At 44.3% G+C, this 126,470-nt stretch overlaps 2 protein-coding genes across 3 annotated transcripts; one reads left to right on the forward strand and one right to left on the reverse strand.

The window, feature by feature from the left end:
• The first annotated feature begins 6,908 nt into the window (after positions 1 to 6,908).
• On the forward strand, positions 6,909 to 64,599 carry LOC136632753 (protein kinase C and casein kinase substrate in neurons protein 1-like). Of its 2 annotated transcripts, XM_066607889.1 has the most exons (11): positions 6,924 to 7,025; positions 24,616 to 24,692; positions 44,534 to 44,687; positions 45,363 to 45,519; positions 45,720 to 45,955; positions 47,267 to 47,422; positions 49,656 to 49,831; positions 54,152 to 54,272; positions 56,764 to 56,858; positions 59,537 to 59,631; positions 64,005 to 64,599. In XM_066607889.1, the coding sequence occupies exons 3-11, from the start codon at positions 44,628 to 44,630 to the stop codon at positions 64,118 to 64,120; spliced, it is 1,212 nt and encodes a 403-aa protein (XP_066463986.1). In that variant the 5' UTR covers positions 6,924 to 7,025; positions 24,616 to 24,692; positions 44,534 to 44,627; the 3' UTR covers positions 64,121 to 64,599. The 2 variants fall into 2 exon arrangements, with proteins under 2 accessions (XP_066463985.1, XP_066463986.1); XM_066607888.1 differs by lacking the exon at positions 24,616 to 24,692 and having other exon boundaries at positions 6,909 to 7,025.
• A 1,499-nt stretch (positions 64,600 to 66,098) lies between these two features.
• On the reverse strand, positions 66,099 to 106,950 carry MED25 (mediator complex subunit 25). The gene is made up of 20 exons (XM_066607891.1): positions 106,817 to 106,950; positions 104,119 to 104,267; positions 96,675 to 96,720; positions 96,465 to 96,589; positions 96,043 to 96,141; positions 95,263 to 95,383; positions 94,968 to 95,127; positions 94,283 to 94,416; positions 91,888 to 91,984; positions 89,007 to 89,239; positions 87,043 to 87,180; positions 86,862 to 86,947; positions 85,305 to 85,362; positions 81,263 to 81,370; positions 80,903 to 81,079; positions 77,443 to 77,550; positions 77,249 to 77,332; positions 74,313 to 74,495; positions 69,325 to 69,532; positions 66,099 to 67,047 (listed from the first exon to the last, which is right to left on the reverse strand). Exons 2-20 carry the CDS (start codon positions 104,241 to 104,243, stop codon positions 66,941 to 66,943), a joined length of 2,397 nt encoding a protein of 798 aa, XP_066463988.1. The 5' UTR covers positions 104,244 to 104,267; positions 106,817 to 106,950; the 3' UTR covers positions 66,099 to 66,940.
• Between the last annotated feature and the right edge of the window lie 19,520 nt (positions 106,951 to 126,470).

Genomic DNA, 126,470 nt, shown 5'->3' on the forward strand with positions numbered 1-126,470 from the left:
GTGCGGTGCATGAACACAGTGGCCCAGGGAACAGATGATTGGTGGCACTCCTGGACAGCAGGTCCCTGCCGATCTTTTATTGATGGCCTATCCTAACAGCTCTTTTACATGGGCCAACAGTTGGCTAAACGACTGCATCAGCACTGACGTCACTGCTAAGGTCGTTAGCACTTGTGCTGAGCGTTTAGACAGACTTCACCAATGGATCGCGGGCTCCTCGTTGGCTTCTCGCTCAGCGCTTTACCTTCTACGTGAAGCGCTGAGTCGGGGGTATTTACACAGAATGAGAAGCCAGTGATAGTTTTTATGCTGCCTAAAAGTCAGTGATAACGACTTGCGAACAAATAGCGATTTTTAAAAATACATTTACACTGCACGATTATCGCTCAAATTTGATTGTTTGAACAAATTTTGAGCGATAATCATCTGATATAAATGGCCATTAAGGATAGGCCATCAGTAGCTTACAACTGGACAACCCCTGTAAAGTCCGCATTCGTAGTGGACTAAGGCAGTGAAAAGGTTACTTTGAACATCACTTCATCATTTGTGGACCAGAGCAGTGAAGGGGTTTATGTCAAACATCCCTGGTGGTGTAGGATAGTAAAGGGATTAATATAGGCATTAGAGATGAGCGAACGTACTCGTTTAGGGCTATTTCGCAATCGAGCATCGTTTTTTTCGAGTAACTGCCTACTCGGGTGAAAAGATTCGGGGGGCGCCGGGGGGCGGCGTGGTGGAGCGGGGGGTAGCAGTGGGGAACAGGGGGGAGCTCTCTCTCTTCCCCCCCCCCCCCACTCCCCTCTGCAACCCCCCGCTCACCCGAATCTTTTCGACCGAGTAAGCAGTTACTCGAAAAGCAATGCTCAATTGCGAAATAGCCCTAAACGAGTATGTTCGCTCATGTCTAATAGGCATCCATGTTTGGCAGAGGCAGTGGAATTGCAGTGTTGAACATTTGGTATCCAGTGGGTTACCCACCCTTCCATGTTCTGCTGAGACAGAACAGACTGTATGGCTGAGCATTAAAGAAGTGGATCTAATGGACATTATGAGAACCACATACATTTAAAGTCTTCCCCAGTCTTATCACTGCTTGCTGTCAGTAAATGGAAATGTTTACATTCCCTGGGCAGAAATTCTGTGTTGTCCTAATCCTGCCCACATAGCAGCAGGACTCGCTACTACTATAGGGTTCTAACACACTAATATGAGCTGTTTACCACTATGAAGATCGGGTATCTTGAAAAAGTTTTCATCATTAAAGGGGTTTTACCAAGGGTATAACTTGCTGATCAGTGGGGGTCCCATGTAGGCTGTCCTCCTCACTGTGGAGTTACTGTACACCTCGCAGTGAGGAGGAGACTGAATGCAGGGCTGGTTGTACAAGTACGTTGCCACTCCATTCACTTTCAATGGGACGGCGGAGATAGCCGAATGTCAAGCGCTCTGGTATTCCCATCAGCCCATTGCTCGCCCGCGCTCAATGCTTTCTGATGTCCCTGTGGGGAATGAAGCGACCCCCGTAGTGACAGGCAGAGGGGGACACAGGAACCCCGTTCTTGAGATTGATGGGGTCTAAATGGTGAGATCCTCACTGATCAGTAAGTTGTCCCTTATCCTGTGGATAGCGGATAGCTTGTAATCTTGGTACAATCCCTTAAACATATATACAATAATATCTGCCATCCATGGATCAGTCTAGAGTCCAGGTTATTTGAGTCACAGAAAGTTATGTAGACTGGATACAATTGTAGAAAACTTCTGGCTATAAGGGTGCATTCACACGAACGTATATTGGCTCGGTTTTCACGCCGAGCCGATATACGTTGTCCTCGGGTGCAGAGGGGGGAGGATGGAAGAGCCAGGGCCAGGAACTGAGGCTCCCGCCCCCTCTCTGCCTCCTCTCCGCCCCTCTGCACTATTTGCAGTGAGAGGAGGCTGGACGGGGGCGGGGCTAAAGTCTAGGGAATTGGCCCCGCCCCCGTCCCGCCTCTCCCCATTGCAAATAGTACAGAGGGGCGGAGAGGAGGCAGAGAGGGGGCGGGAGCCTCAGTTCCTGGCCCTGGCTCTTCCATCCTCCCCCCTCTGCACCCGAGGACAACGTATATCGGCTCGGCGTGAAAACCGAGCCGATATACGTTCGTGTGAATGCACCCTAAGGCTTCAGGAAATAACCAAGAATATTTCCATTCATTGACAACTAACAAAAAAAAGTATACTAGAATGCTGCTGATCTTTCAATATACAGCAATTACTGTTTCTTCACTGAAAGATGTAAAGCCCCTTTAAGGATTACACCAAATCTTGTATAATTGTGTTCTGGCAGAGGCACCCCTGCTCATGGAGGCAGACCAGCCTCAGGATATGGTCAGCACAGGCTAAACATAGGATGGAAAAGATTTGCTTAAAAATGAAAAAAGTTACAAGCCAGAATTCTCTTTTTGGATACATCTGACACTTAAAATCCAAGCTGCCAACTGCACACAGAGAGCGAGATGTACACGTCAAAGGGAGTGCCTGCAAGAGAGAACGGATGGAGGCGAATAGGCAGGAGCTGCAGCAGAGCTCAGCACTCACCATCCTTTAGCCCTTGCATTATTTAGTGGCGCCTTAATGTTACTTCTTATTGATAGTTTTGTTATAAGCCTAATGATGCAATAGACAACTAGAACAACTGCTTGGGGTGGGAGGTTCAAGCTGTATCACTATCAGATGATCTAGCCCCATATGTTATACTATGACTGATATCGAGCTTTTGATGATTCTAGAACAGTATTATAGGTGAACTTGAAGCCATCAAACTGCCATTGTTCCCTTTGTTCTCGCTACAATCTCATGATTTCCCCACCTGTCTGTCTTTTACAGTGTTCATTATAAAATAAGGCAGCTTGAAGGTAATGTCACATAAAGTCTGTTAGAAGAGTATATGTGTAGCAGATACCTTATAATCATATTTTACTAGTTAGTTAGTTCTTTGTATACTATAACCATTCTATACTGATCTAGTTTGTGAGCTTGTACCTATATATATAATCAAAGTGAGCTTCAGTGTAAAGCACAGGAGAGGGATACATCAGGAACCTGAGGCATTGAGGAGAAAGATTTCAGACTACCTCAGGCTCCCTTTAAACACTGCAATTAAAGGGGTCCCACAATCTAAAGTTATCCTCTATTCACAGGATAGAGGATAACTTCATGATCTGTGCAGGTCTCACTGCTGATACCCCCAATGATCCTGAAAATTGGGGTCCTGTGTTCCCTTTGTCTCTTCACTGCAGAGATGGTTTTCCCACGTATAGTGACGTCACATTAAATGGATCGATGGTTGAGCGTACGCAGAAGCTTCTCCATTCGTTTCAATGGGGCTGATGGCAATTGCTGAGCGCTGATTTCTTAGCTATCTCCGGCAGTCCTATTGAAAGTGAATGGAGCACGCACAGCCATTGCTCCATTCAATCTCCTTCTCACTGCAGGGGGAACAGAAAGAACCCAGTGTGAGAAGGAGGAAGGACACAGGATCCCCATGATGTGGATGGTGGGGTCTCAGCTGTGAGACCCCCACTGATTGTAAAATTACCCCCTATAAACAACAGGATAGGGAATAACTTTAGATTTTGGGACAACCTCTTTAAGTTGTAGACACTGAAGAAAATAGTAGGTGAACATCACCCAAAGTTAAAAACCATACATGGTGACAGCTTAAAATTACCAGCTAATTATTCCTTTAGTTCCACGCATTGTATCAAGCAGCTGCACATAGAATTATAGAATGATAGAATGGTAGAGTTGGAAGGGACCTCCAGGGTCATCGGGTCCAACTCCCTGCTCAGTGCAGGATTCACTAAATCATCCCAGACAGATATTTGTCCAGCCTTTGTTTGAACATTTCCATTGAAGGAGAACTCACCACCTCCCGTGATAACCTGTTCCACTCATTGATCACCCAATGAGTGGAACAGGTTACCACATTTTGAAAGCAGCTACATATTTCCACACTGCTTGCGTATGGGCGACGTATATACATGTTGTTGCGAAGCGTCAGCATGGCAAATTTAAACGAAAAAAATAGGAAGACTGCACATGACAGGGTGTGTGAGATACTCTGTCATGCACAGTGTGATATCGCTGCAATATGTGGCAATAGGCTGACTCACTGCCAGCTCCACAGCGGTAAAACCCTGAGTGACTGATGCAGAGTTTTATGCATATGGCCATGTGAGCACAGCTTTAATGGGGCAAATCCACATGCGGCCACCTGCTGCAGTTTCTGCACAGAAACCATATCAAGAATTGTCATTTTAATTCTTTTTTTTAACCATGACATGGGTTTCAAATTTTATTTGCAGAAAAATTTAGGCCATATAAACTATGACGAAGATTTCCTTAGCATTCCACTGAATTCTGAAATGGTACAGATTCCAATGCAGATTTTGCTATGGAATGAGCATCAACATCCAAGTCAAACATACTCCATGCAAATGGGACCGAAGAGTACGGCCACACAGGACATAAAGTCTGCTGAAAAGATCTCCAATGACTGCATGAGTTACATGCTGGGGATTTTATCTTGCTCATTGATAGGTGAAATCCACAGTCAAAGCCCGCAGCACAAAACACATACTGCAGCTTTATAAAATTCACATCGCAGATGAATTTATATTGCAGAATTTTTCCACATGTGGATTAAAATCTCTTCTAATTTGCTGGTACTGTAATACGCTATGCATTTTATGAACACAGTGCCGCAGAGGAAGATCCAGTGTGTTTGTATCCACATAAGCATACCCATATGGAACCAACACTGATGAACACCCAGCTTTCAGCTAAGCTACCTGTATTTACTAATGATGTTTTGATTGGGGAAAATACCACAAAAGGGTCAGATTCTGCATGCAGGAGCCCACAGTGGAATCTGACCCTGACCGCTGCCAGCGTCTGCGTGTACCTGTCACATTTCTTCATAATCTATACCGTGGATAGACCTGGCGGCTCGCCGTCTGACATGCACAGTACAGATATATTTTTTAAAATGTTTATTCTTCCTGCACCATAACTGTCAATTGCGATCCTAGCAGTGATTTGCAGCCGTGTATGACCTCACATACAGGGGTAGCTGCCAATCACTCATAGGACCGCGCATTGGTCTGTTCAGCTCAGAATGTGCAGAGATATAAATGAATAAAATACAAGTTCTTCTGAATCTTTCCCTATAAAATTATACATCAATCTGCTCAGCTTCTGCAGCTCTATAACATCATACCTGCAGTTTGGACAAGGTGTTCAACCTGACAGGTACCCTCTAAGTTTTATTGCGGCCATTAGGATGAAAAATGGTTGTATATCTCTAATTTAGACATTATATAGCTCTGTTATTAGATTATTTTATGTTATTGAGTGGTTATTTGGTCAATACACTGTATGTTGGTATTATCTGAGCCCTCTATGGTGGTATTTACTTTATGTGACTTCCCTCATCCACAAAGCGCTCCACGGCACCGCCCCGCCCTACATTGCTTCCCTCATCTCAGTTCACCACCCACCCTGCGCTCTCCACTCTGCTAACAAAATCAGACTAAGTGCCCCTCTAATTTGAACTTCTCATTCCCACCTCCAAGACTTTTTCAGAGCAGCTCCAGTCCTCTGAAACGCGCTACCAAAAAGCATCGAGGCAATCGCTGACACACTAAGCTTCAGGAGTGCTCTAAAAACCCACCTCTTCAGGGAGATATACTATATTCCCTAAACCAAACCCCTCTGTACTCCGCCTGATAGCATGCTCCCTGTCATACAGACTGCAGTTCCTGCTAGCCGTTATCAACCGCCCCTGGCAGTCATACCGATTCCACCACTATATGGCCTGACTATTGTCTATGTGTACAGCATCCCACACTCTCCACCTCACCATACCGTGCACATCTCCAGCCCCTTTACCTTCTGTATCACCCCATTATTTGTAGTATGTAAGCTCGTTGCAGCAGGACCCTCACCCCTACTGTTTCCATCAATTGATTACTTCATGTAACCATTGTCTTGTTTTATTTCCCCTGTATTGTAAGCGCTGTGGAATATATTGGTGCTATATAAATAAAGATTATTATTCTGTGTCACCGCTATTTAGACAATGTATGGTATATTAGTTTCGCAGTATAAGGAGATAGTGGCACTGTATAACCTTAGTAATTACACAACTGTACTGAAGTATTACTTGCCCTACGTATGGCATTGTTATTTTATGCTGATATTAAAGGGGTATTCCAGGCATTTACTATTGATCACCTATCCTCAGGCTAGGCCATCAATAGTTGATTGGTGGGGTCTGCTGCTCGGCATCCTCACTGATCAGCTGATCCTCCAGCCTACTGGAGGATCAGCTGATCGGCAGGGATCCTAAGTTGCAGCCCCCGCCGATCAACTATTGATTACCTATCCTTAGAATAGGTCATTAGTAGTAAATGTCCAGAACCCGTTTTAAGGCTTAGTATTGGGAGATGGGTGCTCCACCAGAAGTTACTATACAGGGTATTATCATATATAAGAGCAGCCCTGCTCCAGCGAATAGCCTCCCTCAGCTCTAGCTTATAGATGAGGGTCCTAAACTGTAGCCCCATCTCTTGACTCAAAATTCTGTAATAGGGTATTTGAAAATGCCGCAAAAGCTGGTAGTACCCATGTAAAATTGGGGTTATATTATCACAGCATCCCCTAGATATGTCCACTATGAGAACATTATTCATTAACAAAGAGCAATGTAACATTAAACCTTGTACCCGCTCTCCCATCACATCCCAGTCAGCACGAAGAATAAGAAGTGCTGGTTTACTGCACATTTCCAGCAGCTCTAGCGCCGTCTGAAATTCTGCTTTCCCCATCTGACACTGTCTAATATTACCCCTCCTACTCCTATCCAAGCCTCCTCCTTTCCTGGCCATCTCTAGCCCAGCGAGCTGGCAGGGATCTCGAAGTCATCATCTGCAAGGCAAAGTCAGGGAAAGGGAGAGGGACTGCAGGCAGACACTCCTCTGGTAAGTCTGGTAACTCTGCTCAATTTTATTCAATGCCTTCCATTATTTGGATGTGACCTCTAATTAGAGTTTGTCATTTCGGGAATAGACCACTTGGAGAGTTCCCATAAAGTCCGGGGCAACTTGGAGATAGCTATGGAAATTATCTGGGAAGAAGACAAAGGCAGAAGTGGAAAAGCTGCACTGAAAGAATTATTGCAGCACTCAGCTGTATGGGGGTAGCGGATGGTCACTTTCTGCACCTAGAAATAGCACTGCGCTCTAAAACATTTGCTTATTTATAGTGCCAGCATATTCCAAGGCGCTGTATTACAAATACGATCAGTCAACAATGGCTGTGTGCAGTGGAGCTTACAATCTAGTATAGCACAGATATACACATGTACAAGCTAGAAGTAAATTTATCTAAGTGTCCAACTTTTCATAGACAACCCAAATATCAGCAGGTATGTGTCAACCAAAAGCAAAGGAAGAAAGAAAAGCTATAGCTGATTGGTTAATTGTTTAATGACTGATAAGTTATATATGTATTGTGATTCTATGGCTACAACCTCCATTCATAAGATCCCCAGGACAGTAAATTTACTGACAGTCAGTAATGAATTGCTCAAATGTTTACTTTACAGCAAGGGAAAAACTGTGAAAGTACTCTGTGTTTTCTCATATGAACTTAAAGGGGTTCCTTCGTTTTATGCCACAAAAGTTCACATGTTATAAAATGAAAAGTTTAGCAAGTTTCTAATATTCTTTATATTTCAGTTGCTTATCAACATCTCTACTTGATATCATATATGTAAAAAAAACCCCAAAACTTTAAAATATAGGAAGGATATATAATTCTCCACAACTAATTGTTTGGCGCTCTTCAGCAAACTGGCTACTGTTTATGGCAACCTGTTCAGGTATTCTGTCTGGACTGGGGTCTATGATACAGACTGAAGCTGTAGTATAACAGTGACAGTCATGCGGAGGGGAATTATTTCGCCCCCACAAATTTCAGCTCTATTAGATTACCTTATAAGTTATAAATGCAGCAGCGGGTGATATAGATATAATAGAGGTTTCTGTTTGTACAATTTCCTTAAGGAGTATATACAATACAGTCAGTGTAGATATGGCAAACAGGGATGGACACCCGCACGCCAGGGGTTGATGTATCTCACTAACTCACCTTACAATTAAGCATAGATCACACCCCAAACTCTCACTGCTACCACCCCTTGGAGAAGGGACCTGCATACATATACCCATACTGCTCTCCACCACCACAAGGTCTGTACTTATTAAAGTTTTTAGGCTTTAATATAAAAATGCAGTGTTTACAGGAAAAAAAAAAAATGACATACAATAAGCGCAAAAGAGTTATGAAGATGAAATGGAGAAACATACAGAAACCTAAAACTTACAGGGAGTTCTAAAGTCTTTGCATTCCTGAGGGTGGATGAAAAAATGGTGCCCATTTTACCACAGGCTGTCCTCATCAAATGTGACCATGTCCTATTGACCGGCATAACTTTTTATACTTTCCACACTGGACCTCAGAAATGTAGTTCGTTAAGCAAATCCCTAGCCCAACACTGGCTGTTAGGTAGCAATGGGGTAAACCTAATGAATATCTAACAGTCCACCTTCTTGCACTTCCTGCCCCCCAGTTGGTGGAGGGGGATGTGGATTAGGGCAGCACATGTCCTTTTGCTTTACCTTTTGAAGCTTGTCCAAACTGCAGCTGGCTTCCTATAAACCAGCTTTGGGTGGAAGAGACCCTCTTCATGGATGAGAGCACCCTACAAAGCTTTTTCCTGTAATAAAACCTCTGCGATGGTGCCAAGAGCTTACCAGATAAGAACAATTAAACCTTGTGGGTATCCACTCTATACACATATATACAGTCATCTTATATTATCATCACAGTTGGGAGGAGTACATTTACCACCAATATTATGTTCTACCATTTATACTATATTTTATATACTTGTGTTGTTGCTCAGGCAACTAATCCATTTTCAAATTTTGAAACTGGGAAATATAGCAGAAATGTAATTGGTTATAATTAGTGATGAGCGAGCATACTCGCTAAGGGCAATTGCTCGATCGAGCATTGCCCTTAGCGAGTACCTGCCTGCTCGAAAGAAAAGGTTCGGCTGCCGGCAGCAGGCAGGGAGCGGCGGGGGAGAGCATGGAGGAACGGAGGGGATATCTCTACCTCCCTCTCCCCCTCCCCCGCTCCCCCTGCTCACTGCCGCAACTCACCTGTCACCCGCACCGGCACCCGAACCTTTTGTCTCGAGCGGGCAGGTACTTGCTAAGGGCAATGCTCGCTCAAGCAATTGCCCTTAGCGAGTATGCTCGCTCATCTCTAGTTATAATTTTTATAATACCACGTCTCCCTGATCTTTATCATAGTCTAGCACCTCGTGATACCAAGTCATCATAAGTGTCAGTTGCAGTAAGTTTCAAAACTTTTAGATCATAAGAGTCTGCTCATTAGTTCCAGCGTGTTGTTGTCAGTGTTTGTCCGGTTTATAGTGATACTAAAGAGTTAAGTTGTTTTCACCCACTGCAAAGCAAGCCTTTCATGCCCCTGGGCTCTTGGCAGATATGAAGTGGGAATTCCATTAGCTGCAGTTGTCCGGTCTCAGAGCTAGTATTTTAGTTCATATACAGTAGTCAGACAAAGGACTGTATTCTCCTGAGTCCGAGTAAGAAAAAAGTGTCTGGGGAAAAAAATTATATAAACGGGGCGTGTCGCCTCATTTTGCAAACATCCTCCAAATAAACTAATGACGCTTAAAGGGACCCTCTGGTCCTAGACAAACAAAAATGACGGTACTGCTTCTCTGACTATCTGATGCTCACTACGACACTATATGCTGATTGGGCAGTGTTACCCATGTGAGCAGCACTGACCAGTCAGGGGAGCATGTAGTGCCTTAGACTATTGATGCATACTAATGTACAATGTGCATCAGGTAGCTAGTGGTGCGGCCATCTTTGTTTGTCCAGGATCGGAGGACCATTTAAAGGTACCAACATTCATCAGTCGTTACCACTGATAATTCTGTTATAGGATGTCCAGATATCCCAGGGTCAACATGCATAAAAGCAAATGGGCAGAAGGGAGTTTTTTCGTGCGCATCCCAAAAACGGGTCTTCTAAAAATAAAACCTAATCACTATATAAATGAAAAGTACTGAACCTTTGTAATATACTTTTTCTTTCAATTTCTCACATGGTGGTGGTGAGGGGTGGGGGGGCAAGAGTGAGGTTATGCTGCTCCAGAACAGCGTGCAGCGTCTGACGTCAGGAAATGTGCATGTATGTATGTGTGATAAGAAGACCAGCTGTATCAGCAGCTGCAGTTCATCAGATTCTGTGTCTATGCATGTGTAGACAGAGAACTACAGTACTGGGGCCACAGTGAGGGTCCAACTGTATATTAATTGCAAGGGGCCACAGAGCAAAGAAGGGCCACAGCGTGGAGTCCTGTTATGAATTGTGGCCACGGTGTGGTACTGTAAGTAATTGAGGCCAAAACGGGGTCCTGTTAGTAATTGGGGCTACAGCGAGGGCACTATTACTTAGTGGTACCACCTCAGGGGCACTATTACTTAATGGGACCACAATGGGAGCACTATTAGTAATTGGAACCACATTGAGTGCACTGTTACTTAGTGGTACCACAGGGTGGGCACTATTACTTAGTGTGGCTCTATTACTTAGTCAGACCACAGAGCGGGCACTATTACCTGAGTGAGAACACAGCATGAGCATTATTATGTAGTGGGACTACAGTTGGGGCACTGCTACTATAGGGAGGCAATGAGAAGTCCATTAGGGGTTGCAGCAGCAGGTTGGGGAGAGTGTACAGAAGCAGGATTTGTGGCTGGAAGAAATTTCAGTGGAGATCTGAAGCCATAGAGAAGAAAACCAAATATTGACAAATCCAAACAGAGAGAACATCACCTGTGATCACTGGAGGTAACAGCACTGTAATCACTAGTCAGTATTTGAGTACTGGAGGGGAATTCTGAGTTTTGCTAGAGCCCCTGATTCTCAGCCTGCTCACTTCATAGATCTGTATCATACCGTGACTTTTGGTTAGTAGACCCATGGTCAGGCTGGGACACTCATCTGTAAAATGCACCCTTAATATGCTTGTCTGAAACTTACCATATAGAGAAGAAATATAGTTTCTGGCTGTGGTGCTGTATTTATATTATGAGCTTGGTTCTGGTACCTTTTTTATCTTCTGAGATTGTTCTGATACTGTATTTATGTACTGAGCTTGGTTCTGGTACTGTATTTATGTATCAAGCTCAGTTCTGGTGATGTATTTATGTTATGAGCTTTGTTCTGGTGCTGTATTTATGTTAGGCTTGGCTGTGCTGCTGAAATTATTTTAAATAGATAAGCAAGTTAAGGATGGGAGAACATGCTGTAGCTGGCCACATTCAGCCAGACCATGCCCACTAGCAGTAGTTAAAAAATTTTCTAGTAATTTAAATGGCCCGGGTTTGGCTGGGTGTGGCCTGCCGCACTATGTGTATAGACCCTTATGCCTCATGCACACAGGCGGATTTGAATTGCAGAATCCGCGATAGGCACCTGTGTGGGAGATCTGCTATTCAAGTCGCCCGTAGGAAAGCATGGTGCGTCCTCAGCTCCACGCACACATGCGGATTTGATTTGCAGATTCTGCGAGTGAAAAATATATCGCAGCATGCTCCATTTTAGGGCTCACACCCACTGGCGTTTTATTCTCTCTTGCACTGCGAGATCAAGTGAAAACACGCGCCTCGCAGCACAAGAAAAACACTGTAATATCGCCAGTGTTTTCATTAAGGCCAGCGGCAGCAGTGCTAGCCCCATTGAAAACATAGGGCGAATACGCGGACTTCTGCCACAGCTGTGGCAGAAGTCCAGCATGCTATCCCATTGCTTTCAATGGGGTCGGCGCTGCTGCCAGCCCCATTCAAAGCAGTGGTTTGTGGCAACACCAGCAGTATGATTTTCGGGGAAGTGCTTGAAATACAAGCCCTTCCCTGAAAAATCATCATCAGCTGGTTAAAAAAAAAAAATAATTTACTCACCTTTCTGCCGCTCAGACGCGTCCTCCAGCTGGCTCCCCTGCACTGCTGTCCAGCACTTTTAGCAGGCAGTGATTTAAAAATCCCTGAAAGGGCTGTGCTGATTGGCTGAGCACTCAGCCAATTACGGCCAGCGCTTAGCTATCCCGCGGAGATGATGGAAACTCCTGCCACAACTGTCACAGCTGTGGCAGAAGTCCACGGTGTTCTTCCAATGTTTTCAATGGGGCTAGGGCTGCTGCCACTGGCCACATTGAAAGCCCTGCCGATTTTACAGCGTTTTTCGCTGCGTGGCGAGTGTTTTCACTTGTTTTCGCAGCGCAAGAGAGAATAAAACGCCAGTGGGTGTGAGCCCTTAGTGTGGATTCGGCGCGGACGGGTTCCATTGATCTCTATGGAAGCATTCGATCCGCAATGCATCCGCAATCACATTGTGGATTTGTAGGTGGATACTTCTCAGGCCTCCCTCACTACTTTTTACGGTGTTTAGCGCTGCGCTTTCAGCACTGCACTAAACGCTGTCAGAGGCTTTTCAATGTAGCCTCCCACAAAGCGCAGACAGTCGCTCGAACGCAGCACTTTTCAGCTGTGATTTTCGAGCGGCATCTGTCCTATTTTTGAACGTTTAGCGCTCCTCATCAATGATGCCGAAAGTAAAATGCGGCAAAGTGCTCCGATTTAAAATGCTACGATTTCCGCAATGCTTGTGTGAGGGAGGCGTTAGGTTGCTTGGAGACCAGGCAGGGAGGTGGGGGAAGGCACCATTGGGCTAGCGATTTTTTTTTCCACACGGCCGATTTGCTGTGCATTTGCGTATATCCGCGCAGAAAAACCAATGAATCCGCAATCTCCCGCAAGCATTGAAAATTCATTTACGCAATGACTCGCAGCCGGTCATCCTCAGTGTAAATCTGCATGCGGAATCTGCGCATGTGCAGCTACTCATGGGCCATGAAGTGTGCTTTCCCCCAGGCTAACATTTGTCAGCCGGCCCCTGATGTTCTGTGAGGTAATCAGTTTGTACTGCAGACTGATACATTCTTGCAAACATTCTACATTGATTGATATATTGTAGGGAGATTTGTGCAGCTGCTGTTGATGTATTTAGCTCACAGGGCATTGCCTAGACAGTACAATGGTATTCCCTTCTCCGCTGAGAGCAGGACAAAGTATGGTGGGTTTAGCAGCCTCTGGTTATAAACAAGATTGTTCTTCACCAAAATCTACTAAATAGTGGAGAACTGAAACACAAAGGGGCACGATGTACCTAATAAATAGTGAGGCACACACTTCTTCATACATTTGGTTCAACCTGGCGTAGATTTTTTATATCATTTTTAGCAGTTTCTTGTGTAAATTATACATAAATGTGTTGAGATGAGGCAGCCGGTACTGTTGTATTATGTCGCCACCAGAAGTTAGGATTGGAGACATAATTCAGCTGGGTTGACGCCCCCAGTTAGTGATTAGCTGTCCCCACTGCTCGGTCGGCTCTGATTGCCTTGCCTGTCCCCGCTGCCCTCTCGGTTCTGAAATGCCATGCAGACACAGATCGGCGCGCCACTGTCCTCTCCCCTGACTACGTCCTGTCCCCATGCTGTAGCACTGCTCACTGCACTCAATGAGACCGTTCCACTGCTCTCTGCAGTTTCAGGGGATGCGGCTGCTGACGGCTACTCCACTCCATTCAGCAGCTGTCACCGCCGCCGCTGCCGAGAGGCGGATGAGGAGCGGAGTAGCCCTTAGCGGCCGCATTCTCCCACACTCCCTTCACCAGCTGTCAGGGGTGTCGATGCTGACAGCCAGTGACACACGCACAGGGGAGCGGAGTAGCCCTCAGCGGCTGCATCTCGCAGCTACAATGGGGAGGAGGATAGTGTGGCTGGCACTGGGGGAATCTCGGTGCTATAGCTGGGGGGAAGGACAGTGTTGCTGGTGGCGGGGTGGCTAGGGGGGAGGACAGTCTGCACAGCACATCACAGCCGAGACCCCAGCTGGGGCAGCCAATCACTAACTGGAGGCGTCAACCCAGATGAATTATGTCGCCACCCCTAACTTCCAGTGGCGACAAAATACAACAGTACCGAGGCAGCCATCCCTCCTCTCTACCTGGCTTGTACCCTTTTCTGGAAAATGGCAGATGGCGGCACTGAACACTAACAGTCATAAAATATTTGCTCAAGCAAGCCTGGCAAAAAATTGTCTATGAATGTCCACCAAAGTATATTAAAGAGTTACAGATTTCTTCATTATTAAACTAGACAACCCCTTTAAGGGGGCACCTGTAGCTGGGGCACTAATGTAAGTATATGAGACTGGTGCAAACTTTTACAGGGGCATTAGTGCTTACTTTTTAGGAATTTGGGTGAAATATTGTATCTTATTTCCTATAGGGGTCTTAGTGGAATCACTATTAATACTGCTAAGAAGTTTTTATGGTAATCATAAGGGTCTCAACAAACCTCATAGTGGACCTATTAGAAATAGGAGGAGAACATACTGTACTGTGTTGAAATGGCTACCAAAATTAACAAATGGATATAATGCAGTCTGACAACATTGTCTTTACTCTCATTTGAGAGTCACCACTAGGGAGCACCAAACAGACAGGGGGAGAAGGGGGCTGTTTGTCCGCGGGCCTTATGGCAGTGGTTTATTAATGGTACTCTGTGAAATTTGTTCCAGACAGCCACAAACACTATAAAGGCCAATGATGAGATAACAACTACAAAATGAATTTAGTTTAATGGCCAGAATATGCTACTCCTTGGATACAACTCCAGGCAACATAGCCTTAGGCATCCAATTAGAGGGAACTCATGCAGAACGGTCTTTGACTGTATTTGAATAGCTCTGAAGAAGTGCCACAGAGATACAGTAATCACTGCCCAGAAGTAACCTTCCTTACACTCTGCCTGTATTGTAGCCTGGGAAATAATGTAATTTCTGTAAAGTCAATACAATATAACTTGTCACGTCTCATTTCAAACCCCCTTCTGAAGCAATGTTAGCCGAGACCCTTGGGCTAGACTTCTGGCTGTGAGTAGAGGAAAAAGTTCATTTTATTGGGAAAGGCCTTTCTATTCACACCTCCTTGGTTGCTGAGCTGCAGAAGATTTCAAGATATGTGGCAGGCAGTTTCTATTCTCCATTTACCTCTCTGCCCGTCCTCTCTGACTTCATGCCCCTAAAAAACCGCAGGAAAAGATAAAGCCAAAGACCTATTATAGTCATAAAATGCAGAGTGCTAGTGGATTTTTTCGGTATTTCTGCACAGCTGCGTGTGTAGAAGAGACAAGCCCGTTGGGATGATGGATGAAGTGCTGGGGGGGGTTAATGGAAAAAATAAGCTGGAGAAAAGTTAGAAAGCAAAGTATGACAAAGAGTAGTGAACATCACGAAAAGGAAAATATGAAAAGCTACATGCAGAACATGTGAACAGAGATATGAACAGAGTTATAAATTGCCAGTATTGTTAGGATCCAAAGACCACTGATTTCTTGGGATCCATTCACACTTTAATGTATATGAATGTCCTCAGATGGCAGATTTTAAGAGAACCGAATAGTATTCTAATATTATTTGTTGATTTTTTTTTGTTGACTTTTTATCTTTCTCCAACTTCACAGAGACTAAAGGCTCATGCACGTGATTGTGTTAGGGTGCCTACCCACTAGCAATGCAAGAGCAATGATTATGAAACCAATGATTTCACACTCAATTGCGATTTTTTTTACTCCAGCCTCACAGCGCAGAGAAAAAATCTGCAATATCGGTCAGTGTTTTCAACGGGGTCAGTGGCAGCAGCGCTAGCCCCATTAAAAACATAAGGCGTACATGACAGACTTCTGCCACAGCTGTCACAGCTGTGGCAGAACTCCAGTATACTGTCCGATTACTTTCAATGGGGTCGGCACTGCTGCGGCCCCATTGAAAGCAGTGGGTTGCAGGCAACCCCCGCAGCGATGATTTCGCCCATCCCTGAAATATAAGCCCTTCCCTGAAAATCATCTCTAGCTGGTGAAAAAAAAAATCAAAATTAAAAAAAAAAAAAAATATATATATATATATATATATATATATATATATATATACATATACTCACCTCACCGCCGCGTCCTCCGGCTGGCTCCCCAGCACTGCTGTGAAGCTCTTTTTGAAAGGGCTGTGCACTGCCTGTGATTGGTCACAGCGTTCTTCACAGCAGTGTCAGGGAGCCAGCCGAAGAACGCAGCAGAGAGGTGAGTATATATTTTTTTCACCAGCTAGGGATTATTTTCAGGGAAGGGCTTATATTTCAAGCCCTTCCCTGAAAATCATCGCTGTGGGGGTTGCCTGCAACCCACTGCTTTTAATGAGAGCACAGCAGCGCTGACCCCATTGAAATCACATCTTGGACTTCCGCCACAGCTGTCACAGCTGTGGCAGAAATCCGCAATATACTCCCTATGTTTTCAATGGGGCTGGCGCTGCTGCTGCCAGCCCCATTGAAAGCAATTAGCGATATCGCAGAGTTTTCTTAGCGCAGTGAGGCGTGTGTTTTCACTCGCTCTTGCAGCATAAGAAAAAATATTGCTAGTGGGTAGGCACCCTTATGGATCTGTTTTGTATAGAGCTATAACACAGCTGCCATAGATGTCTACAAGGCTTCTACTGTACGCTCTATGCCTCTGGTTTTCATACATAGGGACCTAATGAGGCCTGAAAGGCAGAGCATGAAAGCGGTGAGGAGCAGTACATGTATTAGATCAGCTGCCCACTGTGGCAAGCTTAATGGCACAGTTATAGGCAGGTCATCTGAGACCAGTGAGTAACATGTGATATGAATGTGCCAACCCATATCTGACGTGATATGGATTTACTTTACTATCTGTTCTATTCTACAGGACTTGGAGATACAATATTTTTTTATGAACAAAGAAATGATAATAACTAATGTAACAACAAGCAAGCAGGTTAACTTTTACCATAGATTCCCCTGACACTAACTACTGCTAAGGCCTCAGGCACTAGGCATGGACAGATACCGTGTAGGGAATCCCGCACGGAATCCGCCCGTGCCCACTGACGGCGACCCTGCTTAACTGTAATTTCTTCTTTTCTTCTGTACTGCGGATGTGCCCCGGTGCACATGCGCAGTACAGATTTCTCTCTGCGTCACTAGGCGATGACGCAAATCCTGCAACACTTCTGCAATGCTCATTAAGGAAGTGCCGCAGGACTGACAGCTTCCATTGACATCAATGGAAGCCATCCCTGCATATCCCGCTCTAAAATAGAGCATGCTGACATTTTATTTTCAGCACGTTGTGTCCGCAAATAAAATCCGCTTATGTGCATGGAGAAAGGAATCTCCACACACATCTATGGGCAAATTGAGCAGTGGATCCCCCGCGCCGGTGACAACTGTGGGATCTGCAATTCAATTTGCCCTGTGTGCATGAGGCCTAACTAAATCCTAGGATCAATAATACTCTGTGTACAATATGAAATAATAATGATATTGAAAAGAGTATCAATAAAGCTATAAAGAGAATAGTCCTGTTAGACAGCAATATAAATCACATAGTCTATCCTTTAAGGGGTTAATGCTCTCCTACTAAAAACACAGTCCACTTGAGATACAGTTTTTGAACCCCAACCAATATATATTTCTTCCTATTCAGAGCAGGCTTGCTGGCTAACTATTTTGTCCCTGGCAGTGTGCACATATATTTGTTGGAGGCCAGCCCCACTTACGGCGTTGTGTAGAGGTTACCACTTCTACTGATTCAGGTTAACTCGCGTCAGAGGTACCACTCCACTGTGTCATTCCCATTACTCCTGGATGCAGCCCTGACATCCACAGCAGGTTGTAACCCTAGCAAGCAGTCTCTGAATCCTTTGGTCAGTACTCTCTCTGGCCTCCATAACAACCCCTCTCACTTCCAGGGGTCCAGGCTCCTCCTACCCTATCCAGTCTATCTCCAGAAGCAGCTCTTCTGCAGACTGTTACACCTCTTTCTACAGCTCCCATCAGTACCTCAGCTCTTATTCACAGTTCCTGCTGTTTTCCTCAGTGACACAGAAAAAATTGTCCTTTAGATAGCCAGGGCTTCAGCTACCAGAAAGTTCCCAGTGAGCATGCTCAGTTTAGTTTAGAGTGGCCATCTTGGTGCTCTATTGTGGAGTTCAGTACACCCCAGGCATTGCCACACCTTCAGTCTTTTCAGAGGTAGTATTAACGCCTTAGGGGGGAATCCCTTACTTTGAATGGCTGAGTGTTGCCTGCGATTGGCTAGGCGCCTCAGCCAATCAGAAGCAGCTCTTTCAGCAGGCAGGGATTTTAATTCCCCGCTGCTGAAAGAACTTCAGTGCAGTGCTGAAGACAGCGGAGACAGGATGCGGCTGAGGCCCGGCAGCTGAAGAAAGGTGAGTAGGATTTTTTTTTTAACACCAGTTTGGGTTGTTTTTCAGGGAAGGTTTATATTTAAAACCCTTTCCTGAAAAACAATTAAGGGGTGTCGGCAGCTGGATCCTCTACCGCAGCTGTCATCTGTGACAGCTGCGGTAGGGAATTCTTTATTTCCTGTGAGAATGAAGAAAACATCTGCCGCATGTGGCAGATGTGTTCTTCATCACCGCGGGGGACACCATTACTACAGCTGTCACTGTGTGGTCACCTTTACTACAAGGGGGCGCTGTGGGATGTCACCATTGCTACAGGGGCCGCTGTGGGGTGTCACTATTAATGCTGGGGTCACTCTGTGGGCTGTCACTATTACTACTGGAGGCTACTGTGAGATATCACTATTACCACTGGGGCCGCTGTGTGGGATGTCACTATTAATGCTGGGGCCGCTCTGGGGGATGTCACACGTGCCTGTGTGTAGATTGTATGTGATGCGAGCGTCTGCAGAACGAGTGTCTCATTTTCCTCATCCACCTCACTGCATGCTCATTGTATCTCCCACAGTGAGGAGGAGACTGAATGGAGCTATGGCCGCATATGTGCAGTACCTGTCCATTAATTGCCAGTGGGACTACTAGAGATAGCCAAGTCCAAGTGCTCGGCTATTTTGGTCAGCCCAACTAAAATTAAGAGGGGGGGGGGGGCAGCTGCTCATGCGTGGCCACAGTTCCTTTTATTCTCATGTCACTGCGGGTGGAAGAAGTGACCCCACAGTGACAAGAAGAGTGGGACATGGTGCCCCTATTTTTGGGATTGGTGGAGCTCTCAGCAGTGAGACCACCATCCATCAGACTTCTATAAGCTATCCTATGAGTTATTCCCATCTTATAAAGTCATGGCACACCACATATGCCATCCTTTTATGATCGGTAGGGCTGCAGTGTGCTGATTGAGTGCTGCGCCTCCTTCACAGTCCTTCCCTACACAGCGGTGCTCCATGACCGGGAGTGTCACTACTGTATAGGAAAAAACAATGAAGGGGCCATAGAGCTGAATCAGTGTCGTCGCGCCTTCACTCTCAGCATTAGCAGGAGTCTCAGAGGTGAGATTCTCACCAGTCCTAGCAATATGCCATCACTTTAGGAGATGGGAATACCCCTTTAACAGGGCTCTAAGAAATGGTGACTTACTTCCAGGAATAGAGCCACTGTTGTGCATGAACTGGGTCTGATATTGCAGCTCAGACTTATTCACTTGAACGAAGACGACAGCCATGTTTTCTTATATAAACCCTAAAAGTACAAACAATATAAACCCTCTAAGTGTAAATGGCTGTCTTAGGACTGAAAAATGATTGATCTTACAATTACTTGTGTGTTTTCTTTGTAGTTTGCAAATATGTTTTTTCAGCTGAACCTTGGATTGGATCTCTAACATTATTAAAAAAATGCAATACCCAGCTCACCCCTGCCAAGCACGCAGAGAGAGAGAGAGAAATTCCAGCATCCACGAAATAAAAAATAATTCTGTCTTTATTTTGGGAATCTCTAAAAATCCATCACACACAGCAGTCAGAGCTTACGCGTTTCAGGCAAGCATAAGGCCCTTAGTCATATATTGCTGACTGCATTCCTGAAATAAGTTACATTTTATCTCATGGATGCTGGATTTCTATTTTTTTTACATTTTTGGGATTATAAAGTTAGAAAGCTTTCATTTTACCCTTCTTCCCTTTAGCATCCATTCCTGACTGTAACTAAGAAGAAATGCAAAGTGAATAAGGGTGCATTCACACATAGCAGAAATGGTGCAGATTTTTCATTGCACCAAAATCCGCACCATTGGTGTGCATTTTGGCATGGTTTTTGATGCAAATCAAAATCCAGATTTGGTTCTTGACATGAATTTCAGGTGAATTTTCCTTTCCATGTGTACATATCCCAAAAGGGGTTTGTTCAGAGTAAAAAAAAACATGGCTACTTGGTTTCAGAAATAGCGCCATAGCTGTTCTCAGGTTTTATAGAGCTGAATTGCAATGCTGGACACAACCCATGGACAGTGTGGTACTTTTTATTTAATCCTGGAAAGCCCCTTTAAGATTCTGGACCACCATAGCCATGTTCCTTCCAATAGACCAGTAACCTGCACCTTGTATAGTGAAACAGATCCATCTAGCATTAGTAGAGAATGTGTAGGCGGTGGATGGTATTCGCTCAGTAGCGGGTCTTCTGCTCTATGTATTTAGAAGCATTACTAGTCCGTTCGGGATTGCATGCTTGCATTCACTACATGCCAGGGTGGGTCTTGCTTTCTCCTCATGTGCAGTAGGCTATACATAGCATGCTACTATGCAGCATTCACTGCGCCTCTCATTTTACTCCACAAGTACAAGAATAGAACCAAGAGACATAGAGAAAGCAATGAAAGAGTAGAACAGTAGGGTCATGAGGGTGCAAGTACTGTAGGAATGTCTTCAAATAGTAGTTGCCTTATGGCTCGCTCGTTCATATCAGCATCGAAGGTTGCTGAATTCCATTAACAAACAGGACAAAATAGCACTGCATGCTGCAAGCTCCACACCCCTTTGGTCATTTGATTCAGCTAGGCAGGGTAGAGTAGGCGGTGCTCACACGAGCAGTCTGGATTCAGCATGTGGGTTCCCACAGCAGAATCCGGCTGTGATCCTGGCCCGCACCACCGCATACCTGCTTTTTCTGTAGTGCGGATAACTGTGGACGCTCGCCGTCAGTCATGTGCAGTGCAGTTTTTTTTTAAATTTGCTTTTCCCAAGCCGCCGATAGGCAATGACGCGGTCAATTGGGGATGGGCTGCAGGTCGGACAGCTGCCATTGACTTCAATGGAGGCTGTCCACGTGGAGTCCGGCACAAAATACTGCATGCTGCAAGTTTTTTCCTCCGCTCGTGGAATACGCGATTAGTTTCTGCTAGTGTGAAGTAAAAAGCGATTTTACATACCATTGAATGCATGCCATTTGCTGCAGATCATCCGTGCGGACGCCGACCAAAGATTCTGCAATAGATATCCGCCTGTATGAGACCGGTCTGAGACAGAATGAACCTGTGTGAAGCTCATTTTGTCTACAGGGATAATATTGCTCATACATTGCATTGGAGAAATTTTTAGGCCTTTTTGCTGAGAATTCCTCTTGGATGCATATGTGTAACACAGATTTCTGTGGTCATAGTTTAAGCAGGATGGTGGCAGCATTTTAACATAACAGTACAGGCTTGCGGTAGTATTTGGCCCCCTTCCATAGTTACTAAAGCTCCCACCCAGGGGATATCACACAAACTGGAGAAGTGTCAGAGGGAGAATTAATCTCTCAAACAGAACAGCTAAAACCAACTCTATCTACTTTTCAGAAGTTTCCACAATCATCTGCCAATATACTCAGCTCCCTCTAACTCTATTCATCTTGTTCCCTTCATGCCATGCTGATGGATCAGGGAACGGCATACATAACAATCACCTAATTTCTTCTTTTTGGAGCAATCCATGTACATTGTGGAATCGGGGAAGAGAGGGAGGGGAAGCTGCAGAAATTGAAAGGGGTCTGGGACTAAAGTATTAATAACCTATCGGTCATCAATAATTTATCTCTGTGGGTCTGCTATTCAGGATCCCCGCTGATTAGCTGATTGAAGCGACAGCAACATTTGGGTAAGCGCCACAGCCACTTCAGTCCATTCAGTGTACATTGTATAGCGGCTGTTCCTGGTATAGTAGCTCAATTCCTTTCACTTAAATGGGACTTTGCTGCTCACAGGCCATGTGACCGCTGAATGTGACATTGTATGCCTGAAAAGAGGCCATGACACTTCTTTAATCAGCTGATCGGCAGGGGTCACGAGTGGCATACCCCACTGATCTGATATTGATGACCTGAGTCATGGTGCCTGTACAGGAAGCACGATATATGGAGCATCAAATAAATAGTTTACAGAAATTGTCATCAGAAATGCAAATATTTACAAAGGGGTTAAATACTGTACAATGTTTGGGTCTGGAAGCTTTTATGTCAGTGAAGGCCAACGCTCTGCTGATCTCTGGAAAGGTTTTAAATGACTCTTCCATTATTAACATCACAAGGAGGAGACGTCTGCTGAATGTCAACTATGACTGCAATGATAGATCAGCATAGCTTGCTCCAACATGCGTCTCCAGCTTTGTATCCCCTTAATCTGGGATATGCCAGGAAAATGCCTAGAAGGCAATCCCATAATTATTATGTCATCAGAATTGTCTGCTTTAGTTGTGGAATGTCTAAACACATCAGTACTCTGGCTGAGCAGCATCACTGGGACTGCTATGGGAGTCAATATTACTAATGGGGCCCTAGGGAACACTGTTACTACTGTGGCCACTATGGAGGTTACTATTTCTACTGTGACCACTATGGGGGTCACTATCACTACTCAGGCCAGGGTGGTGGTCCCTGTCACTACTGCGGCCACTGTAATGGTCACTATCACTGCTAGGTCCACTGTGGAATGGGGGTACTATTAGTTACTAGGACCACTGTGAGGGGGTCACTACTACTACTGGGACTACTATGGGGGAGTCACTAGTACCACTGGGATCACTATGGGCGGGTCACTATTACTACTGGGACCACTATGGGGGGGGGTCACTATTACTACTGGGACCACTATGAGGGGGTCACTATTACAGCTGGGACCACTATGGGGGGGGTCACTATGACTACTGGGACCACTATGAGGGGGGGGTCACTATTACTACTGGGACCACTATGGGGGGGTCACTATTATAACTGGGACCACTATGGGGGGGTCACTATTACTACTGGGGCCATTATTGAGTTCACTATTAGGGCTTATTCACGTAGACGTAAGCGCAGTAAGACCTGTGTCTGCAGGTGGCGTCCGCGTGAATCTCTTGGGAAATCTGTACTGTGGATGATCGCCATGGCTCGCCCTCGGACATGCGCGGTACAGATTTTTATTCTTTTAATCTCCTGCTCTTAACGCAGAATCTGCGGCCCATTTCCATGATGTACGTCTTCACATTTTGAGGTTTCAACCGATTAGTCAGAGGTAGTTTATTCTGCTATAAAACTCCTGTTTGGGATGCTGGGACTTTCTATGAGACAGATATTCCCTAGTTTGTTTTCTACATTGACGGTCTGGCATTGACATAAGGTGCTGTACCCAACATGTCTTTACTGAGTCATGTGTCCACATCAAACGCTAGTGTAAAATAGTTTATAAACCAAGGAATAAGGGTCCGCTTAGACAAACCAATTTATTATGTGAACAAGCGAACAATGTCAGAGCTCACTCGGGCAGCCTGTTTATACAGCAGATAGATCGTTGGTTTGTTGGAATGAGAAACCGTTACGGCGTTCACATTCACTCTATAAGTAAATGAGCGCTGTTTAAACCGAACAATAAGTGAACGAGTCAACGATGATTTTTATGCCTGCATAGAATGAGCTAAGAAAGAAAAGCAAACGATTATATAATGATATCGTTCGTTCCATCGTTAGCTCGTGTTTGGATTGAATGATTATCGATTTTTGGAACAATTACACCGTACAACAATTTAAAAAAAAAACATTTCGTAACAGAAAGTAATTGATATGTTTCTGTAAAATTAAAACCTGCTGATTACACTGGTAAACATTAGCAGCACGTCTCACTTTCAAGTTATTTAACCCCTTAGTGACTAAGCATTTTTTTGGTTTTAAAAGATCGTAACTCCTTTATTTATCCATCGACGTCGCTGTATGACGGCTTGCTTTTTGCAGGACGAGTTGTATTTTTCAATGGTGCTATTTAATCTGCCATATAATGTACTGAAAAACTTGAAAAAAAAATTTAAGTGCAGTAAAATGAAAAAAAAAATGAAAAATTCTGCCATCTTTCAGTGCATCTTGTGTCTACGGCACTCAAACTGCAACAAAAATGGCATGATAATTTTATTCTATGGGTCAGTACGATTACTGTGATACCAAACTTTGGTTAGTGTAGTCTTCACTTAATTGGAGATTCCTAAATACAGTATGACGGCATTTTTTTAAATCTCTATTACATTCCAGCCGTTATTTAAAGGTGTTGTGCTTTTTTTTAGAAGAATCCCCCAATAATAAGCTGATCGCTAGGTGTTCTACTGTTGGGGTCCTCAGTGATCATGGAGGGAACCTGGCAGTAAGTATTCAATTTCTCTGCAGTCCCTCCACAGGGGAAATGAAGTATTACACAGTGCACATTGCAATCAATGGGTCCTCCACAGTGGGAGATGCTCTGTGTATGTGCTCTCTGATCTAGCTAATAAAGTCAGTGGATCCTTTCTATTAACTCTATTAATAATTTAATAATGGATTTTCTAAACCAATTACTTTCACCAATCTCCTTTAGATCATATTTTAAATATCCACTTATTATGCTGAGGAAGGATGTATAGGGAGAGAGCTGTCACTCTGCATGCAGCAGGCAGGGAGAGGCCGTCGTGACCCACCTCTGTGACTTGGAGCTCAGTTCCAAGTCAAACTGTTTATTCTGTAATGCCACAGCGTTTCAGAATAAAACCCCCTCAGGGGCAACAGGCATACATGTCCTGGGTTTATGATGCCCGTGGTGCAGGTGGCATGAACCTGATGATAGGTTCATACACGTTAAAACCACTTGCTATTTCAATAGGAAAAATAAATAATCGCATTCTCATGAAAATCACTTTTGCATGTTAGTGCGATGCAATTTTTTTCTGATTCCATAGAAAATAGCAGGCGAGATCACCCCAAAAAATAGCACATGCTGTGACTTTTCTATCTTGCTCAGGTAAAAAGATCCATAGTAAATAATGGGTGTTGTTTTTGTGCGTCTGGCAACACATGAAACGTGCACCAAAAAATACCCGTGTGAAAGCACTCTCAGGCTTGATGAGACAACCTAAAGACTGTATAGTAATAGCAGAGCCTGAAGATGTTCACATTTATGGGCAGTCATTATTACAGCGACAGGCGCCGGCTTCCTTACAAGACGTCAGATGTACTTAAAGGGGTTCTGACATGAATAATGTTTTTATGCTTTAGCAGCCATTGTTCCCTGGTCTGCCTAATGGACCCAGGGAACCCATGGGTTAATGGCTGCTAAAGCATAAAAATCTTATACTTACCTGTTCTCCTGTTGTTGTTGACATCGGGGGGGTCATCTCCCGGCAGCATATTAGCACTTTCTGCTTAGGTTAAGCAGCCTGACTAGAGCCACCTGATTGGTGCACGCTGTGCAGTCACGTGGTGCCGAAGAGCCAATCAGGTGGCTCTAATCAGCAGCGCTGCTTAACCTAAGCAGAAAGTGCTAGTATGCCTCCCGGCAGACAGTCTTCTTCCTCCAGCAGCCGCGCCGCTCCGGGATCGCGCGCATGCGCAGTGGAGAGGTGCCCTCTGACAGGAGTCAGGACGGGCCGCGTCTCCACTGCGCATGCTCAGCACTCCGGAGTTCAGCAGGACGGACGGGCCGCCCACAGCAAGCACTGTGCGGTCCGTCCGTTCACCTCGGAAGTGCCTGACGGACGGACCAGAGCAGGAAGCGGTCTTTTTGACCGCTCTGCTTTGAAGGCACAGAAGAAGATGCCGGCTGGAGGAGACATGCCTGGCGATCAGGCCAGGCAAGGTGAGTACAATTTTTTTTTTTTCATGTCAGAACCCCTTTAATAATGGATTCAAGAGTAGCTCCCAATGTGATCTCACCATGTTAGAGTGAGGTAATGTATTGATCCCGTCAAGAAACCTTCAGGTTTGTCATCTCATATGTGATACTTGTCCTACACAGGTTCAAGATATGTAAGACTAGAGACACCAAACATGGCATAGGAGAGATTATTTACTCTATAGTTGATATCAGTTCCAGCATGATCGAGGGGTCGCACAAAGATGAAGGGGAAAAATTTGCCTCACCTTCATCTCCCAATTCTGGAGATATGTTTGCTCTCAGTTTACACCCCACAGATGATCCAGAATCTTCATTTAATAACTTTCCCATTATTTTAAGATTGCCCTTCTCCTCTGGGATAATCCAGAGATACGGTGTCTGAGGGATTGTGCATTTGCCTTAATAGCTAAGCCAAAAAAGGGGGGTCCATATAATAGAATTTCCTGTGGCCACCAACTGCTTATCACTAGGAAAAGTATACACATAAATAAAAATAAATAAATATTGTTATTTCTATACCACCAACTTATTCCGCAGTGTCTTCAGGTAATTTTTATTTATTACCCCCCAACAAGCTGGGTACTCATTTTACCGACCTCGTAAGGATAGAAGGCTGATTCAACCATAAGCCGACTACCTGAACCATGCAGGAATTGAACTCGCAACCTTTAGGTTGGGAGCAAGAGCTTAGGACTGCATTTCTGCTGCCTTAACACATCCTTATTAGCAAAAAGAAAATTGGACCAAAGCTGCATTCAGTACTTTACCAGGAAAATGTGATTGTTCTCAGCAAGAGAAGCCATGTAATCTTGTAGATATGATCCCTTTTAATGGCTATCAAAAATACATGGTGTTAATTCGAGCTTCTGAACCTACGCAGGGTTCTTCTTCTATCGAACAGCACTGTTGCATCTCCACTACACAACCTTTTCAGATATGGACATACCTGCATAGGATATATCTTATGAAAATCCTATAGCTGAAATCATCAGTAGATGAGAACACCTATGATACATGAGCTGTGCCATGGAAGTCAATCTAGTTTACCATTTCTGGCCAAATCAACATAGCCATGGAGGTACCAGACTCAACATGTACCAGTATCCTGACATTATTTTATGGACTTAAGGTCATTGGGACATATGACTCAAATAAGCAAGACTGGTTCTAATGGAATGACAAGTGTCTTATCACAGAGGAGATGTGAGAGGAATGTGTTGTGACTGTGCCCCTGACCATCTCCAATGTTGTTTATGCCTCGGTGCCCGAGTCTACAGATGTTTCGGAATAGACACCATGAAACACAATGTTGTACATGGTGTTATTGAAGCGACATTCTCCACGCTAGTGCCACATTCCATGAATTCCCTCAGAGTAAAGGTTAACTTAGTTATAGACCAAACGTTCCTGCACATCTAACCTTTTTCCTTAAAGGAGTCTTCATTTCCTTTCATCATTATTTTAATTTTCATTCATTTTTGTATAGAAGAGATCCTTTTAAACGCAACGATTATCACTTAAACGGCCAAACAATTGAATGAATTGATGAAATTTTTGCATAAAATAACTTGCACCTAATCATGTCTATTTTCCCTCATTAGCTAAAGTAAACTCAGTAGCAGCTGCTTGCTCAGGTGTGGTTATGCCAGGTTCATCTGGCCAGCAGATTCCATTGTCTTCTCGAGGCAGAGTAAACAGCGTACTCATTGTGTATGCAAGGCAAACAATACCCATCATGCAGCGGCTCAAAAAACTGGACGAATGCCATTGAAATGAAACATCTTTTAAGTGGCAGCTTTTATACCAGCTCAAGACCCGTGGCTAAAGACAAGTGGAACGTAACGATTATCGCTCACTTTCGGCCATTTGAAGGAATTTTGAGTGATAATCGTTGCATGTAAAAGGGCCTTAAATTAAGAAGTGCAACTCTCAGGGGTGTAGAGGTAACATTGACATTCTGGTGCCTGAGGTTGTCAAATGGCTCCTCTGCCATATAAAAAGGCACTAGTATTATTGTAGGTGGGGGTCTGTTACAGATTTTGTATCGGGACCTCAGTAGGTGTTTGCTAGTTACAAAACAACAAATGCCAAACTAACAATGAAAAGAAAAGTTACATTTTATAAAAGTGCCAGAGGACATCATAAATGAACTAAAAGATAATATAAATATATAGGACTCAGTAGAAGGCTGGCAGGGAACACATGGAAATTATTTCTGTGAGTGAGTCCTGTTAACAGAATTTGGAGCTTTAAATGATCAACCGTATAGACATAGTATAAAGGATATAACAGCAGTCCTTCACGAGAACCAGCCATCTCTAGATCCTCACACTGCTCTGAATCATAAACTTGACCTGCTGTTGCCAAGGTACATAGCTAGAAAATCAGCGCCGCCTTGCAAACTGTGAATACTGCATATATAGTAATGCTACAGTAGTGTTAAACACTTCTACTCCAAATGATATCTTCCTGTCTGAATCTGCTTGCTGCCTCAGTGACCTAATAGACCCAACCGCCATAGAGAAAAGAAATCAGGCTCTACTGATTATGTCAGAAGATGTTCTAGATTCAAATATGGCCTCCAGGCCAAAAAGACGACTCCAGGGCCATTATTACTCTTCTTCCAAACTATAACTACATATTCTGACAAGAACCATTCTTCTGGAATCCAGTAAATCAAGGCTTGCCCATCACATTGCCATAAATCGTCTCTCCAGAAGATACAATTTCATTGGCTCAAAGTTGGTGGCGTATGCTTCACACTAGTTAACATTCAGAAATGTGAATGGTGATTTCAGATGTGTGTGGTTGACCACCCATAGACATTCAATGTAAGTTTTCAGTTCTGTGGCCTTACATGATTGATCACTTTGTACTTGGGTATTTTTTCCTCCTAGACCTCACATTCACCTCACAATTACAACTCTTAATTGACTATGGTAGATGTAGCAGGACAGAAAGTCGATAAATTGAATCTTTGGAGAGGTGGAATCCTGCAACACAGTTCCATGTTGAGAGTTCCTTACCATCACCTCACCCGTTCTACTTCTAATATATATCCACGGAGATTACATGACCCTATGCTTAATCTTCGGCAACTGTTTTAGCAATGGGTGTGGCTGGAATAGTCGAACCCACTAAGGACAGTCCACGTACTTTTCGCCATGCAGTGCACACGAACAGCTTACATAGGCTTTGCTGTAGAGGGCCAACATCAGATGCTAAGTATATGGAATCCAGCAGAACAACTCATAGCTAAAACATCTGCCAAGGCAATTAGTTGCAGACCCCATGCTTTATGACTATTATTGCATGGAAAATAAGTAAGCAGCCAACGATCTACCTGCCAACATAAAACAAATTGTAGAAGTGACGAGGTTAGATGTGCTGTATTGGGAGGTGGGGAATGCTGCATACAGCCAGGAGATTTTCTGTTCCAGGAATCTGCCACTTGATGCTGGAAATTATCCCAGCTCCAGGATTCATGAGCCTCTTGTTACCAATGAAAAGCGTAGCCTGGATATGCAACTTCCCAAAAGTGCACAGACCTTATACACTGAATAGAAGATACAGCAGCAGCTGTGAAGTGGAGATGTCACTTGTCTGGAGACTAACTTTATCAATAATAGAAGTACCGTATCTCCATTCTAAATCTTCTCCAGGATCTTCACCTCAAAATTATATCACTAAAGCTGGAGAGGTTATATCTTTATGGTGTTAGTGATGTACCGCTAGCAGTTTGGAGGTCACATGTGGGCCTTTTGTGGTTCTTGTGTGGCTCCTGGCTAGAACAAATTTGTATGGTACAACTGCCTTACCTAGGAAATATGATCAGGCATGAGCGCTCCTCTGCCTAATTATAGAGAACAAAAGATAAACTCTGATATCTCCTCTGTTATGGTGGCACCGTGGTATGGGGGTTCTAGAGTAGATAGATGTCACACTGCTTAGACCTGTCGGTGCAACCAACGATGATATGTTTAGGAGCAAAGCACAGGGACAGACAGAGAATCAAGTTAATAGGAAAGTTAAGGTTGAATGTAAGAGACTAAAACAAAGATAAAGGACTGTGGCATTGGTACCAACTGAACCACTCAAACTGAACTGGCAACTCTAGCGGAGCATCCACCCCAAAAAGGGCGAATCTGCTGCAGGAGAGTAGCCAAGTCTTAAGTCAGAGAGGAACAAGCGGCTCCAACTGCTGAACGTTAAACCACAGAACACTGAGAACTAAGCACTGTATACAGGATACAGAACCACTGAGTCTTGACCAGAACACTGGAAGTATTACCTTCATCCTTTGCAAAAAGGAGCCAGTTTAAATGATAGACAGCCCAGGCAGCCTATCAGTGCTGGAACCAGAGGGAAATGCTATTCCCTAGGCATCCAGTCCCAAATGACGCAGTGCATGTGCCAGCTGGTGCATTACGTGCTCCAGAGCTGACGCTGTAACATCACTCCAGACTGGTGTCCACACTCAGGAAGTAAAGGGTGCTGTTGATGCCATGACAATAGATAGATAAGCAAAAAAGATGGTATCATAACCCCAGATAATATGTGTGGACAAGTAGTGCTGCAGCCAAAGCCACACTGTCAATGGCCCACTGGGAATGATTCATGCTAAAAATAGTGATGATTTGTGTACATCCAGATGAAGAGATAGTAGCAACGTTTCAAGCAAAACGACCTTTATCAAGCTAGAGCAACACGCAGCCCAGGGGGGCAACGTGTGGCCCACAATGCCATTCTATGTAGCCCCAATCATCTCGACACAGAAATACCTATAAGTGGCTGCTCACGTGTAGTTTCCATGTCAGGGTGAAGTGGAGTGGCACAGAGTGCTTGTCTGATCCTGTTGTCCTAAGGGTGCACTGTGTACCCGTCTGAATCTCCTATATATTAGTAGAATAAAGTCTCTTTACCCGTTTGGCACTCCAGACATGACTATATAAGTTAGAGGCATTGTACATGCATGCAGCTCTCTCCATTGTAGTTTATAGGGCTTATGAAATGCCAGGCCGTTACCTCAACATCCATCATCTACAATGGAGAGTGACACACGCATTGTCTCCTCCTCTCTGGAGTGCTTATTGACAGCAGGGTGACCCCCATTCTCCCAATATGTGGGAGTCCTGAAAGTGGAACATACTTCAATTTATTATGGCATATACTTAGGATATACTATAAATGTCCCAGATGGGAATACCTTTGTGGCCCCTCAAAGTGGTTCAGTCTGGCAATGTGCCCTCAGACCAGAAAAAGTTGTGAACCCCTGATGGTTGCAGAGTTTGTCCAAATAATGCAAGAAAGAATCTAAGGCACTTAGGGGCACTGTAGTAGAAGCTGGAGATGTGTGCTATAGGAGCAGACGATACAGGGACCAGAGTCACCAGGGGAACACACATCCGCAGCTAATACTACAGTGCTGCTAAGGCTGCCTGCCCACGGGAGATGCGGTATCCGGCGGTGGATCTCCGCCGCGGGAGCTGCCGCCCCGGAGCAGGAGCCGGCAGACAGATCTCCACTGGTCAGCCTATCTGACAGATAGGTTGACGGCGGAGAATTGCGGCAAATCGCAGCATGATGTGATTTGCCGGCCGTGAGCAGAGAATTGCAATGATTCTCCGCTGGTGGACAGGGCGGCTTAACTCTGTGTGAGAAAAAAAGTCACAGCCTGTTCTATCTTTCTGCGATATCGCCTATTGTTTCCAATGAGGTCTGCGGCAGCACCGCCCTACTTGAAAGCAATGGGAGAACTCTGCAATCCTCTGCTGCGGCTGTGACAGGGAAAATCCCTTCAAGCTCGGCAAGGAAATTACTTCAGTTGCGGCTGAAACGGATTTCCCTGCCGCAACTGAAGGGAAATCCCTTTTAGCCGCTGCCGGAGGGATTTCCTGCAGTGATGCAAGGCTGGCCTTATTTCCAGTGTGTGTATGCCATTTTTTACTGTGATAGATAGATAGATAGATAGATAGATAGATAGATAGATAGATAGATAGATATGAGAGAGATAGACATGAGAGAGATAGATAGATAGATAAGAGAAATATATTAGATGATAGATAGATAGATTAGATAGATATGAGAGAGATATTAGATAGATAGATATTAGATAGATAGATAGATAGACATGAGATAGATAGATAAGAGAGAGATATTAGATGATAGATAGATAGATATGAGAGAGATATTAGATAGATATGAGAGAGATATTAGATAGATAGATATGAGAGAGATATTAGATATTAGATAGATAGATATGAGAGAGATATTAGATGATAGATAGATAGATATGAGAGAGATATTAGATAGATAGATAGACATGAGAGAGATAGATAGATAAGAGATCAATAGATAGATGTGAGATAGATAGATAGATAAGAAAGAGATATTAGATAGATAGATATGAAATAGATAGATAGATATGAGATAGATAGATAGATAGATAGATAGATAGATAGATAGATAGATAGATAGATATGATATAGATAGATAGTGAGAAAGAAAGAGAGATTTCTGTACGTAGTTTTTAATTTGCTGTATATAGCGCTATAGTTGTAGACGGCTCTGATGACTTTAAATGAACTATTTGTTTTCATTGATAAGTTTCCAGGCGCGCTTGGATTCAGATAGCAGATGTGGCTGAATTAAGCAGCACCTACGTAGTCAGGGAACATATGTATTTGTTTTAGGCTTTAATCAACATAATCTAATGCATATCTGGCTGGTGTGATCAGCTGGGAAATTGAAGACAGTCTTGGGATGTGACACTGATCATGTGCTTGACTAGAAGGATAACTGCTGCCTGTGGACAATCTCCCCTCTGTTCCAGCGGCCAGTCTCCCATGCTGATCAGTCATCTGCACATTTCCTGCACTGAGAACAAGAGGTCATTTTTTGGTTGCCTTCTGTTGTGAAGTATTAATATTCAGGCTGCTACAGATGCCGGGCCACAAACAATAATAGCTGCCATGACAGTTCCTGTATCACCCAGCTTTCCATAGACTTTGAAGGGCAGATAAATATGTACACTCATTGTAAAAAAAAATAAATCCATCACCTAGAAGGAGTTGTCAGAATAGAATGAAACTTTCTCTGTGTGATTGTAATGTTGTTATAAGTAAGTGATTGCAATATCAGAGCAAAAGGAGAATTTAGGCTGCCTGTCCACGGGCGTAGCAATATCCCGCAGCGGAGAGCCTCTGCCGAGGAGCAGGAGACAGCTGACGGTTCTCCGCACTGAGCCTATCTGACAGTAGGCTCACCGCGGAGAATCGGGGCAAATCGCATGCTGCGATTTAAATCCTGTGAGCGGAGAATCGCTATGATTCTCCGCACGTGGACGCCGCGGCTGCGCTTTCTATAGAAACGCTATGGAAAACTTCAGTCAGCGTGATTTATCGCTGGCGGAATCACACCCGTTGACATGCAGCCTTATTGCAGAAAACTGAACCCTTGAGGGGAGGCTCTAGTATCCAAATGTCCTGCAGCCAAGCATTTGAAAATGGTTCCGACACACAGGGGCTTGTAACTATGGTCCAACCTGCTCTGGATGGCGGACAATGAGACAGTTGGAGCTGTTTGTGCTTGTCACATGATCCTCTCTACTGGTGGTCTTTCCAGGTCATCCTGAGCCCAATCACCTTGTGTGCATGTTGTCACGCATCCACTGGTACCAACACCTCCTAACAGTCTGAGCAGAATGGCCCATCCAGCTACTCGCATTCCAATATTGCGCCCCTCTCAGACTCTGGTAATGGGGTGACATCTCTTCTCTGCGTCGTAGAGGTGTCTAGTGTTCAACAAGCTCTATACAAGCGGAAAAAGAGGTCACTACACACAAGTGGCCTTTTTATAGGCCGAGGGTGAAACCACTTTTAGGGCCTCAGATGGCAAGACAGTTCATCTAAAAAGAAATTACACCAGCAGCACAATTGATATATACCCTTTTCAGGGGAGGCAAATACTGCACAGCCAATTCTGAAAGATGAACTCCACTTCTCCAATTTCCGTCAACGTCCAAATTAGATACAAATGGCAGCAGAATAGCTTCACTGCATAAAACAGGTATTTATTCCATCATTTAAAATGGTACAGGCAACATTTCGACCATTCAATGGTCTTTATCAAGCATGTACAACCACCAAAACAACCCCCTTAAATAATAAAACATATGTGCTCTTGGCCAATCATTAGCTCTGATGTCACTCCTCCCCCTTATAATTATACATACAGCTGTGGCAAGTAACAACCCACCAATCCCTTTACATAATAGGGGTAATTCACCTCTTCCAGTTCCCAGGTATCGGCAGCGCCATTCATGACATCCATTCCATGGGCGTCCATATTCCTCAATGCGCATGCGCCCGCAAACTCACCCTGCGTCATTATGCTGACCTACAGCTCGAAGTAAAGCGATGCTTCACTGCGCATGTTCGTTCCGTATGCCTTACTGCGCACGTGCCAGCTACCGCTCCCACGTCAGCACGTCTGTGCGCAACACAGTCTCCCATACTTCCACTGCACTTGTCTAATGTCAGATCTTCTGAGCCAATGCGCATACGTCCGCATCCCTAGCAACTAGAGATGAGCGAACGTACTCGGTAAGGGCGATTTCGCAATCGAGCACCGCGATTTTCGAGTACTTCACTACTCGGGTGAAAAGTACTCGGGTGCGCTGTGGGTGAGCGGGAGGTTGCAGCGGGGAGTGGGGGGGAGAGGGAGAGAGAGAGGGCTCCCCCCTGTTCCCCGCTGCTACCCCCCACTCCCCTCTGCAACCCCCGCCCCACAGCGCACCCGAGTACTTTTCACCCGAGTAGTGAAGTACTCGAAAATCGCGGTGTTCGATTGCAAAATCGCCCTTACCGAGTACGTTCGCTCATCTCTACTAGCAACCTATACAACAACACTGAGCGTGACCGCGTCCATAGCTACCTATACAATAATACTGAACGTGACCCCAGCATTCATTATCATCATTGTACCATTACCCAAATCTATCCTATGTATAGTCACATCAGCGAAGCACTATAGCTTTACCTCGCTCATCCTCTGCTCATACCATTAACCATAATCTTTGTCATTTAATCAGTGCTTCGCTGATGTGACTATAGCAAATTTGAATCAATATGCAATAAATTTGCGCTGGACATCATGCTACTTAACATTGAGTTTCTCTAGAAAGAGGTGGTGGTATGTAAAGAACGTGCTGGCGACACTGAAGGACAGTTAAGAGGTATCATTAACCCGCAGGAGTGGGAGGTACGTTGTATCAAGAAAGATGATTTATTAAAGAAATATAGAGAAGAGTTGGAATGAACGAAAAAGAGCAAGTGGTTCTGCGATTTGGAGGATTATAACCAGAATCGGGTCTATGGTTAGCAAGGACAGAGCGCATTGGTGACCAGGAGTCAAGATCTCGTAGGCGCTGACGAAGGAGAAAGTTTAAACCTCGGAGGGACTTTGGTTTTTCATCTGTAGGTTCCAGTTCAGCAGAGGATGTATCAACGGGCCATCAGAGGAAGAAATCTTCTTTAGGGACTGGTGGTCTTGTACAGAGGAAGAGAAAGGAAAATCCAAACTCAGGAAGAGATGGGGTGGACAAAAATATCAGAGGTCATGGAAGAGGTGTAGGAGAGATGATGACCAGATTCACCGGCAGACCGACTGTGATGGAGGAGAAAGCATCGAAGAGGACTTAGTGGTGAATATTTCATCTAGAGCGTTGACTGTGATTGAAACTAAGGTATTGGCCAAGGACTTTCTTTTTGCCCAGAGAATGCTGTGGACTGGTTTCAAGTAGATCTGGACCTAAAACAATTCTTCAGAAATCTGCGCCTGAGGGCGCATTTCTCTGCACAGTCTGGGGGTGGTGAGGTTGCTGCGCAGTCCAACCCCCGGGGGAGTTTTCCATCGGTGGGGTTGGACTTCGCTGCAAGAGTCGCTATCAGCCACCTGCTAATAATCATCCTATCGAAACATACATTAGCTTGGTGGAAAAAGATGTGAAAAAAATTGAGATCATGTAGCTTTAGAAATAAAATGAGATCTGGTGACAATGTGTCAGAGGCCGAAAGGGAGGCCATTAGAACTTTATCAAGTGTTTGCGGGATAACATTAAGGCCTGCAGATAAGGAGGGGGGGAGGGGGGGTACAGTAGTAGTGATGAACACTACGCAGTATAACCAGGAACTGCTAAGTCAATTAGGAGAAGTGGAGATATATGAGAAATTGGATAGGAATCCGACTGCAGCTTTTCAGAAGCAGCTGCGGATTATTTTCAATGAAGCCTTGGACGATGGAATCATTGATCAGGCGCTTGCAAACTTCCTGGATATCATGTTGCGCTGGTTTTGCCCTGTCGCTGCTGGAGTACATCCTTACCAACAACTACTTTGTTTTCGGGGGGGTGGGGTTGGGGTGGGGGTGGTATTACCAGCAGCGACAGGGCACGGCTCTGGGGTCCCATGTGGCCCCCACTTATGCCAACGTATATATGAGGGTCTTTGAAGAGGATTTCGTCTATACCTCAGTGCATTGGTCATCTGTAGGATCGTGATGGAGATTTATAGATGATATCTTTGTGATATGGGAGGGCTCGATTGAGGAGCTTCAAGCCTTCCAGAAAGCATTGAATTCGGTGTATCCTGAGTTGCAATTCACTCTCTGTTACTCTGCCAAAGAAATCCAATTTTTGGATGTTTCGGTGGCTAGGACTTTGGATGCTCTGGTCACTGATATCTTTAAGAAACCCACGGGTTGCAACAATCTTTTGCGATTCGAGAGTTTTCATCCCAGACCGATGATTACATCATTACCGTGGAGCCAGTTATTGAGAGTGAAAAAAATTGCAAATGAGGAGGTTGTAGATGAATGTCTTGAACAGATGTGTACAAGGTTCAGAAGGAGGGGTTACCCTGAATGCATCTTTAAAAAAAGCAAAAGATGAGGTCAGAGATGTAGAGAGAGAAGAGTTACTTAAAGCAAAGAATAGGGCTAGATCAGAAAGAATTCCATGTGTCATGACTTATTGTAATATGAGTCAGAAAATAACAGGCATTGTTAAGAGACATTGGCCTATAGTCCAGAGAGGTTGCAAGGAGGTACGAGAATTCATATCAGACCCGATGATGGCGTACAAAAGGGGAAGGAACTTGAAAGATGTTTTGGTCCATACGATGGTGGAGGTTGAGAGGGGTCCTAGACAGGGGTTGTTGAAGCCCCAAGGGGAATTTCCCCTGTCTAGGATGTGCATGCTGCAGCAATTTTTAAAAGGGGATACATTCAGACACCCGCTTACTGCTAAAGAGTATCCCATAAAGGGGAGATTTACATGTAATACCAGCTACGTGGTATACCTTCTGACCTGCCCATGCGGGCTAGGTTATGTAGGGGAGACTACGCAGGAGGTGAAGAAGAGGATTTTTCAACATAAAAGCACAATTCGTACTAGAAATCGAGAGTTACCCGTTTCCAGACGTTTTTTGGAGTGTAATCATGCTGTAAACCAACTACGGTACAGGGTCATAGACCATGTTCCGGAGTTGAGCAGGGGAGGGTATAGAGGTCTAATGCTAAAACGAAAGGAATTAAAATGGATTTACATGTTGGATACCATGATACCTAAGGGACTGAATATAGAGTATAGCTATTTGCCGCACATTTGAGCCAGGATACATATGAGAGTATTGGTTGTTTTTAATCATATGTGTTTTATGGATAATGTTATTTATCCCGTTTGTTTTGTTATTACAGGATTGGGGCCCCTCTGGTTCTCGATTTTTGGCGTATCATTGCGCTTCATGACATTCTCGTATCAATTGGATCCACAATGAATAAATGTTTTTGACTGATTGCATATTATGCATTTATGTCTGATTGATCATCGGACTGTATAATAAAGAGCACTTAGAATGTACCCTGGTTATGACTTTTTTGTATTATGATGCGTATATGTAGATAGACATTAATATACCATTTTCTGTTGGAAGTAGCTGCCGCATAGTTTATGCAGGTGGTAATAATGGTTATAACGATATATCAAGAGAAAGCTTGTGAAATCTCCTGAACAAACTGATTATATTACAAAGATTATGGTTAATGGTATGAGCAGAGGATGAGCGAGGTAAAGCTATAGTGCTTCGCTGATGTGACTATACATAGGATAGATTTGGGTAATGGTAAATGATGATAATGAATGCTGGGGTCACGTTCAGTATTGTTGTATAGGTTGCTAGGGACGCGGACGCATGCGCATTGGCTCAGAAGATCTGACATTAAACAAGTGCAGTTGAAGTATGGGAGCCTGCGTTGCGCACTGACGTGGGGGTGGTAGCTGGTGCATGCGCAGTAGGGCATACGGAATGAACATGCGCGGTGAAGCATCGCTGTACGTCGAGCTGTGGCTCAGCGTGATGACGTGATGACCCAGGGTGAGTTTGCGGGCGCATACTCACTGAGGAATATGGATGCCGATGGTATGAATGGATGTCATGAATGGCGCTGCCGATACCTGGGAACCGGAAAAGGTGAATTACCCCTATTATGTAAAGGGATTGGTGGGTAGTTACTTGCCACAGCTGTATGCATAATTATAAGGGGGAGGAGTGACATCAGAGCTAATGATTGGCCAAGAGCACATATGTTTTATTATTTAAGGGGGTTGTGTTGGTGGTTGTACATGCTTGATAAAGACCATTGAATGGTCGAAACGTTGCCTGTACCATTTTAAATGATGGAATAAATACCTGTTTTATGCACTGAAGCTATTCTGCTGCCATTCGTATCTAATTTGGACGAAGACAGTTCATCTAATCATGCCACAACACTAATCATTTGTATATCAGCCTGAGATGTAACTGCATGCTGAGTTATGCAGCAAAATGACAACTTCTTCCAGGGGCTGTTTTTTTTTTTTTTTTTTACTGTAGTGGACGCTCCAGCTGTGTCTGCACCTGTTCTCTATAGAGCAGCTGCAAGCACAACTGTTCTATTTGCATTTCACAGTTTATTAACTAGTGTCTCTATTATAAAGAATGTATTTTCAAGAGCCCTGTTCCGCTTGTGTTCCACCATCCCTGTGTTTTCCTCCTCTCCCTCTCTCGTTCTGCTACTATGCTGCCGTGTTCAGGTGCGCTGTAAAGGGAAGCTGTTCTACTCCTATGGACTGCTTCTCCCCTCATAGTGCTAGCTCCCCACTGGACCTGATGCACTGACAGTGCATCTGATTGTAACATATGGTATCCCTTGTCAGTACATCGGGGCGGCAGCGTATTAGCAGAATGGGAGAGGGAGCGGAGTAAAACGAAGATAGTGGATCATAAGGCTCTCAAAAATAAATTATATTTAGTAGAGACACTTGTTAATAAACCGTAATATGGGAATAGAAAAGTTGTGCTTGCAGCTGCTCTAGAGAGAACAGGTGCAGACACAGCTGGAGCGCCCTCTACTGTTATACAGCTAGGTGAAGACTGATTTCTCAGTCCCGTCTTCACCTAGCTGCACAGCTGACGGGGGTTTGGAAGAAAAATGTACAGAATTGGCTGAAAAAACCTGTTGCATAAATGCTTAGAATAACCTATCCTGTACATTAAAAAAGGGTTGGTTCTCTTTAAGACTTTTGGTCACGCCAAGGTTTATGCAACCAAAAATCGCTGCGTAGCCTTGCAATATTGCAATCACATTCAGCCCAGTGGCGTTGTAATGTGAGTCGAAGGCTGCTGCAACTGTGGGTTGCTAAAAATCCAGCCTTGATGGATTTTTTGCAACCTGCCCTTGTAGCACCCTGTGATTGGCATTGTGACCCTATTGACCTGAAGAGGAGTGTGATGCAGGGCAACCCTGCAATTATTAGTTGTGCAACCACTATTGTGACCAAAAGTCGCTGGGTAGCCCTGGGTCTACCCATCGAGATCCCTACTGATCAGCTGATCCTCTGGCCCACTGTCAGTTTCTCAGAGCCAGACGTCGTTATAAGTGGTCAGGGGTGGAAAATGTAATAGACTGAAATCAATGGGAGCGAAGCCTTCTATTACCCTTATGTCCCCTGACCACTGATGCAGACGTCTGGCCCTGGTGCACTGACAGCCCACCAATCAACTACCGATGACCTATCCTGTGGACAGGCCTTAATAGTGAATGCCCGGAATACCTCTTTAACTAATTTGGGATTGGTTGCTATAGTTTACCAGTACTCAGTGCATCCCTAGTAACCAGCCTGCCTAAAGCTCCTGTGGCTACAGTCTTAGTGCTCACTCACGCGTAATACGTGGTGCTAAAAGCCCATTGATTTCAGTTGGGGCGACTTTCACCCTTGCTTTTGTTCATGCACGTATGACGCGCATTTAAAGCAATGCAGCATGTCCTATTATTATGCAACAAAATAGGCTATGCGGATTTAACATATGCAGCAACTATACATGAACATGCGTATTTGCTGTGTACTGCATATTTTAAACGCGTAATACGTGGGACAGATGCGTTCGTGTGAGTGAGCCCGTAGAGACACTATGTCCATTTAGGACTAGCAGGATAAAGGACCTCTGCTGCTCTTATAATGTGGTATTTAAAAGCCTCTTACCGAACACAGTCCCGGGTTTTATGCCATATAATCCAAATGGTGAAATTCCAGAGAGAAATATTTGTCTTTATTAAATGGAAGAAATTCATCCAACAGCTTCTACTGTGACAAAGGAATTTGGGGTGGTTTTATACAAATGGCTACTTGTAAGATCGACTTTCCACAACCTGTGATATATTGCAGACTTAGAAACCACTTGAGAAGAAGCTGCTTGCATAACCCAAGTCTGGATATTTCTGCTTAGGTGGGTCTAGACCAGGCTTGTGGGCTTGGGCAGGTTATATTAAATAATTAGAAAATGAGCATAAAGGGGTTGTCTGAGGACAGACATTGATTACATAATGCTAGGATATGCCATGAACGGCCATTGGTGGAGGTTTGGGTTTGTGACCACTGCTGATCACTAGAATAAGTGGTAGTGCCACTCTATCCCCTACTAACTCTGCTTAACTATTCCTAGAAGCCTCATGATTATCTATTGACTTTAATGTTCCAACCATGCAGCCCAGCAGAACCAACAGGAGACCCCCAACGACACTGCCACTTGTTCTAGCGATCAGCAGAGATCTTATCAGTCAGACAACTAATATATGCTCCCCTAATTTCTGTGCTGAGGTAACCTCTCTAAATCCTAAAACCTGCATGGCAATTTTAAGGGGTTGTGCCAAGATATATAGTTATCCCCTATCTATAGAATAGAACTGAAGCCTCCTATTACACTTCTGGTACTTCCACCTCAGACATCGGGTCAGACACGGTAGTGTAATAGGAGACTGCACTCCCATTGATTTCAGTGGGAGTGAAGCCCTCTATAATGTTTCCATCTTCAACACAGATGATGACATCCAGCCCTGCTACACTGACAATGGGCCAGATGATCAGCCGATCGCCGGGGATCCTGAGGGGCGGGTCTTTGGCAATTAACTATTGATGACTTATCCTAAGGATAGGTAATCAATAAAATTTGCCCAGAAACTCCATATTAAAGTTATACGTTTAAATGAATGTCCAGAACTAAATGCCAATTTTTAATTTAAATAGATCCCAAGTTTTGTGCTTATTCATTTCTTGATATATCTTTACACTTATCATAGCCAGAGCTCCAGATCCCTTGTACATGTTACAGGCAATGTGTGAGAAGAAGGCATTGTTTAGAAAGTGTGAGGTTTTTAAGCAAAGTCCGAAGTGTGTTGTATGTAATATACTTGCCCTGGGCATTGTATAGAATAAATGGCATTATACAGAACAACAAATAATTTTTTGGCAAAGAGAGTCATGAAAAGGCCTTTATTTAAAAAAGATGTATATAAAAATGTAACAAAAAATACAAAAGTCAAGTGCAGGACTTTCTTACTGAAAAGAATAAAAACCAATATTAGGGCCCATTTAGACCCGACGATTCTCGCTCAAAAATCGCTCAAAGCAGTCTTCTGAGCGAGAATCGTTGGGTCTAACTGCACTGACATTGTGCAGTTTTCGTCAACAAATCGCTGATTGTTCTCTTTCAGCAAGCTGAAAGAGAACGATGAGCCTTATCAGGAGTTCACAGCGGGATACAGCTGATACTATTGTGTCAACTGTATCCGTGAACACAGCTGGGGTATGAAGAACACAGCGATCCAGCTGTGTTCTGCAAAGCCCGCTCGGAGCGACCAGCTGTATAACAGCTGAGCGCTCCCAGAAGAGAACAGCTGGATGCAGAAGACAAACGGGGCCGCTTGTCTTCTGCATACCCCGCTTGGAGTGCTCACAGCTGAGCGCTTCGAGAAGAGAAAGGCTGGATGCAGAAGACAAGCGGCCCCGTTTGTTTTTTGCATACTCCGCTCAGAGCGCAAAGTGATCGCTCAAAACTTGGGCGATCACCTTTCTAAATGCACACAACGATTATCACTCAAAAGTTGCTCAAAAGACATCTTTTGGGAGATAATCATTGTGTCTAAAGCAGGCACTAACCTAACGGCACACAGTGCCTGGGTCTCGGAGTCCTTCAGTGTCCCGCAGTGGTGAGCCCTCCTCGGTCTCTCTCTTTTTCTGATTTAGGTGCTCTCAATGTTTTCAAACGTGTAACACTGTGCTTTTTAATGCACCCTATCATCGTGATGGGTGATCAGGTGCGTAAAAAAACATGCAAACACAAGAAAATAGAGCAGACGGCGCTCAAAAATCACAGCGTTAGAAACGCTGCGTTCGAGCACAGGTCTGCAAACCATGATTAAAATCAATCGGAGCATTGTACTGTGGTTAGCACAGAGTTTGCAACGCCGTGTCAATCGAGGTAAAAAGTAAGATTTTTGAAGTGGTGACAGCCGGGAGAGGTGAGGAGCTGGATGGGTCCTGACTCCTGTTCTAACAAGCTCTGGCAGCAGATGCGGTAAAACTGGAGACGCAGTTCCCGGTGTTGGCAGAACAGGCAGCAGTGCATAGGGTCCTGAGTGAGGGGAGCCAAAGAGGACCTTCATGCAAACACTATATGATTGCTGCACCATGATGAAAGATAGAGAGCCAGACCTGTCTGGCCTTACATGCAGCCTGCAGGCGCTGTGGTCTCTGGAGTCTGGACTGTCCATGTGAGTGCAGTGGAGGAGTGAGACAGCTGGGGTCCGGGCTGGCTCTGTCAGTAGTGACTGACTGCAGGACTGTAGTAGTGCACTTTGGAGGAGGATCAGCATTGGATTGTAGGACATTATAAGAAGATGATGAGGGTTGGATTGTGGAATATTGGAAGAAGATCATGGTGGTGGTTGATGGTGCGATGGGTGGAATCATATATTTTGATATAGGGAAAAAAATTGGGTGCCGAGGGGGAGAGGGCCAATCCACTACTGGCAGGAGTGTTTTATACTTTGTCGGTTCATCTTTTGGCATTGTATAGAATGCCAAGGAATTCTATACAATAATTCATTTCACACATTGCCAGTAACATATACAAAGAATTAAATGATAGAAGTCTGACTTCCTGGAGATACCAGTAGAGGGAGCTCAGGAGCCAATTGTGGACTATTGCAGATTAAGCTATTAAACTAGTTTCAGTAAACTGCTAAGCTCCCCCTAGTGGTTGCCGTCAGGAGCCAGAATGGGATTTTGAGCTAAGCATCAGGAAATTAGGCAGTAATTGCTATAAATATATATAACTAACATTAGACATTCACTTTGGGGATCACAATGGATTTCCAATAATGATCAATCTATCATTTATAGACATTCACCTATTCCTGAAATAAATTTTATGAGGCATTTTAAACAAGGAGTTTTCAAGTATTGCTGTTATTGTGACCAAATAGAATGGTATCCATTCACGAGTGATCTGGTAATAAGACCTTACTTCCTGGTTAGTCAGTGATGCAGCATCTGTGGTGACCTAGTTTCTGGTAGCAGAGTGGGAAAAGTTTCACGCTCCATGGTCAAGTGAGAATCATCCAGTTTCTATTGGTCTAGAAGAGCAAGTTTTTGCACTGGGTGTGTTTAAACCTTTAGTGCGTAAAGACCAGAAATTGGTGGAGTTAGTATTCACTTATGGCAACTTGTTCCACCCTCCAATTACAGGAAACCTTGTGCACAAAGTTTAAGAACACAAAGATGAAGCAGAAATACGTTCCTTTCTTCTGTCCTCTCTGACAAACAAGAGCTGCTGTGATACGAAGTAATATGTAAAACGGATGAAAATAGAACCTGCGCCTATTCCTCAGAAACTCAGTAGTTGGAGATCTTCAGAGACTTATGTGGTTTTTGTATAGAACTTATGTTTAAATTGCCTTTACAGGTTGGAAACAAATCTAACTCCTCTAATTTGAAGTGATGCGCTGTCCCTGAGGGTTCCCCAGTGAAATCCAAGCTAATAAGAAGAGAGCGCAATCATGTCGGTGATCTACAGTGAAGTAGCCATTGATGAACCCACCAGTGATAGCTTCTGGATGGTAAGTGTAAAGTGCCAGTTTCCATTCTCTATAGGCTTTGTGAATTTTCGTAACTACTTATATTTCTCTAAAGAATCTAAAAAATAAAAAAAAAATGAAGCAGCTTTGCAAAAGATCTTTGCGAACATACTACTGTTACGTGTCTACAGCTCCTATGCAGACCGTTACATGTCCATGGAAACAGACTAAAAACACATCCTGTGTAGACTGATCCTGCAAGCTCAGACTACACAAAGCTTTGTTTGTAGTCTGTAACCATGGAGACACATAGGTCTTCATAGGAGCTGTGGGAGTGCAGGATCAACATACATACGTGACATCTATTATCTAAGAGATCCTGATTGGCAGAGCTGGCAGCATGAAGAATATAGGCTTGCGTGTCATATGGTGAAGATGCTCTACTGTCAAGATGTGACACTATTTTGTTTCAGAAACTGCAAACGGGCATGCCGAAAATGTGCTATACCTCATTATAGTTAAGCTTCCCATCATTTGCCAGATCTGACAATCCAGTTATTTTTGTTATTGGACTCCTATAATAGAGCTCAAAAATGGATATGGATATAAAAAAATGTGGACCCTAGTCTCACTTGACTTTTTAGAATATAGTAAAATATATTAATATATGAAATTGCTCACAAAATAAAAGCATTGCACCAATTCTTTATCTCAAAGCCAAACAATTACAGCAGCACTGTGAAGCGAATGGAAGATGGTTATCGGCTATGTGATGATATTATAGCCTGTTTCCAAGACAGAGCCAAGATAGAGAAGCAGTATTCGCTCCAGATGGAAGAATGGGTACGCAAGTGGAAACCAATAGTGGACACCAGTGAGTATTAGAAACGGGATCTACAATGAATTCAAGTGTATTGTTTTTTTTGCCCTTTATGCAGTATATGGAGGCTAATGGGGCTGAAAGACCCATGTAGAATAAAAATATGAAAGGAGTTGCTGCTAGCTATGTTTAAAACTCCTAGAATTGGCCTGAGAAGTGTTAGCCAACCATGTTGTCATGTAATTTAACCACAGGTCCCATGTATGGCTCCCTCTTACGTGCCTGGCAGTCCTTCATGACAGCTACAGAGCGGCTCAGTGAGCTGCATGTGCAGATCCAGAAGAACCTGATGACAGATGATTCTGACAAAATCCGCAACTGGCAAAAGGAGACGTTTCACCGCAAGATCTTTGGTGGATTCAAGGAATCCACTGAGATAGAAAATGGCTTCCACAAAGCCCAAAAACCATGGACTAAAAAGTTAAAAAAGGTAAATAATGCTTAATTTAGACATAATGATTATCGCTCAAAAGACATCTTTTGAGTGATAATCGTTGTGTGCATTTATATGGCAAGATGATCGCTCAAAATTCGCTCAAACGGCAGTTTGCGTGCAAGTTTTGAGGGTTCACTTTGCCTAAGTGTGTAAAGGAAGGCTCACGCTGTATGCAGAAGACAAGCGGGACCGCTATCTTCTGCATACAGCTGCTGTCTTCTCGGAGCGCTCAGCTGGTATCCAGCTGAGCACTCCTAGTGGGGTATGCAGAACACAGGCAACCCCGCAGTGATTTTCTGGGAAGGGCTTTAAATATAAGCCCTTTCCTGAAAATCATCCATAGCATGTGTAAAAAAAATAAAATAAATATATACTCACCTCTCCACCGCTGCCAGGGCTCAGCCTCGTGTAGCCGCATCTTCTCCCTGCACTGCTCTTTCATTAGATACAGCTGAAAGAGCTGTATCTGATTTGCTGAGTGCTCAGCCAATCACAGGCAGTGCTTAGCCATTCAATGAATGACAGCTGAGAGCTGCCTGTGATGGGTAACAGTGCTCAGCCAATCACAGGCAGCGCTCGGCCATTCATTGAAAGAGGTGAGTATATATCTTTTACACCAGCTAGGGATGATTTTCAGGGAAGGGCTTATATTTAAAGCCCTTCCCCGAAATTTACTGCGGGGGTGCCGACATACAGCTGAGCGCTCCGAGCGGGGTATGCAGAACACAGCTGGACCGCTGTCTTCTTCATACTCCGGCTGTGTTCTCTGAGCAGGATACCAGCTGAAATAATAGTATCAGTGGTATCCCACTGAGAACTCAGCGCGTGGCACTAATAAGGTTTATAGTTCTCTTTTAGCTTGCCGTTAGACCCAACGATTCTCGCTCAAAAGACGGCTTTGAGCGATTTTTGAGCAAAAATTTTTGGGTCTAAATGGACCTTTAGTAGCTATGAAATATTGGTATTCATTGTACATGGGATGAAAACTCAAGATCACCTAACAATTCTTACAATCTCCATGTTTGGACTGGTCTAGAGGTTCTTCCAATGGGCCCACAACAGGGTCTCTGAAGCTCACAGCACACAACCACATCTAATGCCAATAGGTGACGCCTATCACTAACCGTAATGATGATAGATTTTATGCCATATGTAAAGGTGGGCATGCACTATATAGAGTGTTATTTAGAAGCACATCTTCTTTCATTCCTCTTTTTGTCATCATACATGCACCAATCACTCTGACCGCTTGTTCTCCATCGATGTCCTTATACCGACCAACAGTATTTTTAATTCTCTTCACAGGTTGAGAAAGCAAAAACAGCCTATCACAAAGCCTGCAAGAAAGAACATTTAGCAATTGTCCGAGAGAACAATGGAAAGATTAACCCGGAATTCTCTTTGGAAAAGCAAAAGAAGCTCACAGAAGACCACGAAAAATGCAATCAGGATAAAGAAAAGGTGAGCTGAACCAAGACATACCGAACCCAAGCACTATGCATGCAAGCAGAGCACTGACTTCAATGACACTTTGGCCGCTGCCATAGTTCTCTTCATAAAGGAAGTGTTACAATGGAGATGTATGTCTACCTACCAGAGGCAATAGTTTGTCAGGCTGAATCATACAAGTACAAGACTAGAGTTCATGTTCTTGTTTGTATGTCTGGGTGACAAATAATTTAGTACATGCAGCTGTATACACTATCCTACCAAAAGTAATTGGACACCTGAGCAAGAATCAAAAGGTAGTATGTATTTACATATGATAATACTTAGTGGGGCTTCTGTGGCCCTAATGGCACTGGATACTTTGTGTGGCATACCTTCTACTAATGTGTGATACATTTCAGCTGGTATTTCCCTCCATTCATCCTGTAAACATCTGGCAAGTTCTCTCAAAGATGATGGATGCTGTTCATATTTCCTGAACTGACACTTAAAGATGCTCAATATGGTTCAGGCTGGGACTCTATATAGGACAGTCCAATCGTGCATACCCTCAAACCAACATAAAACAGTGTTGGAATTGTGACAAGATGCGTTGTCATGTTGGAAGCATTGCTGACCATTCCCAGAGTATTGTCACATTGTCCGCAGAACATTATTGTCTAGAACAGTGGTAGCGAACTTATGGCACATGTGCCAGAGGGGGCACTCAGAGTTGTCTATGTGGGCACGCATGCCATCGCCCCAGCACAGACAACAAACTAGTAAATGGACTGCACGAGCGCTGATGTCATCGCTAAGGTCATTAGCGCTTGTGCAGAGCATTTACACAGGCAGATTTGTTCCCCATTTAGGCGGGATGAGCTTTCAGGCAAACAATGACCAACACTCGTCCCAGTGATGCTCACTCCTGTGCTGTTACAGAGGTGCAAGTATCGCAAGCATCACTGAAAGCGCTGCTGGCATGAAGGTGGGGTGGCCAGGGAGCGCTCTTTTCCCACCCACCTCCATTCACTTTAAACAGACAGTCGTTCAGCATTGTCCTTAGCGAGTATCTCCCCGGTCGGAAGAAAAGGTTTGGCTGCCGGCGCGGGTGACAGGTGAGTTGCGGCCATGAGCAGAGGGGAGCTGGGGGGGGGGGGGGGGGGGGGGAGAGGGAGAGAGAGATCTCCCCTTTTTTCCTCCCCGCTCTTCCCCGTCCACCGCCGGCAGCCGAATCTTTGCGGGCAGGTACTCGCTAAGGGCAATGCTCGATCGAGCAATTTCCCTTAGCGAGTATGCTCCCTCATCTCTAATAACTAAACCTCCATACATTTTGTGTGGTTTTAATCATAATGACTTGTGCAATAAAACATTTATACCACACTGTGAATGCCATAAAAATAAAATCACAAACAAACAATAGTAAAATTGCTTTTTTCCATTCCCCCACCAAAAAAAAAATTAAAATTATTCAATATATTATATTTACCGGAGATGATTTCCTATAAAATCTAGAACTCTTCCTGCTAAATATAAGGTCTCATATAGTTGCATCGACAAAAACAAAATTATGACCACTGGAACACAAAAGGGAATACGATTTTCTGTCTCTTAAGGTCAAAATTAGTTATTTCACTTAGGAGTTAAAATGCATCTAAGGCAACTGAGAGATATTTATTCAAAACCTACAATAAAAAAGTGACATCTTCAGGAGGGTTTTTCCAATTTTAACGTGACTGTTGGGGGATTAAGACATCAAGAAAACAATAGGAAAGATGTACTAGAGTGGTAGCTATGCTGTGCTTCCCCTGGGGCAGCCATAAGCTTGTATTGAATACCCTAGCCAAGGCATAATGCCTTACTGGCACTCCTTCTCCTCCTCATACCCGGGATACCTGCCCCACCAGCATCCAACTGGCTACATGCCTGATATTGACCCAAGATTGCTATGAAAATAGAAAATATAGCTTTTGCATCGAGTGGTTCATACAATTTCCTAACACAGAAAGCAAGCCTACGACCTGACGGTTGCAAGTTCAATCCCCGCATGATTCAGGTAGCCGGCTCAAGGTTGACTCAGCCTTCCATCCTTCCAAGGTCCGTAAAATGAGAACCCAGCCTGGTGGGGGATAATAAGTAATGATTACCTGAAAGCGCTGCGGAATAAGTTGGCACTATACAAATACCAAGATAAACTCTATAAGTTACAGTTGATGTTCTGCATTTGGTTCACTTTCACATAAACTCTTTCTTATATCAACTACAGGTAAAGCAAAGATATGAGAAATCCTTACAAGAACTCAATAAATATAATCCCAAATACATGGAAGAAATGGAAACGGTGTTTGACCAAAGCCAGCAACAAGAACAGAAGAAAATTCTCTTCATGAAACAGGCCCTTCTGACTATACACAAACACCTTGACACCTCCAACAATGAGAGGTAAGTAACCAAGAAGATCTCTACCTCAACTAGGGCTGTTATCTTTCTCGTCAAGAAATACAGAATGCATATAAGAGAAGTGTGATCTTGGGAGCATGGCCTTGTGTGAAGACTTTATTATCTAACTATCTTCTAAAAGGATTCACAGAGGCGTAACTAGAAGCTCTTGGTCCAGGATGCGAAATCTGTAAACAGAGCCCCCTAGCTGCCAAGTACTATTTGTAATACTGGTATCTTCTTATATGCTGGAGGGGCTTTTAGGCCTCCTAAGGCTCTGAAGCCTGATAGTGAGTGTTATCCCTGCAACCCCTATAGCTATGCCCCCTGCTTTATAGATTTTAGCGTTAGCTTCATTTGAGAAAAACTTTAAAAATTTTTTGAAGTGCCCCCCTTCCTGAAAAGGAGTGTGGCTGTCCTGGACCAATGCATTTATGTATAATTTACACCAGAAACTGTCATAAATTATACCATAAATCTCTTCTGCATGGGCGTATGGAGGAGTCATACATGTCTTCATATATTAGGCACATCGTGCACTGATAAGGATAATATTAAGACCAGCGTATGAAACGCCAGCATTAATAAACCTCCCCGATTGTGCTGCAAAGGCTCATGGATTGTATACATGATGTCAGTGAAGTTGAGCTATTTTAACAGTGGGAAAGTAGTTAATGGTGCCATAATTAGATAATTAAACCTTAAGGCCCATTTACATAAAAAAAGACAATCTTTCAAACGATTGAAAGATTGACAATTTTAGCGATCGTTTTGCATAAATTGCCAATGTCCATTAGCAGTTTATTACCTTCATTTGCGTGTAAATGAGCCTCCAGCAGCTGTTTGCAAATCCCAACAGGTGGTCTGAACTTTGCATTTAGCTGCATTGTTTTCGCACGGGCTGTCAGCTGAATACAATGTAATCAGCTGCTCCCATGCAGAACACAGCGTGTGGTCCCTGTTATCTCTCTCCGGCTGAACGATGGATTTTAAGCTCATCTAAAAATCATCATTCAGCCGAAGAGTGAAAGATGGAAGCGTTTACACACAATGGTTTTCGCTCGTATGCCATTGTTTGAACAAACTTTGAGTAATAATCATTGCGTGTAAACGGGGCTTTAGTTATTTGTCTCAGACAACCTCTTTAAATTTCACGCACTGGGCAGTCCTGTCACTTACTCAGTGGTAATCTCAACTCTAGCTGTTTTTTCAAAAACATTTGATTAAGGCTAAAAGCACATGAGTCTATTTTCAGTCTGTGTGCTGTACAAGTCTACAATGGACTAGACTCGAACAGAACACGGATAAATAGTAGTGAATGTACCAAATCTTGCATTAGTTTTTTCACAAGGACTGTGTGCTGTCTGATGTCAGTTGTCAAGATTCTCGGCGCAACTTGCATACTGTTGTGTGTCTTTGGCCTAAGGGTAGGTTCACATCTGTGTTGGAGGTTTCATTCAGAACCTCAGGCACAGATCTGGCACAAAATGTCAAACAAAACAGAGCAGCATGCTGTGCTATTTTGTTGGGAAAATGCAGAGTGGAGTGCTGGAGGCACAACAGACCCCATTGTAGTGAATGCTGAATGTCCATTAGTGTCCTGAATGTGTTAAACCTGATATTTCCATTTCCTTCGTTATTTGGGTCCTACTGTATAACAGAGCGGAACAGCAGCAAACTTAAAGGAGTATTGTCATTAGAAAAAAAAAAATCAATACTTACCTATCGCTCCCCAGTCAGTCTTCTTAACGCACCTTCTCCTCACCGATCTTCTCCTGTCTCCTGCAGTCCCCCGGGTCATCTCACCGCAAGCCGGCCAGATCTTCTTCTTCTTGTTATGGAGCATCCATTCTCTGCATTCTTCTTCCTGCAAGTTGGTGAAGATTGCATCACTAGTGACATAACGTTCACTGCCTAGGAAGGAATGCCGATCTATTGCCGAGACTACCCATGCTCGGTCTCGCCGTGAGAGTTCATATACTGTTGCAGTGAGACAGCACACATGCACAGTCTCGGCAGTAGCTCAGCACTCCCTGCTAGGCTTTGAATGCTATGTCAATAGTGACGAAGTGTACATTGCCCTGAAGGAAGGAGAATGCTGGAAATGTACATAACATCGCAGGAAGAAGAGGATCCATCCAGCTGGAGGTGACGTGACTCAGGGGACTGCAGGAGTCATGAGAGGATTGGGGAAGAGAGGAATTGGCAAGTATTGATTTTGTTTTCTAATGAGAGAACCCCTTTAAAGCATACATAACTTTTCAGATAACTTATGCTCATTTAATATGCGGTGTGCCTCATCAATCTTGTAATATACTTTCATTACATGTTTTTTGTTTTACCACTGCAAATCAAAGCTGAAGTGTAGCCCCTCTGCAATCCACTGCTTGTCCTTAGGCATTCAGCTCCTGTGACCATGCAAACACACAAGAGCTAGTAAAGCAGATAATAAAGATCAACCCAATAAGAATGATGCTGCTTTGCCCACAGCAAACTAGAGACAAATATACTGCCCACAACATAAAAATAAGTCCGCATAGCAGGTTACTTAAATCTATTATGAGGAGGGGTAGAAATCCTGTACACACTGACTGCAGATCTGAGAGCAGTGTAAGTGCAGGCAAGCTGAGCCTGTGAAGACAGCCCCTCCCCCACAGCTAAGAAAGTGTCATAATGTCCCAGTTACTACAGAAGCCAAGTGCTTAATGGTAAGCAGTGAATTGCAGGGGGGCTGCATTTTAGCCTTGATTTACAGTGGTAGAAGCCCAAATTTTGATGCAAGTATATTACAAGATTGATGAGACAAGCAGGCTATTAAATGAGCAGAAGTTGTCTAAAGAGTTAAGTATGATTTAAGGCCAAAGGCTTCCTTCACAACCATTAATTAACTCTAATTTTCTAAGACTGAAAAATGCAAGCCGAAAATGCCAGTGAATGTCATTGGTGCAGGCATTGTTTAGATGTGTTGGTTGGGTGGTGTCTTTGTTTATTCACACGTTTTAAGTACATTTGTTTCTGGCATTTGTTTTCCTAAAATGCCAATAAAAATGGAAAATGTACAGCCTGCTGTAAGTGACAAAAAATGCCACTGACCCAAAAATGCATGACAAGTGAAATAAAGCCAGAATAAATGCACTATTTGTGCCTTCTTGTGTGGCGGAGGAGCCATTGGGCCCCCTCAAGCATCGGGGCCTCGGTGCAACTGCTATTTCTATACACATAGTTACACCCGTCTATAATGCACTCCTTGTAAAAAAAAAAAAAAAAACGATAAGAAGGAGTTGTTGGAAGCAAATGAAACTTTTTCTGTGTAATTGTAACGTTGATAGAAGTAACTGATTACAATATCAGAGCAAAAGAATAATTTATTATGAAAAACGGACCCCTTTAAGAGCGGCTCTAGTACTCTGTTGTACCGCCTTTAGCTTGGATACAAGATGTGATACGGGCGGGCATGGAGGCTCTAGTACCTTGTTGTACCGCCTCTAGCTTGGATGTAAGATGTGATACGGGCAAGCATGGAGGCAATAGTACCCTGTTGTACCGCCTATAGCTTGGATGTAAGAAGTGATATGGGCAGCACATACAGGTTCCATATGGTATCCTGCAGCATATCGGTCCACATTTGCTGCAACTGAGCCTCTAGATCATGCAAACTCGTAGGCTGTTAAAGATGGCATCCCAGATGGTCACATACATGTTCAATTGGTGATAAATCTGGCATTGGGCAGCCAAGGAAGTGTGACAATGTTGTGGAGGCTTCCTGTAACACCCTTGTGTGTGCGGCCAAGCATTATCCTGCTGGAAAATGCCTCTTGGAAGACTCCATGAGAGGAACACATGTGGCTGCAGGATGTCCTGAACATATCGCTGAGCTATCATTGTCCCTCATACCACTAATAGGGGTGACCAACTGTCATATGCGATGGCCCCCCCAGAGCATCACACCAGCAGTGGGGACAGTGTGGTCAACAAGCTCTACACAAGCTGAAAAAGTACACACAAGTAGCCTCTGAGAGCCTTTTTCTAAGCCAAGGGTGAAACCACTTTTAGGGATTCAGGTGACAAGACCGTTCATCTAATCACGCCACAACTCTAATCATTTGCATATCTGCTTGAGATGTAACTACATGCTGAGCTTTGCAGCAAAATGACAACTTCTTATAAGGGCTGTTTTTTTTTTTTTTATAAAGTGTATTAGGTACTTAGGTGTATTAGGATAACATTTGAAAAAACCATGCTGAACATTCTAAGAAAAGTTCTTGCATAGACTGTACAGATGGAGATTGCATTAATAATGTTCTTGCTTTGCTGTATGTGTAGTATAATGGAGGTATATGGCGACCTGAACCAGGCTATTCTGGCTGTCAGAGACCAGGATGATTTGAAATGGTGGAGGAATAAACATGGCCCCGGGATGTTAATGAACTGGCCCCAACTGGAGGTGAGGTGGAATTTGAGCATTTGTTAATGTGTAAAAAAATGATATTTACATTGCAGTTTTGCTGCTGTTTTATTATGTCGGTTATGCTGCTTCTTGCCACATTACTGTCTATATGTGGGAGTCTTCCCAAGGTTACAAGATTTCTTTGTTTTAAATCAGGCCCAACATGCGGCCCAGCAGTGAATTACTGGTGGCCTGCAGATTGTAACATGACTATGATGTCAAGAGGCTAGTCACTAGTGTTTTCCTATCACAGTCATGTCTGGTTATCCACTAGTACTACAGCCTAAACCTTACCGCTAGTGGCTACCCGCGGTAGTGACTAATGTGGCATGACCCGTGCAGGGTAAAGGACCTTCAGTGAATGAGTCATGTGACTAGTTGCACGCTGTATAGCACAAGTCAGGGAAGGTCCTATAGGCCCCTGGAACGGCAGTGCAGCAGAACCTTTCGAACTCCAGTATTTAGAGCTGTGTATGTATGCTACAGTAGGTGCATTGCGAGTAAAAAGTTATATGAAATTTTGTTTGTGCTTTTTCTTAGGTTCCTAAATATATTGTAAATGTAAATTATTAGTCAAACATTTAGTTTAATCATTAAACTATAGACTAGATCTCTTTGTAGTTAAGCCACTATAAAACCTATCTTTAGACCCAAGAGGTTTGCCGATTTTAATTTTGCCCCCATATCTATTCCCAAGTTGTGCAGGCCTGTTTTAAACCATTTATTTTCTTTATTCTGCGGGATGAGTTTTATTTTTCATTGGCACCATTCTGAGTAGAGATGAGCGAGCGTACTCGGTAAGGACAGATAGTTGAGCGAGTATCGTCCTTACCGAGTACTTGCCTGCTCGCCCGCAAAGATTCGGGTGCCGGCGTGGGTGAGCGCTGTGTTGCGGGAGTGAGCAGGAGGGAGCGGAGGGGAGAGATCTCCCTCCCGTTCTCCCCCGCTGCTCCCCGCCGACACCCGAATCTTTGCGGGCAGGCAGGTACTCGGTAAGGACGATACTCGCTCAAGTATCTGTCCTTACTGAGTACGCTCGCTCATCTCTAATTCTGAGGTATATATTACTTACTGATTAACGTTTAACTTTTTAGGGGAAATTTAAAAAAAATTTAAAAAAGAAAAAATAAGCAGTTTCACCATTGCTTTTTTTAACTTTGCAAAAATTGCTTGATTGAGCACTTGGCATGAATAATGTGGCTTTTATCTCATGGGTCAGTATAATTATGGTGATGAAACATAAAATTATATATATTTGGTAACACCTTTGCACATTAAAACTCCTTTTAAAAAATATTTTTTACCACCGTATTCTGTGGACCCCGTTCTCCGTGCCACCACAGCCTGAGAATCACAACGTCTTATGCTTCCATTGATGAAGCTGCACGAAAGCTGTATTTTTACTGTTACCTTATAGGCTGTACACAACTTTTTGATCACTTTTTACTCTATCTTTGGGCACAGAGACTAAAAACAGCAATTTTGGTTTTTTGTTTTTTTTAAATTTCATTTATAGCATTCCCCATGCAAGATAAGTAATGTGCTAGTTATATAATACAGGCTGTTACAGACGCTGCAATGCCAAATATGCACAGTTTTTTTGCTTTCAATTTTTTTTCACATAATACAGTGCTTTTTAATAGGAAAAAGGCAAATTTTTGTAGGTGGATTATATAGGTTTTAAAACATTTTATTACAGTGCATTGCAAGCTGCTGATGGGAGTAACAGTACCTCTGTCGAACTTCTTAGATGCTGCAGTTGCTATTGACCACAGCATCTGAGGGTTTAAAAGGCAGGGATCGAAGTTATCTACAATCCCCACCATTGCAGCAGGATGTCAGCTTTTTAGCTTGAGCCATCACATTTTGCGTGGGCCAACCTGCCTGTGACTTAATAATACATCATGGGCCGGAAGGTGTTATAGGTCAGCTATCCTGGCAGGTTTGCCTTTAGTGAATATATGTATTACCCATGAAATAACTCTTCTGGAGCATCTTTTCTTAAATGGGTTTATCAGGTTTTCCAAACTTATGGCCTATCCTCCGGGTAAGCCATCAGCATCTGATTGGTGGATGCCCCCACTGATCAGCTTATTAAAAGGGACTGTGGCGCTCGTGAGAGTCTGTCCCATTCACTTCAATAAGACAAGCCTGTAATAATCAGAACAGACACTATAAAAAAATACGATGTTCTGATTACTCATTGGATAGCACTCAGATGTAAACATTAAAAGGGGCTGCAGTGCTCACACAAGTGCCACGGCTCCTTCAATGAGCTGATTAGTGGAGATCCCAAGTAGCGGACCCCTACCAATCAGTTATTGGTGGCTTAGTGCGAGTATAGGTCATCAATTTTAAAAGCCTGGCTGACCCCTTTACAGCTCTGGCTTGTGACGTTCCTCTCTTATTTCCACTAGAAATTTATGAATAAGTTACCAACTGACTCAAAGGGAGACATGTTGATTTCAGTTTCAATATTCATCCGTAGGAGTGGGATCCCGATTCTGAGCAACAGATAGTAAGAAAGAAGAAAGTGAAAGAAGAAAAAGTGAAGTTGTACAGTGTGACGCCTACCGAAAGCAGGTGAGATTATATACAATACATGCAGGAATAGCATACTGGCCAGTGGGGGGTGCTGTACTCACTACACAGAAGCAAATATTTATTAGACAAGTTTCAAATACTGTAGTTTTGTTTTCTTTCTTCAATAAGGACTACTACAGTTATAATGTCCAGCACAATTTTATCACTTATCTTTAAAGGATCCCATAGAAATCTCCTGCTTCCATTCACAGTTATGACAAACATTTTGGCCGCCGTTAGGGGAAGCTCCCTGCAATCTGGATGTTTCCAGGCAGTAATAGTAATCGTATGGTCTTCAACGATAGGACTGGCTGTAATCTGGTTGGTTGCTGGTTGGAAGCAATGGTTCTTTTATAGATCTAATGTCTTAGCTGTCCTATAGATGTATAAATAGATGTTACCCGGTTCTACGCATTTCCCTGAGTAACATCCACCAGGATCAAAATTACAAACTAAGTCCCTGATCTATCTACTGGGGTCTCAGTTGATACTTAGACCTCCACGATTATTTATCAGTTTGAGGTACTGGAATATTCCCTGATTGTATATTTCCTACTGCATCATTCGTGGGCTGGATTCACACGAACGTATATCGCCTCAGTTTTCACGCCGAGCCGAAATACGTCGTCCTCATTTGCCGAGGGGGGGTTGGGGGGAGGATGGAAGAGCCAGGAGCAGGAACTGAGCTCCCGCCCCCTCTCTGCCTCCTCTCCACCCCTCTGCACTATTTGCAATGGGGAGAGGTGGGAAGGGATGGGGCTAATTCTTGGCACTTAGCCACGCCCTGTCCTGCCTCCTTTCATTGCAAATAGTGCAGAGGGGTGGAGAGGAGGCAGAGAGGGGGCGGGAGCTCAGTTTTTGCTCCTGGCTCTTCCATCCTCGCCCCCTGCAGAGGAGGATGATGTATATCGGCTCGACGTGAAAACTGAGCCAATATACGTTTGTGTGAATCCAGCCTTAATAGCAGCTCTTGAGTCACAGAGTCACGGACCCACCTTCCAGTGTTAGTCCGTGTTATGTGTTTTTGTGTGTTTATGTAGCCCCCAATTTAAACTAAATATTAATAAAGATTTATGTTTTAGTATAACGTCTATTCTGTGAAGAGCTTCTTGAACTATATAGATGGTCTCTGCCCCTGTGAATACATATTAGCTGTCAATCATTGATTGAACCTGCCCTCCAGACTTATAAACCCAGAATGACTGTAGATTAAAACCATTATATTCTAAACTATACAGAATCTTTTCCTACATGACTACAACTTGATCTGTGCAGCATCATCTGCAATATAACATGCTGCAGACCAGACGGTTAACTAAAGGCTGGGAGCAAAACTTCAGCTCGGCTCCCCACCCCACCCTGTACCCTTACATAAACCGCGGTATATACGGCTACAAAACCAGACAGTACATGTGTTCAATGTGAAAGAACAAATGGGATTATATGATTTAGAAATTCAATTTTCAAAAACCCTATAAGTTCATGAATAGTTATTAGAGGGAGGACCCTGACCCATTAGCCAGAGTGGTGAGCAACTACAAAGAGTATCTCAAATGCACCAATGTATTACAAGGACAGCCATTGATTTCAATGAGAATTGTGTAATACCTAATTGACCTACCAATCAGTTTGTGTTCAGGGGTTCCTTCTAACAAACATAACTCCTCTAAAAGGGATTCTGTAGGATTTATATTTTTTTCTATTTAGCAGTCTTTATTCTTGAAGAAAGAAACAGCTTTTCAATAATCAGGTTTACCAAAAACCCTCCAAAGCTTTCTTTCTCAATCTATAGGTGACATTAGTACATTGCATGGAGAAGCGGTTCCTCCCTGCAACTGTCGGCTGACTTTTTTTATTTTTTTTTATTTTTTACAAACCCTGTATTGAAATGCCCTTTCATTCTTTAATTAGAAGAATTTACAGTACAAAACATGGAGATTTTAATAATCTTATCCTCATGATACAGAAAAAAAATCCACAGCGGAATTGACACTTGTTTGCTGCGCATTTTGACTGGATTTCACCCTATGCCATGCAGAGGATGAGATCTGCGGTAAATCTGCAGCATTTCTACACCAGATCTGTTGCCAAATTGTACAGATTTTGCTGCTGCAGAGACGCTGTGGATTTTCCCCTCTGGATCTGCAGTCAATGGGTATACATTAGGCCGGCTTCACACGTCGAATATGCTGCAGAATTTCCATAGTGGACTTTGCTGTGGAAATTCCACAGCATGTACAGTTTAGTACAAGCCATGTGGAGGAGATTTCTAAAATCTCCTTCATATGGAGCAGAAAATTTCAGCATTTTTGAAAAATACTGTGGATTCCAAATCCACAATCTTTCAATCTGCACCATTTAGGTGCAGATTTAGCCACTATGATTTTCAAGCGTATCTGCTGTAGGTTTTTCACTGTAGAGAGACCCCAGCAATTCCGCGCTGCATGAAGCCGGCTCTAGTGGTATAAGAACTGCTTCCATCAGCCAATGCTGAGCTCTGATACGACACATGCCGAGGGTCTGTTGACTCCAAATTTAGCAGAGATAACATTTCTGACGAATTTTCAGAAAGTAGACACGAAATTGAAAGTCTAAACACTCCATCTCTACCGTGTGGAACTAGAGGATCTGTGTCCTTTAAGAGATCACTGTAATAAAAGTCTTTATCTGGTTGACAGTATGAAGAAACCTCCAGTAAATGTCCCTGGAGTGCGGGTAAGAGCAGTCTACGATTATTCTGGACAGGAATCTGATGAGCTCAGTTTTAAAGCAGGTAAGGACCCTACATCCAATAACCTATTACGTCCATACCGTATTATTGTAGAACACCCCTTATAATAGCATACCTACATTCCAATCGCCGTTTTGTCCAAAATCACCCACCTTAGCGTACTTGTGAATAAGCCCCATTCTCTTTGAAGTCCATTTTTACTGAAAAAAATTGCTAAAAATGGGATGGTTGGGAGATGAGTAGAAGTAAAGAAATGGACAACAGGACCAATTAAGGAAAAAACAAAAGACACAATTGTACTAATGTATCTGAGCTCCACTTCCATTTTCTTCTGCCAAAAGAAAGTATAGGAGGGAACACTGACCCCTGATATGGTCATATAAAGGGGTCCTACAGGACAATCATATTGGTAACCGTTCTCCTTTGTAATATGGAGAGCTCCTAGATGACTTCCACTTTTTTCTACCATTTAATTAAAGCAGCAGTTTGATAACTTATGGTACACTTTGTATGTTTGAATTCCTTCATGCACCACACTAACTCAGGCCCTGCAAAGCTAGCTTTTTTTTAAGGCCAATTAGGAAGACGGAACAATGCCTCTGGAGCGCCACCTATTGGATGACAGCATTCCTGCAAATCAATGTCCGACCCTTTATACAGGTCTATATAACAATGATTGTATAGGGATTCCGGGTTGGTTTTCAATTCTTAAATCATTGTTACATAGACCTGCATAAAAGGGACGGACATAGATTTGCAGGAATGCAGCCATCCAATAGTCAACGCTGCAGATGTATTCTACCTTCCTTATTTGCTTATATTTCCCAGGGGAACATGAATGGCCTTATAAAACCTGGTTTAGACACGACAATCATCGTTCAAAAAAATCTTTGCAGCGATAATCGTTGTGTGCTTTTACGTTTGAGCGATCACTTTGCGCCCCGAGCGGGGGATGCAGAAGACAAGCGAGGATGCTTATCTTCTGCATCCAGCTGTTTCCCGCTTGGAGTGCCTGGCTCTTATACAGCCGAGCACTCCGAGTGGGGATGCAGAAGACAAGTGGGGCCGCTTGTCTTCTGCATCCAGCTGTTCTCTGCTCAGAGCGACCGACTGTTATTCAGCTGAGCGCTCCGAGCAGGGGGATGCAGAAGACAGCTGTGTTCTTCATACCCCGCCTGTCTTCAGGGAGCAGGATACAGCTGAAACAATAGTATCAGCTGTATCCCGCTGTGAATTCCTGATAACTGATCGCTGATCTTTCACGAAAACTGCACGATGTCAGTGCAGTTAGACACAACGATTACTGCTCAAAAGATTGCTGTGAGCGATTTTTGAGCGAAAATCGTGTCTAAAAAGGCCTTAAGTCTTCTGACTCACCTAGGTGCTCTCTTTAAGGTGTGATGATACCCCTCCCTTTTTAAGGCCAGTTACAGGCGAACATATTGTAACACATCTGTAATATGGATGCATATTACAAACGAATATCATCAGTATTTCATCCATTTTTGCCTCTGTAGGTTTTATTTCCTACTGGCCAAATACTGATCTGTATTAACCCAATAGAAAATAGCAATGCCAAGACAAAAACAGAAAAAATAGGTCATGCTGTGGTTTTAAAAAACGGCTGTGAAAAATATGGCCATGTGAATAGATGCACAGATTTACGTTAGCTCCACGTTCCGGTCCACAAAACATGAACCAAATATGACCAAAAAGTAGCTAAACGACATCACTCCTTTTCAGATAGAAGCTGCACAGGAATGACATCACTATTCATATATACTAGCAGAATTATATTGCTCGTGTAACGGTTAATAAGTATACCGTATATTCCGGCGTATAAGGCGACGGGGCGTATAAGACGACCCCCCAACTGTCACCTTATACGCCTGGAATACAATGATGTCATTGAATGGCTGTGATTGGCTGACGGAGCGTGAGTTAGCCAATCACAGCATTAGCTTTCTGGAGGCGGGGATTTCAAGCCTGCAGCAGCCCCGCAGAACGCCGGGGGAGGGGAGTACTTTTTTTTTTTTTGTATAGCCGGGGTATAAGACGACCCCCGACTGCAGAGCAGATTTTGCAGGGTTAAAAGGTAGTCTTATACGCCGGAATATATGGTAGTTAAAATCTTTGGTGCTATAAAAGGTATCTGTAGTAAACAAATTAGCCACGTTGGTAAATTAGGCGCTTTGGAAGGTTTCAAACAGGGTTTTAGCATATTTGCTTTTGTATTCAGGCGGTTCAGAAGGTTTTAGACTTACCCATTTGCCAAATTTGGTGCAGATTGGTTCTGTCTTTTGGTCACTTTCCGATTTGCAGAAATGTTGTGAGTTGCATTACATAAATATATTTTAATTTCTTCTTCGTATATTTATGCTTTCCCCATTCAATGCTAAAAAAACAGCTTACAATGGTGTAATATAACAAAAGTGGTAGTAATACTTGCCCAGCTGCCCCCAGTCTCTGTTCTTACTGCTCCAGTGATGATGCATCAGTCACGGTTTGGAACGGTGACCTCAGTGGTGAACAAACATCAGCAAGGTATTACTCCAATTCTTATTTTACGCCATTGTGAGCGGTTCTCCAAAAAAAAAAAAAAAAAAAAATTCATGGGGTTTTATGAAGCAACATGCATTATTATGTGTCCACAAAACACTGTTCATACATCCATGACTTAGTTCAAAGGGTTACATAAGTCACTATGTGTGTAGTGACTCACAAATGTACATTCTACTGAAATTACATATTCCTGGCAAAATTCCTGATAACGCAAAAAATTGGAAGGCGAGGGGAGCGCTATATCTGTCGAAACCAGTTGCAGACACACAGCTGATTTTGACAGTTTTGGATGTGAACATGCCCGCCGGGTCACGTCACCTCACACGGATCCTCCTCTTCTTGTTACGATGCGTCCATTCTCGGCAGTCTCCTTCCGGCAGATCCGTGTACCTGGTCACTAGTGATGTAACGTTCACTGCCTAGCAGGTAATACTGATCTATTGTCGAGACTACGTGTGTATAGTTTCGCCGCGAGTGTTCATATACTAGTGCAGAAAGACAGCGGGCATGCGTAGTCTTGGCAATAGCTCAGCACTCCCTGCTAAGCTGTGTTTGCTACATCTCTAATGACGTAGCGTACAGTGACCTGCAGAAAGGAGACTACAGAGAATGGATGTTTCATCACTGGAAGAAGAGGCTCTGGCCGGCTGGAGGTGATCCGGGGGACTGGAGGAGAGAAGAGAAGATCAGTGGGGAAAAGAGGCAATAAAAAGACTGACAGGGAAAAAATAGGTAAGCATAGAATTTTTGTTTTCCAAGGACAGAACCCCTTTAAAGGAACCCTCTAGGCCTGGAGTAAAAAGGTGGCTACACCATCATCTCTGACTGCCTATACATCATTAGTCCAGCACACTACACCTTTGATTAACCAGTCCTGTCCACATGAGCAGTGATGCCCAGTCAGAGCAGCATGTAGCGTCTTAGAATACCGATGTATTAGGTAGTCAGATAAGCGGTTCAGACATCTTTGTTTCTCTAGGCCTGCAGGGTCACTTTAAGTAACACCTACAAGGCCTCGTAGCTTCTCCACCTTACTTTATTTCTATCAGTTGCACCATTTTTCATTAGTAGGCTCTCCTAATGATTTTTAGAGCTCTGTGTGTCATACCAATGACTAGATTCCTCCCACGGCTCTTCTGTATACTTAGTCATGCTCCACCTACTTGTGTGTCAAACACTATACTGTACAGAACTTTCTTCCCCCTCATGTTGTTTTAGCCAGTCCTGATGCAGCATGACTGAAGTACCTGTTGTATCTTCAGGTCAGGGATCCTACTTCCCTAAATAAAGCTCAAGTCACCTATTAGAGGGATAAGGCTGTCACTGTGCTCCCTCTTGAATTACAAAGTTTTAGAAGGAAGTTTGAGATTCCAGATACTTACATGCATATGAAAAGGTTGAACCCTATGGTTCTCTATGGTGAGACAAGACAGACAAGTAAGCTGACCCTACCATAGGCTGAGAAAAGCAGCCACCAGAATAGGGAAAATGCCTCAGAAAAGTGGTAAATAGATGCAATAATCTATACATAATACACAGGTGATAATGCCTGTCTGAGCATATTGATGAACATAGAGTGGTTTCACCCTGCCTTAGAATCTCCGGTCGGAGGTTCCATCGCAGATTTGGCACAAAGACGGACGCTTGAGTGGAAAGTGAACGAACTCCATTATAGTCAATGGGGTCCATTCGGCCAGTGGATTTCCCTTTTCCTGCTCCGCGAACAGAGCAGGAAATCGGAACTCCCAAGCGCAGATGTGAAGCCACCCATGGACTGCTTTGAGAAACATGCTTAGAGTTCTAAAGTGATGCACAGAGTATAAAACCATCTCTAACTAAACTGTTGTAAACAGGTGATGAACTCACAAAGATTGAAGAGGAGGACGAACAAGGCTGGTGTAAAGGAGTGACTGATCATGGGCACGTTGGCCTCTATCCCGCTAACTACGTTGAAGTTATTACGGGATAGAAGAGTTACTCAAGAGCATCACGAATTCAGTATTTGGTATACGACAATCAACTCTACAGGAATTGTACTCAACGTTTCCAATCCTTATGCTGGGCTGGGGTTAGCAAGTGACAGGGCTGCAACATGAAAGCTTTGGGTTCTTACTGATTACAGAAGACGAGTCTGGATAATTAAAGAGTTTTGTTCAAATACTTTTACATAAAAGCCATGCTTCCCGAGGGATTACCACTGCCTGGGTATTATTAGTGCCAGTCTGTCATACCCCTGCTTGATTTTTATACTACATATAGGAATAGAACGAATTCTGGACACAGATCTCAGGAAATGTCCTGCCTGGCTTGGACCACCTTCATACCCAGTGTGAGTCACAGTCCTATGGATGCTGCAGTATAATGTGGTGTGTGTGTTGTGTGCGCCAGTTGAAGCACAAGTCTTCTTGGAAAAAAAAAAAAAAAAATCAGGTCACCTACCTTACGACAGTGTCAGCTCCAGTCCTCCTGTCCCCCTAAACAGACTCGATTTGAGGATCTCCTCTAGTAAGAACACCTGTGGAAAGTTGAGGCACTGACAATAATTACATCACCTGTGCAAGGCTAAGGAAATCCTGAAAACATGACCTGTTGGGGATACTTGAGGCCTGGAGCTGAGAAACACTGACTTCCAAGAAATGCTCACTCCTGAAAGAATGTTTTCTTAGTTTTTTTTTTAAAGAAATGCTAAAGCAATAGAAAAACAATAAACCACATCTAATTAAAATAATTTGTCTGCGTGTTTAGAAAAGTCATAAACAAGTCATCATCGCAAGATCCTCCATCGGAAAAATATTCTAACAAGGAGATGGAAGAATAACTCTGCAGCGCCACCTATTGGAAGCCTTGTAACAATGACTGGGAATTGAAAAAAATATTTGCATATTACCCAGAGAAAGATGAATGGCCTTATAAGTCTCCTCCCTCACCTTCTAGGTTCTCTCCCTAAGTAGAAAAGATAGCGTTCCTGACCAAAAATATTCTGAAAGGTTATATGTAAAAAATAAGATTGTAGCTAATACACTCACACAAATACAGAAGTCTTACATATAGAGCAATCCAAGGTAGGTTTCACATCTGCGTCAGAACCTCCGGCTGAAAGTACCCAAAGAAAAAAGCACTGCATGCTGGGTGGAAAGACCTCAGTCTATGGGGTCTGCCCAGCGCTGTTCAGTTCCATCCAGGGATTGAACGGTTTGGTCTCAGGGATTTTCCTTTCTGCTACCTGATCGGAGCAGGGAAGCAGAATCTCCAACGCAAGTGTGAAACTACCCTAATGGCTACGGAGCATCACCTTTATTATCGATTAAGGCACAGCATTTTATACACATGCAGCTGAGGCTGCACAAATGCGCACACAATACGCAAGGAAATGCGTGAAACGTGCGGAATTCTGTTGAAAAAAGAACACATATGCAACCAAGTAGCCATTTTAATGGGTGCATCTTGACGAGTGCAATGGACATGCCTTGCGGGGGCAAAAAGTACAGTAAAATACGCCGATGCATATGCAAAAGAGCATTGTTCTTTCCGCAAAAACGCTTCGCTCAGGCACCCACAGAAATACGGTTACATCCTGTATGAAGCCGGCCCAAAACGTAGCATCATCCTCTTCTCTCTCCTACTGCAATTAGCTGATAGTTACCCGTTAGCTGGGCCCAGGACCCCCCCCCCCCCCCCCACCTTGTGGTCCTTTCCTCACTGTGCCAGCAGCCTTCATTTGAAGGGTAACACAGAATCAAGCATAATACAATCCAGTCTGTCCAATCCTGGTCCTTCATGACAGCAGACAATATGGAGAGTATCCCCTTACTTAGATTGTTAGCAGTATCCACCAGCAATTTATAAAGCCCGCCTGTGTGATCTTTAAAAAATGAGAAGAAAAAAAACAAAAAAAAAAACCACACACATCACCACAAATGCAAGCAACACAAAGAACACAAACCATATATTCTAAAATATTTTTTATTTTAATATTTTGCTATCAAACCCATTATTCTATTTAATTTAAAGGAGTTTTCCAGGCAAATACTATTGATGACCTATTCTCAGGATAGGTCATCAATAGTTTGGCTGGGATACCAAGCAGTGGACCCTAGCCAACCAGCTGATCGAGCACTCGCTGTCAGCGTCACAACACAGGGGTACAGAGCGAAAGCTAATGCTCCGACTCCTGTGTAGTTGCCAGAACAGCGCTCATTAAAAATCAGTGACAGCTATGCCTGCAATTACCAGCACCGGCTACTACACAAGGGGCGGAGTTACCAGCTTCGTTTCCAACTCCTGTGTGTTGTGAGGCTGATAGCAAGTGCCCGATCAGCTGATCAGCCTGTGCCCTCACCTATGGACCCCATCCAATCAACTATCGATGACCTAGCCCAAGGATAAGTCACCAAGAGTTTTTTTTTTCCTAGAAAACCCCTTTAAATGCACAAAAAAAATTCTGCTTCTTATGAGACGACATTTTATTCAAAGAGTTATAAAAACAGATTAAATAAGTGAAAACCAAGTGAGTACATCCATGGCAAATCACTGGAGTTGTAGGACGACTGAACAGTAAACAATCTGTATGAGTGCTGCCCCCTACAGTTGAGGGAGATGGGAGTGCACACAGAATTTGTACGGGAGAATCCTAAATGTTATGGAGTAGGTCTGAAGGTCTCTAGAGGAATTAGCTGGATTGTGTAGATGATGTGGTAGATGAAAACCAAAGTTTCTCTAACAGTATTAATGGAGGTTGGCCTATGGGGTTGATTCACAGTTCATAAGAGATGTAACCCCAACTCTACTTTCAGATGAGGTCCATTAGGATATCCTCTTCCATGACACTTTGGGCCTGCACTTGTTGTAATCCTGGTTGAGGGACAGGCCCCCGTGGCCCTGCATTCATCATGACTCCTGAAATTGCAAATTGGAAACCTCAAAAAGACAAGTGATAAAGCATATATCATGCTAAAGTTAATCAGCATTTGCCAATCTTAACATAATCTGTAAACCACAGATATCAATGAATGAGCCCATAATCATACAGCGAAAACTTTGAAAGAACCAAGGGGGATTATTGGTCCCGGTGGTCCTATCAAAGAAAAAAAAAGTATACAGAATACAGTTTTTTTTATTTGTGTTTTGTACATACACATTGTCATAAAGAAAAATCTCTCCCCTAGAAGAAGTTGTGGATGGAATTAAACTTTCTCTGTGTGATTGTAACATTGATATAAGTAAGTGATTACAATATCAGAGAAAAAGGATAACGAATTGTGGAAAACTGACTGAACACATGAAAGGAGGCTCTAGTACCCTGTTCGACCGCATCTAGCTTGGACACAAGATGTGATACAGGCGGGCATGGAGGCTCTAGTACCTTGTTGTACCACCCCTAGCTTGGATACAAGATGTGATACGAACAGACATGGAGGGTCTAGTATCCTGTTCGACTGCATCTAGCTTGGACACAAGATGTGATACAGGCGGGCATGGAGGCTCTAGTACCCTGTTGTACCGCCTCTAGCTTGGACACAAGATGTGATACAGGCGGGTATAGAGGCTCTAGTACCCTGTTGTACCGCCTATAGCTTGGATGAAGGTGTGATATGTGCGGGCATGGAGGCTCTAGTACCCTGTTGTACTGACTCTAGCTTGGATACCAGATGGGATACAGGCGGGCATGGAGGCACACAGGTTCCATATGGTATCCTGCAGCATATCGCACAACATTTCCTGTAACTGAACCTCTAAATCATACAAATTCATAAGCTGTTGAAGGTGGCGACCCAGATGGTCCCATACATGTTCTATTAGCGATAATCTTGCTGTGTGCGGCAAAGCATTATCCAGCTAGATGCCTCTTGGAAGCGGCCATGAGAGGAACACGTGGCTGCAGAATTTCCTGAACATATCGCTGAGCGGTCATTGTCCCTCGTACCACTAATAGGGGTGACCGACTGGGGGGCCATCACATAAGACAGACCATCACACCAGCAGGGGGGGGCAGCGAGTCGCTCCACAGCAAAGGCAGGATTAAGGTGCTCATTCCTAGGTCTCCAGACATGAACACGGCCATCATAAGTGCCCAAACTAAACCTGGATTTGTCACTGAAGATAACCCGGTTCCACTCTCTAGCAGTCCAGTTTCATCATTTAGGACATCACTGCAAATTGAGGCAATGGTTATGGGCGATGAAACAGTTAGAGCTGATCATGCTTGTTGTACGATCGTGTGCGTGTGCGTGCGTGTGTGTGTCTTCACGCCTCCACTGGTCCCAACACCTCCTAACAGTCTTCCAACCATCCAGCTTCTCACATTCCAATAATGCGCTCCATCTCAAACTCTGTTAACTGGGCGAAATCTCTTCTATTGCATCGCAGAGGCCTCTAGTGGTCAACAAGCTCTACACAAGTGGACATAAAGGTCCGCTGCACACAAGGAGCCTCTGAGGGCCTTTTATAGGCCAAAGAGGAAACCACTTATACGGCCTCTGGTGGGAAGACTTTTCATCTAAAATCACACCACAACGCTTTTGCATTTACCTGAGATGTAACTGCATGCCGAGTTTTGCAAAGCGACAACTCCTTCTAGGTACTGGACCTTTTTTTTTTTTTAACAAAAGACTTTATGTAGACTAAATGCATTAAACACACAAAACAAAAACACGCCAATATCACATCACTGACAGTTGGCATATACTAGACAGGACTGTATTATGACATTTTCCATTGATTCCCCACATCTGCCCTGCTCTGTACCTAGTGTCTTATATGTAACATGCAAACTCAATGTCCAGGTAGTATATCACAGCGGTCTTCTCCAGTAGGTTCCCAGTTTACACTACTAGAGCTACCAGAGACTTCTAGGAACATTACAGGAATTTTATTTTCATAGCAGCTGGAGGTTGAAGAATACTGCGAGAGACCATGGAGTAATGTACTGCATCCTTCTCAGACTCCTCACCTCTGCTGCATCAATAGCTTGGCAGCCTGTCTGGCGCAGCATTTAAATCAGGGGATGTATCAGAGGTGTAAAGGAGAAATCAAGAGATGCTCGGCTTTGCTTTCCCATGCTGCATCTCATTTGGAAGGACACAGCATCACGGACAAATAAGTAACAAGTGGTCTTTACATAGACGTCCTTGTAAATAAATTTTTGAAGGCTTTACAGGTGCTTTTCTAACTTACCTGGCATGGGTGCCCGTTGTGCCATTTGATTGCCCCACTGCTGTGCTGGGGCCTGATGCATAAGAGACTGCCCTGAGATCTGCAATGGTGGCTGGCCAGGGGCCTGGTGTGGCATTTGTTGCCCCAATGCTTGGTGAGGAAGCATGCCTTGTGTCGCCTGCTGCATGTGATGCAAGGGCTGCTGGGTTTGAGGAACGGTGGCCTGTGGCTGTAAGAAAACATAACATCTTAACTTCTTGTGCTACTTTATGAATCAGACCCTACTAATTTGATCCAAAACATTCTGCTTTAGGATCCAAATAAAAACCACTTTTATCGGTACCTTTAAGGAGTCCTAGTATAAAAATAAACCCTGCAGCCCCTATAGCGGTGGTCCGAGATCAGCATTTGGGGAGCTGAAGCACAAAGTCTATTATACACATCACTTCGTCCATAAGAACCCCTTTATGTCATTCTTTATACAGAGATGACAAGCTTGGACAAAGCTCCCCCCTCCGGAGAAGATCAGGCCAGCTCAGGTTATGGTGAGTGGAGGCGCCATCTGGCACACAAGGTGTCCAACGCCCACGGGTGACATCATTCACATCTGCTCTCCAGCTGCAAGAACTGATTTAGTTATCAGAATAAAAATCATTTCCACTCTGACGGTTCAGTTTTATAATACAGGATTAGGTTAAGATTGTCACGTGAACTAATGTGTGTACTGGCAGAAGAGGCGGGATAGATAGCCCTCCGGCCGGCCACTAACCTCTGCAGTGTGCATCAGCTACGGTTTTATATTCCTGTCCCTGGTAATTAAGAACGATATTCCAGTACTATGTTAATAAGGGTTAAGGGGGTGGTCCAGCAAAATCCACAGGATCGCAAGAAATCACGCAAGCACACCACCGCTCCATTCATTTCAGTGGGACTGATGAAAACAGCTGAAAGCTTAAACTCTGCCAGCTCCGGCAGTCCCCTTGGAGTTAATGGAGTAGTGGTATGCATGCTTGAACACTTTATTAATGAGTGGACTTTCAGGATCCCCATTCTTGGAATCGATGGGGGGGAGGGGGGGGGGGGGGGAAATCAGGCAGTTCGTTCCCTCCATCAATGAGATAATTATCCCCTATCTTGTGACTGAAGGATAACTTTAAATGGGACAAGCGCTTTAATAAAAGTTTAACAAAAGTTAGTCTGCCACTGTATTTTTCCTTTTTCAGTTATATACCATTTTTCAAGATCTATGCTTGTTTATCAGTAAATTGGATCACTCTTGTTTACACCCCAGTGGATGAAGGACCTAATGCTTCTCACAAGGTCGGAGAATACAGACGTATCCAGTAAAAACAATTCTCTACGGACTAGGTAGGGGTGCTTTACACAAGATGCGTCCGACAGCTGTCCCAATGGCCATGGTTCCTGTGCTTTCACACAGGAGTGATAGTCATTCAGTAAATGAAGGTGGAGCATGCCGGAGATAGCCTTAGCCAGCCTCATCCATTCACTGTGAACAGGCAGTTGATCATTAAAGATGAACATCTGCCTGTTACATTAAGTGAAAAGTCACTCATTACTCACTTTGTTTCAGTGAGCCAAAACAAAGCGGCTAGAGACTAATGAGCAATTTCTCGGTCAGTACCTTGTCAAGTCCCAAGTTTGCACTTAGGCGACTATCAGCTCATGTATAAGCACACCAAGAATGAAGACAGACACTACTGTGTTTTTTTAAAGATGTTCAGTTATAATGTCAAAAAAAACTTCTGCTCTGGCTGCCCATCCACCACAGAACACAAATTCAAACTCCTCACCCACAAAGCTCTGCATGGCGCCGTGAGAGCATACATCGCTTCCCTCCTGTCCATACATCACCCAGCCCACGAACTCCGATCCACTAACACATTCAGACTTAACGCCCCTCTAATACAAACCTTACATTATTGCCTTCCAGACTTCTCTAGAGCAGCACTGATCCTCTGGAACGCTCTCACCCAAAAAATCTGGACCATCCCCGATGCTCAGAACTTCAGACGCGCCTTAAAGACGCACCTCTTCAAAGAAGTATATCAAACATCCTGTCCCCCCACCCCCACCCCCACAATATGCCCACTGCCCCTCCCTATGGCTGCCCAGTTATTTAGACTAGGAGCCCCAATGAGGACAGGGACTTACATGTATGTGAATGATAACACTCTGATCAGTGCTAGAGAATAGTTGATGCAACAGGAAATGAATACCTAAAATATGGAGGATAGTCTAGGCCAGTGGTGGCGAACCTATCGCACACGTGCCAGAGGCGGCACGCAGAGACATCCCTGCTGGCACGCAACACCATCGGCCGCTCACCACATTAGTGAATGCCTGCAAGGGCCGCGGCTCCCCCGTTGGCATTTACTCATCAGCACACTGCCATCAGTGCCGCTATCTGCGCTGATCCCGGCGCACACTGTGATGTCTCCTACTTGGTTCCGCGAGAGCAGGGGGAGGAGGCATCCGGCAGTACACTGATGTCAGTGCGCACCAGCGATCGGGCAGATAAGGAGCGTCACTTCCACGAGGAAGAGGGGTAAGTATGTGGGTCCCGGGGGCGGCGTTATTACTGCTGGTGGACCGCTGGGGGAAGGGGGGGGGGGGGCATTATCACTGCTGGGGGCTGTCACTATTATTACTGCAGGGGGGGCGCTGGAGGGGTGTCACTATTACTGCTGGGGGGCCCCTGGAGGGGTGTCACTATTATTACTGCTGGGGGGCCCCTGGAGGGGTGTCACTATTATTACTGCTGGGGGCCCCTGGAGGGGTGTCACTATTATTACTTCTGAGGGGGGCCCCTGGAGGGGTGTCACTATTATTACTTCTGAGGGGGGCCCCTGGAGGGGTGTCACTATTATTACTTCTGAGGGGGGCCCCTGGAGGGGTGTCACTATTATTACTGCTGAGGGGGGCCGCTGGAGGGGTGTCACTATTATTACTGCTGAGGGGGGCCGCTGGAGGGGTGTCACTATTATTACTGCTGAGGGGGGCCGCTGGAGGGGTGTCACTATTATTACTGCTGAGGGGGGCCGCTGGAGGGGTGTCACTATTATTACTGCTGAGGGGGGCCGCTGGAGGGGTGTCACTATTATTACTGCTGAGGGGGGCCGCTGGAGGGGTGTCACTATTATTACTGCTGAGGGGGGCCGCTGGAGGGGTGTCACTATTATTACTGCTGGGGGAGCCGCTGGAGGGGTGTCATTATTATTACTGCTGGGGGGGGCCGCTGGAGGGGTGTCACTATTATTACTGCTGGGGGGGGGGGCCGCTGGAGGGGTGTCACTATTATTACTGCTGGAGGGGGGCCGCTGGAGGGGTGTCACTATTATTACTGCTGGAGGGGGGCCGCTGGAGGGGTGTCACTATTATCACTGCTGGGGGGGCCGCTGGAGGGGTGTCACTATTATTACTGCTGGGGGGGCCGCTGGAGGGGTGTCACTATTATTACTGCTGGGGGGGCCGCTGGAGGGGTGTCACTATTACTGCTGGGGGGCCGCTGGAGGGATGTCACTGTTATTACTGCTGGGGGGCCGCTGGAGGGATGTCACTGTTATTACTGCTGGGGGGGCCGCTGGAGGGATGTCACTGTTATTACTGCTGGGGGGGGCCGCTGGAGGGGTGTCACTATTATTACTGCTGGGGGGCCGCTGGAGGGGTGTCACTGTTATTACTGCTGGGGGGCCGCTGGAGGGGTGTCACTGTTATTACTGCTGGGGGGCCGCTGGAGGGGTGTCGCTGTTATTACTGCTGGGGGGCCGCTGGAGGGGTGTCACTGTTATTACTGCTGGGGGGCCGCTGGAGGGGTGTCACTGTTATTACTGCTGGGGGGCCGCTGGAGGGGTGTCACTATTATTACTGCTGGGGGGCCGCTGGAGGGGTGTCACTATTATTACTGCTGGGGGGCCGCTGGAGGGGTGTCACTATTATTACTGCTGGGGGGCCGCTGGAGGGGTGTCACTATTACTGCTGGGGGGCCGCTGGAGGGGTGTCACTATTATTACTGCTGGGGGGCCGCTGGAGGGGTGTCACTATTATTACTGCTGGGGGGGCCGATGTCACTATTATTACTGCTTGGGGGGGGCGGGGGGGGTTGGTGTCACTATCATCACTGCTGGGGGCCACTGGGGGGGGGGTCACTATTACTGCTGGGGGGGGGGGGGGGTGTCACTATTATTACTGCTGTGGGGCCGCTAGGGGGTGTCACTATTATTACTAGTGGAGGGGTGTCACTAATATTACTGCTGGGTGGTGTCATTAATATTACTGCTAGGGGGGTGTCACTATTATTACTGTTGGGGGGCCGCTGAGGGGGGTCACTATTATAGTGGGGGCCGCTGGGGGGGTCAATATTACAGCTGTGGGGTGTTGCTATTATCGCTGGGGTATGTTTACATGTGGCAGAAATTGGCGGGGCTGTTTCAAAAAAGGCAGTGTGCAGATTCTGTCTGCTTTTTGGATGTGGAAATGCTGCAGAATTTTCCACAGAAGTTTCCACTGAAGACATTCTGCAGTATTTCCGCATCCAAAAAGCTGTTAAAAACTGCACCCTGTCTATTTTGAAGCGGCCCAGTCCTTTTTAGAACAACGGGGGTAAGATGTGACAAGCCCCGCCCCCTGGCATGTTGGCACTTTGCGATAAATAAGTGGGTTTTGGGTTGCAGTTTGGGCGCTCGGTCTCTAAAAAGTTCGCCATCACTGGTCTAGGCTGTATATTTAAGCAGCTGTTCGCTTTCAGAATTCATGCATCAGTGGAAAGGTCTGTTGCTAGCTAACTGATTTTAGCTGTGCTCATAATGCGTACCAGATATTCAGCAAAGCTACTAGAATGCTTCAGCAAACACCATGATCACTTCATTTTCTGAATCAGTGTGGTCCCAAGCTCATGGGCGCAGGTCTCTCCAACAGATCATTAGACATCACTTGAACATGATGGAAGACAGATCTACATGTATACAAACCAGGTGGTATAGGATACTTACAGGCTGCTGGCTGAGCAGTAGGTTTCGGAGTTGGGGGTTGGCACCAGGGTTTTGGGGCCTTAGCATGGTTCCCGTCTGTGGGTTCTGAGGCTGACCAGTGGCTTGCACTGCAGCTTGCGTTGCCTGTTGAGCCGTTTGGTTAGGACCCTGAGGTGCCTGCTGTTGCTGCATTCGGATTTGTAACTGAAAGAAATGATTAAAATACTAAAGTCTATGAAGAAGTCCCAGTTCTATGAAAGTCCTTGAGGCTTCTATAGAAGTTGAAGTGTTCTAAATAATTAAATTTATTTTAAAGGGCAATTAAACTTTTTAAAAACTTGACAGGTCAGAAGGTTCGATCGGTGGAGTCCAGGCTCAGAGACTCCTACAGATTGCTAAAATGAATGGGCCGAAGTGCTCCTCCGCTTCAGTCACTGCTCAGGGTTGTGTACGGGCTCCAAAAAAAAAAAAAAAAAAACAATCTAGGGGGTCTTAGCACCTGGACCCCATTAATTAAAACTTCTGACATGTTAAATGTTTTTAAAAGGCTAGTTACCTTTTAAAGGCTATATTAACCTTTTCAACACAGCAGCAGAAAATACGCAAGACAAAAATAACCTTTGAAGCGGTTTTGACGCAGAAGCAGTTCTTCTGCAGCAAAACCGCAATGGAAATACAGCAGCAAAACCGCAACAAATCCACCCTGTGTGAACCCAGCCTAAGAGTTAAGACCTATTGTAAAGTTGCTTCGTAGATTTCTTGAGACAAGTTAAAGACTTTGATTGTAAAGGTGGACACAATCTTCATAATACAGCAAGCTCTTGCTATAATGGTCATCAGCACTGAATGCCTGGGGAGCGTGTATCTATACAAAGCAGCCAATCTAAACAAGTAGAGCTGCAGTGTAAAGAACCTGTAGGAAATAGAAAAAAAAATTATGTTTTATCTAAAGTGACTGCGTTATCTAGTCACAGGACATTGGAGGGGCTGTTTCATGAAAAATATTGCTTCTAGTTAAATCCAACCTATATAATTAAGATTTTCTTATTTACACTTTTATCCCCAGATATTCCAGGACTGATGTAAGAATAGCGCCACCTGCTGTTTCTATTCTGTATGCACCTCAGTAATTCTTCTAAGGTGGTCACACATGCTCGGTCTTGCTTCTCTCTCTCCCCAAATGGGTATGCGGAGGGATCCCTGTTTGTTAGAAGAGATGCTAAGCAGTTACAGTAATGCTTCTTACCTCCTCAGCATCTCTTCTCAGTGCAGAATATGCTGGCGTTTCAGAAGCAGCTGCTCACCACACCAGGGATCCTCCACAAAGCCAGTGGTGCAGAAGACTGAGTATGTGTGACCACCATGGAATATTTACTAAGGTGGACACAACATAATGTGCCTTTCTAATAATCATTGTCCTGGAATATCTGGGGATAGATATATTGGGGCGTATGTATAAAACGGTGTATACCAGATTTATGGCGTACGGAAGTCGCACATAATGAACTTTGTGACTTTGGCCTTTTTTGTGCTGGCCTCCGACACTTTTCTAAAAGTTCACAGCGCGGGGCAAAAGGTGCACGATCATGGGCAGCCTATCAGATTTATTATAATTTATACCAGAAACTGGAGTAAGTTATAGCTGAAACCTATGCCAGCTTGTAGCAAGCATAGATCTCAGCCCGATGCGCACAGCTGCCACAGCAGGATGAGTTGCTTGTGCCTATGAATACATTTGTCACATTGTCGGTGTATTGTTTATTTAGACTGTTGCATGAAACATCGGTCTATGTAAATATACGCCTTTAAGTGCAACTGCAAAGGAAAAATTTTTATATATCATATCTATCTATCTATCTATCTATCTATATATATAATGTAACTAATAATAAACTTCCATGGGACAGCCCTCCCCTTTAAGGGCTCATGTCCACGGGCAAAATAAGAATTAAAATCCGCAGCAGATTTTAACTCTTCTCCTGCCCGCGGATCCGCACCCCATAGGGATGCATTGACCACCCGCGGGGTAGATAAATACCCGCGGATGGTCAATAAAAGTGATTTTTTTAAAAATGGAGCATGAAAAAATCTGGACCATGCTCCATTTTCGTGCGGGTCTCCCGCAGGGACGGCTCCCGCGGGCTTCTATTGAAGCCTATGGAAGCCGTCCGGATCCGCGGGAGACCTAAAATAGGAATTTAAAAGAATTTACCCACAACCGGAGCGGACCGGGAAGGTTTTCTCTTCCTCATGGCCGCATCTTTCTTGCTTCGGCTCGGCGGATGTGCCCGGCGCATGCGCGCGGCACGTCGGCGACGTGCCGCAGCCGTGACTAGTTCATCCGCCGGCCGAAAAAGAAGATCCGGCCGTGAGGAAGAGAAGATTTTCCCCACCCGCTACGGATGGGTAAATTCTTTTAAATTCCTATTTTCAGCGCTCATGTCCGCGGGGCAGGAGGGACCCGCTGCAGATTCTCCATGTAGAATCCGTAGCGGGCCTGATTTTCCCCGTGGACATGAGGCCTTAATCACTCTAGGCAAAATGTAATTGCAGCCTACTCATAATAGTGCTGAAAGATATCAGTTGAATTCAGAGGGTAAGCCATTAATTTTTCCATTTTGAATAGGTTCTCCAGAGTAGTTTTAAAATCCTGGACACTTTAAATTGTCATTGCTATACATGTGTCATTGGGATTCAAGCTGTTAAACTGCCTTCATACCTGCATAAAAGGCTCCGTTCAGGGTTTCCTTTTCCCTACTCTGCATTTGGAGAAGGGAAACTGAAATAAATTGATTCCCCCCCCCCCCTCCCCCTTCACTGATTTTTTTAAAAAAGGATTCGTTTTTTTTCCAGTTTCTCTCCTCTAAGAATGAAACAGAGAGATGGAAACCTCGAATGTAGGTGTGAAAGCAGCCTTAGATTCAGGGAAAATAAATACAAGTACTGTAGAAGCTCACCAGATTCTGTGATCTCTGCTGTTCATCCATCATAGTTACTTGGTTCACAGATGGCATACCTTGTGTTACCTGCTGCCCGGGCATCTGCAAGATGGAAATAAAGCATTGCTACATTTTTCTATTTTTGAAACAAAACATCCTGCCTAGTCATAAGAAACAAGCCACATGCATGATAAGCGGCTCAAATGAATTACCTGCTGTGGTACTGTTTGCGTCACCGGCAGAGGACCAGGTTGCTTGGATAAGAAGGTCTGAGGGTTGGGCTGGACAGGTCCGGCGCCCATAGACTGAGCTGCCCCCATCTGAAAAAACAATAAGTGACACAAGTCAGCAGACTTTATAACTATTACATGTTTTTGTGGAGGATGCAGAGAAGATACTACTTTCTGTGTATCAATTGAGCAGACTGGAAATATTTGTTTACTGTTGTAGACAATACATCAAGTTCATTTTGAATGATCTCCTAAGAGATATTATTTACCATTAGAGATGAGCGAACGTACTCGGTAAGGGCGATTTCGCAATCGAGCACCGCGATTTTCGAGTACTTCACTACTCGGGCGCTGTGGGAGAGGGAGAGAGAGAGGGCTCCCCCCTGTTCCCCGCTGCTACCCCCCACTCCCCTCTGCAACCCCCCGCCCCACAGCGCACCCGAGTACTTTTCACCCGAGTAGTGAAGTACTCGAAAATCGCGGTGCTCGATTGCGAAATCGCCCTTACCAAGTACGTTCGGTCATCTCTATTTACCATACATTATTTCAGTGACCAGCCAATAGGCAAGTGGAAAAGCCTAAACAAGCGCAGTTCTGAACTGTAAAATAAAATTCCTCTAATTTGGCAAAACAGACAAACTTTGCTACAAGAAGGTGAAGTTGTGGAAGACAGTTTCATTTCACAGGTCATACACCGTGGCGAGACAGAGCACAGCAACAAGACACAAGATAGTTATAACTCTATCAGGGAGGTCTCTCCCAGGCAAAGATTTCAAAGCAGACTGGGGTTTAAAGATGTGTTGTTCAAGCTCTTTTGAAGCAGCACAGAGAAATGGGTAATGTTGAGGAGCGTAGACGCAGAGGTCAGCGAAGGAAACTTAGTGCAGCAGATGGAAGACACATCATGCTTGCTTCCCTTCAAAATCAATAAGATATCCTTAATACCACAAGCTCAGAACTGGCAGAAACCATTAGGACCCAAGGACACATCTACTGTTTGGAGAATTCTGGCCAGAAGTGGTCTTCATGGAAGAAATGTGTCATAAAACCCCCAAAACAACATATCTTTGATATAGAAACAAGGCTAAGTGACTCAACTATGCTCAAAAAACATAGCAACTGGGGTGTAGAGAAATGGCAGCAGGAGCTCTGGACTGATGAGTCAAAATGTGAAATATTTGGCTACAACAGAAGGCAGTATGTTCGCCGAAGGGCTGGAGAGCCGTACAATAATGAGTATCTGCAGGCAGTAGTGAAGCATGGTGGAGAGCAGTACAATAATGAGTGTCTGCAGGCAGCAGGGAAGCATGGTGGAGAGCAGTACAATAATGAGTGTCTGCAGGCAGTAGTGAAGCATGGTGGAGAGCAGTACAATAATGAGTGTCTGCAGGCAGTAGTGAAGCATGGTGGAGAGCAGTACAATAATGAGTGTCTGCAGGCAGCAGTGAAGCATGGTGGAGAGCAGTACAATAATGAGTGTCTGCAGGCAGCAGTGAAGCATGGTGGAGAGCAGTACAATAATGTGTCTGCAGGCAGCAGTGAAGCATGGTGGAGAGCAGTACAATAATGTGTCTGCAGGCAGCAGTGAAGCATGGTGGAGAGCAGTACAATAATGAGTGTCTGCAGGCAGCAGGGAAGCATGGTGGAGAGCAGTACAATAATGAGTGTCTGCAGGCAGCAGGGAAGCATGGTGGAAAGCAGTACAATAATGAGTGTCTGCAGGCAGTAGTGAAGCATGGTGGAGAGCAGTACAATAATGAGTGTCTGCAGGCAGTAGTGAAGCATGGTGGAGAGCAGTACAATAATGAGTGTCTGCAGGCAGCAGTGAAGCATGGTGGAGAGAAGAACAATAATGAGTGTCTGCAGGCAGTAGTGAAGCATGGTGGAGGTTCGTTGCATCTTTGGGTCTGCATATCAGGAAATGGACTTGGGGATTTGATCTGGATTAATGTATCCTCAATGCTGAGAAATACAAGCAGATACTTAATCATGCAATACCATCAGAGAGATGTTTTACTGGCTCCAAATGTATTCTGCAGCAGGACAACAACCACCCCAAACATGCAGCCAATGTCATTAGAACTATTCTCATTGTAAATAAGAAGAAGGAGTCCTGGAAGTGATGATATAGTCCCCAAAGATCTCAACATCATTCAGTCTGTCTGGGATTACATGGAGACACAGAAGGATTTCAGTAAGCTACATCCACAGAGTAGGTGTGGGTAAGTTTTACAAGACGTTTGGAACAACCTCCCTGCCAAGTTCCTTTAAAAACTATGTGCAGGTGTACCTAGAAGAATTGATGGTGCTGTGAAGGCAAACAATGGTCATACCAAATATGGATTTGATTTAGTTCATTCACTTTGTATTTTGTAAATTGCCAAAAATAAAACTATTAACAAGTCTAATTTTGAGAGCATTTTCATTCATAGCATTTTTCTACACCTGTCTAAAATTTGTGCACAGTGCTGTACATTAGTGAATATCCTCCTGTAAACTTCTCTTGATCATCATGGGATGTCCAATAACCCAAGTTCCGCAGGACTGTGGCAAGTCTTGGGATAGATGCATTATGGACACTAAGATGCATCCTCATTACGTCTGTTTGAAGATCGTACAGTCACAAGACTATGGCTCTATCTAGATGACCCATGGGATGACTTCTTTTCTGATCACCATTTGCAATTGTTAGGATGCAATAACACGGCCGTATGCAAATTTTGGTCTGTGAATACATAGCATATTCACGGGTCTTAGGCCCAATGTCCACGGGCGGATTTTAATTATAAAATCCGCACGTAGTTCCCGCACGGGAGAGCCGCAGATCTAGAAGCCCATAGGGATGCATTAGCATCTGCCGGGCAATTTAATGCATGTAGATGTGATTTTTTTTCCCTTGGCATGCGGATCGCATGCGCGGGAAGAAAACACGATGCACGCACGCCAGAGTGCCGAGCACATGCGCCGGGCAGAAGAAAGAAGATCCGTCCGTTACAGAAGTGATCCCCGCAGCGTCCAGACAGGTGAGTAAAGTGTCACTTTTGGCTTCACAGCTGTGGGCACGGGTGGAAACCGTTGCGGTATTCCACACTTGGAAACTGTGCGTGCCTGTGGACATGAGGCCTAAATACGCTGCTGCCTTGAATTTTTTATATAAAAAAGGAAAAAATGGCGTTGATTATACGCACACCCATTAAATTTCAATGGGCTATTGCATAATACGATAAGATAGGACATGCTGAGGTTTTTTTTTTCTTCACACGATTGAAAGTTAACGTAAAAAACCCACAGCTGTGAATGTATTCATTCATTGAAATCAATGGTCTCTATTCACTGCGTATTATGCACATAAGAAGTACACGTGTAATATGTAACATGCATAACAGAGTAACCAAGGATCAGAAAGTAACAGGAGCCAAACACAATTAAACTTCCTTCTTACATTCCGGCTCTGCATCTGCACTTGTTTGTGATTGGTGATCACTTGTCGGATACCGTTGACAAAGCCGCTCTGATCATAAGGAATTAAACCCATGAAGATCTTCTTCTTGGAGGAATACAAAAGCATGAGAACCCTGACTTCACATGGAGTGGTGTGAGGAAAATGTACACAACCGGCCTAAAACAGGGACAAAAAGAATTAGGTTGAAGCTTCAAACTATAATGGCAGAGATTAGGTCAAACAACTTCCTCTAAATATTTTTATGGTAAAAATTCTACAAAGGGTTAACAATCCGTTAAAATAACTTGGCAAAATGAGAAACTCTACAATAAGTAGAAACATAATATAATCCATACTTACAAAACCGTTACCCATAATACGGTAGAGCCCCTTAAGAGATTCCAGATCCTTGTTTGTGAAGTGGAACTGCACCATGCGAGAGTTCCTGAATAAGGGTCCTAGGGTAGTCTGCAACAAAATAGATGCAGCTCTTTACATTAAGCCTTATCTCTAGGGCTCGCTTACAAAGCCAATTCCATTAGAGTCAAAAGGGGAAAACAGGCAATCAACCACCCTGATAGATCATGAGTATGCTTTCTGCTATGACCAGACATTCAATGTCACTATGCAGCATGGAACACTAGATATGAAGAAAAAAAAAATCCACCCAATATACAATTTTTTGGAAAAAAAAATCCTACTTAATTTCTGCCTTTTTTTTTCATCCCATTACGTCTCATAGTGTAATCAGATGTGTAAGAAAAAGAATCTCATGTCCACGTCATCCGCAAAAGAAATCTTCAAACACTATACGGCTAGCCCCGATCCTGTTCTCCTCAGCACTGCATTCATCACTCACTATCTGTACTTGAACCAAGACAGAGGAAGAAGTCTCCAGGCTACTTTCCGCCGCTCGCCCCACCACGCGAGCTAGCGATCCTCTTCTCTCACACCTCCTCCGGTCCCTTTCCCCGGCTGTCTTTACCCACCTCAACCTCTCCCTGACCTCTGGTATCTTCCCCTCCTCATTCAAACACTCCATCATATCTCCTCTGGTTAAAAAAAACAAACTGACCTTTGACCCAACTGACCCCACCAACTACCAACCAATCTCCAACCTCCCCTTCATCTCCAAACTACTTGAACATCTAGTCTACTCCCGCCTCACATGCTTTCTCTCCGACAACTCTCTCCTCAACCCTCTTCAGATGGGCTTCCACCCCCTACATTCGACCGAAGCAACCCTCACAAAAGTATGAAACGACCTGATGATGGCCAAATAGAGGGGAGACTACTCCCTATTAATCCTCCTTGACCTCTCTGCTGCGTTTGATACTGTTGATGATCACCTCCTCCTTGCTATGCTTCGCTCCATCGGCCTAAAGGACACTGCTCTTTCCTGGTTCTCCTTCTACCTCTCTTTTTAGAGTCTCCTTTGCTGGCCCTCTCTCCTCTCCGCTTCCCCCTGCTGTTTGGGTCCCCCAGGGCTCGGTCCTCAGCCCCCTTCTATTTTCTATCATCTACACAGGACCAAATCAGACAAAATATTTGCAGATAACACCACCATTACGCTGACGACACTCAGTTATAAACCGCTTCCCCCAACATCTCTACACCCTTCCTCCACAATATCACCGACTGTCTGCTGTTTCTAACACTCTATCCCCCCTTTTTCTTAAACTTAACCTCTCAAAAACGGACATCCTTGTCTTTCCGTCCTCAACCAGCAGAACTCCCCCCAACATCTCCATATCAGTATCAGACACCATCATTACCCCCAGACAGCATGCCCGCTGCCTTGGGGTCACATTGGATTCTGACCTCTCCTTAACCCCTCATATCCAGTCTCTGGTCCGAACAAGCCACCTGCACCTCAGGAATATCGCGAAAATCTAGCCATTCCTCACAACGGACGCGCTAAAGACACTCGTTGTCGCCCTCATCTATTCTCAACTCAACTACTGCAACTCGCTGCTCATTGGCCTTCCCCGCACCAGACTCTCCCCTCTCCAACCCATACTAAATGTGGCAGCTAGACTCATCTTCCTATCCAGCTGCTTCTCGGATGCCTCTGCACTGTCACTGCACTGGCTACCCATACACTAGAGAACTCAATTCAAACTGATCCCTCACCCCTCATGTACCCATCCTGCCTCATACTTCCTGTACTACCCCACCCCGTTTGTGTCGCGTTATCGTCGCATTGTTGTGTTCTCCCTTTGCTCCACCGCCTGCCCCTGTACCTTCTGTATCACCTCCACCCCTTTGCTTCTAAATAATTGAATACCACATGTAACTCTTGTAATTTCTGTAATTTTCATACTGTTTGCGTTCCCCATGCGCCTTGAAAGCGCTGCGGAATAAGTTGGAGCTATTCAAATAAAGATTATTATGTCATTGGGGGACACGGGAACCTCTGGTATAGCTGCTGTTACTAGGAGGCAACACCTAGGAGGCAACACCAAGTACAAAAATAGTTAGTCCCTCCTGCGGGTACTGAACCAAATCAGTTTTAGCTTAATGTCTGTAGGAGGCAGACCTACTTGCTGTGCCGGTCTTCTCTGCTTTTATCATTTTAGCTTGTCATTATCTTCCCCCCCCCCCCCTTTTAGGTGGGATACTGGACAAAAGTCTACGTTTATTCCCCGGAGTGGGGGGCAAACCGTACTGAAAATGTCACACTGTTACTCCCTCCACAAAGAATAAAAAGTGGGTTGTTTTTTTTTTAGGCCAGCCAGAGCTCTGAATTTTCTCATGAGCTGCTAGATAGCAAGACAGAACAGCACAAATTACCCATCAGGCCTGTGGTTTGGTTGCAGGCAGTCAAGTCAAGGCATTCGAGTGCCTGGTTAGCCAATCTCCCCCCCCCCCCCATGTTGGGCTCATTGGACTCTACTTTTTAAATTAAAAAGGGATGGGGGGACCCTTCCTATCAGTATCTGGACAATATCATTGTGGGTTCACCTTATACGTCAGCTTGTTGTATATTGCCCGAGATATATCCCATTCCTACTCTCTGTGACCATACTAGGACTGTTTACTCAGGACAGGAAGTATCAGATTCCCAACAGTCCCTGTCATCATGCCAGTGTTGGTCCCAACAGTCCCTGTAGTCATAATAGACTTCCCAAATTTCAGGCTTACATTGGGTTCCCATACACCCTTGCCCTTTGCTATAGGAGCAGATGAGAAGTGGCCTTCCAGCTGCTGTCTAGCAATCATATCTAGACCAACATGCCACACCAGTGTCAGACAGTGAGTTCTTGGGGAGCGCTACCGCTAAGGGCAAGAGCCCCTAATTGATATGGACGAGAAAACAGGATTTTTGTTATTTATCATAAAATCCATTTTTTGTCGCATTCATTAGAGAACACAGCACCTGCCCAATTGTTGCTCCTTCGCTAGTTCTGTTTCTTTTCTCCAGAGGGCATCCTCAACCTGACCTGGTACTATGCAGTTTTTTGTTACAGTCTATGTTGATGTGTTACTTTGTTCTCATCTACTACTCATATACAAGCTGATTTAGCTTAGTGCCTGCAGGAAGGACTACCAATTTTTGTACTTGGCGTCGCCTCTTTGCAGCAGCAGCAGCAATACCCAAGGATCTTGTGTCCCCCAAGGAATGCAATGAGAAATTAATTTTATTTATTTATTTTTTTAATGTCTCAAGTGATCAGAGATTTATCCTCCCACAATCCTGTGCCTGACTAAGACAATTGGCTGCAGAAAAGAGCCTCCTCTGCCCAATCTCTAATAGGAGAAAAGAAAACCTATGGCGCACCTCTCAGCCAGCCAATAATGGAAGCCTATTTGCTACAGGACCATACAAAAAATCCAACATACCGAAACACTGTGGCAAGTTCTTCCTTAGGGTCCATTTAGCCCTACTGATTTGTCGTTTGAATTAGTGAATATCAGAGTTCGCTCGGGCAGCCCGTTTATACAGGGAGATACACCATTGGCTTCTACAAATGAAAAATTGTTCAGTCCTTCCCACTGACTGGATAAGGGACTGAGAACGACTGAACGATCGGGAGTAAAACCAGACGAGCCAACAATGGTATTTTATGCCTGCATAAAATGAACAATGAAGGAAAAGCGACTGATTTATCGATCGTCATTGGCTGCGTTTACACTGAACGATTATCGGTCATTTTTGCTCGTTTGAACGATTTTTTGAAAGAGATCATTCCGTAAAAGGGCTTTTAGTTAACCCTTGTATTTCTAGATGTAGCGTTTGTTCACATACAATCTTGATTAACTTGTCAAAGGCCATCTAACACTACAGATGAGAGATTAACAGGATTTAACGATTTTTCTGGTTGATGTATTATATAAAAACATTCATGCAGCACAACAAATCAAACCTCCAATAACACACACAAAAAGAAAAGTTCTGTACCAATAACTGTTGAGGGATCAGCTGCATGATTAGCTTTTGAGGCCACTGGTCAGTTTTCCTGTAATGGAAAAAAAAAAATTATGTTGAGTTTTCTCAACTTTAAAAACTTAAACTTTGTAACTCACAAAGAAGAAAGCCAAACCTGCATCCCCTGATACTTTGTAGGGCCGGCTCAATCACCGTGTTCTCTGATAGCATGCAGAGGGCCAGATTGCAATAAGAGGCAGCAATTTGTTCAGTGCAAAGTAAATTGCAGTCACACACCTCAAACCAAATTGGGGGAGGGATGACTGCACACAAAATAGTCTGCACATGTGAACTGATACCAAAGATGTCAGTCATAGGCAAGTGTGCCATACTATACAGGATTACAACCCATACTGCAAAGCAGTGGATTGTCCTGTATCACCACAGGGTGCCACACTGGCGTGACACCCCAGGCTTCCTCAGCATCTATAGCAGACCGCATGCAAAAAAAAAAAATTATGATAAATGCAGGTGTTAGCATTTCGGCCAAGACATGGCCAAGAACATGGCAATTGAGCCAGTCCTGCAAAGTATCAGACAGCCTCATTTACACGCAACGGTTATTGCTCAAAATTAGCTCAAAACTAGGTCTTTCGAGCGATAATCGTTGCGTGTAAATGCTACCATTGTTTGCTTTTCTTCCAAACGATGATTTTTAGTTGAGTTTAAAATCCATCGTTTGGCCGGAGAGCTGATAGCAGGGACTGCACGCTGCGATTCTCTACCGGAGCAGTGATAACATTGTATTTAGCTGCAGTACCATGTCAGAACAAAGGAACTGAATGCAGATAACAGACCACCTGCTGTTCTTTGCATACAGCTCAGGGAGGCTTATTTACATGCAAATGAAGCCAATAAGCTTCTAATGGGCATTAGTGCCCATTAGCAGCTTATGCAAAATGATCGCCCAAACTGTTATCTTTTGAACGAATTTTGAGTGATCATCTTTGCATAAATGGAGCTTTAGACTAATGATTGAATGGTGTAAGAATTGCATCTACATAAACACTAGCATTGAGTAAAATTATCACTACCTGACACTATGGGTCTCATGGAGGGGGTTTTTGCATGTAACTTGGAAGGGCATAAAGAGTAGGGGAATAGATACATTTTAGTTCATTAGCTGACATTATGTTATTGTTTAGTCTGAGCAAATTTTTTACTTTTGATTTGTTGCTTGGGCATCATGACAATGCCCCAGGTTTACTATACTGCCATAGCAATGCCCATAGATCTGGTATTTCTACTATGCTAGTCTTTATACAACTATACTGCTACTGGAGAGAGTTCTTTTCTTCTCCCTACAATGTTTCCATGCTTTGCTGCCAACATGTGGCCTAAATCACATATGGTTGGTAATCTGCTTTTTTGTGACAGCCTGCAGACTATGAAATAAAAGTTTTAGGTAATTTTATAGGCAAGTGAAGCCTTACGGAACTAGTTATTGCCATGTGGTAATCAGTTGGTATGTTGAAACTGGGTCTGACACTTTCACTCAAGTCAAAGAAATAATGCCTTGTTAACACTTACAAATTTTCTCCAGGATTGACATACACTTGGCATGGAAGGGATCGTGTCAGCTTGGCATTGGTGTCCACAGATGGGGGTTTAGGTTTCTATATAGAGCCAAAATAAAAATAATGCATTTATACCAAGATCATGTCATAGAAAGAAATGTCACATCAGTACTGTATGGCAGGACATAACTCACCTCCTGCCACTCCAGTACGCCGCTCCAGGCCAGCATTTTGTTGGCGACAGACTGCTGTGTATTGGGCAGCTGTGGCGCCCCAATCTGAGGTGCGGTTGACTGCTGCGCTGGTACTCCAGGAGGCGCTCCCCCACCAGGCTGTTAGTAAACAGACATCTTCATTATCTGATCCGACAACATAATGGCACTATTATTTTTATACACCATTTTTTTTTACCCATTACAGAGATTGTCATTTTTTTTCCTTCTCCATAGTACTGAAAGGCAGGTCAGCCTAGTTAGACAGCAGTGATAGGGGAGGAGGATATATCATAGCATAACGGGAATGATTTTTATTTAGAGGTTCTTAACATTTTTTTTTTTTTACAATTCCTCTAAGGCCTTATGCCCACTGGGAAATTCGGGCCTGCGTGGATTCTCCATGCAGATTCCCGCAGCAGGTCCCTCCTTTCCCGCAAACGAGGCCTGAAAATTGATTTTATTCACCTCTCCAAACGCTGTGGGTTCCCGTCTGTCGCGGACGGATCTTTTTTTCTGCCCGGCGGATATGGGCTCGGCATGCCGGCAGCGTGCCGTGCATTTTTTCTTTTTTTGAACTCCTGCGCTCCAGCGGCAGAGCAGAAATTCAGCTGCGGGTGTACCGCGGATCCGGACGGCTTCCATAGGCTTCAATGAAAGCCTGCGGGAGCCGTCCATGCGGAAAACCTGCAGAAAATGGAGCATGCTGCGAGTGATTTCCCGCACGTGCGATCCGCGCGGCAGGGAAAAGGGACATCCGTGGGTATTTACTTACCTGCGGGTGTCCAATGTATCCCTATGGGTGCGGATCACACATGCGGGACACCCGCACGGATTTTGCAAATACAATTAACCAGTGGACATGAGGCCTAAGAGACGTTATGGCATGCTGATGGTCCCACCAATAAAGGGTTTAAAAAGTATTCAGAACATTAAAATACTCTATGGATACACAAGTGTAAAGTGGCCGCATACTGCTAGGATATGCCAACACTTTAGGACCCCCACCAATCCTGCATATAGTGGTGACACCTGCTGTGCTAGAACGAGTAAAGGATATACAGTGCTGCATCCATCCCCTTCATTCTTGGGATCTACAAAGGTCCCATAGGTTGGATGCCCACTAAAGTGATGGCATTTCCCAGCAATATGCCACTCCATTACAAGATGGAAATACCCCCTTAAAGTGTACATTAGGTTGGGGTTTCAGTGAGAACAGGGCTTTCATAACCCCCTATAAGGCAGAGGAGAGAACATGCCAAGCTCGCACACAGCTCTACCCATTGTCTGCTATGGCCAATGCAGAATCGGCCATGCACAGCTGCAAACCAATTTAAAAACTCCATATATGCTTGACCTGCTCTCTCCTTCAGCCCGTTTTTGGGGCGACTGCCAGCTATGTTGAATGAACCAACAAAACACTTGCTGAAAAAGGTAAAGGTAAACTGATTAATCCCATTAAAATAATAATAATAATATAAAGATATTACATTTTCTCAGATAGTAGTAAACTATATGAACGCAGCATTTAACCCTTACAAGTTTCTCAAGAGCTTTCAGAGAGAAACAAAACAGGGAATGTCAAACAATCTCATTAATCTGTCCAGAAGGACTGTTGACATCAAGCAACACAAGTAGAGATGAGCGAGCATACTTGTTAAGGACAAATACTCGAGCGAGTATCGTCCCTTTCGAGTATCTGCCTGGTCATCCGCAAAGATTCCGGTGCCAGCGGGGTGGAAGGGGAGGGTGGGGGTTTCTCTCTCGGTCTCTCTCTCTCTCCCCCCCTACCCACTCACTCCGGCAACCCACCCCTCACCCCCGCCGGCGGACGAGCAGGCAGATACTCGCAAAAGGACGATACTCGCTCGAGTATTTGTCCTTAATGAGTATGCTCACTCATCTCTAAACACGACCCTAAATGAATGTCTGAGGGTCTAACACACCATTGTCTGTGGGACAGGCTGCTGTTGAGCCGTCTGTTGAGCCATCATCCCCGGAGCGGGTCCAGGACCTGTGGTTACAGTGGAGACTAAACTGGGCTGAGGAGAGGACGTTAGTAAAGAAGCGGTAGAGGTAACCATCTTGGATGCTGGTCCTTGAGGCATTGTGGGGGCTGGTGGCTGGTTGAATGGTGGACCAACAGTTGGAGTAGACTGCATGGGTGCAAGTCCAGGAACTGAAAGAGAAAATGCAATAAACACTTTTTAACCCCTTAGTGACAAAGCCAGTTTGTGCCATAATGACCAACTAATTTTTCAGAGTGTCCCAAGAGGAATAACCTTTTAATTTTTCCTTCGACGGTCATATGACGGCTTGTTTTTTACAGGACTAGTTGTATTTTCTATGCGCTTCATTTTGGGTACATATAATGTATTGTATAACTTTACTTTATTTTTAGGAGAAAAAAAAAAATTCTGCCTTTTTTGGATTTCATTTTTACAGTGTTCAGTGCGTGTAATAAATAAGGTGATAACTTTCTCTGGTCAGAACGGTTCTGGCGATGCCAAGTTTAAACAGTTATTTTTACATTTTGCTATTTTTGTGCACCCAAAATAAATAAATATTTTTTAAGATTTGTTTTTGTGTCGCTATATTCCAAGAGCCATGGCATTTATACTTTTCTATCGACGGAGCTCTATAAGGGCTTGTTTTTTGTGGGGTGAACGTTAGTGTTCATTTATCCAATTTTTGAGAACTTAAGCATTTTGTTTGCTTTTAATTCTATTTTTTTTATTAAGATTAACCACTTAAGTGACACATTTTTTAGTTATGTACAGGTTAAAAAAAGTCACTGTTTTAATAGGAATTTAAATTCTATGATTCTTTTTGAACCTGGGAGTGTCACGTTTCTAAAAATATTTTGTCTAGTTTGGGAAATATGATGCTACAGCCGCCGGCCCCATGGAGAGCAATGGGATGCAGGGAACCCCAGCAGTGATTTTTTGGAAAGGGCTTGAAATATATATAATAAAAAAGTATGTATACTCACCTCTCCACTGCTGCCAGGGCACAATGTGACATTCCGCTTGGCTTCCCGGCTCTGTACTGAAGGTCTTCAGCCGGCTGGAAATTAAAATCCCTGCTTCAGCCAATCACAGTCAGCGCTCAAACATTCATGAATTCATGAACATTGTCGCAGTATTCCGTGATGAGGGGACGCCCCAAGGGGGTGAAGCAATCATCTGCCACTGCTGTTACAGCAGTGGCAGCGGATCACGATCATCGCCTATTGATTTCAATGGGGCCGGAGCCACTCTCGTGCGTTGCTTGTCACGCGTCGGAGACAAATTTAAAGTTTTTCAGTCAGTCAGGCAAGGGGTTAACAAAATCTGCAATTCTGGCATGTTTTTTATTCTCAACACCATTCACCGTGCAGTAAAAATAATATGTTAAATTAATTCTGCAGGCCAGTATGATGTCAATACCAAATTTATATAGTCTTTATTAAACTTTTTCACACTTTTTTTAAAAATGTATTTTTACCTTATCGTTGCATTCAAAGACCACTAAAAACATTTTTTCTTTTTTTTGTCAACTGCGCTGTAAAAGGTTGGGTTTTTTTTGCGGGAGGAGTTGTACTTTTTAAAATGGTATCATTTGTTGATCCATGCGACGTTTTGATCGCTTTCTATTCCATTTTTTGTAAGGCGAGATAGGCAAAACTAGATATTTTCGCCAATTTTTATTTATCTTTTTTTTATGTGCACTGTGTGGGTTAAATAACGTACTAACCTTTTTCTCTACAAACGCAGTGATAACATGCGTTATCTTTAGTTACATAGTAAAAAGGTGGTGGGGGGGGGGGGGGGGATGAGGTTTTGGCATTTTTATTTATACCAGTTTAGCTTATTTTTTTTCCACTAGGGAACATCATTATCAGCATCTTTTATAATTTCTCTAACAGGCTACCGTAGCTGGAAGACCTTGAGGCTATACTGAAGCCTCCAGGCGCCATAGCAACCCATGAATACCCCACAATCACATTGCAGGGGTCTGATGGGTGACAGAGGGGGCCCCCTCCCTTTGTCAGCCTTTTACATTGCGCAATCACCCTGCCCAAGTATGTGAAGGGTTAAACCCCAGGGATCCAAGGTTTCTTCAGTCTTCGGTATTAGAGCAAATACCCGGCTGTACCCACTCTCCCTGGCACGGGGGACCTGCATCGGTGTTTTTTTTATCATGCAAAGAGATGGCGCTGCAGAATAAAGTTCCTTAATGTGTGCCATCGAAAGACACATGGGTGGTCGTTAAGGGACTAAAAGGCTTAAATGTGTAAACAAAATAAATTGTATGCCTTTTACCAATCCCCTGGTGCTGCTGCCAATCTGATGCATCTAGGGTCCCACAGCATTCTCTACTTGCTAGTCCTTTTTGACAGGAAAACGTGACCGCTGCAGCCTGTCATCATCCGCACAGATGAGATGTATAGAGATTGGCGGGAGCCCCAGAATGCATCAGAAGGAAAGCATTGAGGGAATAGTATGGGGAGTAAGAATAATTGTACAGTTTTACACCATTCTGAGCCCCCCAAAAATATGTAAGAGGCTGGATTGTTCCTTTAATTCCTTTAGCACTGCTTAAAGATTCATCTTATTGGAAACCTGACATTTTCAGGAAAGGTCCAGAGTTGCAAAAAAAAAAAACATAGACTAAATCTGAGCCGTGCCAGAAGGTTTTGGACTCTCTAACCTTCAGTTAAGTCAATCATTCTAGAAATCAGTGGTGTAAGAAACCGAGGTATTGAAAACCATAGACCAACAAGTTCTTACATGTTCAGAAGCTATGTGTTTGACTGCAGTTATCCACTTCTATAGACATACTTACACCGAGTCTGGATATTGCTCTTCTGTATCTTTGCCGCATCTAATACTGATTGGGCAGCAAGTTGTGCAGGCGTCAGGTTGGTTGTCTGCGAGGAATGCTGTAAAGATAAAGTCATCGTATATGGATGTCTAGTAAAATACAGCTCACCAAAACTCTTGTTCAACAGCATTATGCCAAGCAGCCAATCTCTAATAAGGGAAGTGTTCGGACAACAATGCCAAGACGGTTTATCATGAATGCAATGTGGAAAAAAACAATGATGTATATAAGGATCCAGCACTTCTCCTTAACCACATGAGGGCTTATCTGGTTGGCTTCCCACAGTTTGTTTCCTATCTCAATAATAATAGTTTTGGTCTCTTAGGCTGGCTTCACACAATTTTTGCCGTCCGTATTAGATTAGGGAGTTGTGAGACACACAAATCTGAACCCCATTCTTTTTAATAGGGTCATACACGTGAGCGATGTTTTCCTTATGTGGTTAAAAATCTTCCAGTAGAAGAATTTATTAGAGACAATAGGGCATGTTCAATGGAAGACAATTGTAGTCAAGAGTGTTGTGATATTTCAGACAGGTTGCGCCATTGTGGTGACCAATGGATCTTACATAGGGCCAGAAAATTTACATGACAATCTAAGTGTTTGACACCGTTCAGACTACACCAGACACCCCATACTGCAACTACATTTTTTTTAGTTTTTTCTACTCGTTTTAGTGTGGATTTTTTTTACATTAAACAAACCCTACTATTAAAAAAAACAAAACCTACCTATTCTTACGCAGGATTCCCTCACCCAAATTTTCCAGCCATGTATCAAATTTGTTGCCAAGAAAACACATACAATAGGGAACATAATGGCTGCTAGCTTATACAACAATACTACTTGACATCTCATTGCATGTCTAAGGGGCGTTTCAGATGCTCCCAATCAGGATGTGCTCCTTATTATACAAAACAAAAACACTTTTTTCCGAGACTTTCATATTAATTCATTTATAAACCTTGTACCACCACTTTACTGTAACCTACGTTACGGAATGTACTATCGTCGGTGAGCAAGATATCACATAGATTAAACCTATATATTGCTGAGCATATATCTGGCTCTAATCCTTCCTTGGGTAGATTGAGGCGTTCCCTGTCTGCAGCATCCAGACATTTATTTTAGAAGTCCAAGAAGGACATTTATCCTCATTTAAAGTCACTGGCACTGAAAGGGTGTTCCGCCCAGTGAGAGGTGGAGATTTTTTTTTTTTAAACTAAAAATTGTTTTCAAGACAGGATTGGATTATATGGTTAAAAACAGATTTCCCCATGGTTTTAACCACAATTCTGATCTTAGGTTTATACACTAATGTTTTTATTTTGCTTCATTTCCCCATTATTTATTACTAGGAGTGCTTCAGCTATACACACACAGTTTTTCATCATATATTAGGCCAAATGCTCACGGCCGGGTCAAATTCCAACTGCGGGATCTCGCAGCGGAATCAGACCCTGTGCCCCAGCACTGCCCCCCCCCCCCCCCCTTACAAAGCCCCTGAAATATCCTAAGTAAAAGTCGGTCTGTGCTCTTGTTCCCATTAAGGCCAGCTGCACATGGGCGGATTGGATTCTGCATGCAGGAGCCCGCATCCGCACATACCTGTATTTTCTTCTTTTTCTGTACTGTGAATGTTCCACACGGCTCACCGTCAGACATGCACAGTACAAATTTTTTTTTTTTTTTTTTTTTTTTTTTTTTAAATCCTGCTTTCCCTCACAGAAGCCGCACACGGGCCGCGGGTCGGATGGTTTCCATTGACTTCAATGCAAGCCATCCGTGCGGGAAACGCAGTAAAATGGAGCATGCTATGATTTTTCATCCGCAAGTGGAAACCACAATTGGTTTCCACTCGTGTGCATGAAGAATCATTTTTCAATTGCATGATATGGAGGATTATTGCTACGGAATCCGTAGGCGGTCACCCGCTCCGGATTCCAAAGCAAAAATCCACCCATATGCATGAGGCCTAAAAGGAGTATTTTTTTTTCGGCCCTTTATGGCAAATCCAGAGGTGGGACTTGAATCTCTCTCAAGTAATGACAGCCCCACCCACCTTTCTGGCCATATGCAGCGATCTAGAGTACAACGACAGACACATGGGCAGCACTAAGCAGTTTCCGTAAGTTTGATAGAAATTAATGGGAGTTAAGAAAACAGCATAGCACAGCCTGCTAGGCCGTTTCTGTAGTCCTACACACTGTACAGAACGGTATTCTCATCTTAGTCAGAACGGGCTAAAATGACAATAACCATCTAAGCAACCATATAAAACAAACCAGATCCTGATATGTCAAACCCCGTCCCCCTCAAAAAAAAAAAAAAAAAGGCACCAAAATAATTTGCATACCATGTATGGGGCCGATACTTGTGGAAGCTGGTGAGGAGGGGCACTTGGAAGTTGGGATTGTACCCCAGGAAGTTGTGGCTGGGAAAGGGGTTGTTTTATTGGACCTACCCCAGGTGTTGTGGATGCTCCCCCAACTGCAAAGGAAACACAAGGTTCATGTATAAACTGGAAGACATACCCCGTACCAACATATACATCCAGCAATGACATTTACAAGAATTATCAGGGACATCAGACAGTCTCAAGACAACATCTAAACAGAGTAGAGAGCTGCTACTAAGAACAGTTCTCACTAGTGTGTACTTGGCCCATATATACAGCATATTACTTGGTTGAATACACACCTGTATCATCTCCCCAGCCATTTCCGATATCAAAGGTTTCAGAAACCGGAGATGTGTTGATCACCTGACCATCAAGTGTTTGCACTTCTGCTAGTTATCACATAAGCCCATGTTATTTGAAAAGGCAGTGACCATTTAACTTTGATAAATTGTGGTCTAACCTCTGCGATCCTCACATATGGTGAGAATAAGCACACCCTGATCCTGGTTGTGCAAGGCAAAACAGCTATTATCTAAGGATATTCCATACCTGTCTAAGATTGAAGAAAAAGACAAAAGCAAAATAGCTGATTCACATCATAGGAACTCTCAGTACACAAAAGGTGAGCTATACAACTAACCTGGAAGGACCATTCCTCGAATAAGTATCATGTGTCGAGGGTCCTGACTGTAGTCCTTGGGCTGGGGCTCCATCATACTACCTACTGGCATGGCTTTCTCGAAAAGCGTCCTCAAGGCTGGCAGCTTCCGAGGAGAAATAATCGAGAAATGGATTCCTCTCTGAAAGATAATCAAAGTACATGAGAAACTCAAAAAAAAAAAAGAAGCAAATTGATTTTTTTTCATTGTTAGTACTTGGATCATGGTTACAGGTTATACTTTTTATGTTTGCCATTGCTATCAAACAACATCTACCTCCCCAATTTTCTGGACCAGGTTCTCTGTTGTATACCCGGAGTAGGTTGTGCTCTCTACAGCAGGAAGCAAGTATGGTGGAGAATTGCAGATAAGGATGCAAACCTTGTGAGTCTGCCCACTACAAGAGACAAATGGACTAGTCTTATTATCAAAGCACAAGATCCTTGTAAAGTAACCAGCAAGAAAACAACAATGGCAGATCCTTGTGGCGCTTCTTGTCGTTAGAGACCAGTGAGATTTCTGCAAGAAATATGGCAACCAGCTCAGTCAGGATGCCAAATAAACAGGTTAGACTTTTCTCAGGGAGAAGAGGAAACTTTTATGAAAGTTTAAAATTGTTTAAGTTACTTAAAAAAGGGGGTTGCCTTAAGAGTGCAACCCCTACTATAAAGAAACCTTTACACAGGGCAGCTGTTGGGTGCTTTCACACCATAAGCATTCAGTGAATGAAGGTGGAGATCTTGGCCGGCCGCCTCCATTCACGTTGAACAGGAAGTCATTCAAAGACTGAACAACTCCTGTTTACACTGAGTGAGATGTTGCTTGCTAGTCGCTATGTGAAACGCCCCAGTGCCCCATCAGTGCCTATGTATACACGATATGACCATCACCAGAAATCACTGCTTCAAGCCTTTCTTTGGGTGATAATTGTTTCGTGTAAAGGTATCTGAAGAATGATTATCCCATCATGTAAAAGGGTTCATGAATGTTATTGGCTATTCTAGGAGTAAAGTTCTCCAAAAACTGACTGAAATTAGTTACTTGTGATTCACTTACATCTGTTCCCGCATCTTCTTGAAGTCGTCAAAAAGTTGCAAAGCAGTGCTAAGTCCCTCAGCGATGAGGCTACAGCTTTCACCTCCACCTCCCATAAACCTTCACAGAATGAAAGCAGAGAATTGTACCACAAGACTTCTTAAAGAGTGCCTGCACTTTCACGCGGGAGTGCTCGTGCTCTGTCGGGTTGTTCTCGGCTCCTTCCAGCAGCTGAAGTCGGCCGATGGTGCATGAGCGCTCCAGCGTGAAAGTGCAGGTACTCTAATAATAAACACAAGCAGCAAACTTAGGTGTGGTGGTAGATTAAACGTTATACCATATGTAGAGGATAGTATATTTTTGGACAGTCAGGAAAAGCACTTTAATCCATTGAAAGATTTCAAACAAACACTAATGAGGGGGAAGAGTAAAAGCCAACTTACATGATACTATCCAGCCACTGTACAAACTCATACGCACTGCTGGTGGGAGCATGGCACTGGACGTAGGACTCTGGGGCACAGTCCACAGTGTTGAAGACCACAAGACTATACTGTGTGCCACCATACTGAAACACAAGACACTACCACTCAGTATATGTGGAGATCAGCATACTGACTGCCACTTCTTTATAGCTCAAATGTGTAACTCACGTCTCCTCCAAAGTCCGTTTCTGCTGGAGGGCCGCCATTAAAGTACCTGAAGGAAAAAAGAAAGATTCTACATTGTAATTATATGCAAAAAAGGTATCAATTATCAACCAGAAAAAGTTGTAGGAACGCTTTACGTTCTCCATCTTACTGTTAGAAGGGTTATCTTATAAATCTCACAACATCGCAAATCGGAATGAAACCATTGAAAAGAATGGGTATCATAATTCTGCGTTTTCACTCATTCTCGAATCGCGCGATTTTATCGCTAGTGTGAAGGAGCCCTTAAGTGCTTTTAGACAGAACGATTATCGTTCAAAACTCGCCAGATTGATCGACCTTGACCAATAATCATTCAGTGTAAGACACAGTACACAATAATTTTATTGCTCATTTCATATAAGCATGAAAATCATAATTGCCTCGTTCACTAATTGTTCAGTCGTTCTCACTTATACAGTGAATGTTAACGACTGAACGATTTATCGGCCCGTATGAACAGGCTGCACGAGCGAACTCTGACACCGTTCAGTCGTGCAAACGATAAAAAGCACCCTTACTGGGGCAGACTTCACTTGACAATAGGCAGTGGACAGCAAATTACAAAGAAAGGGCCAGGACCAGCAATTTTGGTTGATTTTTCATAACTAAAAAGTCATTTTACACAAATAAAGCGATTTAAATAAACACAAATTGTTTGAAGATTCAGTGATTATTTAAAGGGGTTGTCTCGCGGCAAACATCAAAATTTTACATTACCCCTGTCACCCCCCTGGCATAAAATAGCAATTTAAAGCGGTTTTTAAGCCGCTTGCTACTCACCGATCCGACGAAATATGAACTTTAAAAAATCTTCTGCCTAAGATGGCCGCCGGTCGTTTCCCAGGGATGCACTGCTGTTTTCTCCCATGGTGCACCGCGGGTCTTCTCCCATGGTGCACCATGGGCTCTGTGCGTTCCATTGCCGATTCCAGCCTCCTGATTGGCTGGAATCGGCACATGTGATGGGGCGGAGCTACGCAATGACGCGTAGAAGGGGGCGGAGCCAGAACGCAGCTCGTGCCGGACCGAAGAGAAGCCAGAAGACCCTTCTGCGCAAGCGCGTCTAAAAACGCCAGAAGACAGCAGAATTAGACGGATCCATGGAGACGGGGACGCCAGCACCTGAGGGGGTAAGTGTATAACTTCTGTATGGCTCATATTTAATGCATGATGTATATTACAAAGTGCATTAATATGGCCATACAGAAGTGTATAACCCCACTTGCTGCCGCAAGACAACCCCTTTAAGGCCCTTCCACACAAGCCAATGATTGTGAATGAACGTTTGTTGGTCTGCCTGTCCAAGTAATCACTGAGCTGACAAATGACTGTCAGATGATCGGCTTACTTGTATAGCAGGAAAAATTGTTGTTGGCAGCACATGTCCTTGTGATAAATAAAAAAAAAAAGGGGGGGAGGGGGTGATGTTCTATCGAAAGAAAAAATGGATTATACCTACCTGATAATCAGGTTTCCAGTAGTCTCCACGACAGCACCAATTGAGATTGCCTCCTCCTGATAGGACAGGAACAAACTGAGAGGTTAAAAGCTCCCCCCCTTCCCCACTTTCCTCAGTGGATTCTAACGAATTGCCGGGGTAGGAGCTCAACTTAAAATTTTTATTTTTTTTAAATAAAATTATATTATATATATATATATGTTTCTTTATATTATATAGTTTCTTTTCTATCAATTTAGGGAGGGAAGGTACGGGTGCTGTCGTGGAGACTACTGGAAACCTGATTATCAGGTAGGTATAATCCATTTTTTCCCCCAGTCGTCTCCACGACAGCACCAATTGAGACGTACCAACTAAAGTTTCCCTAGGGTGGGATTGCTGCTAAGAGGACTTTGCGGCCGAAGGCCATGTCCTGCTGCACTTTTACCCTATAGTGTTTAACAAACATGTGGGGTTTCTTCCAGGCTGCGGCTTTGCATATCTGGTCGACCGAAGCTGAGCTATGTTCGGCCCATGAGGATGCTACTGCCCTTGTAGAATGGGCTTTAAGAGCTAAAGGGATTTCCTTCCCGAGGGCCTTATAGGACTCTGATGGCCAGGTGGATCCACCTGGCTATGGAGCTTTTTGCTACTTTGCTCCCTTTATTTGGGCCACTGAACTGGATGAACAAGTTGTCGTCCCGCTTCCAGTGGCTTGTCGCCTCTATGTAGCCTAGGACTGCTCTCCTAACGTCCAGGCAGTTGAGGGTTTTTTCTTCCTCGTTTTTAGGTTTACTAAAATTTGAGGGGATTATTATGTCCTGGGACCTATGAAAATGTGATCCTACTTTTGGCATAAACGCGGGGTCCGTTTTAAGTACTAATTCGGTGGCCGAGATTTTTAGGAACGGGTGGCGAATGGACAGGGCCTACAGCTCGCTAGCCCGTCTTGCGGAGGTGATGGCTACTAAGAAAATGGTCTTAATAGTAAGCATTTTTATGGGTAGTGCTTCGATCGGCTCGAATGGTACCGTTGTCATGGCCCCTAGGGCCCAGTTAAGGTTCCAGTCTGGAAAAAGATTTATGGGCCCAGGCCGTAATCTAGTTGCTGCTGCTAGGAACCTGTTGACCCATCTGTTGTCTGAGAACTTTGTGTCACATATGGCGCTAAGGGCTGTGACCTGGAACTTCAGGGTGCTTGGAGAGAGGCCCGTCTCTAGGCCCCTCTGCAAGAACTCTAAGATTAGAGGGATGTCCGGGATAGAATCCCCGCGATCCCTTCCCTGTCTCCATGAGGAGACCCTTCTCCAACTTTCTGGTAGATAAGGTGGGTAGTCTTTTTTCTGCTGGACATTAACGTTTCTACTCCTCTCTCTGAGAATCCCTTCTCTTTTGGTGAGGATTCCTCAAGAGCCATGCTGTTAAGTGGAGCCTGTCTAGGCTCAGATGGCTCAGTGGGCCCTGCGATAGAAGACCTGTCCAGGTAGGGAAGATGACTGGGTCCTGGACGCTCAGTTGCTACAAGACCGAACCAGCTTCTTTTGGCCCAGAAGGGGGTCACCAGGATTAGTGTGCATACCTGGGTTCTGAAATATTGTAAGACTCTGGGGATTAACGGTATAGGGGGGAAGGCGTACACCAGCCCTTCTCCCCAGTCTTGGCCTAGGGCGTCTACTGCTGTCGGACGATCTCCTGGCCGGAGGGAGAAGAAATTGCTTACTTTGGCATTTTTCCCTGGTTGCGAACAGGTCCAATTGTGGGGTCCCCCACTGATTGATCAGGATTCTGAATGCTTTCAGGGAGAAAGACCATTCTCCTGGGTCTATTTGCCTCCTGCTGAGAAAGGCCGCTTTTGGTTTAGCGTCCCCTTCAAATGGGTTGCCGTGATCGAGAGGATCCGGCCCTCTGTCCAGTGGAAATTTTTCTGTGCAATGTTTTGCAGAGCGGGAGATCTTGTGCCCCCTTAGTGTCGTATATGGGCGACCACGGTGATATTGTCTGACAATATCTTTATATGCTGGTCCCGTAGCGAGTTCCCTAACTGCTGTAGGATCTGCCATACGGCCTGTAGTTCCCTGTGATTTGAGGACTGTTCTTTTGTTCTTTGAGGTCATGGGCCCTGAAAGAACTGGTTCCCCATGTGCGCTCCCCATCCCCAGGCGCTTGCATCCGTTGTGATGCGAGTGGCTGGGTTTTGTAGCCAATGAACCCCTCTCCGCAGGTTCTCTGGGGATGCCCACCAACGCAGGCATGTTTTCGCCGCGCTTGGAATGTACATTCTTGTCCCTAGAGAGGACCGCTTTTTGTCCCACGTGGATAGCACTGAGGCTTGCAGGGCTCTGGTGTGAGCCTGGGCCCATGCCACTCCTGGAATGCCTGAAATCAAGCTTCCCAGGAGAGACCTGGCTTCCCGAATTGTGCATAATTGTCTCCGTAAAAAGGTTTTGACTAGCAGTCGGATTTTTTGTATTCTCTCCTCGGTTAGGCAGAAGCATTGCGATTCTGAGTCGAGCGTTATACCCAGAAACGTTTTCTGTTTGTCGGGATCTAGGCTGGATTTTTCCCAGTTTATGCTCCGTCCCAAGGATTGGAGAAGTTCTAGCACTATCCTCAGGTGTTTTCGTTAGGAGTTCTCTGGACTCTGCTATTATTTGGACCGACTTCTTCCTCAGGTAGGCGGCTACCTCCGCCATAATTTTGGTGAAGATTCTGGGTGCTGAGGAGATCCCGAAGGGCAGGCATCTGAATTGATGGTGCTCTATTCCTTTGCCCATATCCACTGCGAGCCTTAGGTATTTCCGGGACCCCTCGTGGATTGGTACGTGGAAATAAGCATCCTTTAAATCGATGGATGCCCTGTAGGCTCCTTTGGGAATCAACTTTATCGTTGAGGAGATGGACTCCATCTTGAATTTTCTGTATCTGATGCAGGTGTTCAGAGGTTTCAGGTTCACTATCATCCGCTGTTTCCCACAGGGTTTCCTTGCTAGGAAAAGCCTGGAATAATGGCCCTGGGTCTCCTCGTTTTGCGGTACGGGGGATATTGCATTTAGTTGTTGCAGGTCCCCAACGGTTTGCCTTAGTAGGTGTAACTGTTTGGAGCCTCCCGTGATAATGAATTTTCTTCTGGGGAGGGACACCAGTTCTATCCGGTATTCCTGCTGTAAGATCTTTGGGATCCATGGGCCTTCGGAAATCGTGGCCCCTTGATCCACAAAGCCCTCCAGCCTTGCCCCTACGGGGATGGCGTCAGGGTCTCTGATTTGGCTCCCCCTGGTGGGGGTAAAAGAGGATATTCCTTCCTCTGCCCCCCTTGGGGTAACTCCAGCGGCCTGTCTTGCCCCTGCCTCGGTAGGTCTCTGGCTGTTGCCTTGGGGCCCGGAAGAAGGTCTTCCCTCTCTGTGGCTTTTCTTCCGGGGTTTTTGGGGCGCATAGCTTATTTTTGACCACGATTTCAGCCATAACACTCTTCTGGCTGAGTTAGACCGGGCTGTAGCTGTCGCCGAGAGTTTGACAGTTTCGGCCGCGGCGTCCGCTAGGAAATTTGTTGCCATACGCAGGATCGGAAGGGAATTTAGGATCTGTTCCCTCGGCGTCTTATTGGTTAGGTGTAGCTGTAGCTGTTCTAGCCGTACCCCCAGAGTTCGCGCAACACAAGTGGCTGCGATCCCTGGCCTAAGTATGTTTGCCGCTGCCTCCCATGATTTCTTTAGAAGGCCCTCAGCTTTGTGATCCATGGGATCTTTTAACTGTGCGGCGTCCTCCACTCTTTTTGGATTATTTTGGTGATATTCTTGTGGACAGGGAAGGTATGCTTGCGCCTCTCCCCTAGTCCCCCAAATATCTCATCTTGTAGGGTACGTGGTTCTCTGGGCTCTTCCATTTTTAGTGTAGCCCTGACTGACTTAATCAATTCCATTAAGTCGTCCTGATGGAATAAGTATTTTTTGTAGTCCTCCTAATCTGAGGACTCCTCGGCCGCCTGTTCCTCTTGCTCCGACCGATGGAACTCTCTGAGTCGGAAGGCTCGTCAGGAACATACGCCCTTTTCTGGCGTTTCGCTGGCGGCGCCAGCTGTGACGTTAGGGCTGATCTACCTCTTCTTTCACCAGCTTCCTAACGTCCTCCTGATTCCTCTTTAACTAGCCTAGCTACGCATGCCTTGCATAGAGGCCTCTGGTACGTAGCTGGCAGTTTTATCCCGCAATCCGTGCATTTTCTGAGTTTTTGTTCTGGGGGTGATGTCTTTTTATATCCCCCTGACAAATAAAGCATTTTTTGTGGGTAAATATGCAATTTTCCATACACAATACACTGGATATTTGCATTGTATTTTTGCGGGTACATATGCAATTTTCCATACACAATACACTGGATATTTGCATTGTATTTTTTGCGGGTAAATATGCAATTTTCCATACACAATACACTGGATAATTGCATTGTATTTTTTGCCGCACTGGCTACTTACGGCCGCTGAGGCTGAGGTTTCAGCTGTCTCTGGGGCTGGAGCACTCATTACTATACCGGTGCTGCAGACACCCTGCGACCTGTAGTGCTGGTTTGTTCTGGCTTCTCTCAGGTTCCTATTTTTTTTTTAATTGTCGCGCTCCTGCGCTAAGCCCCGCCCCCTCCGCTCCTGATGCAGATGCGATGACGTCATCGCGCTGGACACGTGACGCGGCGCCCTGCCCCCCGCCGTCGGAGGGCTTCCTGGAGCGCCGCGCTGTAACTTCTGCAGGGAGGACGAGGGGGACTGAGGCTCCCGCTTTGTACCCCCCATGGGCCGCCGCGGGAGGAACCTGGCCCGGGGGTTACCACCCCATGTGGCGTCCCGGGAGTCGTCTGGCTGCGAAGGGATGACAGGGTGAGCCACTGCCTTCCGATCCGCCTGTAAGTAATCCTGGCTGGCTTCTCCACCAGCTCCTCTCAGAGATCCTGCCTCCTGGCAGGACAGGAAGACACTGAGGAAAGTGGGGAAGGGGGGGAGCTTTTAACCTCTCAGTTTGTTCCTGTCCTATCAGGAGGAGGCAATCTCAATTGGTGCTGTCGTGGAGACGACTGGGGGAAATTAAAGTGTATGGGAGATATACGATTGTGTAGACAATGTTTTTCTTTCCCATACAGTCTTAATAGACTTGTTTTAAGCACGATCACTGATCCTGTTGATAGGCGCTGATCATTTGGCTTATATCCAGCCTTGTAAAACCAACGTTAGCGCGCCTTACAAATTTGCCAAGTAAAAGTTGTCAGTGGGTACAGTTTTATGACCTACAGTGAAAGGGCCTTTCTCATAACTTTTGAGCCCCATAAACTATGTTACGGGGTCAAATGCAGTTGGACAGTGGGTCCAGGGAGCTAATTTTTATACTTGCCAGGTTCCCCTTTTCAGCTCTATGGCTCCGAGAAATTGGTGCATGCACATAGCGCAATACTTTTCATAAGGCTGTGTGAGCGTGCTCGCCCATTAGATAAATGGGAGAGAGTGTACATACCGCCTTGTGGAAAGAGTCACCATCTGTGTATCCCAATATCTCAGGGGTACATGGCTGGAACAGTGGACAGGACGAGTATAAAAAAAGCTCTCTGGACCCCCCCCCCCCACCTTTGAGCCCCATAATGTAGTTTATGGGGCTGAAAGGTAATGACAGAAGACCTTTAACCCCTTTAGTGGTGCACACAGAAAATCTCCGGGGCTTGCTGCACTGACCATGCAGTTAAACACCGGAAGATTTCTGTGGACAGCTCTAGTGCTGAAATGTGCAGAGTACTGAGCTTGTCATCTAAAATCTTCCGGGGTTTTTATTGCATTGTTGATTCATTTTAAAAAAAACCTGCCCTGTGAGGCATGACATGGAAATAATAAACCTGCCACTGAAGGGGTTAAAGGTGGTTGCTGTCATGTGCTGCCTCACAAGAGCTGCTGTAGCAGACTCCATTTAACACAACATGCATACTATAACTTACTCTATTGCAGGGAGAAGATAATGTTTCCTCAAAGACTCAAAGTAAGGTCCCAAATTAGCTGTTCCTTCTATAACGAAGACAACATCAGATACTATGCCTCCATTCCCCTGGGTCGATGCGTCCATCGCTGTAACCGTTCTCTCTACGATCTGCAGAAAACAAACATCAAGATTTGTTAAAATCATCCGACTGGCAGACCCCTCATTGTATGTAGTCATCAAGATGTAAGGGAGTAGCTGATGTCCAGAGAAAGCAACCCCTTGAAATCTACCCGACTAACAGGGCATAAGGAGAATGTAACGAAATTCAGACCCCGTTTCATTTCAACTGCAGTGAAATAAGGAGATGCAAAAAAACGGTGATCGCTACTAGCATCCTAGCAATAACATAAGCCAAAGACATCCCAAAGTGTAGGCAGCAGTAACAACTTTTTGATGTACCGACTACTCGATCCGTGGAAGGTGTCCAACCCCAACTTAAAGGTGCTGTCTCACTCAAAACAACCCCTGTCCACATGCACGACTTGGGTACATCGATATCACAGAAATGCAGTCCTAAGCACTTGCTCACGACCTGAAGGTTGCGAGTTCAATCCCTGTATGGTTCAGGTAGCCGGCTCAAGGTCGACTCAGCCTTCCATCCTTTCATGCCAGATGACCTCCAATCAGCATCCAGAGAAAGAAGTGGTGGAAGCGTGCATATAGGAATATACATGAGCTTCATTGGACTCCTCTTTAGTCCGGCCCTGCAAAGTTTCATCTCTCCAATTAGACCCCCTCTATTAGTAAGAGTGGAGAACCACTGCAGAAAGCAGCTGGAGGACTCCGTGTGGCCATGTATTCTATAGTCTCCCATTCAATTAAATTGGCACCATGTCACTTATTAGCTCTCTGCTCTGGATCCTGGGGGCGCAGGGCTGTGATGACTGGGGGAGGACAGTATATGGAGACTGCAATAAGGGTGTGCATAGCACATGGGGAGGCTGGGATGACTGCAGGGTGAAACCCCATCCTTCATGAGTAACAAATTTGAGAATCGCATACACAGCAGTCCCCCGATAAGTGCTGATAATTATTACTACCCCCAATAAATTCTGGTAGAAATCGAGAAGAAATGAAAAAGGAATCAAGTCTTTGACCAAATTGTCCAGCACTACCGCGCAATAAACTAATCTGTGGGGAAACATTTAAAGGGTTTGCTCAGTTTTAAACTACTAATTGGCTATAACTAAGGAAGGCCATAAATAGATGATCGTGGGGGTCTATGACATTGAACCCCCACTGATCAGCTGTTACCTGAGCCTATGGATTAATGCACTGAACCGATTTTTGCAGGAAGCATACAGCTCCATTCCCATTGCAGTGGCCAGGCTTGGTATTACAGGCAAAGTTTTCATTCCTGTTATAGGACCTTTGCCTGCAATACCAAACCTAGCCACTGCAGTGGGAACCGGGCTGTCTGTCTTCTGCAGAAATCAACTCTGTGCACAAGCGCATCAGCCTGGCAAACAGCTGAATGATGGGAGTCTCAGGCAGCAGACCCCGCTGATCTACTATGGATGGCCTATCCTGCAGATAGGCCATTCATGGCTTACAAATGGACAACCCCTTTAGTTTTCCTGCAGCGCCACCACAGGGTAGATGAAGCATTACACAGTACCCATTCCTATCAGTAGGTAATGCAGGACAGGCACTGCAGAGGATGAAATGCTGCATTTAACTGCAGCATTTAAATGCTGCAAGTGAAGAGGACCACCTGTATTAAAGGGGATTTCCAGGGAGAATACTACTGATGATTTTCAGGATAGGTCATCAATAGTTGATCGGCTGGGGTCTGTCGCTCAGGACCCCGTTGCTCAGCTGATGGGGCGCCCGCTGTAATGGGCTACACACGGGTACGAAACAAAAGCTGCTGCTCAAACCCCTGTATAGTGGGGGGTGTTTGTAACTGCAGGCTGAGGTCTCGTTATAATCAATGACAGCTGCAATTACAAGCGCGGCCACTACACAAGGGTCGGAGCTGTAGCTTCCACTCGGTACCCCTGTGTAGTGCGGTGCTGTCAGCGGGTGTCCAATCAGCGGACTGGGAAGGGTCCGGAGCGGCAGACCCCATCCAGGCAACTATCCTGAGGATAAGTCACCAATAGTATTTCCCTGGAAAACCCATTTAACTAAGAAGCCCCTAGAAGGTGTATAAAATGGGTTTTCTAAACTAGCTAACCCCTATAGACTTCATACACGAGGGCTAGAGGTTGGGCTAATATAATAGCGTTATCTGCCCTGACAGCAGCCTGGAGATACATCGGTACTGCCAGTAGTGGGCGCTCCGTGTGGGGTCTGCACACTCATATAGATGCAACAAGAATAGTCGGATTCACTGACAGCAAGCAGAGATTTTGAAGATGTTGATCAATTGAAACAAAGTATAGATCAGGATGTAACAGCCATTTCCAGGCTTTATTTCAAGATCCCCAGTGATAGAAGGAGGGGATCCAGCGGTGGAGAATCTTAATAACTTGCTAAAGAATGCAGTGCAGCCTGTTCCCATGTGACCTCTGAGGACAGACTACAGTGCAAGAGCTCCAGCTGCTGCTCATCTAGACAGTGCAGCTCAAGGAGCAAGTCATGCTGGGAAATGTAGTTCTCCAGCAGCTGGACACACACTACAACTCCGTCCCACACACGCCTACCACAAATACCTCGGCTTTGCCAGGAGAAGTCTCCCAAGGGGAGGGTGTGCGCCCCCTCTGCCCGGGCACAGGGTCCAGGAGATGCTGAGCCCAAACCTCCTCCCGGAAGCTCCCAGCCTCCTCTCCAGTCCTCCACCACTAACAGCACGCCGGCGCAGAGCGCCAAGATGAGCGCCGCTCTGTACGCTGCACCTCTAGGATCGATTACTGCTGTCTGACTCACGGTGCTCTCTGCTTATACCTTAAAGGACGTGAGAGTAGATGTTTCTGTGGTGCCACCTGGAGGCCTCGAATGACATAGCAGCAGCAACAAACTGCTCTGCTAGTACTGATATGTATATATATATATATATATATATATATATATATATATATATATATAAATGGAGGAATATGATCAGTTTGGCTCTTTTATCTCCACTTCATCTGCTGTTAGTTACAAATAAAAATCTCCTGGGGAAATAGCGCATAGCACTGAACGCTTACAATGGCACACTGGCTGATAGGTCCTCTCCATTTGATGAGTCTATGTATATCGTACGCCCCTCCATGCGTTTCCCCGTATATGCAGACTCTGCACATGGACGTGTACTGGCACCAGAGTTGCTACCTTTTCCACAAAAAAATACCGGCCACCATAAAGGGGGCGTGGCTTAACACTGCATGTGAGTTTTACCTCCATTATTCCCCCAGGACCCCTGCAAAAATACAGTGGATATAGAAGTCTACGCACCCCTGTTAGAACGCCAGGTTTTTGATATTTTAAAAAATCTGACAAAGATGAATCATTTCCGATTTATCTCCACCTCCAATGTGACCCGTTATCTGTACAATCCCATTGAAGACAAACTGAAATCTTTTAGGCCGGCTTCACACTGGCATGAAAATTGGGTGAGATTTGTGCGTTGCAAGACTCATAAATCTGAACCCCATTCTTTTGAATGGAGCCATACACAGGAGCGATGTTGTCCTGCATGGCACCGCAGTGGGGAAACAAATTGCGGTGTTTTCTATCTTATGCGTGCCCTCACACCGCCGATTGTCTACAATGGGACCAGCGGCAGCATCGCACAACGTGCTAGGTCCATGTGATGTGATGTCTTCCATTAAAAAAAAACGGCAGAAACTCTGCAATCCTCCTGCCATGGCGAGGATTGCTTCTTCCCTGAAGTGATGAGCAGCTGATTGTAACATGTCAACACCTTGCATCCTCGGGGAATTCACATGGTGGCGAGCGCAAAATGGGGGTGGGATTCACAGCCCACGATGGATAGTCCTGAGTGCTCCTATAGTGGCCCAAAGTACATATATCTGGCCCCTCCATGATTGTCTATAACTGCTCTAAATGTCATGTCTTTAGTGTGGATGCTCTGTGCAAATTGTCTTGTCACTACTTATGTGTATTGCATAGCTGCAGCATGTAAGAAGTTAATGTCTGTGATATGTCTGGAAAATGTAACAATTTGTGATGTTAAGTGAGCATGATTGATATATGTGTTTGCAAGGTGCAAATGTAGTCTTCCGTTCTGCTTCACCTGTCTGAGAGGGTCAGAGAGTGAGTGCCAGCAACATGGGGGTACCTTCACTTCTGCTTTCCTGTTCTCAGTGATAATGGTCCACTGTATCCAGAAGTTTAACTTAAAGCTCCTGGGCCCCAATGCAAAACCTGTAACAGGGCCCCCAACTATAATGCTTTATTCATAGTACTGGGCTCCCTACATGGAGAACAGAGGCCTTATGGGCCCTCTAAGGCTCCTGGGCCCGGGTGCAACCGCATCTCCTGCATCCCCTATAGTTACACCCCTGACTGTATCCCCTTCTACTATATAACTTATATAGTCGTGCTACCTTCTAGTTCTGTACAATCTATCCTGTCCTTTACACAGTGCTCACTTATGCAGCCTGCATCATCTTTCTCCAACTCCTCCACTCCACCGCTGACAGACATTAAAACACCAGCAGAGCCAAAGAGGAGGAGTCTGGGGAAGATGATCTACGCTGCACACAGTGAATGTGCATCAGCTGTGTGCTGTGTAAAGAAAAGGATGGAATGTGCAGAATTAAAGGCAGTAGTGTTAGTATTGCGAAGATAACCTCTGGGGCCTGTCTCTTTCTCCAGTTCTAGACAGCTGCAGTCCGCATTCGAACCGCAGTCCGCTCTTGAGTACCTCTGCTCTACATAACACAGTCACAATATAATAGCAAGATACTAGCTCTACACAGTGATAGTGATTACAGTGCAGGTACCTCCAGTGATCACAGGTGATGACTCTTCTGAAGTCCTCCACTTCAGCTTTTCTTCTCTATCTCAGCCTAGACCACAATGTAGAATTTTTCCAGCCATAACTTGTCTCTACACACTTTCTCTGCCTAATACTACTTCCAACGGAACCTCTCAGTATCCCCCTTGAAGTACTAGTGTCCCCTCTGTGGCTCCAATTTAGTAATAGTGCCCCACTTTTTTAGCCCCAAGTAAATACTAACATCTCCCTCTATGGTCCCAGCTAAATCATAGTGTCCTCCTCTATGGCACCAATCATGTAATAGTTCTTCTACTGGCACCAGCGCTCACATCCTGGGTGCCATGATGCCAGTTTAGAGGACCAATAAAGAGCTGTCCCTGGTATGACCTATCAGCTATTATGCCCTAATATAGCAAGGATGTCAGAGGAGTGATCGCCCCAAAAAGGGCGGCCTCATGCTGCCCCTATGGTTAGGGACCTTGTTACAATCCTAGCCACAGGTCAATAAATAAAAAGCTCTACGCGTTTTATGCACTAAGGACTCTTCGGGGACAAGATTCTTTGATGGATAACACCAGGATTAGCCAATGAGGTCCACAGCAGATTCATAGCAGGACACAACTGTGCAGTCAAGCGTCTGAAAAGAGTCACATTATCAGGGTGCATTCACATGGACAATTATTCTATCTGATTTTTGAGCAGTCCGAGAAAAAATGCTGCAAATCCTATTGTCGTCCAATTTTTGGACGAGAATAGCACATGTAAGCATGTTAGCATTCAGCAACTAAATACAAAGGGGCAAATCTGATTGATCAAAATAATTATTCTTTTTCAGCAGTCATGTCCAAAAATATAACTAAGTTAATACTGGCCCATATGTACAAGAACTTTACTACTGTAGTAATGCCCATGTACAAGAATATACAGTAACTATTATAATACTGCCCCCTTGTGTAAAAGAATATAACTACTATGACTCCATATTCTAAAAACTGGGACGCTGTGTAAAATCTAAATAGATGTAAAGAAAATAAGAATGCATTAATTTGAAAATCGCATATTTTATTCACAATAGAACATAGATCACATATCAGAGGGGAAAGTGAGACATTTTTCCATTCCATTAAAGAAAAAACGCATTCAGTGATTGATGGCAGCAACACATCTCACAAAAGGTGGGACAAGGTTAACAAAAGGCTGAAAAAGTAAGTGGTACTAATGAAAAACAGCTGGAGGGTCAATTTTTATATCAAAGATGGTCAGAGGTTCACCAATCTGTGAAAAACTACTACTAAACATTGTGGGGCAATTTCAGAAAAATGTAAAATTGTAAAGACTTTGACTATCCCACTAAGTACATTACATAATAGCATCAACAGATTCAAAGAATCTGGAGAAATTCATGCGCACAAGGGGCAGGGCAGATGGACAATATTGGATGCTTGATGTGGTGTCCTGCAGCGACCGAGATATGAGGCACACGCTGAGGAGATGGCAGGGATGGCAGGGATTGGCTCTACCAAACTTTTCCCCAGATGGACGTGCGTAACCTCAGCCAAGGCACCGCTAGGCCTCTTCCAAGCAACGCCGTGACTGGGGCAGCAGTTACCTGAATAATGGTGTAGTGGACCTGAAGAGTTGTCACGTGTGACCCCACAATTCCTTTACTCCGTTGGATGTTCGACGGGCAAATAAGAGAGTTCACCCACAGTTAAATTAGAAACCTCAATCACTAGGAATGGACAGTGACTGAAACTTTACTTTTCCACCTGAAAACGTCACACACCAGTGCAGGAAGAGCAGTTCAAAGAGGTCAGGGAGGAGAACACAGGATGAAACCGGGCCTACAGTCTTAGTTATCTGTATAACTCCGTTCTTGGACACACATACACTCCAGAACACAGGATGACAATGGGCCTACAGTCTTAGTTATTTGTATAACTCTGCTCCTGGAAACACACACTCCGGGACACAGGATGACACCGGGCCTACAGTCTTAGTTATCTGTATGACTATGCTCCTGGACGCACACCGGAGAAGTACACAACACTCCACTGACACTCACTTGCAGGTGGATACTTGGACACTGCACAGCAGGCTCCTTCTCTCACTCGCACTCAGGGTAGGGGTCCTAGAGTGGGAACATCCCGGTACCTCTCCTCTTCTCCCATTCTTTATCACATGAGGGTTGAAGGTACCCCCATGTGGCCGGCACTCTCCCTCCACACTGTACTGTTGAAAAAATGGAACTCCTCTTGTATACAGTGCACTCCTATTTATACCTTACATACCCATGTGACATGACAATCGGTTACAATTTCCAGACATCTCCCAGACATTCATAGACATTAACCTCTTACATGCTGCAGCTGTGCAATACACATAACTAGAGATAAGACAATTTGCACAGTGCATCCACATAAAAGACATGACATGTATGACAATTATGCAGGGGCCAGATATATAGACTTCAGGCCACTACAGTTCCCCCCTACTTAAAATAAGCTGACCCCGGCACCTCCAAAACAGAGTGTAACATCCAGAGAAGGGATATCTCAGTGTGCTAATCCAGTTCACCCTTAAGAACACTGCGCAGTCTCGGAGTGTGCAAGGCGAAACCTGTAAACATAGCTCCTACCCTTCGGTTATTTATACAGAAGATTAACCCACTCTACTGTTCTGAGACCACCTGAAGAATGTCACTTTCCTTGTAAGGCATTTTATTATGACAGCGTGTATGAAATGGTTTTGCCCAAAACCATGAAAGAACCTCTGCTAGGCTGAACTGAATTCAGGATACACTAGCATAGCCAGGGGGCAGGAACATGACTCTTCTCCCCAAAGACAAAAGAATATGAGGCAAGTGGAATGAACATCACTTCCTCTGAAAAAGAGAATACAACACTAATGCAATACTAAAGAATAGAGAAGTGCGACTGGCAGGAAAAACAAGAGACAAGTGGAATGACCATCACTTTCTCTGAAAGGAACACCGTGACAGGTGGTAGCTTAAGTCAATACCCCCCTATCCGGGACTAGAGGATGAGGTGAAAAAGGACGCTATGCCTACTGGGACAAATAGGACAGTAGACATACAATGGCACAAAAGACGTATGGTAGGGAACAAGACCTCGATATATACACATGAATCATTCACGCCATTCGACCGGTCACATTCAAACAGAAGCTTTAACTTAGCGTCAGAAAGTAGCTTTTACTTAATCTACTGTTTTGTTTCTCCTCCTGCACATAAACCAAAACTTTAAACGTTGCATAACATTTCAAGACATAGCAGCATAATGCACGGCATAAACAGCATCATCAGACTATGCACAGGGAAAATGTAAACTTTTCAGTCCTTGTGTTAAGGGGCTTGACAAACAAAAACAAGAACGTCTCTTACAAAAAGAGTCCATGATTACTAATAGCAGCAAGTGCTTTTTGAGCGGAACCACACTTCTGGCAGGAATTGTTTAGTCTGACTCTGAATCTGTAGACCAGCCAATGGGGGTGGGCAGACTAAACCATGTGCTGACCCCCAAAGAAGCCAGAGATGAGGGACTTTTGGGGTCCCGGACTCATCTCTCCACAGTCCGTTCAGGAGACACTATGTCCTGTGAACAATGTCCAACTAGTTGCTCCAAAATCTTCCTGAGGGAGACTTGACCCGCTTCAGTCTCTTGCCCAAGTGGCCTTGGCAGTGGTTGACTCAGCTATCCCCATAGGTGCAGCCATTCGCGGGAGTGAAAAAAGACTTTTACCCCAGGGTCCTCAAAGTCCTAGATAAAGAGATGCAACCCTGGGGATATTGCTGCTTAAGCCACTGAGTTCTCCTGGTGGATGATTATCCAAGGGAGATTCATGGGTCCTTTTTTGTATGGGCAGATCCTACGGGTTGCTGCAGCTGCGGGAATTCCTTCTGTGAGAATAGGCCGCGCTCCTTTCCTGGGCCTGGCAGACTTCAGAGTCTCTGGCCTAATAAACAGCTTTCCGGAAGCTTCCTCTCCTCTCTTCTCTGGCTGTGGAGTAAGCGGTATCGCCAGTCCGAGGAACTCTGGCTCATCTCCCCAATAAAACCCCGGCTACGTTGGAGAGTATCCCGCAGGCACGCCCTGCATCCTCCTGGTGCCCTCGGTCTCTCTCTGCGGAGGAAGCATCTTCTTGCAGGTACGGTTAGATGTGCTGTGTGCTGAGAGGTCCAACGGTTCCTCTACAGCCGAAACGCGTAAGTTTGTTTTTTTATTTTAGAATGCTGCTGCTGGATTGAATCTTCATATCTTTCATCTCTCTCTGGGACTGGGTTCGGGCTGCTACATCCTTTTTTTTCAGCCTCCCTCCTCTGTACCAGTCCATCTACCCCAGCGCTTCCTTTGTTTCCACCTCCCCAGCCCATCAAGCCCCACCTCATGTGCCCACCTGGCTAGAACAGCGCCAGGATACTTAGGGTACTGCGCACACAACTGAGTGGGTGAGGTGAGGCCGATTGAGGTAGAAGGGGCCTCTTGCTTCCGCAGAGTGAGTCACTGTGGGTGGTGAAGAGGATGGACCAAGTGGTGTCAGCCAGTGCCACCAGACAAGTCAGGGTTCAGGAAAGGTACTGCACAGAGACTTCAGACCGCCAGATGACCATCAGATATTCCACAGGTATGTGCCAGGCAGTCTGGCAGACTGCATTAGGCTGGTCTGGGGTCTGTAGGCTTCGGAAAAGCTGGTCAGCAGTATTACAGGTAACAAGTACATCCAACCAATCAGCAGCGTGTGCTGATGACGGGCAGTATCACTGGCAGTCTTCTGGTTCTACTGGAGCACAGTCCTGGACCGCTGGTGTGTGCAGCCATAATGCGCCAAATGTACCAGGAGCAAGGGGAGGCGGCCTCTACTTTGCAGAAAAAAGATGTATGGGAGTATTGTTTTATAAATGTGGGTTTTTTTGTATGTGTATTTTTTTGTTGCTTCTTATTTTTGTGCATACAATCTCGTATGCAGGCTGTATTCACAGTAGCGTTACGGCTTTCCATCTGTCTGTTTTGTCTTTGGAGCAGAGAAACAGAAGTAAAACTGAAATAAACGTTTATGTTTTTTTACCATTTTTATTTTAATAGCTTTGAAAAAAACCTCAGAAAGGTTTATGTTAATTTCTGTTCTGTTTTCTTTTCTTGACCGCAACAGCATTATGCCCCCTGTCAACGGGCGTTGCAGTATCAGGAGCCGCAGACGGATCTCCGCTGTCAGCCCCCGCCCGGGAGCAGGAGCCACAGACAGATCTCTGCGGTCAGCCTAATCTAATAGATAGGCTGACCAAAGAGAATTGCGGCAATTCGCAGCATGCTGCGAATTGTCAGCCGCGAGTGGAGAATCGCAATGGTTCTCTGCTCGTGGACAGGAGGGCGGTGCTTTCCATAGCAATGCTATGGAAAGCTTTAGACAGTGTGATTCGCCGGCGATTTACCGCCGGCGAAATCACGGCCGTGGACAGGTGGCTAATTCGTTTTGTTCAAAGAATGCAAACAGAATAGAAGTAAACAGAAAACTTTCTGTGGTGTTCCAACGTATTGAGAGTAATTGCGAAAAAACTTATTTTTATTTCCTCCGTTTTATTTCCGTTTTTCTGTTACAAAGATGAAACAAACAGACGGAAAGCCCTAACATTAGTGCAAACGGAGCCTAATTTGATGATTTTTTTCTTTATGTTGCAGTAAATGAATTAAAAATTAAATGGCGGAGGGCATGGAAGCAGGTCTGCAGAGAATACACAGCAAAGGGGAAGAGTGGAGCTGGAAGGATTAAAAGACCTTATGTTATTTTCCAGCAGGATGAAGTACCTAGCGCCAACCATGGACCTGCGTCGGTAAGTGCTGGGACCTGCGTAACGTGCTAGGAAATATGACTACTTTCAGAGAAATTCATACCCGTTAGGCCTCTCTCACACGGACGGTTTTTTACATCGTTTAGTGGGCCCGCTAAAAACGCTGTACTAAGCCTCCATTCATTTCAATGGGGCTTCTCAGACGAGCGTTTTAGCAGGACTTTTTTAATGTGCGCTACAACGAACGCCGTATGTTCTATTTTCGAGCCTGGCAGCACATTTCTGACACCTTGCATTGCCCATTGAAATAAATGGGGGCAGTAAAATTGTCGTTGACTATGCCACTGGGAGTGGAAAAAATGGGGACGTCATCAACTTTCTTTGCCTGCGTTGTTACAGTAAAAAACATGCAGTATAAACTCAGGCAAACGCTCACAAAAACCGCAGTAAATTGCTTGTGTGAGCGTGGCCTTATAGAAACATGTCAAGAACAGTGGGGGTCTCGCTGCTCAGACACCCGCAGTTCAATCCAATGACGAGGCTGCAGCTCTGTTACCTCTCAGCCGTCCTGTTGCTTTTTCCGCTGCTTCCGTCAGCACATACGGCCCGTGTGAGGGGGGTCTAAAGGAGTTTTTTTTTACCAGACGAAAGACCACCAGCAAGAGCAGACAGACCTACAGCCAGTATCTGGATCTTCAAGTCTCGGTTCTGTGTAATCTTCAGTACCATCGCCGACTCTTCTCCGGTAAAACTACATATTTTGACTTCATCACTGTGCAGCCTCTCCAAAAAAGCTAATTTGCTGAGGGGACAGTGACTGCAGATTTTAGGTAGCGGAATAAGACCAGGCTCACATGACCATATACGTAAAATGCTGTGTGAGTAACGCAGCATTTTGCCGCTGTGGAGCCGGTGGTGAGCTGGCCTATTGCCGTGTATGGCGGCAATTTTGTATTGCGCATGACATTGTATTGTGGCCGTGATTATCACGGGATGAAAAGAAGCCATTAATTTGAAGCGTTAAATTTTCATTAGCTTTAACCCTTTCCAATCCACTGTCTGACGTTTGAAGACATTCTTGTTGAAGGCTGTACAGCTCCAATGTCGAAAGACGTCCGGCAGGGTATTCTTACTGTATATTACTGGCTGCTCTGTTGTCGGGGGCCTCTCCAGCATGTCCCATACCGCAGTACTGGCTCTAGCCAGCAGATGGCGCCATTGTATAATGGCGGAAAGAGAAGGCCCCCTAGGAAATCCTGAATCCAAAATTGGATTGCAAAGGGTTAATACTACGTGCATGTAAGATAGGGCAAGAACCTATCTTCTGACTGTTTTTTCAAACTGTCACGCACTAACACGGAGTTTGAAAAGTCAGAGATGAAAATAAAAACCCTGTTCATGTGCAGCTACGCTCCGTAGTGGCGAGCATAGCTGCGCATACGGCCATGTGTTTTTGCCCTGACTGTGATAATTCTATATTGTATATACAATATTAAGGATACCCAGAGTTAGGACTTCATCAGATAACTGTATTTGTGTGTATTCTTGCTTGTGTAAAATATACGCATGCAATATGCAGAGAATAGAACACATTAATGTCAATGGGTTCGCTGTCATGAATATAGGCCCTGCTCTATCTCTCTGCGGCTATTTACCCTAATGAGGTTCTTTTTCCTGTGGTTTTGTGCAGCGTTTTGCATATGTTCTTGCATATTGCATGTGCATTTGCACACCTCCCATAGACTTCTGCAGAGCCTTTGGTGTGCAAATTTGCAGGAAAATAAAGCAGGTCCTATTTTTTTTCTCGTGCAAGCAAAAAGTAAACGAGAATTAACCCATTGAAATCAGTGGGTTCTATTCTCTGTGTATCCCCTGCAAAAACGGACGCAAGTCCGTCCGTCTGAAGCCGCACCCATTGGTCAAACGGGGTCTGTCTTATGATAGACGCAAATGATGCCAGAAGGAACCTCCTACAAGCCCGAACAATATATGAAGCCACATGGGATTTCTTTGAACTCTATACTGTCTCATTTAGTTGTAGCGTGATACAATTAGGTGGTATTCAGATGGTGCAGTTGAGGTTCAGTTAAAAACCTACCAAAATTGCAGCAAGTAAACCACTTGTGATTTTATGAAGGTTTATGGTCTTTGTAATAAAACACAACCACATGTTAAATCACATGAATCGCATGCAGTTTTCCAAGTGCAGTTTCTGGTGCAGTTTTCTCTGCACTGTCTGAATATGCTTATCCTTCCTAGAGCAGTACTATACTAACACCACTAGAGAGCAGCACAGCAGCTTGCTTTCAATGACCCAGCCCAATACCGAGAACTCGCTGTATGTGGATGCCGCTAGAATCTGTTTATTGTGGTTTTAGAACCTCAGTATTTTATTATGTAACGTCTATATTGTTATCTCTAGCGTCATGTACAAACAGCTCTGTGCAGCATAAAGCCCACGATGGCATAATGTGTTTATTCCTCGTATGTTTCCATTATTTAAGTGTTGTATTCAAATAATTGTGGTTGTGAATTTCCAGATAAACAATTCAGCTGTAGAACAGAAAACATACTTCTTGGTATAACTGGTACATTGTGCTTTATGCATGCACACAGAGTCCCTGCAGCCATGACCCCTAAGGAGATGCGTAAGAGGGTCAGTTCTTATTCATGGTTCTTGACCCACGAAGTCTGTGAAAACAGAATAATATGGGTCTATATGGAGTCCATTTTTTAATTGGACTCCACATAGACAAAAAAAACCCAAAAACACCAGGGTGCTGGGCAGGGGGCCCAAGGCGCAGGTCACAGCAATGGTATAAGGCTTAGCGGTTACAGATATGGTAGCGGTTCGAAAACACCCAAATAATCCAGGAATGCTTGCTGATGGGGACTTCTCCAGGCCACAACTCCACACAATGCTACGGCACACAGCCCAAGAGTCCACGCCAGTGGATGAACGAGGTTGATTTGAGTGTGTGTCTGCGCCTATTAGTGTACTTTTTGTGCAGCCAGGGCACATGCGCCCGACACACCCCTACCATGAATTAAAATGCTATTTAGCTTAATGAGGTCCAGCTGTGTCCTTTTTTTGTGGTTTTGTGCAGTATTGCGTATAATATGAGTGCGCAAAAAGAGGTGCAAATACAGTCGTGGTAAGAAAACCTTAGGTTCAGCTGCATACTTTCATGGACACAAGTCCAGTTCTCACACGAAAGTGTATATAAGTAAGGCTCCATACAGCGTAGGCGCAACTACGCTCGTCAGTCCGGAGCGTAGTTGCGACTGAACAAAGTTTTTTTTTTCTTTTCTCGACGGCCATTCAAGCTTCGTGCCATAGCACAGGAGTTTAAAGAAACTAGCGGAAAGATGGGTCCTGCCCATATCTTTTCCGCATGTAGTTAATACTATATGCATTAAAGATAGGGCAAGTCCGATCTTTTCTCACCTGTACAATTAACGTGCGTGAATCACAATAGTGAAAACAAAACCATTGAAATCAGTTGTTTGGTTTTGTCCCATTATGCAGCCCTAACTCTCAGATTCCAGATAGTCTGGGGGCAAGCGCGAGGGTAAGTGGTCGTATTTATGGACGGATGGTGTTAGAGAGGGGAACAAGGCAGGGGAATCCCTTGTTCTCTTTGCCTTGGTAATCAAGCCCCTGGCTGGTTTGATAAGGCAATCACACAATATAGTTAGATTATAGTATGGAGAAATTGAGGAACGTATCTCACTTTATGCAGATGAACTGTTATATACGAAGGAATGAGTAAATCTATGGGTTGTCGGGATAAAATGTCGGGAATTACTACTAATTGGGGTAAATCTGTAATTCCTGCTTTAGATCCCTTACCGGTGGACTATTCATTGGCACATTCGGTGTTACAAATAGTGAACATGATAGGCTGCAAGAAGACAATGTTCATCCAGTTCAGCCTATTTCCACCCCCCACCCCCCCTTATTGATCCAAAGGAAGGATTTCAAATATTTGGGAGATGTGGTATCTTCTAAACCTCAAGACTAAATTCCTGCTAATCTCTTTTCATTGGTACGATAGTTTGAGGATGAGCTCAAGGTCTGGAATCGCCTCCCCTTGTTGATAATTGGCAGAGGCAATCTTATTAAAATGGTTTGGATGCCACAGCTCCTTTATATACTTCAAAATTTTCCAGTTTGGACTCCATCATGATAGTTTTTTAGACCCCATATGATATTTAGGAGTTTATTGTGGAATAAGAAATCTGCTAGAATTAAATTAGAGACCCTTCAAATGGATAAATGTTCTGGAGGGTTGGCAATCCCAAATATATATTTCCTGGTGTCTCAATTGCAGCAGTTTAAGGGTTGGGGTGAAAGAAATGTCGTGGGGTTGAATGGTGGATTGGTTTCTAAAATGCCAGGTTGTAGGCCCCCAATAACAGTTTGTGAGACAGGGTTGAAAGGGTAAAAGGGACAATATCCGACAATTACTTTAATGATTCAATGATGGAATACATTTAAGCAGATTTTACAACTAACTGGATTTACTATATACACCCCCTATGGAGGAACCCTAAATTGCCAGAGTATTTTTTAGGTTGGAGAAATTTTCACTTCGGAAGAAGAGGGGTAAGCTTTTTCAAACAAGTACATTATAGGGGTCTTTTTATAGTTTTGAACAAGTTAGAGAGCTCTATGATGTTCCCCATAGCTACTTTTTCCACTTAGGACATGCGCTTGCTGATTAGGCCTGGTCGGTATCTGTGCTTATGGTCCAGCACCATTTGGTGCGTTTTCCTGGGTGTTCTGGAAATTATGAAGGGTATAACATCTTATTTATATAGAAAGGTGCTTTTCTATTATTTACAACAATTCCCAATAAAAGTAAAAGAAAAATGGGAAATAGACCAAATTAGCGATGATAAATGGGCCACAGTATTGTATGTGATTCCAATGATATCTCTATCTGAATGTCAGCAAGTATCACAATTATATTTAGTGCATAGAGGGATGAAGGAGGGTATGATCTGTTTAAATATAATTATATTGTTTCAATGCACTATTTCGGTAGGTTAATGATACGCCTTATGCATATTCTGCTTATGTATATACCGCGTTTCCTCGAAATTAAGACAGTGTCTTATATTAATTTTTGTTCAAAAAGGTTTAACTTTTTTACATGTATAGCTGCCTGGACACTATTTAAATTTACTTTTTTAATTAACTGTTAGCGGGGCTTAATTTTGGAGTAGGGCTTATATTTTAAGCATCCTCAAAAAGCCTGAAAAATCATTTTGCATCCTCAAAAATTCTGGAAAATTATGCTATGTCTTATTTTCAGGGAAACAGGGTAGTAATGCATAGAAATGATGTAGTGCTCTATAAAAATAGTAACTTCAATAAAAATGATCTGATTAGAAAAAATAAAACACAATTTTTAATACAGTTGAAAAAAGATACTTTTTTGGCATATATTCGGCTAATGATAACCTATGAACATGTTGCCAGAAGTGGCAGGAAGTACTCTCCATATAGAGGCTGAAAGTACATCATAAACATTTAATCATTTCTAAGTAAATCATACTATTATATTATCATGGAACTCCTCATTGACCTGCAATAGTCTTCTAATGTACAGCATTATACAGTACCGTATGTATTAATTATGTATGTAGTATCCCATACATTATAGTTCTATTATCCGGTTCACTAGTCAAGGAGAGGTTAGCACTATACAAACCAATGATGCTTCTACTAATTATTTCACTGGCAATGATTACATAATGGAGCAGCAGGAGACACATCTTGCTTATTTTATTAGTTTCTCAGCAGGGTGACGTAGACAACCGCCACACTGTGGTTTGGTATTTGAATAGGACATTGATTGCCAGGGAAGATCTGGACAGGAACGGTTCACCATTTGCAAATGAGGAATGCCTCTTTATGTACTTAGGCTTCTGTTTCTAGTGTAGAACTTTTTCTTTTGTTTTCTACTGTAAACAGAAGACCCAACTTTGCAAATATTTTTTTTCCATTGTTCCAATGCATCTGGATTGAAAACGAAAGCAACTTTATATGTATAGCATTAACTGAAAAATCTCCAGTCATTTTGAGTCTACTGCCTATAAGCAGACCTATGTTTCCATGGCAACAGACTACAAACAAGCCCTATGTATTCTGATCTGTCTAACAGGGATGGTTGCCAACCTGAATTTTTCTTTTTAAAAGGGTATTAACCCTTTCCAATCCACTGTCTGACGTCTAAAGACATTATAATTAGAGATGAGCGAGCGTACTCGGAAAAGCACTACTCGCTCGAGTAATTTGCTTTATCCGAGTATCGCTGTGCTCGTCCCTGAAGATTCGGGTGCCGCTGTGGCTGACAGGTGAGTCGCAGCGGGGAGCAGGGGAGAGCGGGCGGGAGAGAGGGAGAGAAAGATCTCCCCTCCGTTCCTCCCCACTCTCCCCTGCAGCTCCCCGCTCCGTGCCGACACCCGAATCTTCAGGGACGAGCACAGCGATACTCGGATAAAGCAAATTACTCGAGCGAGTAGTGCTTTTCCGAGTACGCTCGCTCATCTCTAATTATAATTTAAGGCTGTACAGCTCTGATGTTGGAAGACGTCCATCGGGGCTCTCTTACTGTATATTGCCAGCCTCTCTGCTGTCCGAGCCTATCCAACGTGTCACCTCATGCCGTACTGGCTTTAGCCAGCAGATAGCGCCGTTGTATAACGGCAGAAAAAGAGTAAGCCCCCTAGGAAAACCAGGATACAAATTGGATTGGAAAGGGTTAAAGGTGGTCCCCGTGCTCAAACTATATAAAATTAATATACCCACCATGTTACCAGACTACTGCTTCAGCAGACTGGTGCCACGACATCTGACATCACCTGGCCAAAAGGCATGGTGATGTCCCATAAACCTGTTGTGTGGGCTTCTAATGTAAAAGCAGCGAGGGAGGTTTATCGGATGTCACTGATGGCGTCCCTCTCTGGCCTCCTATTGGCTGTACAATGTGCCCCCCCCCCCCCCCCCCCCACACACACACACACACACACACACACACTGCTACCGATATAAGGGATTCTCAGAAAATTCCTTTAATGGACAACTTATCCAAAAATCACAGACAGACACATTTTTTAACAGACACATTGGAAATCCATAATAAATGATAAAGAGTATAAGTGATACACGTTTATAGGTCAGATACTAACATGAACTCATTACCAGAATTTAGTGTGAGCCGTAAGATGACGATAATTACAGTCATAAATACCTGCTCAGATTTCACCAATCACAAAAAAAATCTATTTTTTTTTTCATGGACACTGGAAAAAAGGGGCCCATTTTTACAGACTCTCCAGGAATTTCAGGATGGTTGGCAACCCTACTGTGTAGTCTGGCCATTAGGTTGGCAAGAGGTAGGGCACAGATGGATGGCAGTATGACTGCAAGATCAGGCGGAACAGAATTTGTAATCTGTTATCATGAAAATATATCAGTCTGCTTTAGAGCTGGAGACTCACAGCTATAGATTTCTCATAAAGCCGACTCACAAAGTTTTACTTTTCATTATAGATGGCTTGGAACAATACAAACATGGTTATGAAGCTGCACATAGCCTTTAAAGGAAAGCAAGTTATCCCCTATGCACAGGATACAGGATAAAAGGCAGATGGGTGGACTTCCACCTACTGGGACCCTGACTGCTTCTCCGGCAGTCCAACTGAGATGAATGGAGTGGCAGCAGGCATGTACAACTGCCGCTCTGTTTATTCCTGGATGCACCGCATTGGGATTGGTGGGGGTCCCAGTGGTTGGACCCTGATGATCAGCCTGTTAATCCCCATCCTGTGGATAGGGGAGAATTTGTTTTTCTGGGACAACTCTTCATGATAACCAGTGCTATCCAAGTGATTTTTTTTTTTTTTAAAACAAGGACATATATACAGTTATAGCTATGTTCATTGAGCCCAAATCTAGTATACAAAACCCTACAGGCGGTTTTCTTGCACCACACTTTGACCCCTTTGCCCGACCTTTGGTGGATGATTTTGGTGTCATTAGATTTGTGACATTCTCACCACCGCCGTAAAATCATAAAAATTCAGTTTGATACATGGAGTGACTGTCAGGCCAGGTCAAAGTTTCTATTAAGTCTAGCGGCGCTGTTGTGCTTCAGTCAATAGCCCCACTAGGGAGAGTCAGGGCTCCCTCACTCTGGCAAGGCCAATATCGACTTCGCAATGTGGAACCCCTGGATGCGAGGCGGTTTCACATAGAAATAGCTTTGCATCCCTGCGAGGCTGAAGGAACCCCCCGGCGCGGCTGTCACAGCCAGGGCAGGGTGTAGCGATGTTCTCTAATTGTTTTCAATGGGTCCAGCGCTGCTGCTGTCGGCCTCATTAAAAACAATAGGCAATATGGCAAAAAAATAAAGGCATGCTGCAATTTTTTCCCTGCATGGCATCACAAATGTGAATGAACCCATTTTATGTTCATGTAGTGAACATCGTGTCAATCCAGTTATAGTAAAACTCTTACAATGAAGTTGTGTAGTTGCCGCAGGGTCACTGCTGACTAGCTGAGCTTTACATGCTACAGGTTTGAAGTGGAGTACTTTATATATGTCATCTTCATTATTAGAATACAATAGTCAATTGATTGCTTGTCACCCTTACATCAACATGGTAAACGTAAGTGCTATTTATGTAGGTGCAGTGCATCGGGCATGGTAGGTGACTCCCAGTAAGTAACCTGAATGATGACTGTGTCTTTTTACAGGAAGGTCAATGAGAACCATAAATGGTGCCTGTAAGAAATTCTTTTATAGGCACAACAACTGGGAGGACTGTACGGACAAATGATGATGTGAAGTTTATTAGACAGACCTCTTGGCTCCAGCTGAATTGATTTCCTTTATTCCTTAGGATAATAGTTCGCACACTAATCTGGCTTACTCAGAGGGCTTTTCCCACCGCAGAATGTTATGACCTGTCAATCAGTAAGATGCGTCAAATTATATTGATTGGTGAGGGTCTGACTAATAGGACGCTTATAGGTTCCTGTAGAAGTCCCATTTGTTTGGGAACGCAGGTAAGGAACGCACAATCTCTCCCCATTGAAGTAAATGACATTAACTGAAGCTCCCAGACCCTGTGCAAGCTCTGTTAGAGGGTTCCCCTGACTATAACATATCAGTAGTGTTCTCTTTTGTACCCAAGAGGATCCCAATCAGGCACAAGGCCTTATATGCAATTGTAACTGCTATATTTACAGTATAATAAGCTATAATAAACTAGGCTAGAATGGGAAATAAACCCCAAGTATTTAAACATTATTGCTCAGAAGTGGAGGATGTCAACTACAGACCACCATAGTTAATGGCCACCAAGAAGAACAGGACAATTTAGAAATTCTGTTCTCTCTGGAAACAAGGCAGATCCTTTTTAGTAAACACATTTTCATCAGCTGTCGTTTAGATGTAGTATATTTCTTTACCTATATCGCCTCCCTCATCTCAATCCATCAACCAGCCCGGGCTCTCCGCTCTGCTAACGAAACCAGACTGAGCGCCCCTTTAATTTGAACTTCTCATTCCCGCTTCCAAGACTTCTCCAGAGCAGCACCGTTCCTCTGGAACGTACTACCAAAGCTACTCGAGCAATCCAGGACTCGCAAAACTTCAGGCGTGCTCTAAAAACGCACCTCTTCAGGGAGGCATACCGCATTCCCTAAACAAACCCCTCTGTACTCCGCCTGATAACAAGGTCCCTGACCTACTGACTACAATCCCTGCTAGCGATCATAAACCGCTCCTGCAGTCATACCGTTTCTGCCGTCACACGGCTAAATGTCTGACCATTGTCTATGTGTATAACATCGCTCACTCGCCACCTCGCCATACCATGCACATCTACGGCCCCTTTACCTTTTGTATCACCCCACTATTGGTAGTATGTAAGCTCATTGGAGCAGGACCCTCACCCCTATTGTTTCCATCAACTGATTACTATATGTAACCGTGGTTCTGTAATGTTTGTATTGTCTTTCTGTATTCCCCCTGTCTATGTAAGCGCTGCGGAATATGTTGGCGCTATACAAATAAAGTTTATTATTACTATTATTCTTACTCTGATACCAATCTTTCTCAAAATGATTATGAAGAACAATGAAGAGTGGGTCTCAGCAAAATTGGTAGCAATATTTTGCCTACGTCGGGTCTGCTTTCCGGAATTATTGAATCTTTCTAAAGGGGTGTATTTTACACTTCCATCTTTTCCAGACCTGTTATTACAAGAGAATGTTCTTCATTCCAATGTAGCTAGATTGAATCTAACAGCCTGGGGGTTCACAGGTGAAACTCAATCAACAAGGGTATTTAAAACTAGCTGTATAATTACACAATGCCAGTGTGGTAAGGCTAGTTTACATAGAGGGCGCTTCATTGTCATTGGCTACCTTTGTTGTTTTTCTGTGCTCCTTAATAGATTAATGTCCTGAATGTGGACAGGCAAGATTCTACCCATTTAAACTTCCTTTGGTTGTTGAGGGAAATAACATTTTAGGTAGGGACAAATTTGACACGCACAGACTAATATATAATTATACCATTTATATACCATCTTAAAAGGACATTTTAAATTAGGGCTACTAACCCACCACAATTCATGACCAAATCACCAAAGCCACCAGGATACCCAGGAATCAACTATTCCAATACACAGAGAAGGAAGGAAATGATCGTGTACCTCTAGTAGTGACTTACAATCCGCAGCTAGAGGTACTAAGGAAAACTGCAAAGAAACTCCGTCATACCCAACACACAGCAGGACTATAGGATCCCGGGGACATTCACATGTTCCACCTCCAATGTTGTGTACCTGATCCTGTGCAGTAAATGTCCTGTTGGGGGGCTTTATGTTAGGGAAACAGGGCAAAAACTGAAAGCCAGGGTGAGATCTCACCACCACTCAATTAAATAGGAAAAGTCAGAATTACCTGTAGCTGAACATTTTTCTAGTCATGGACACAACTCAGAACACATGAAAGTTATTATATTAACAGCCAACTTCAAATCCGAACGTCACAGAATAATTTGAGAGTACATATTTATAACAACCTTTTACAATGTCAGGACCGGAATGAACCTCGGACGGGGCTTCTTACATTAGTGGAGAATATGAGAAATCTGGAGCAAAGATAACACACAGGCCTGGTTACCCCCTAAAACAAATTCAGAGACCATAAAACTGTCACTATCCTATCAGTGGACTAATTAAGTATTTACTGCTATGTTCATTCTATTCTGGTATTGTTTTAAGTGCAAATTAATCACACTATGTCTGTGCCTTGTCATATGTATGTGTATATATATATGTATTCGTCTTCTGATCTATTCCATTTAAGCCTGAGGAAGAACCCTGCGTAGGTTTGAAAGCTTGCTGTAACATCATGCATTTTTGTTAGCCATTAAAAGGTATCATATCTACAAGATTACTTGGTTTCTCTTAGTGAGAACAATCACACTTTGCCCTACTGTCTAACACGGTACCAAACCTTTATGCATTCAAAAACGCAGCTCAAAATCGCGGTAAAAATGCTGTGATTTCGAGCAGAGTTTTCTGA

This window comes from Eleutherodactylus coqui, chromosome 6 (assembly GCF_035609145.1).
Source record: "Eleutherodactylus coqui strain aEleCoq1 chromosome 6, aEleCoq1.hap1, whole genome shotgun sequence".
Classification (NCBI taxonomy): Eukaryota; Metazoa; Chordata; class Amphibia; order Anura; family Eleutherodactylidae; genus Eleutherodactylus; species Eleutherodactylus coqui.

Excerpts from the sequence above, each read along its gene's own strand:
- LOC136632753 (XM_066607888.1), top strand. The coding sequence starts at position 44,628 with ATGTCGGTGATCTACAGTGAAGTAGCCATTGATGAACCCACCAGTGAT. Across the intron at positions 47,423-49,655 it reads GCAATCAGGATAAAGAAAAG|GTAAAGCAAAGATATGAGAA; the intron begins GTGAGCTGAACC and ends TATCAACTACAG. Across the intron at positions 56,859-59,536 it reads GTGACGCCTACCGAAAGCAG|TATGAAGAAACCTCCAGTAA; the intron begins GTGAGATTATAT and ends TCTGGTTGACAG.
- MED25 (XM_066607891.1), bottom strand. The coding sequence starts at position 104,243 with ATGGACGCATCGACCCAGGGGAATGGAGGCATAGTATCTGATGTTGTC. Across the intron at positions 95,384-96,042 it reads AAGAAGATGCGGGAACAGAT|TGGGCAGACTCACAAGGTTT; the intron begins GTAAGTGAATCA and ends TGTCTCTTGTAG. Across the intron at positions 67,048-69,324 it reads ACAACGGGCACCCATGCCAG|GAGTCATGATGAATGCAGGG; the intron begins GTAAGTTAGAAA and ends TTGCAATTTCAG.